This window comes from Theropithecus gelada, chromosome 6, assembly GCF_003255815.1.
Source record: "Theropithecus gelada isolate Dixy chromosome 6, Tgel_1.0, whole genome shotgun sequence".
NCBI lineage: Eukaryota > Metazoa > Chordata > Mammalia > Primates > Cercopithecidae > Theropithecus > Theropithecus gelada.
This window is the reverse complement of record NC_037673.1, coordinates 170,064,132-170,208,310: the sequence shown is the minus strand read 5'-3', so window position 1 is coordinate 170,208,310 and position 144,179 is coordinate 170,064,132. Positions and strand designations below refer to the sequence as shown.

General features: G+C 39.6%; 2 protein-coding genes and 1 pseudogene across 7 annotated transcripts; 1 reads left to right on the top strand and 2 right to left on the bottom strand.

The window, feature by feature from the left end:
* The first annotated feature begins 943 nt into the window (after positions 1-943).
* On the top strand, positions 944-1,682 carry LOC112627139 (annotated as a pseudogene).
* A 23,279-nt stretch (positions 1,683-24,961) lies between these two features.
* C6H5orf47 (chromosome 6 C5orf47 homolog) lies at positions 24,962-37,181 on the bottom strand. The gene is made up of 4 exons (XM_025388848.1): positions 36,751-37,181; positions 27,946-28,031; positions 26,387-26,486; positions 24,962-24,981 (listed from the first exon to the last, which is right to left on the bottom strand). The coding sequence occupies exons 1-4, from the start codon at positions 37,073-37,075 to the stop codon at positions 24,962-24,964; spliced, it is 531 nt and encodes a 176-aa protein (XP_025244633.1). The 5' UTR covers positions 37,076-37,181.
* Positions 37,182-66,150: 28,969 nt separating this feature from the next.
* On the bottom strand, positions 66,151-137,737 carry CPEB4 (cytoplasmic polyadenylation element binding protein 4). 6 transcript variants are annotated; one of them, XM_025388608.1, is made up of 10 exons: positions 135,171-137,737; positions 115,543-115,624; positions 94,139-94,189; positions 83,262-83,285; positions 81,181-81,354; positions 76,831-76,920; positions 76,348-76,466; positions 74,458-74,572; positions 73,123-73,304; positions 66,151-70,579 (listed from the first exon to the last, which is right to left on the bottom strand). In XM_025388608.1, exons 1-10 carry the CDS (start codon positions 136,293-136,295, stop codon positions 70,352-70,354), a joined length of 2,190 nt encoding a protein of 729 aa, XP_025244393.1. In that variant the 5' UTR covers positions 136,296-137,737; the 3' UTR covers positions 66,151-70,351. The 6 variants fall into 6 exon arrangements, with proteins under 6 accessions (XP_025244393.1, XP_025244395.1, XP_025244394.1 ...); XM_025388610.1 differs by lacking the exon at positions 94,139-94,189; XM_025388609.1 differs by lacking the exon at positions 83,262-83,285 and having other exon boundaries at positions 135,171-136,363.
* Positions 137,738-144,179: the final 6,442 nt, after the last annotated feature.

Below are 144,179 nucleotides of genomic sequence, written 5' to 3'. Positions count from 1 at the left end.
AAGATACACACACACATATGTTTATTGCAGCACTATTCACAATAGCAAAGACATGAAATGAACCCAAATGCCCATCAATGATAGACTGGATTAAGAAAATGTGGTGCATATACACTATGGAATACTATGCAGCTATAAAAAGGAATGAAATTATGTCCTTTGCAGGGACATGGATGAAGCTAGAGGCCATCATCCTCAGCAAACTAAAACAGGAACGGAAAACCAAACAATGCATATTCTCACTCACAAGTGGGAGCTGAACAATGAGAACACACGGACACAAGGAGGGGAACAACACACACCAGGGCCTGTTGGCGGACAGTGGGAGGGAGAACAACAAGATAAATACTTAATGCATGCAGGGCTTAATAGCTAGGTGATGAGCTGATAGGTGCAGCAAACTACCATGGCATATGTTTACCTATGTAACAAACCTGCACGTTTTGCACATGTATCCTGGAACTTAAAGTAAAAATTTTTTAAAAACATTAATTTAACTTTGCCATAATTAACTCCTTGCTTGGGTGATTTCTAAATCTCAGAAATTACCACTAAAGAACTTATCCATGTAACCAAACACAACCTGTTCCCAAAAATCCAACAAAAATAATAATTTTAAAATATTTTAAACTTAAAAGAAAAGAAAGGAAGGAATACTTCGAAAGTAAAACTCATCTGCTTCCCAACTTCTTCAAAGGAGGCAATAATGTAGAGTAGGAAAAGCATGGATGATGGCGTTGACATGGGATTTTAAATCCACCTCCAATACGGTTCCAGGTCTTGAAGAACTCACAGTCCACTAAAAGACAGACACACTAACAGATTGATAATTACATAGGCCTTCCTATGTGCCAGGCATTGTGATAGTTTGTAAATAGGTAGAGGGTGGCCTGCAGTCAGCACAGCCACAGGGGACAAGAGGCCCTAATATACAGGTTGTGCCATGGCTATGTCTAGTGTCAGATTGCTTGCCAGTGTCTTAAGAAAGCCAGATGCCTGGCTTGGACTCTTGGGTGTGCTCCAAGGGACACTTTCACACAAACTCTGTACTCCTGGACTCAATACTTACATTTTTTCTAGTACTAAGTTAAATGCATCAAATTATAAAACCCTTTTCCATAATATTTTCTCACTGAGACTCCTAGGACTTGTAATATCTCCAGAACATATTTTTCCATTTTCTATAGGACTCAAAAGTAATATAAGCTCTAAAAAAAATCCACTGAAAAGTCTCTGTAAAAAGTGGAAGATGAAGAGGACGCTGATGAAGAAGGTGATTGTTAAGGAGATGAGTGAGCAGGAAGAGGAGCTTGAGGATGAGCCTACTATGGTCAAAGATTATAAAGACCTGGAAAAAGTAGTGCAGTCTTTTCAGTACAATGTTTTCCTGAGCAGAGGCCTCGATGTTGGGAGAAACAATGAGAAGATAGATTCTACAAAGATGAACTCAGGCTGAATGGGGGAAAACTGCAGAAGCAAAGCAAAATGGTCAAAGTGGGAGACACATTGGATCTTCTCACTGGAGAGCATAAAGAAGTAGGAACAGAGACAGTGATACAGATTCTCCTTAAAAAAAAAAAAAAAAGATGTTTGAAGACAAGACTGAAAGTGAAAAATATAGAGCAGTGTTACGCGATGGTGAAAAAACTTAAAAGTTGCCTAAGAAGAGTATGTCTAAATAGATGAATTGCTTTATAGTGAGAAATAAAGAGACTGCATAAACATTGTGCCTTAATCTTCATAACAAACCCCTGAAGTGATGATACTACTACTCAGCATTTACTGAGTACTTGCTATGTGCCAAGCACTAGTCTAACCATGTGTCATGTCTAATGCCATTTAATTATCATGATTACATTGTGAGATAGGTACTGCTAGTATCCTTGTCTCACAGATGAGAAAATCAAGCCTTGAAGAAGTGACTTCCCAACGTTAAACAATTAGGAAGCCACAACATTGGAAATCAAATTTTCCTGAATCTTGACACTGCCATGACCACTATGATCAAGGGAAGCACAGGCTGCAGTGGGAGTGCAGAGGAAGAGTGCTTTACCTAGTCCTAGCCTAGTGACAAGAAAACGTTTCCTATAAGGAAGTCTTAGCTGAGACCTGAGAACAAATAGGAGTCAGAAGGCAAAGAACGTAAAGGCATGTGCAAAGACCTGGACAGTTCCCAGGAATTCTGAGTAGTTTGGTCTGATTGGAGAATAAGAGGAAAAATCAAGACAGGAGACCAGAGGTCAGGTCAGGAAAAGTTTTGCTGTTTGTTGTATTCATCAGAACTCTTGTGGTTTCAAGAAACAAGTCTGTGGAGCTACCCTAGAGAGAATCAGAAATGTACTGGTTCAAAAGCAGCATAAAATTGGACTTTATCTAGCCCGAAAATCTTTATCGTTTGATTGAATTATGTGGTCCATTTATATTATATAATTATTAATATATTTGGGTTTAATCTACCATCTTATTTTCTACTTGTTTTATCTGTATTTTTTCTCTCTTCCTTTTTCCCTTCTTTTGGATTATTTAAATATTTTTGTTACATTTTTACCACATTTGCTTTTACTTCTTTTTTATTACTTCAACCATTACTCTAGAGGTTATAATGCATATCTTCGGTTTATTATATTCTAATGTAAATTAATTTTTGCTTCTCAGACAAGGCAAGTCCTTAGAACAATTTAGCTACATTCACACTCTCCTACCTATGTGCTCTTATTGTCATAAATTTTAATTATACATATATATAATAAAACCCGCCACATCTTATTATAATAAAGTTTTAATAATATTAATGTAGATTTACCTAAATGTTTATCCTTTGCATTAGTCTGTATTGCTCTGTACATTACCAGGCTTCAATCTAGGATTATGTTATTCTGCCTAAAGAATAGCTCTTAGCCAGGCACAGTGGCTCACTCCTATAATCCCAGCACTTTGGGAGGCCGAGGTAGGCGGATCACTTGAGACCGGGAGTTTGAGACCAGCCTGGCCAACATGGTGAAACCCCATCTCTACAAAAAGTACAAAAATTAGCCAAGTATGGTGATGCGCACCTGTAATCCCAGCTACTCGGGAGGCTGAGGCAGAAGAATCGCTTGAACCTGAGAGGTGGAGGTTGCAGTGAGCCAAGATCGCACCACTGCACACTCCAACCTGGGTGAAAGAGCAAGACTGTCTCAAAAAACAAACAAAAAAGAATAGCTCTTAGTATTTATTTTATTGTGGCTTCATTCACAACAAACTCTCGCTTTTTGTCTGGCATTGTCCTTCATTTTTAAATGATATTTTTGTAAGGTATAAAATCCTAGGTTGATGGTTTATTTTCTTTTTCAACACTTTAAAGATGCCATTTCAGTTTTTATTTCTCTTAAAAAATAACTGTCCATCTTATTGTTACTCCTTTGAAGATAATGTTTGTTTTTATTCTGGGTCCCTTTATTATTTTCTCTGGCTTTCATTTTCAGCAGTTTTGTTATGTACCAAAGTGTGGTTTTACCTGAATTCATCTTGATTCGGGTTCACAGTACTTCTTGGATCAGTGGTTTGATGTCTTTTGTCAGGTTTGACAAATTAGCTGACTTTCTTTCCTCAGGTGTTTATTGGCCTCATTTTCTTTTGCCTCTTTCTCTGGGGTGCTAATTACATATACATCAGGCCTTGTCCCAGTGTGTCTTACGGCATTTTCTGCATTGTCCATTGTTTTCCCTCTCCATGCTTTAATCTAGGTTTTTCTATTGGATCTGTTTTCCACTGTACTAATCTGCCTGTCCGTCTTTTTCAAGAATGTCAGCTAATTGGAATCATACAGTATGTTGCCTTTTCAGATCAGTTATTTCATTTAGTAGTACACCTTTGCAGTCTCTCCAGGTCTTTTCATGACTTGGTAACTCATTTACTTTCATCACTGAATACCGTTCCATTGTCTGGATACACCATATTTTGTTTATCCGTTCACCTCTTGAAGACATCTTGGTTACCTCCAAATTTGGGGAATTATGAATAAAGCTACTTTAAATATTTGTGTGCAGGTTTTTAGGTGAAAATAATTTTTCAACTCATTTGGGTAAGTACCAGAGAGGACAACTGCCGGATTGTATGGTAAGAGTATGTTTAGTTTTGTAAGAGACTGCCAAACTGTCTTCCAAAGTGTTCGTACCATTTTGTATTCCCACCAGCAATGAATGAGAGTTTCTGTTGCCCCACATTAGAATCAGCGTTTTAGGTTTTAGCCGTTCTAATATATGTATAGTGGTAGCTTCTTGTTTCAAACACCTGTTTTTTGTTTTGACCATAATTTTAGTTGTTTTCAGCAGAAGTATGACTAAGACAAGCCTCTCCACCACACCAAAGAAGAACATGAGATTTGCTCTCTCCAATTCAAAGTTCAAAACTTCCGAGGAAAGGCTCTGATTGGCCCAAGTAGAGTCCAGTGCTCATATCTGACAAGGGAAATGAGACTTACACGATGACAACCTCAATGCAAACTACATGGTTGAATTGGGCAAAAGCATTTATTGGAAGGAAGGAAGCATTTCTAAAAAGCAGAAAGGAGTGTTGAGAACTACAGTCAACGGGTATCTATCACAGCGCCATGCCGAGAAGTGAAAACTTTACCACTTTACCCTTAGCCTAATAATACATCCTTAAGGCAATGCATTGGCACTGACACGGATGAAACACAGAAATAATTATTCATCTGAACATTATCTGATATTGCCAGATGGCTTTCACTATAAATAACTTACGAAGAATATTTTAAATCATCCATGTTTTTACTATAGTATCATACACATTGTTTTCACTTATGATTTTTAAATTGACATTGTTTCCATGAGTCTGTAAGCATCTTCCTTAATAATTGTGAGTATAGTTGGGAATTAAGGACACAGTCTTTGGAACCAGACTGTTAGTGTCAAATTCCAGCTCTGCCACTTGCTAGATTTATGATCTTCAGTCAGTTATTTAACTTCTCTGGGCCTCAATTTTCCCACTGAAAAGTAAAGATACTACTAATACTTACCATACTGGCTCATTATAAGGATGAGATGAGTTCATACATATAAAGCGCTTAAAACAATACATGTGTGTCCAAAACAAATACTTACTGTTATTGTTCTATTCTTACATAAACTTTTCAAAGAACCAGTCTTACATTAATTGGTGGTATTGGTTTCATTTTCTAATATATTAATTTATACTTTTTAAAAATTATTTTATACTGTCTGATTTCCTTAAGCTTGTCTTTTGAACTTCCTGGGACAAATATCTAATTTATTGAATTGCCTTCTTCCTATTTAATCATGAAAGAAGTTAATGCCATTACTTTATCTCTGATGATTGTTGTTTTTTCGTTATAATTTTTCATGTATCACTGAAGATTTACTTCTCTTTTTGACTCACGACTTGTTCAGTAAGATGGTTTTGGTTTGTTTTAATTTCCAAATGCTTGGTTTTCATTGTTGCTATAATGTGTATCTTTTGAGACTAGTTTCTGGTTTTATTATGTGTAGTCCAAAACCATGGTCTTTTCTGCTTTGGGGAATGTACTGCATTTTCACAATGGCCTAACATATGAACTACTTCTGTTCAAATTATCTGGACATAAAGAAAGAAGCCATGTTATTTATAAATACAGATGTGTATACGTAACTGTTACATCATGTCCATTAGTTATGCCATTTAAATCTTCTCTGCCCTCATTTATTTTTTACGTGCCTGATTTGTCAAGATATGAGAGAGGGGTGTTTCTATCTTACATTATTGTTAAGAAATTTCTCCTTGCATTAAAGCTGTGATATTTGGCACACTGTTTCATGATGTCACATCTTCTTGTGAATTTTACTTTTATAAGTGTAAAATGAGCTATTAGTCCTATTTAGCATTTCATTATTTGAATTCTTCTTTATCTAAAATACAATTGCAAGCCCTTCTTTCTATGGTTTCTATTTGCTCTTCCCAGCTTTTCACAGTTGGACTTGTTTCTTCACTAGTTCATTGTACATTATAGGTAAGCTTTTCAATATAAGGATTTAACCCCTTAAAATTAACTCTTAGCCAGGCATGGTGGCACTATCTATAGTCCCAGCTACTCAGGAGGCTGAGGCAGGAGGACAGATTGAGCCCAGGAGTTCCAATCCTGCCTGGGCAAAATAGCAAGACCACATCTGTAAAAAAATACATGTAAAAAAGTAATTCTTATGACAACATGTATTGTAATGTACTTGTCGCAATTTTTTGTTTCTTTGCTATTTTCTTCATTTCCTTCATTGTTTTCTACACAAACTTTTTTTCTCCCAGTAATTTGGAAGGTGCACATAATTTGTTAAAATTGCATCTGTAGTTATTTCTTAATAAGTCCAAAGCATTTGAAACAACACTTATCTCTTAGCCTTGGGAGTAGAACGCACTTTAGTTCTTCCTCCATGTAAAACGAGATCATCAGCACACATGTTCCTTCACCTTCTCCTTTTCCTGCTTCTCCTTTATCCCACCTTTATCAGTCAAACCTTAGATTAACTCAAGTCTTTATTTTCACTGATACATACTTTTCCCTGTTTTATTTCCATTTCCCGAGGCACTTTCCTCAGAATTGGAAGTAGGAGAAAAATTGATATAATGTGAGTTTCTCTTTCCAGAAGGCCTCAAACAATGCTTTATCTGAAAATAATTATTTTGCATACATAGGATTCAAAGGATTTGTGATGTTATGTGATAGGTTTTCATTACATCCTATGTTTAGTGTTTTTTTTCCGTGTATAAGCATACCGCCAATGAAAGACGTGATAAAAGCACTTTAAATGTCTCCTTATAAATCCTGTTGTCAGTTTAAGAATGTTATTCAAAATGTAATGGTCTGATAAGAATATAAGGTTTTTAGAAATCTGTTCTAAGAATCTCGCAGACACAAGCACAAAATACAGTTATACCAAGACTATTACTAGGAGCTCTATATTTAAATTTCAAATAACTGCAGTCAGAAAGCTATGAAAAGCATGAGATTCTCTTTCTTCTTATAAAAAGGAGACATTGCCTACTTTTGATTTCAAGGGAAGAAGGACAATAGAGAGGCAGAAAGGAAGCGGCAGAAAGGACAGTCAAAATTTCTCCTCCAGCTGGCTAGAAATAGATGAAGATGGAGATTCTCCAAATAAAGGAGACCAGCCCTAGGGGTGATACTTTGACATCAACTTAATGCAAGCAGGACGACTTACAAATAACCCTTCCAACTGAGGTCTAGGAATCCATTTAGAAAGAAATAAGAGCTTTTTGAAAAAGTTTTTGAATTTTGCCTAGAAAGTTATATCTTTAAAGAGAATTCTTAGAGACTATTTTCCTGTTAAATGATCCATTCATCTGTCTCTTCCAACAAAACGCTTCCTAGTTTGTGCTGTAAAACAAACCACAGTTGAATGGAAGGTTTTCAGTTACAGGACAGATTCCCCAAAAAGCGAGCTCTGGGAAGCTGAATACAGGATGTTGATTAGGGTGCAGTTCCAGGAAGAAGAAGGGAAGACAAGGAAGCAGGGTTGGTCAGAGGAAGATGGTGGGGCATGATACAGCCTCAGTGAACTCCTCAGCTGACCCCACAAGTAGCTATGAAGCTGGGATGGCCCTTCTTATAGCCGCCTCATGTTGAGATGCAGGTGGGCCCTCTTCCCCAAGAAGGCATAACCCTGGGCAATATGGCTGTCTTCAGCGAAGGCCAATTCCCAGAGAGGGCTAATAGCTAAGGGTTGTCAGCTAGCAGCCGAGGGACAAAAGTCTTTCAGTCCCAAAGGGAGATCTGTCCCGGCTGCTCAGCATTCACTGCAGGCTCTGTCCTGGCTGTCCTCATGCCACACTCTCTCGCTCAGCACTCGCACCCCTGACTGCAAATACCATCACTATACAGATAGCTCCTAAATGTATACCTTCAGCACAGAGATTTCTTTAGGACTCCAGACCCATATATGCAACTATTTCCTTGATATCTTCACTTGATGTTTCAAGACACCTGAATCTCAGCATGTCCAAAACTGAAAGACACCTGAATCTCAGCATGTCTAAAACTGAATTCATGGTCTCTGTTACGAACTAAATGTTTGGGTCTCGCTGAAATTAATATGTTGAAATCTAACCCCCAAAGTGATGGTATTAGGAGGTAGGGCCCTCATGAATGGGACTAGTATCCTTATAAAAGGGACCCGGAGAGCTGTCTACCTCATTTTTCCCCCACGTGACAAGGAGAAATCAGCCATCTGGAAAACCTGGAAGAGGGAATGCACCAGAACCTGACCGTGCTGGCACCCTGGTCTCTGACTTCTAACCTCTAGAGCCGTGAAAAATACATTCGTGCTGTTTATCAGCCACCCAATCTGTGATGCTTTGTGGAAGTGGCCGGAACAGACTGAGGCAGCCTCTGCGCTCCAACCTGCTGCTCCTCCTGCCATGCCTGCTTCAGGAATCTGTCCCATCATCCACCCGTTCACTGTTCCAGCCAGAAACCTGAGAAGAATTCCTGCCAACTCCTTCTTCCTCCTACATCCAATCACCAAGTCCTGGCAACTCTCCCTCCCAGATGTCATTTAAATCAGTCCACCCTCTGTCTCCACAACTCCACCCTGCTCTGCTCTGTCGCCTGATCGAATAGCTGTGCTTTCCTCCCCACCAATCCTACAGCCCACACAGTCTGTAAGATCACAGTCTCAAACCTAAAGTCAGCCTGCAAGGTGCTTTATGACTTGTTCTCTTCCTGCTCCTCTCTTCCCCATGAGCTTCCCTGGCCTCCCAAACACCCACTCCCTCCCAGCCCAGAGACTCTCCCCTGATGCTTCCTTTCATGGTTCCTCTTCAGGGAGCACTTTTCCCACTCCTTTAATTAATTCCTTGTGATTCTTGAGAGCCATTTAAATATTACTTCCTCAGAGAAGCCCCCTGAGGCCCTGGACTCAATCCAACTCCTTAGCACCCTGTTCATTGTTGAAATACCTTAATACATAAAACTACATAGTTAGTTGTGTAATTGTGACTCAATGAGAATGAGGACTGAGTTTTTACAATCTAAATATCAGTAAGCAGGGGTAGATGGGTAAATCTTGGTTCATTGCATATGATGAAATATTATGCAGTCATTAAAAATGATGACATAGTATACGGAATAACATGGGAAATGATTATGACATAATTTCGAGTAAAAAGAGGAATCAAAGTTGTATAGACATTATATAATCTCAACCTTGAGAATAAATAAAGATTAAAAAAATACAAAAAACATTTATCACAATTTTTTCTGGATGATGTTATAGGTGATTTCCACTATTTTTTAAATACCTTTTGTTCATGTCCCCAAATACATGCTTTTTTTTTTTTTTTTTGAGACAGAGTCTCACTCTGTCACCCAGGCTGGAATACAGTGGTGTGACCTTGGCTCACTGCAACCTCTGCCTCCAGGGTTCAAGCAATTCTTCCACTTCAGCCTTCCAAGTAGCTGGGACTACAGGCGTGTGCTGCCACACCTGGCTAAGTTTTGTATTTTTAATAGAGACGGGGTTTCACCATGTTGCCCAGGTGGGTCTCAAGCTCCTGACCTCAAGTGATCCACCCGCTTCGGCCTCCCAAAGCGCTGGGATTACAGGCATGAGCCGCCATGCCAGCTACTACTTATTTTTAAACATGGGAAAACCATGAATAATTTTCTGCCAGAAAAAAATCCACTGAGGTCTAGAAAATATAATTTTTTAAAAAACAGCGCGTTTATCGCATACTAGGAAGCCAACATGATAAAACCAAATATTTGAGTATAAGTTTATTGGGTGTAATGAAAGAGTCCACGGAAAATTCCTTTTATGGGCCTGAAAGTCTCTGATAAACCAGAGAGGATTTGCAGAATGCAAATATCTATTGCTCTGAAACCAGGTGCAACAGGAACATGAGTGTCCCCTCCCAAAAGATGGACCATACCTCTCCACCAAAGAAAGACAACATGTAGTATTTGCAAATTCCTCATGAAAAGTTTCTCTTTGTAGAGAAGGTATGCTTTTTTATATTTATATTAAAGAATAAGGGGAAAACAATAATCCCTCACTGACTCATACAAGGTAAGATGGCCCTTGCCTAACAGTCGCCAAAATAGTTACATGTTAGTTGGTTCATGTAAATTCACTGCTTAAAACTCTCCAATAGTTTTTACATCTAACTGAAGAAAGGGAAAGTCCTCTAACTAGCCCAACATAACCCAATTTCTGTCACTCACGCTCCCGTCTTCCCTCTCCTTCTACTGGACTGCTGCTGCTGCTTTTCTTTTCTTTCTTTCTTTTTCTTCTTCTTCTTCCACCTCCTCCTCCTTCCTTCTCCTTCCTTCTTCCTTCCTTCCTCCTTCCTTCCTTATTCCTTCCTTCCTCCTTCCTTCTTCCTTCCTTCTCCTCCTTCTTTTTCCTGTTCTTCAGCCCCAGGACCCTGCCCTTGACCCAGCTATCTGCATGTCTGCTTTGCTTACTTCTGGTTTTTATGTAAACATCACTTTCTATGTGAGGCCTTCCTTTGCCATTCTACTTAACACTGACTCCCCTGACACCCTCATCTCCTTCTCTCATATATTGCTTTAGTTCTCCATAGCGCTTATTTTTTTAAACATACTGTATACTTTAGTTATTTTGTTTATCACTTGTCTTTCCTTAAAGATTGATTTTTTTATGTTTTGCTCACTTTTGCTCCCCTGGTACCTAGAAAAGAATTTGGTACAGGATATAGACTCAATAAATATTACACGAATGCAGGAATGAAGGAATGAATGGATAAGTGTCTCACTTGAACCTGACTCACATAAGTAGGAGCCTTGTGCGTGGATGTCACCCCTCCTCCACAAGCTGTGCCCCTAGACCAGAACTGAAGACTCCCACCTTCAGGCAGGAGTGGGTAGTACATGTTTGTAACTACTTGGCATTGTCTTTTGTTGAGTTGAGGTAATTTCAGTTTTAAGTTGGTCTCTGCCTCTTGATCTCTGGAAGAGATCAAGGAAAAGAAAAATGTTCACACAAAAATCTGTACATGAATATTTATAGCAGCGTTATTTGTAGTAGACAACAATGGAAAACAACCCAAATGTCCTTTAATGGATGACTGATGAAACAAACTGTGGTATCTCCATAGCATGGAATACTACCCATCAATACAAAGAAACCAACCGTTGATACATCCAACACGCCTGGATCTCCAGAGAATTATGCAGAGTGAGAAAGCCAATCCAAAAAGGTTATATAGTGCTTGATTCCATTGATATAGCATTCTTGAAATGGCAAAATTATAGAACTGTAGAACAGATGAGTGGTTGCCAGGGGTTAAGGAGAAGGTTGGGGACGGAGACAAGTGGTTCAGAAAGGAAATATCTCATTCACGTCCAGCCTAGGCAACACAGCAAGACCCCGTCTTGAAAGAAAGAAAGAAAAGAAAGATGAGAAAATAAAAAAAAAAAAGAGAGAGAGAAAAGAAAGAAAAATGAAAAAAGAAAAAAGAGAAAGAGAAATGAAAGAAAGAGGACAGGAGAGGAAAGAGAGACGGAGGGAAGGAGGGAGAGAGGGAGGAAATGTTCAGAATATGGCATATAGTAAATACTGAGACTAATGAAGTCACCCATAATCAAACTAGGCTATTCCCAGTTGTTAAAAAAAAAATTCACTAAACTTCATCAGATTCCAAGAATAATGGGGTCCAGTAAGAACACATTAAAGTCAGAGAAAGAACAACATGACACCTGACATTCTGGAAATCTTAGCCAGTGCACTAAAGCAAAGAAAATAAGTAAAAGGTATTTACAGGTTGGAAGGAAGAAATAAACATCTCATTTATAGATGAAATGATTGTAGAAATCCCAAAAAATTCTGTATACCAGCAATTAACAATGGAAAATTCAAGTTAAAAGTGCCATTCAGAATAGAACCAAAAATCACAAAATATTTGGTATACATTTTACAAACTATGTGCAAGATCTGTAGTGACACCACAACACATTCAAAACCTAACAAAATGTAAAAAGACCTAAATAAATGAAGACATATCCCACGTTCAGGAATCAAAAGATTCAACATTGTTACAATGACAATTTTTCCCAAACTGATCTATAGGTTTAATGCAATTAAATAAAAATCCCGAGTGTTTCTTGCAGAAATCGACAAGCTAATTCTGAAATTTATATAGAAAGGCAAAAAAACTAGAATCGCCAAAACAATTTTGGGGAAACACCTTATGCTGTAAGACATGATACTTAACTTCTAAAATTACTATAGCCAGTCATAGGCCAAACTACCCCAAAATTACTATTGCCTCAAGACAGTGTGGTATTGGAGAAAGAACAGATACCTAGATCAAAGGAACAGTATTAGAGCATCCAGAAATAAACCCACAGACATATGATCAATTGATATTTTAAAGGAATCTTTGTTTATTATATATTATTATAATAAGTAATAACTTAGCCTAAGAATTAGGATACAGTTAATTTTTTTTAGATAACTGTAGATTCACAAGCAATTGTAAGGAATAATAGAGAGATCGTGTGTACTCTTTACTCAGTTTCTCCCAGTGAATATCCCAGATGTGATTTTGCAAGATGTCATTTACAAAACTACAGTGAAAAATCACATCCAGGATATTGTGATTGATATGTGCAAGACACAGACCAGGGATCTCTCATGTTGCACTTACATAGCCACATGCACTTCTCTCCATCCCCAACCCTTTCCTTAACCCCTGGCAACCACTCATCTGTTCTACATTTCTATAATTTTGCCATTTCAAGAATGTTACATAAATGGAATCATATAGTATATAACCTTTTTGGATTGGCCTTCTCACTCTGCATAAGTCTCTGGAGATTAAAGTGTGTTGGATGTATCAACGGTTTGTTTCTTTGTATTGATGAGTAGTATTCCATGCCATGGAGATACCAGAGTTTGTTTCATCATTCATCCATTAAAGGACATCTGAGTTGTTTTCCATTTTTGTCTACTACAAATAACACCACTATAAATATTCGTGTACAGATTTCTGTGTGAACATAAATTCATTTCTCTGGGATAAATGCCCAATTGTCGGGTTGTACAGTAGTTAAATGTTGCATTTTTTCAAAAATTGCCAAACTATTTCTCAAAGTGGTTGCAGCATTTTACGTTCCCACCAGCAATGTATGACAGCTCCAGCTGCTCTGTATCCTCACCAACTTTTGTTATAGTCAGTATTTTTTTATTTCATCCATTCTAATAAGTGTGTAGTGTTATTTCATCATGGTTTTAATTTGCATTCCCCTAACAACGCAAATTAGGGAATTTGCATTTGTTCCTCCTTAGATCTATGATCCATTTTGAATATTTCTTTTATATAAGATGTGAAAGCTGGGCATAGTGGCTAACACCTGTAATCCCAGCCCTTTAGGAGGCCAAGCCAGGCAATTGCTTGAACCCAGGAGTTCAAGACCAGCCTGGGCAGTATGGTGAAACCGTCTCTCTACAAAAACAAACAAACAAACAAACAAACAAACATTGGCTGGTCATTGTGGCACATGCCTGCAGTCCCAGTTACTCGGCAGGCTGAAGTAGAGGATCACTTGAGCCTGGGAGGTCAAGGCTGCGGTGAGCCATGATCACACCACTGCACTCCAGGCTCGGCCAGAGTGAGACCCTGTCTCAAAAAAAAAAAAAAAAAAAAAAAGTGAGGTTTAGGAAACGTTTACTTTTTCGCACATGGATATCCAATTGTTCCAACACCATGTATTGAAAAGACTACCCTTTCTTTACTGAATTGCATTTGTACATTTCCTTTATAAAATATCAGCTAAGACTTATGCTTCCAGGGAAATTCAGTAGACATACTTTTCCCTATTCCTGTCTCCAAGTATTAGAAACTAAAAACTTGGAACATTATATATAAAACAAACATAAGAACACTCTGAAAGCTATAGAGAACAGGCCAGTTAAGAACCTCAAAGCCCAGGGAACAACACAGGAGTGAGTTCTTAGGCTTTCTTTTTCTTTCATATATTCCAGACTTGAAGCTTAAGAAGCCAGGAACCTGGAAATGCCAAAAGGCATAGACAATTTTAAAAGGCCCAACAAAAACCAGCTCTCTCTATGTGAAGGACCAGGAAAGGAACAGCTGAGCAAGACAGAAAACTTTATGATGATAACCACTCAACTAGCCAAATACCACAGAAAAAACTGGGGCCCCAACCACCTTAACAGCAGTAAGGGCTTAGTAGGAAGCCCAGGCTTTCACACTCATGAAGCCGTGCCGATGTGCCCCAACACCCCCAGTGGGGTGAAGCCAGAAAAGGCAAATTAGAGGGCCCAGAAGTTTACCCCACTAACCAGTAATGAGTCTTCTTTTTCCTCTTCATTCTCCTACTCTCCCCACTGACCCAGTGTCAGTGGACACCACATGAGAAGCCAGAAGGCAGGAAAAAGAAAACAGAAAAACACAGACAAAAAATAACAAACAGAAAAAAACTAAAATAAAATGGAAAACTTAAGTACTAACATTAACTACATTAAATGTAAATGATCTAAATATATGCATACCAATAAAAGACTGACATTGGCAGAGTAGATTCAAACATGACCCAGCTATACGTTATCTATAAAAAACTCATTTCAAATATAATGATATAGGCAGGTTGAAAGTAAAAGAATGGAAAAAGATATAATAAAATGAAAGCAGGAATATTTATGTTATTATCAGATAAAACAGACTTAAGAACAAAGAAAATTACCAGACAAAAAAGGGCATTATATAAAGGATCAATTACCAAGAAGATTTAGCAGTCCTAAATATGTATGCACCAAATAATAAAGCTGCAAAATATGTGATGTAAAAACTGTGAGAACCTAAAGAATAGAAAAACATATAACTGGAGACATCAACACACCTCTTTTAACAACTGTTAGAATAACTAGACAGGTAATCATCAAGGATACAGAAGAACTCAGCATCAACCAAGAGAATCTAATAGACATTTACTGAACATGTTGAACACTTACCAACAGTAGAATATATATTCTTTTCAAGTGCCCATGAAACCTATACCAAGATAGGCCATATCATTGGCCATCAAACAAACCTCAACAAATGTAAAGGAACCGAATTCATACAGTGTGTGTTCTCTGAGCACAATGGAATCATGCTAGATATCAATAAAGAATAACAGGAAAATCTCAACAATTAGAAAGTTGAAACAATGTATTTCTAGATAATCTACAAGTCAAAGAGGAAATTTCAAGGAAAATCAAAAAAGACATTTAAGTAAACCAAAATGGAAACACTTAGAATCTGAGCTATTCCATCAGGAAGAAAAACAAGAAAACACAATGTATCAAAATCTGTGGGATACAGCTAAAGCAGTGCTGACAGAAAAACTTGTAACACCAAATGCATATAGTAGAAAAGATGAAAAGTCTCAAATTAATAATCTAGGCATTTCTTTTCAAGAATATAAAAAAGAAGAGCAAAATAAAACCAAAGCAAACACAAGAAGGGAAATAGTAAGTAGAAATGAAAGAAACTGAAAACAGAAAAACGAGAGTTCCTGGGTAAATGAAGGATGGCAAAATCATCTGGCCATCATTCTGTCTTCTTAATTGTCCAGTGTCTCTCCAGGACACTGGAGGATTTCTTTTTTTTTTTTTTTTTTAAGACATTCGAGTCTTGCTCTGCCACCCAGGCTGGAGTACAGTGGTGCAATCTCGGTTCACTGCAACCTCCAGGACACTGGAGGCTTTCTAGCGGGCATTTCTAGCTAGTGCAACCAAAGTGGATGATATGGGGATTAGACTACCTGCTCAAGTAACTTGCTTGTGCTCTCTGGTCCTGCTCAGTCTTCAATCCCAGATGCACTATTTCCATTTTATGATTGTCTACTGCTAGTACTTCAATTTTTTTACCTGATAAGTCTGATAGAATCCTATTTATAAAGTGAAGTCTCAGATCCATAGTCATTTGGTGCCTCAAGGCCAAGCAATCTGTCTCTACCAGAACCCAGAATCATGTCAGAAGCTGTTTTTCTTTTTCTTGTTTTCTTTTTTTTTGAGACGGAGTCACCCAGGCTGGAGTGCAGTGACGTGATCTCGGCTCACTGCCAGCTCCACCTCCAGGTTCACGCCATTCTCCTGCCTCAGCCTCCTGAGTAGCTGGGACTTACGCCCGGCTAATTTTTTGTATTTTTAGTAGAGATGGGGTTTCACTGTGTTAGCCAGGATGGTCTCCATTTCCTGACGTCGTGATCCGCCCACCTTGGCCTCGCAAAGTGCTGGGATTACAGGCTTGAGCCACCGCACCTGGCCCAGAAGCTGTTTTTCAAAAGGCATTTAATTCTATGCCATGGACTGCATGACCCTGATCCATAATCCCATTACAGGGCCCGTGTTAGGCTTTCCATAAGCAACATACTACATCTTTTCTCACTACTGACATCTCTAACATCATAACGTCTTCCAGATCATATGACTCCAGCAGCAGGACTGCTTACAACACAGCCTGAACCTACTGCAGAGCCCTTTCCTGCACTGTGTCGCACTCACGCAAAGTTAACAACCTTCTGTGTCATATATTAGGTGTAATATATGCGCCAGATCAATATTCCTAGATGAGCAATATATTACTTATAGAAATACAAAGAGGCCTACCATGCATGTGCTTCAGTTTTTGTGGTGAGGGATTCAAGATGTGAGCAACGATTTTTACTCTGGAGGGTATATCCTAGCATACCCATGGCCATTGGACCCCTAAAAATATCACTCAAGCTGTCTACATCGGACTCCTAAAATCTTCACCGAAAATCCAGGCAGGTCCCTGAATCTTTGTAGCATTTATCTTCCACCCTTGGGAGCACACACGTCTTTTACCAAGGCCTCCAGTGTATGAGCCACCTGTTGCTTGTTCTGCTGATCAGCATAAAGTTACTAATGTAATGATCAGTATGAAATTCTGTGGGATGAAAAAACAGTACAGATCTCTTTGGACTACATTCTTATGAAAGGTAGAAGAGGGCTGGGTGCGGTGGCTCACGCCTGTAATCCCAGCACTATGGGAGGCTGAGACAGGAGGATCACCTGAGGTCAAGAGTTCGAGACCAGCCTGGCTAACACGGTGAAACTCCGTCTCTACTAAAAATACAAAAAAATTAGCCGAGTATGGTGGCACATGTCTGTAGTACCAGCTACTCAGGAGGCTAAGGCAGCAGAATTGCTTGAACCCAGGGAGCAGAGGTTCCAGTGAGCCAAGATCGCATCACTGCACTCCAGCCTCAGCAACAGAGCGAGACTCCGTCTCAAAAAGAAAAAAAAAAAAAAAGGTAGGAGAGTTAACATAGCCCTGAGGCAAAACCTTAAGTAAATATTGTCTGCCCCATGTGAATACAACTGTTTGACCTTTTCTGATTGAAATGGAAAAGCATGCATTTGCCATATCAATTGCTATATACCATGCTACTGCTCTAACAATGGCATCTGTCTAGCAAAGCAGCTGTGTTCAGGGCTACTATTCAATTAACTCTGCAGTAGTCTACAGTCCTTCGGATCTTTAATGGTAGCAATAATCTATCACCCTCCTCCCATTCCACAGAATGTGATCTTGTTTTATTATTATTATTATTGTTATTATTATTATTATCTTGGCTGGGAGAAAGGAGGCAGTGTTAGGCATTTCTACTTGTCCTTCCTCACTGTGATAACTCTTACTCCACCAGACAAGCATCCTGTGTAGGAGTTACTCCAACTGCCAGGTATATCAATTCCAATTATATACCCAGGGCCTGGGGAGATGGCTATTGGGTAGGTTTCTAAACCTGGTGGGCCCATTGTGAGCCAGACTCTAACCAGGATTCCATCTATTACCTGGTCCCTAGAAGCTTCCACTCTAACAGGGGTGCCACTAGATATTTTGGTGCTCTAGGTATCAATGTGAACTTAGAATCTATGTCCAATAATCCTGAGTGTTCTATTTTCACAAGTTTCCCAAAAAAGTGTCCCCAAGTCTAGAAATCATTGATGATCTACAGTCTTATATTTTATCCCCTTTGATCAAGCACCTCACCTCAAAATCCAATATCTGATCAGACTGGCCAACCCCCTTGCTTATGCCAATATATGCTAATTCTTAGAGCTCTTTCTGTGTATTCTCTCTCTCCTTCCTTATCTGACCCAGGCACTTTTCCAGTTGGGTTACACTGGGATTTAATCTTAGTTGAATGCCTATTGGCCAGGAAAGGGGGTGAGGAAAGCTACTGAGGAGAGAAACGGTTGCCTTGAAGGTGGGAGGGCTTCCGCAGTACCTTCCAACACAGGAGAAGAGTGGGCCAACTCTGTGAACTTGAAGAGCTCATGGGAACCCATGCAGAAGTTACTTACTACACATTCCAGTCTCAGATTTCCCTAACCTGGGCCCTGATTTTGGCATAGCAGATGTGCCTTGACTGACCTCTTATACATCTCTGGAGCTCTGCAGCTCTATAAGATGTTCTATTTGCCACTCCTTAGGTCTGATCTCCCACTGCAGCTTCACTAGCAGAGTGGTTCATCCATTTATGCTGTAACTGCTTGCTAATGGATATATATTTTTTACTATCCTCTCAGCAGCGTGTTAATACAACTTAGCAGTAGCTAGTGCAGTGAACTATCTTTGAAGGCATTATTCGCCTGTATTTTTCAAATGCCTGCATAATCACACCTGCAAAAGCACTGCCCTCAACTAGGAAGTTTTTCCAAATCATATCAGATGAAACCTTTAAAAACAGGACTACCGCTAGGTGCCAGGTACTATCCATACTACACAGGAAGGCGTCTCTGACAGCTGGATGGTGAATATGCCAAGTCAGTGTCCCATCTCACTGCCCATTATCTCAGACCATTCCTGACATTGCCTGTGTTAGTTTGGGTCCTCCAGAAGCCAAAACCAAGAAAGAATTAGATGCACAACATATTTACAGGGAAAATGTCTGTGAGGAAAACTGAGAGGGAGCCACGGGAGCCTGGGAGAGTCATCACACCATGATGAAGAACTAGACGCTTAGCAGGGAAGAGAAGGAAAGAGAGTTGGGTAAGAAAAGTCTCAGGCTATCTCTGGTGCAGTTCTAAGAAATTTTCAGGAAGACAAATGGAGAACCTTTGAGGCCTGTCTTGCAGAAACATACCTGCCTTAAAATCCTTACCATGCTTAATCACTGGCTTGGGAGCAACTTGTTAGGAAGAATGGCTTCATACAAATGTAGCAGAATTCACAATACAGCACAGCTGGGCTATCAGTCAACTATGCCCCTGTGGTGGGAAATCTGAGCAGCACATTTTCATGGTTGCCATAGGTACAGTCCATGAGTCAGGAACTGGAATACTACTGCAGCAGCATACCACCACCTAACCTGGCATTCTCCCTAAAATAAAACGCTGCACTAGTAGTGCTGTTCCCCCTCTACTCCCAGGCTGTCCAGCCATCCTACTCGCACAGACCCACTCCTCATCTCAAGACCATTATTTAACTATTTTATAAATTTACTCCCATAAGATTCCTAGATTACCCAAGACTTTTCCCAAATTTTAACATTTCCTCAGCTTATATTGGATGTAAAAATACCCTGAATTTAATTAGTTCCTATGCTTAAAGATTCCACTGTTTTTTGTTTTGTTTTGTTTTGTTTTCTCATGAAAGTTCACCTGAAATCTTTCAGGTGACCTGGAATAAATGGCTGAATGATATTTTGAAGTATTGACATTTCTTCTCTATTCTGCACTCACCAAAATTTTTCATTTAAAACACGAGAAGATCTCTTCCCTCCCCTCCCTGCACAACTAAGCATGAAACAATCACTGCAGAACCCAAAACATAAGTTGCAAATATTAGACTACTGGGCTAAAATAAAATGCCTTTCATCTACACAGAGGAAGGAGTCAGATATAGATTTGGTGAGTGAATGTTTCAACTCATGAAAACTAGACAAATGACACTATGGGCTGGAGATGAAGAGAAGGCAGGACCACAGTGCAGTCTGAAGTCTTTAATGTAGTGGGGGTGGGTCATTAGCCCCTACCGAAATTATAGAACAGAAATAAGTTACAGTATTGCAGCTAACGTTCAGTGATGTATCAGTAAAGTCTTATGTTTATTATCTATTTAACATAACAGATTGAACACATATTCACTAGAAATTCTTAAACAAAAATTAAAAGATTTAGAACATTCATTTCAGTGACAGTCTTCATTCCTCCATGGTTCTAGAATAGCAAAATAAACTGAGTTTGTATCCAGTGCTAGACTCTTATTTTAAATCTAATAAATAGTGATATACCTAATAAATTAAAACAGACTACTATGCCAAGTTGTATAAGTCACATAAATGTAAACATACATTGAAGCAAACCTAAAATCCTCATTCACATTCACTACAAAACTTTATGCAGCATAAATTACAGTATAAACAGTGTAAATATGTCTCATTTTGCAATAGACTTCAGTTGCATAAGGTAAAACTTGAAGCTTCACCCAAGGATTTAGCAGCCTGAAATTTACCCAGCATAATATAAAGAAGTTGTGTTACCCTCCATGCAGGGAAACTTGAGAGCCCACATGGCAAAAAAAAAACCTAGGCCATTTCCCCAAGCAATGTGTCCTTCCATCTGGAAACAGGTGGATTTGATAAGTAGTCACTAGAAGATCATGTTACCACAAATTATACACTGTTGTAGCCTCCTGAAGTAATTAAGTTATAACTATTAGAGGAAGAAACAAAACTATGAATTATTTTACAGTCCTTACAACTTGTACTATTTCCTGAGAATTTTGTATATTAACACTTTGTAATACCTTTGTAAATAATTCGGAAGCCCACCCTCTCAATGCCCCCCAAAAAGAATGGATGTCATCACTGTAATCATCTTGGAGAGAAAAGCACCTGCCACTCCAGGGGGAAGAAGCAACTAGAGCACACAGAATTTGATCATGAACAAGCCTCATTTTGTCTTTCCCTCCTAAGTTTCCAGTTCCACCTAGGCCTTTGATTCAATTCAGAAAGAGAGACCATACCAGCAAAAAAGCAGAAAAACTGGCAGAGGTGAAAGTTGATCACTACTTAACGCTGAGCAGAAAATAAGGACTTATTAAGCAATACTTCTAAATGATTTTCAGAATTCTAATCCTCTCATTCATTGACTTAAAAATAATGTATCTATTACTTAGGGGTCTGGCAAGGTAAAGGGCATCTCCTCTGATCTTTGCCCAAAAATTTTCCTAAAATACTCCATATTATAATATAGTCCATTATAATATATCCATATTATAAATGCATATATTTCCTAACTTTCCTTAGGATGAAAAGATGGCTTAAATAATCATTCGCTTAGTTTTAACACCCAAAATAATGGTTGCTATGTAAATTCTAAGGTTTTTTCCCATAAAATAATAAAGAAGTTTAGAGGAAGCCAAAAATAATTTAAACGAATCCAAGTTTAATTTAAAAGTTACATCTAAAAGAAGAGATGTACAAAGCAGCAGTTGTAGACTCATTAATAAAATGGAAAAGCTGGTAATTAGAAAATTCATGTAATTGCATTGATATGCTAATCTAAATTTTATGTATAAAGTTAATTTAAAAGTATGTAGAATAAGTATTAATTCTGACAATAACACTTGCATGCATATGGTAACAATATTTAACTAAAGGTATTATTAAATAGCAAAGAAATACTATTAATTTATAAAGAAGGTAGTTTTTCTATTCAACTACTAAAGTCCCAATTCTAATAAAACACATCAAAATTAACATACATTGAAGCAAACCTAAAATCCTCATTCATATTCACTACAAAACCTTATGCTGCATAAATTAAATAATTATGATTCATTTAATGTTTCATCTTTAGGTTCTTCATAATCTTCTTTGGGAAACATCCAAAGATAGGTTAATCTAAATTAAAAAATGACAAAATTGAATTCTTGTTAATATAAAATATCATCATCAGTAGTCACTGAAATTTTTTAGCATTTCTAAGGCTATAAAGCAACCATTAGAAACTCCCTGTACTTAATTGTTTTAATGACTTTTACTTTCTCTAGTTGAACATAAAAAGTTTCCAACACACTCAGTGTGGAACTCATATTTTTCTTTTCAACTCCAACTCCTGCCAATACCTTTGGTGACTTCAACAGTCCCATTTACAAGAAATGTGTCACAGAAACATTGTATCACAGGCCTTCACCTCCAGGCCACTTACTCACAACCAAGGCCATTGCCTAGACAGTCATCACTGGAACCTGTGCTTTACCTCTAGGTGCTGAAACTTTTCAAATGTTCGTAGATAACATATTTTTATGCTCCTACTTTTTAGACCCCTATACTCTCACTAAGCAAGGTCTCTGCCCTCCTTCGAACTCCCAATCCCGTGATCTTCTGCAAGTTTCATTTGTCTCCCTCCTCAGCCCCACAATAATCTCTCTCATACTCCTGACTCCAAATAATCCCTGTAATCCCTATAATCCCAGACTCCAAAACCGAAAATTCCTCTTTATCCTCAGCATTGCCTGATACTCTGTACTCAGTCCTCTCCTCTCTCTTCATCTTCACATTAAAGTTTTCATCTACATCTACTGTTAGAACTACATATGACCTTTATGCACTGCAGATATCACACTACCTCCCTTACAACACTTCCAATAACTTGCTTAGCATTTTTGCCTGGGTACCTCACTATTACCTAAAATTCAACATGCCAAAAGTAAAACTCAGTACCTTCATGAAATTAGTCCTTTCTCCTGACTTCCTTATTTCTTATTCACTCTCAAAACTCAGTATCATCTTATCCCCATACCTGATCATTTGTCTTCTCTCTGCACCCTCTGCAACCCTCATTTAAGTGCATTTTACTTTTCACTTGGATGCTATTACAATCCCCAGATTTTCTTTTTCACCTCCTATTTCACCTCCATTCCAAATATTTCCACAAATGACATCATATTCTTTCTAAAATGCAAAACTCATAGCTCCACTGCTTTAAAATGTTCTTTATATTCATAAAGAAACAAGATATTTGCATACCCTTATTATCTTCCTATGAAATACTTATTAATTACAAAAGGAGAAATAGTAACTATAAATGGGTAACAACTTAACCAAGAGCTCAAAGTTAACATCATCAATAAGGGATCAGTGAAGATCACGTAACTCAAGATGCGATCCTTTGGAAAGTTATATTACATATACAACGTTCCAGCCAAAAAATGCATAACATGAATCAAATCATAAGTAGGCATCAGCAAGAGAAATAGCCTGAAAAAATGACTGGCCTGTATTCTTCAAAAATATCAATATCAAAAAAGACAAAGAAAGTCTGAAAAACTGCTACAGATTACAGAAGACCAAAGAGACACGACATCTAAACACAATACATGATCCTGAACTGTATATCTAGTAGCAAAATTTTAAAAAAAATTCCTACTAAAGACACTATTAGGGGCAATAGGAAAAAAGTGAAATGTAGGTTATAAATTATGTTTCATATTGATGTTCAATTTCCTGAATTTGATAACTGTAGTGTGGTTACACAAAAAGATACCCCTGCTCTTAGGTTACACACACTGAAGTATTTATACACAGAGAGAGAAGAAGAATGAGCAAGCAAATGTGGCAAGATGTTAAAAAACAGCATATCTTAGTAAAGAGTATATTGGAGTGCTTTGTATTAGCCTAATAATCTTTCTGTAGATTCGAAATCATTTAGAATAAAAGATTAAGAAAATGGTCCATTTCTTCATTCCCTACTGAATGAAGTACAAATCCTCTGCCCAAAATTCAAGTTAGACTCTTAGAAATACTATCTCAGTATACTTTTATAACTTTCTTAGGTTACTGTGTCAAACAATCTTTAATCAAAGTGTACATTCCCTACACGTACATTCCCTAAACGTTTTCTTGACTCCATGAATTTGCTCATGTTCATGTCTAAAATATACTCTCAGCTGGACACAGTGGCTCATGTCTGCAATTCCAACACTTTGGAAAGCTGAGGCAGCAGGATTACTTGAGGCTAGGAGTTCTAGACCAACCTGGGCAACATAGCTAGATCCCCAACTATACAAAATAAAAATTTAACTAGACAGGCATGGTGGTGCATACTTGCAGTCCTATCTACTTGGGAGGGAATGCTGAAGTGGGAGGACCACTTGAGCCCAGGAGTTAGAGGCAATAGTGAGCTATGATCGAGTGACTATATTCCAGGCTGGGTACAGAGTGAAACCCTGTCTCTTTAAAATAAAAAAATTTTAAAAAAAGGATAACTGTGTGTAGATTTCAGTAGATCAGTAGAGGTGACAAAAAAGAAAGTAGTAGTAGACAGCCTAAAGAAAATCAGAGGTACATGACCAGAGGTCAAGGGTAGGATGGAGATTTAAGGGTAATATATCCAGGAAGAGTAGTTGAAGCTATAATCTGTGAGTTATCTCAGAGTGAATATGTAAAGAGAGAATGGGGACAACAATTACTCCTAGGACAGCATTTGTTATTAGGTGGTAGCAAAGGGAAATATGGTAAGTGAGGCAGGACAAGGGCCATAACACAGCCTGCAGTGCAGGACACTAAGAAATAAAAAGGAGCAGTAGTAAGATAGCATGAAATACGACAATATACTCAAAGGAAAAGAGAACTAAGTAGAGGTATAAACAAAAAGAAGAAGATTCTGCCCTCAGAGGGTACAATAGGAAAAAAGAAAGAAGAAGGAAAAACATGGAGCATAACAGCATGACGGACATGGGGCCCAAACGAAGTTTTAAAGGTCAGGAAGTATTTTAACGAGCGCCTACTATGTGCCAAACATTGGATTTAAGAAAGGAAATTGGCTGGAATTAGCAACAGTTGGTTATACACTAATGTTTGGAGAAGGGAGAATATAGAAGGGAAGGGGAAAAAATCTATACTCTATAATTATTACCTAAATAGAGTCTTACCAGAAGATAAGAAGATTCATCTTGTATAATTTGAGCCTGCAAACAACATAAAGAATAAGGAAAATTTAAGATGGCCTCTAGCACTGGTTTTCCCATTAATAAATACATATTATGGAATACAAGTTATAATACATTTTTAAACATAATTATGAGCTTTATAAAGAAGTTCTGTAATCTAGTTTAACACTGTAATGTAAAATAATGAACTTGTTTGGAAGAGGCTATTTATGGAAAACACAGCATATCATTTTAAGTTGTTAAATAATCCTTACAAGATTACATTTAAGAGAAGGCCTCTTGCTGAGGCAGAAAAGAATCCAACAAGTTCAAAGTTATACAGTGATCTGAACTAGCACTCAGAAGCATGTCCAGGTTTTGTGCACACTGCTCTGCCTATTCAAACATCCTTTTCGTTTAAGACACCTCTGACTACTTTTCTTTTTCCTATCCACCCCCCACCTCATTCTCCTCCTTTCTGGATAAGAAAAGTGAAACACATTTTCACTAATCTGCCATTATTGCAAACAATTCATGCTACCACTGATGCAATATTATATGAACCGTAAGTTTCCACTGCTTGCAAAATGGCATTCTGTTTTCATGATTATCTTATGAAAATATTCTTCGTGAAATTAAATATTGCAGTTTTACTGACTATGAAACAGAAGTTGCCATAGAATGACTGTACTAAGAACTCACAGAAACATTCATGATAGCATGTGCAGGAAAGAAAGACATGTTAAGGAAAGAAATGTATGTCAAGGAAAGAAAATAACTTGTGATTTATCAATTCACATGGCATTATTAGTTACATAAATTTTATCCAACTTAATTTTTTGAAAATCCAGAACTACAAATTATTTTAATAAACACACCAGACTACATCTAATTTTGCTCTGACCACGATATCAACTCAATAGTGATGCAGCTTTAGAGCACAGTTTAATTCATGAGTTGTTTTCCAGGAATGAAATAATGACATCAAGGCCATAACTCAAGGGCAGATTTTGTAAAATGCATTAAGCAGGAGTGTAGCTTCCATGGATAGGAAATGACTTCACCAAGTGACACAATGTATAATTTTATATTGTAGTTAAAATGTTTTTCTTCATCAATACTGATGAGCTTTGTAATTTCTATTTTTTAATTGACATTAAGATTCACATTTAACAGAAAAGTATGTTCCCTTTGCTAAGTAAATTCCAGTCATTCCTTCTACATTCCTCCACTCACTCCTATACCTGTGCTCTCTGCACTCACTGCTTCTAGGTACTCTGTACTTGTAATTATGATGAACAGTGATAATATGCTAGTCTCATTTCTATAGTTCTGTATATTGAATGTGACAATTAAGAAAACTGCTGATCTCATGCGATCCCAGGATAACTAAACTGTTACAGAGGCCACTCTTTTTAACACAATAAAAATTATGTTAACTTACTTTCACTAGATAACCTTTGGCATTTCAGCCTGTGTCTATATTTTTCATTTTCTTCAAGCATTCTTGAAATGACTTTGTATACTCTATTCCATACTAAAACCTTAAAAAGATAAGCACAGTAAAAGAATGCTGAGCAGAAAAGTAGGAATATATTTTCATGGAGGCAACCAGGAATGACTCAATTGTGTTGTATGTCAATTGATATCATCATTATAAGGCTATATCAGCATTTAGAGAACTAAAACCTAAGTGTAATTGTTTACCCACAATCACTGAAATATCTGTTCTCTTCTTTGAAATTCCTAGAATTTCCCCCCTGTAGTATTTAAATTAACAGTCCTGGATGAAGTTGCCTTTCAAAGGCAATGACTATAAGGTCCAACCTAATTGATTCTAACACATTCCATTCTGAAAGGCAATTTTTAAAAATTGTGAATTTATATTCCCATGATTAAACCATTAGGCAATGATTTTATTTTTAAATGTATTTTATTCCAGTTGAGAACTAAGTATTTCTCCTAGGACACACCAAAGCAATAGGACTAGAGAACGTAAATATACTGGCAGAGAAAGAACAAGGATTATAGAATCAAACAAATACATCTAGGCTCAAATTCTGGCTTTGCCATTTTCCAGTTGCCTGACAATGGGAGAGTATTTTAATCTCATCTAGGAATAACTTCATACACTGGATTATAAGAATTAAGGAAAAAATATTTAATACATATGTAAAGTACTTACCCCAGTATCTGGCACACACTAATTAAAAGGAAGTATTGGTTATTGCTCTTTTCTCCTCACCTAAAGGGAACTGGTTCTCAGAAGAAACATCTCTTAGTACAGTAGGAAAATTAGATGCTCACTCAAAATATATTTGGCACAAGAGTTAGTAACCTCTAATGCTGTTTTATACGATACACAGATATCAAACAACTCAAAGCTCAGAAACAACACAATGTTATGTGTCACTATCAACCAATAATTTCTTTAAACTGAATATTAATGATGCTGTGAAGTATAAACATACAGTGGCAATCAAAGATTTGCAGAGCATCTGATCTTGAATATGTTCAAAACACTCAAGTTACCATGACATTTGGACAACTAGCAGCGAGAACAGTTCAGCAGCAGTGGATCATCCTTCTCAGATTGCCTGCTAGAAACCTATTACATATTCCTTGTCTTTAAAAAGACCACTATAGATACATTATTACTTTCTATGAAATCTGTGATTTTCTTCTTATACTACATTATCTGTCACAGTTTATTATCTTCTATGGAACATATGCTTTGAAAAATCCTCCAATGGGGTTACATTTTGATTAAAATGTGTTTTATACCTTCACTGGTATAACACTGGAAGGACAATTCTTTATGGTTAATAAATATTTCCAAACCCAGTTCCATTTCTGCTGAATTACTTCTATTTCTCATTTCAGAAAATTAAATTATTCAAAAGATGGAACTATTTTCACTGTCTTGAATATCTTTACACATTTGTATTTAGCGAGGATGATCTAAAATTCAAATATTGCTCATTCTCCTTCATAGCAATATACCTTTTTCTTTTTCTTCATTATTTTGGAAGCTTCATTCAATGGTATGGGAAAATCAAACTTTTTAGCTGCATCCTTCTGGATTAAACCTAATATTTAAGAAGAAAGTGAAAAGGTCAACATATGTAAGGATTTACTATTTGAAAATAGACACCATATAAATGTTTCCTGAGGTCTCTTTGAGGATTTTTATACTTGTTGGTATATTTCTGATCACCAGGTAATACTGGTTTACCAGTTCACTAACAACATGTTGAAAACAACCAAGAAAACTAGACATAATCTGGCAAGTACCTAGAAAATCATCCAGCTAGTTCAGTCTTCTTTTTCTGGTTTGTAAGGCTAGTCCCAAAAAGACCAACAACAGAATGAACAAATACCAGATAACACATCTTGCCCCAGTGTATCTCTACAGTCTCCATTCTTCTCAGTGCAACTCCAGACAGACACTACACGTCCAACTACACAATACTACACAATACCTTGTGGTTCCTCAAATGTATCTAATTCCTAAGACTTCCAGCGCGCGCGCACACACACACACACACACACACACACACACACACACACACCTCCCAGGCAAATTTCTACCTGTTCTTCAAGACTCAGCTCACACGTACCTCTTCTCTACAGCCTTCCCTCAAGCACACGCAGCTCAACACCCAGCACTAGCTCCCAGAACACCTTCTTCACAGCACTCAGCCCACCTTTTTATCATGCGTTTCCTCCACTAGGCTCTGACCTCCTGGAGGGCAGTGGTCATGTGTGTCTTACTCATTTTCCCACTCACACTACCACGCACACAGTAGTATAATAAGGGTTATCCAGAGTGAATGGGCTTCCTGAATACTCACTAAACCATGCTGCCTTCCCAAATGTTAACTGTTAGAAGAAAACCCAAGGGTTTGTTTTTCCAAAGACAAAATTATAAAATAATGAGCATGTGTTCCCCGAAAGCCTTTCTATTGGCTCTCATTTTGTCTAGAATATTCCCTCACCTCAACCCTTCCCCACCTTGTTCCTGCCCTACCACTGCTCTATATCTCACTTGCTTCTACTCATTCAATACTTAGCTTTCCAGGGAGCTTTCTCTGATCTGACAAAGCACCCTCTGCTCAGGTATCATAGGATTTATGACACCGTTTACTTGAGGAGTGTGTTTTATTCTTCACTGGAGATCCAGTATCCAATTCCATAGATATTGGCTATACAATAAGTATTCCATTTATTGAATAAACTAGAATATGTTCTAAAATGGCATTTCTGAATTTGTGAGAAACATGCCACTGATTTGGAGCAGGTCACAGACATACAGACATAGCACTAAGGAATATTAACTCGTGGTGAGAAACTCATTCCCTTTCCAGTTTTTTTCAATCTTCTGATTACCTTTGGGAGAAAGTCTAAGTTTGGTACCAGCATGTCATTAAGACTTCTCTAAGACTTGTTCGTCTCCCTTTGTGACCACGGACAGCTCTCAGGAGACAACCTACTTAGCTAGAATTTAATAATACTGTTTTGCCTTTATTATATTTGTTTCTAATTAATTTCTATTTATAGCAAATGGTACAGGTTTTCCACTGAAGTAATGATTTAAAGTGTTCTAAAAAGAAATTTAATTAAAAGGGAAAATGTACCTATTTAAATAAATATATTAAGTAAATAACAGTACAGATGATATGTAGGTATGCCATAGGAAAATAAGTTTGGGAAACTCTGCTCTCCACATACCCATATCTATCGTTCCCTCTAAATGCCTACAACCTTTGGAATACTATATTTGCATCATTCCCAAATGCTTCTTGTTTGTAAGCCTTACCCAACATAAACCTATACTCCTTGAGAAAGTACAGGAGTCATCAAGTCTACCTGTAATTACTTGGGGATCTAAAATACAACAAGTACAGAAGATATGAAAAAGAAAAAAGACATATTTCTTCACTCATTTTGTGTATTGTACTGAGACTAGCTCCATTGTATTTCATGGATTTCGTCCTGACTTATGTTTCAAATCTTTCTCTAGTCCTCTTTCCACCCACTCTGACCCAGTCATTCTTCCTAATCGCTGCCCATCACTGATCCATACTCAGCACTTTGTTCACATGTTTTCCCCACCTAATTCTCCTATCTCAGCCCCACGTGTAAATCTCATGGAGCTTCCACCACCATGAAGCCTTCCCTGATTCTCTCATTCCCCAAATTATTCACCACTTCCAAAGCATTCATTTGTACTTCCACAATAGCATTCATCATCTTCCATTATGTATAAATTATAAATGTAGCTTTCAAGTTCTGTAAGGACAGGGAACTGGCCTGATTTATTAGTCTTATTTGAAATGTTAGAAGAGTTGATTTGCCTACTTCTGAATCTCTAAACTTCAGTACATTTTCCAAACAGCTTATAGTTTATCTTCCAAAAGTGCAGCTGTCTCTGATAACTTTACTCCACCCCACCATTCAAAAATCTTCAGTGACGATAAAAATGACAGTCTTCAAGGTATTCCATAATGTGGTCCAAAACTTACTTTTCATTCATTCAATAAACAGTACATGTCCACTGTGTGCTAGACATGCTAATCACCATCTTCTCTTCAAGCCATCTCTGTTCAATGTGCCAGCATTTACTGGGCACTTATTCTGTGCCAAACACTGTGCTAGGCACTCTGCAGGTATTACTTCATTTAACCTTCACAGCAACCCTTTAAGGTAGGAACCATTACCCCCATTTTACAGATAAGGACACTGAGAATAATAGTGGTTAACTAACTTGGCCAATATTATCCTGCTGACAAATGACAGAACCAAGGATTATGTCTTTCTGACTTCAAAGCCAATGCTCTTGATAACCTCTACTGTCCCACTAGTGATTTCTCTATTCATGTCCCCTGATTTTCTGCATCTATGCCTCTTCTTTCCTTGAACTTGACTATCAAAGCTATTCTCAGCTCACTCTTACAACACTCATATCTACTAGTTTATATTCCCATTATTCATTAATAAGTCCCTTGAGAGCAGACTACTTGTCTGACACATCTGTGTCACTAACACCTGACCTAGGGCCCACAACATGATAAGTTTTAAGTAAATGTTACTGAAAAAATAATTCATTTTTCCCCCATAGAGGGTGACACATTTAATTAATGTCTACTTAATATTAACATTAAGGGCTGGGTGTGGTGGTTCACACCTGTAATCCCAGCACTTTGGGAGGCCAAGGTGGGTAGATCACCTGAGGTCAAGAGTTCAAGACCAGCCTGGCCAACATGGTGAAATCCCGTCTCTACTAAAAATACAAAATTAGCCGGGCATGGTGGCACATGTCTGTGGTCCCAGCTACTTGGGAGGCTGAGTCAGGAGAATCACTTGAACCTGGGAGGCAGAGGTTGCAGTGAGCTGAGATCACACCACTGCACTTCATCCTGGGAGACAGTGCGAGACACTGTCTCAAAACAAAAACAAACATTAAGTACACCCAAGACTGAGTAAAACCTAAGCACTTAAGCACTTTCTGGCTTGGTTTAAATATAAGTCTACCCCAGGACCCCCTCCCCTTGACTATATCCTTGGCTTCGCAAGCAGAGCAGGGTGGTCACTGACGTTAGTAGCTCCATTATCCATCCAGTTGCCCAGCACAGAGACTTCAGACTCGACCACAATTCTTCCTTCTCTCTCAGTAAGCTATGCGATCCTGTCCATTCTGCCTCCACTGCCAATGCCTTAGTTCAGGCCTTCACTCTTTCCACTAGACTACCGTAACTGCCTCGTAACTGTTCTCTGGCCTCCAGTCTCTCCCACCCCCCAATTCCTTTGTGGCAGGGGTAACATGATCAGATCCAGAGGAAGGAGAACGAGGAGGCGGGAGTGGCTGGACCGAGAGGAAGCTCCAAAACACTTCCCAAAGCCAAACTTGCACCTAAAAAAGATCATGGTTACTGTTTGGTGGTCTGCTGCCAGTCAGATCCACTATAGCTTTCTGAATCCTGGCAAAACCATTACATCTGAGAAGTATGCTCAGCAAATCGACGAGATGCACCAAAAACTGCAATGCCTGGGGCAGCACTGGTCAACAGTAAGGGCCCAAGTCTCCACAACGATGACAGACCATACACTGCACAACCAACGCTTCAAAAGTTACACAAATTGGGCCACAAAGTTTTGCCTCATCCACCATATTTACCTGATCTCTTGCCAACGAAATACCGCTGCTTCAGGCATCTGGACAACTTTTTGCAGGGAAAACGCTTCCACAACCAGCAGAACACAGAAAATGCTTCCCCAGCGTTCATCAAATCCCGACGCGTGGACTTTTACACTACACGAATAAACACTTATTTCTTGTTGGCAAAAATGTGTTGATTGTAATGGTTCCTATTTTGATTAATAAAGATGTGTTTGAGCCTAGTTATAAAGACTTAAAAGTCAAGGTCCAAAACCACAATTACTTTTGCACCAACCTAACAAATTATCAAAGTAAATTTAGTTCTGAAAGAATAGCAAACAAAATATTTACATAGTTTTCAATTTGAGATTTTTTTTCAGTCTAACCTGCCTCTAAGTCAATCTCTCCTGTACAGCACGGACTAATAAATCTGACCCTATCACTTTTCTTTTTTTTTTTTTTTTTTGAGACAAAGTCTTGCTTGTCACCCAGGCTAGAGTGCAGTGGCACGATCTCGGCTCACTGCAACCTCCGCCTCCTGGGTTCAAGCCATTCTCCTGCCTCAGCCTCCTCAGTAGCTAGGATAACATGTGCGTACCACCACACCTGGCTAATTTTTTATTTTTAGGTTAGAGACGGGGTTTCACCATGTTGGCCAGGCTGGTCTCAAACTCCTGACCTCGTGATCTGCCCGCCTTGGCCTCCCAAAGTGTTGGGATTACAGGCTTGAGCCACTGTGCCCGGCTCCTATCACTTTTCTTATTCACAATCTTTTAATGCAGGGCTTCTGGGTAGCTGAAGACAACAGCAAGCAAAAACCACACCCTCAGCATTACTTTAAGACAAAGGATGTTGAAGCTGCAAAATAACTGTAAGTAAAATGAGAGAAAAACATTAAATTGCTGCTCTATGATCCCATATACCCTAGACCTACGGGGCTCTGGCCAGCGGGAAGAGAAACTAGAAACACTACAAAAATGCGTCAGAAGAGCTGAAGTGACCAATATTAAGATTACATGCATTCTAAATCTGAAAATACTCAAAAAATTACTAGGCAAATCAGAGTACAGACTATACGGAAGAAATTTAAAGAGACAGGCACAACACAGAATGCCAAGCATGCAATATAATGGATAGACTCAGTTTAAAGGGGCAAGCAAGATTTAAAGGAGCAGTCTTCCAATGGCATGGTTTCTGAGGTGAAAAGAACAAAAAGGATGATAAGTTAGGTCACAGAGAAAACACCAGTAACATCCATAAAATGAAAGCATCACAAACAATACTCTTGATCACAAAAACCTACCGTTTACAAGCAAAATTTAAAAATAAAACTCTGAGACGCTCTGAAAACTTAAAAATTTTAAATCTATTAAGTAACTCTATGGAAAAGAGTTAAAAATTACAGAATTTCTTTTAAAAATAGTGACAATGAAAACACTACATATTGGAAACTATGGGATGTATTTAAAGTAGTGGTTAGAAGAAAATTCATTGCACTAAACACTTAATAACAAGAATAAAAATAAATGAATTAAATGTCCTACTCACAAAAAAAGTATAAGAAGAACAAAGTAAACCCAAAGAAAGAACAAGAAATAATAATATTAAAAGCAGAAATTAATGAGAAAGAGACTAGAGAAACAAAATATCTAATTAATAAATCAGAACTTTGATTTTTCTTTTTTAGAGACAGGTTCTCACTCTGTCTGTCCAGGCTGAAGGCCATATCATAGCTCACTAAAGCCTTGAACTGCTGGCCTTAAGCAATTCTCCCGTCTCAGCCTCCCAAAGTGGTAAACTTAGAGGTGTGAGGCACTGTACCTGGCCAAAATCTTAGTTTAAAAAAAAATTTACAAAACAGACAAAATGTTGGCTAATTTGATCACAAAAAAGGGAGAGTGCATGTATATACAGGAAAAGAAACGACAAGAGGGAAATAACCATTAAAACGCAAGAAAATGTTTAAACATCGTAAGACACTACTTTGTAGACATCTATGCAAATGAATTTGGAAACCCAGATGAAACAGATAATTCCTTAAGGAAATACAGGTTACTAAAATTGACCTATTAGAGTTAGGAAGCCTACAAAGGTCAATCTCCATAGAAAATATAGAGAAGGTTATTAAGGAATTATCCCACAAAAAGCACTAGGTCCTAATAGTTACAGAAGAATTCTACCTAAACTTCAAAGACAAGATAATCCCAACATTCTATAAATTATCCAAGAGCATAGAAAAGGAAAAATTCCTGATTCCTTTTATGAAGTAAACACAGCTCTGATACCTAAACGCGATAAAAGAGTACAAAGAAAAACTAAAGATCACTATCCCTTCTGAATACTGATGCAAAAATTATAAACAAATTAGCAGAGTCCAACACTATATTACGAAAATAACACACTAAAACCAAGTAGAATTTACTTCAGGAATGCAAGGTTGGTACAATAATCAGAAATCCATTTATATTACATTCCATATTAATGAATAAATCTAAAGAAAGAGAGAATCTCCATAGACCTGAGAAATCCTCTGACAAAAATCAACACCCATTCATGATAAAAAAAAAAAAAACTGAAAAAATAAGTATTGAGGGATACTTTGTAATATTTGAAATATATAATCCTTAGACAGATAGCCAGTACCTTATTTAATGGGGAAACACTATAGGCATTTACCCTACGGTCAGGAACAAGGCTAAGGTGCCCGCTATCTCCAATAGTATTCAACATTGCCCTTGAGGTATTCGCAAATGCAATTAGACAAATCTATTGCAGGCAAAGAATGGGTGAAAAAGAAAATTATATCTCTTTACAAATAATATATACTGATACCTGGAAAATCCTGAGAATCAAGGATAAAACTAATAATAAAAGTGTCCAGTGAGTTAATAGGATCTAAAATTAGCATGCAAAAACCAATAGGCTAAGTGAAAGAAGCCAGTCACAAAAGCCCACATACTCTATGACTCAACATATATGAAATGTCCAAAATGGTTAAATCTATGGAGACAGAAAACAGATTAGTACTTGGTTAGGGCTGAGCTTATGCATAAAGGAGGGTAAATGGTGATAGGGAGAATGGATACAGGGGTTCTCTTGGGGTTAAAAATATTCTAAAATAGTGGTGATGGTTACACAACCATGAATATGTCAACTATGCATGCAAAATGGGTGAACTGTATGCACTGTGAACTATAGTTTAATAAAGTTGTCATTTTATAAGTACAGGTGATGGAAATGTTCTATATCTCGATTATGGTGGCAGTTACCAGGGTGTGTATAAATCTGGCAAACCTCTTCAAAACATATGTAAATTAATCCTCAGTAAAGTTGATTTAGAAAAACCAAGAGAGGGCTGGGCTTCGTGGCTCATACCTGTAATTCCAACACTTTGGGAGGCTGAGGCGGGTGGATCACCTGAGGTCAAGAGTTTGAGACCAGCCTGGTCAACATGGTGAAACCCCATCCCTACTAAAAATAGAAAAAAAATTAGCAGGGCACGGTGGCAGGTGCCTGTAATCCCAGCTACTTGGGAGGCTGAGGCAGAAGAACCACTTGAACTAGGAGAGTGGAGGTTGCAGTGAGCCAAGATCATGTCATTGCACTCTAGCCTGGGCAACAGGGCAAGACTCTGTCTCAAAAGCAAGGAAAAAGAAAAACCAAGAGAGGCCTGGCCCAGTGGCTCATGCATGTAATCCCAGGGCTGGGAGGCTGAGGCAGGAGGATCACTTGGGCCCAGGAGTTCAAGACCAGCCTGGGTAACATAGGGAGACCCCCATGTCTACAAAAGATAAAAAAGTAGCTGGGCATAGTGGTGCCCACCTGTGGTCCCAGCTACCCGGGAGGCTGAGGTCAAGGCTTCAGTGAGCCTGTGATTGGACCACCACACTCCAGTCTGAGTGACACAGCAAGAACCCGTCTCAAAAAAAATAAATTGGCTTCCTATACACAATAAGCATTTAGAGGGCATTACGTAAAAAGAAACTCCATTTACAACAGCAAAGAAGATTAAATATTTAGGAATAAATTGATCAAGACATATGCAAAACCTATGGGAGGCTACTTTTTGAATTTAAGACATTTCCTGATTTAAACGTAAAGCTCATGCTGTTTTTAGTTAGGCTGACTCAACAGCACCCAGCAGTCAGTCCTCCAGGTGAGGGGGGTTCACGAAGTCAACCAATCTCCCTCCGCCAGAACGGCAACACGCAGGACAAAGCCTCCGTGAGGGGGCCGTAAAGGCTCCATTCAACGGCCTCTCCTCTTATGTCAGGTGCCCGTCCCGGCTACCGCTAGTCCTCTGAAGGGAATTACTGGGTTTCTACTTTGTCCGCGCTTGCTCGCAACTCGGCTTGACAGGAAAGCGGCCCCCAACCTCCCACGTGCCGCAAGATGGCGCCCACCAGGTGACCCTGCCCCGCCCCGCTCCGCCGCGCCCCGCCCCGCCGCGCCCTGTCCCGCCCCGCCGCGCCCTGTCCCGCCCCGTCCCGCGGCAACCCGTCCCGCCCCGCCCCGCCGTGCCCGGTCCCGCCCCGTCCCGCCCCTCCCCGCCCCGCCGCGCCCAGTCCCACCCCGCTCCGCCGCGCCCCGCCCCGCCGTGCCCGGTCCCGCCCCGTCCGGCCCCACCGCGCCCCGTCCCACTGTGCCACCTGCACTGGCCGAGGGTCTGGTGCCGCTTCGCACGCTCGACGTCTGCAGCTGGGAGGAGGCAGCGGCCGCGGCCTCCACACCAAGGGTGGTGGCGACCCTGGGCCGGGAACCAGAGGGCAACTCACTGCCACCCTGGACTCCCGCCATCGCCGGTGCTTCCTTCGGCTTCTCCTGGCGACAGCCAGCCCTGGACCCCTGACCCCAAAGGCCTTGAGCTCCGCGGCCGCCCAGCTGCAGGACGCCACCGCACTGATGCGAGCCGAAGCGCGTCACATAGACGAAGCGCGCAGAGTCCTGCCCCCGACCCCGGCCTGCCGCCGCCATCGCAGCCTCAGTCAACGGCTGCCCGGTCCTCAGCTAACACGATGCTCCAGGCGCCGGACGGCCCACTGTGCAGTCGAGGGGTGCGGGGAGCGGTTAGGGCCAGACCACCCTGCGGGGATTGCGGGGACGGAGTTAGGGCCGGACCACCTTGCAAGGATGCGGGAGGGGGTTAGGACCAGACCACCTCGTGGGGATGGGGGAGGCACAGGGTTAGGGCCAGACCATGGCGCCGGGATGAGGGGGACAGGTTTAGGGCCGGACCACCCCGTAGGGATGCTGTGACGGGGTTAGGGCCAGACCACCGCATGGGGATGCGGGGGAGGAGGTTAAGGCTGGACCATCCCACAGGGATGGGGGGGATGGGGCTAGGGCAGGACCACCCACCAGGGATGGGGTGACGGGGTTAAGGCCAGATCACCACATGGGGGTGGCGGGGACCACCATGCAGGGTGGGGCAGGGAGGTTAGGGCCGGACCACTGCCGGGGGCTGGAGGGAGAAAGCTGGGCTTGAGGAGCGAGGGAGCCGGTCACTGTGTGGGCTGCAGGAGTCGGGGAAGGGCATGCTGCTGGGAAGTGAGAGGCCCAGGAGAGATGGAGAGAAATGGAAAGAGGGCGGGTGCTGGGTTGGGGACGATGATGAGGTACAGACCCCTCAGAGGAAATGAGCTACTCCAAGAACAGGGTGGGAGAAAGGGACCAGGTCACTGCTAGGGAGACACCCCCATGCTTGGGTACAGGAGGATTTCAGAGTGAGGAACCCACACAGGACTGGAGCAGCCTGGAGCATCAGCCACGTGAATCTGGGAGCCTCGGGGAGAACACAGAGCCCTTGGCTGCCGGAAGGTTCCAGTATGCCCTTGGCCTGGCAGGTGGTGGTGATGGAGCCATGATCCCCAAGAGACACAGGGCTGAGGGGACAGGGATGTGAGGCCCAACCTCGTTAGGCACTGGCCAGCTGGGTTATTTGGGCAAGCCCTTTACCCTCTCTCTCTCCTTTTTCCCTTTTTTTTTTTTTTTTTTTTTTTGAGATGGAGTCTCCCTCTGTCACCCAGGCTGGAGTGCAGTGGTGCGATCTCGGTTCACTGTAACCTCCACGACCCAGGTTCAAGCGGTTCTCCTGCCTCAGCCTCCCGAGTAGCTGGGATTACAAGGATGAGCCACCACACCCCACTTATTTTTGTATTTTTAGTAGAGATCAGGTTTCACCATGTTGGCCAGGCTGGTCTTGAACTCCTAACCTCAGGTGATCCGCTGGCCTTGGCCTTCCAAAGTGCTGGGATTACAGGTGTGAGCCACCGCGCCCAGCCGCTTTCCTTTTCTGAGCCTCCAGTGTCTTCAGATGTAAACTCAAGAGAACTGAGTTGTGAGGATGAATCAAAATAAGGTGTATATTCAGCATCTGGCACACAGCGAGAGATAGTTGTCCATTCAGAACATAACCTGTGAGGTGCATATTGTAATTTCTTTACATTTAAACTTTACAAATAGGTTTCCCACTAACCCTTTCTTCCCGCCCCCCCCCCCACCCCCGCCTTTGTCAGAGTCTTGCTCTTTCGCCAGGGCTGGAATCCAGTGGCAGGGCTGGAGTCCAGTGATGCAATCTTAGCTCATTGCAATCTCTGCCTCCCATGTTTAAGCGACTCACCTGCCTCAACCTCCGGAGACTGCAGGTGTGCACCACCACACCCAGCTAATTTTTGGCTTGGCTAATTTTTGTATTTTTAGTAGAAATAAGGTTTTGCTATGTTGGTCAAGCTGGTCTTGACCTCCTGGGCTCAAGCAATCTGCCAGCCTTGGCCTCCCAAAATGCTGAGATTAGAGGCGTGAACCACTGCGCCCACCTGACCATCTCTTTAAATTCATGTACCATTTTATGCCAGAGGAACTGGGACTCCAAAATGTGAAGTTACTTCCCCAAAGTAATAGGCAGTGACAGAGACATACTTTCTTAAACATTTGTTATTGAATTATATGCAGAAAGCTGCACAAATCATCACTATGGAGATGGCTGAATCTTTACACAGTGAATATACTTGTGTAAGATCCATCAAGGTTAAGAAATGGTGCACCGCAGAAACACCTCATGTCCTCACCCAGTCACCATCCTTTTCCTTTTTTTGGTTTCAGATGTCATCAGTGGCCAGATGCCAGTAATACCAGGACTTTGGGAGGCTGAGGAGGGCGCTTCAGCTATAGAGGTCAAGGCTGCAGTGAGCCCTGATCACACCACATCACTCCCCCTGGGCAATGCAGCAAGACCCTTTCTCCAAAAAAAAAAAAAAAAAAAAAAGTCGTCAGTTAGGTTTATCCATTTCATTTAGTTTTTTTTTTTTTGTTTTTTTTTTGAGACGGAGTCTCACTGTCGCCCAAGCTGGAGTGCAGTGGCGCGATCTCGGCTCACTGCAACCTCCACCTCCCAGGTTCATGCCATTCTCCTGCCTCAGCCTCCTGAGTAGCTGGTACTGTAGGCACCTGCCACCACGCCCGGCTAATTTTTTGTATTTTTTAGTAGAGACAGGTTTCACCACGATAGCCAGGATGGTCTCCATCTCCTGACCTCATGATCCGCCTGCCTTAGCCTCCCAAAGTGCTGGGATTACAGTCGTGAGCCACCGCGCCTGGCCCTAATTTACTTTTTTCACTCAAGTTATGTCAGTGAGATACATGTTATTGTGAAACCGAGAGCTAACCTGAATAAACTCACAAAACTTAACCTGCCTTGCTTGCTTTACATTGCTTGCTTCTGGTTCTTAAAACGAGGTGGGCAGATCACTTGAGGTCAGGAGTTCAAGATCAGACTGGCCAACATGGTGAAACCCCGTCTCTACTAAAAATACAAAAATTAGTCGGCGTGGTAGTGGGCACCTGTAATCCAAGCTACTCGGAAGGCCAAGGTGGGAGAATTGCTTAACCCCAGGAGGCAGAAGTTGCAGTGAGCCAAGATCATGCCACTGCACTCCAGCCTGAGTGACAGAGCAAGACTCTGTCTCAAAAAAGAACAACAACAACCAAAAAAAAAGAAAAACAAAAAAAAACTAATGCTAGCTATGACCTGAGTCCATGGATGAGAAAGAAAAAAAAAAAAATCCCACTATTAAGTCATGTAGCCAAACAATACATAACTAAACTCCTACAAGCTTCCTTATAGATAACATCTCTGGATGTTGGTCGCTATAGTAACAGGTGCTTAAAGGTTGTTTTTCAGGAACTGGAAGGTAGCTCTTGGTCATTTCCAGTAGGTTAAGACCACCAGCCCTTCAACTGGGCCTGCATGGATGCCCGAAGAATGACCTTTTGATGTCAGAGGCCCAAAAACCTCACCCTCAGATCACGCCAATGCAGCCATTTTCTGCACACGTGTGAAGAATGATGTAGCTTGATTATACTCTTGCAGAAACCCCAATTACCTCACCTTTCCTCCCTACCAATCATCTTTCCCCCACACTTTAAACCACCCTGCTTTCTATTCCTTAAATACCCTCAAGCCCTGTATTTGGGGAGGTGGATTTCAGGTTTGTTCTCCTGTCTTCTCACACAGTAGCCTTGCAAATGAAATCTTTTCTCCCTTGCAAAACCCATCACCTCAGTGATTGGCTTGCTGCCTGAGGGCAGAATGAACTTGGTTAGTTAACAACTGTAGAAGTTTGCATATCATTTGACTGTGTCACCATTTTTTATCCTTTCCACTTATTGATGGACATTTAGTTGTTTCCAGTTTGGTTCATTATTAGTGTGGCTAAGAAGAATCTCATACATACCTTTTGTGGAAACAGGTTATAGGCTAGATATGTTAGTGTGGAGTTGCTTAGGGTGTTCATACGTCCAGCTATAGGTGCTGCTGACAAAACAGGTTTCCAAAATGGTTGTACCAATTTACACTCCTCCAGCCAAGTATGAGGGTTCCACTTGCTCCACTTGTTCACCCCCACTTGGCATTGTCGTCTTCATTTTAGCTATTCTCATGGATATGTGTATTAGGGTTTTCCAGAGAAGCAGAAGCAAAAGACTGTATGTGTGTGAGAGAGAGAGAAACTACAAGGTACATCAGCAAACTCAGAGATCTAGGGAAGAGTTGATGCTGCAGTTCCAGTCTAAAGGTCCTCTGCTGGCAGAATTCCCCCCTCTTCAAGTGAGCCCAGTCTTTTTCTTCCAGGCTGATATGGTTTGGCTGTGTCCCCACCCAGTCTCGTCTTGAATTGTTGTTCCCATGATCCCCATGTTGTGGGAGAGACCCAGTGGGAAGTAATTCAACTGTGGGGGAAGTTATCCCCATGTTGCTTTTCTCATGATAGTGAGTGAGTTCTCACAAGATCTGATGGTTTTATCAGGTGCTCTTCCACCTTCTGCTCAGCATTTCTCTTTGCTGCTGTAATGTGAAGAAGGACATGTTTGCTTCTGCTTCCACCATGATTGTAAGTTTTCTGAGGCCTCTCCAGCCGTGCCAAACGGTGAGTCAATTAAACCTCTTTCTTTTACAAATTACGCAGTCTTGGATATGTCTTTATGAGCAGTATGAGAATGGACTAATACACAGGCCTTCCAATGATTGGATGAGGCTCACACATATTATGGAGGGTAATCTGCTTTACTCCAAGTCTACTAGCTTAAATGTTAATCTCACTAAGAAAAAAGAAATACCTCACAGAAACACACATCACTGTCTCGTTAGGGTTGGTAACTGGCACTTTGCTTTGTCTGTCTGAGAAGGTCATGGTTCCCTGTTTGCTGTTGTTTGTTGTGGATGTGCATCCATGTCTTTGCATGAAAGGTTATATTTTCCAGTCTTCACATCCAGCTTGTTTTTGTCTTTCTAGGGTATGTTTGCTTAGAGATTCTTTGCAGTCCACCTGTTGAATCCCGTTTCCACTAGGACACTGCCGCCTTTTCCACACTAGATGGCCCCTTAAGCCCAGGTTTGCCTCACTTTCACAAGCATTAGTAGCGCTGCCAGACTTGGATGGAGGGTGATGGGTCCCAAATGAAACACCCCAGCCATGTGGGAAGGCTGGGAGGGGGTCGTGCCCAGGGACCTGCAGAGCATGCCTCTCACAGGGTGGTGCTGCTGGAGAGCCACTGAACTGCCATCCTCCCCTCTTAGTCTCAAGCTGCCCTCAAGGGTTTTTCTCCCTTCAGGCACTCATGCCACTTCCTATAGGTTGATGCAGGAACCCAGGATAATGTGAAAGCTGGCATCTACTTCACCAGTGGAGCAAAAGTTCATGATGTGAGTGTCCACATGCTGTTCGGTTCATCTGAGTGGCAGCTGCAGATTAATCCTGCCTTCTATCTGCCATTTTCCCCCAGTAGGTATTTTTCTATGTGTCCTATAATAATATTGACAATAACTCTGATCAACATATTCTACAAAATATTCTGAAGAAATTCTGAAAGAGAAAACAGCAAAATGATTCTCAGGGCAATTTTCTGTGTGGTGACTGGCAGCTTGGGGCACAGTCATCAAGGATAAAGAAGCCCATTTCTCTTACCCTCCAGTTGGAGGTTTCTTCACTTCTCTGTGGCCTTGGGGATCATTTCTGCTTCATGTTTGAGTTCTAGGATATTGTTGGTGATAACCTTTGCACGGATATTGGTTTTAATTTTCTGTGGGGGAGAGGGAAGCCAGATTGCTTCTACTCTGCCATTTTGGTGACTCGACTCTCAACTTTTCTTCCTTTCTATGTTTTATGTAAGCACATATAGAGTTTTTGGTAATTTTATAGTATATTCTAAGCATCATGAGACATCAGTATTACTACTGTTGTATACGGTCAGGCTTCATTTAGGTTTACTGATATATTTACTCTTTCCATTGCTTTTCATTCATTTTTTTTTTCATTTCATTCATTTTAAACTGTATATGTATGTGTGTGTGTGTATACATACATACATATATATATATGTATATATATATATTTCTGCTGAGTATTGAACTCGTGTTGCCAAGTATTTTCTTTCAGCACTTTGAAGATATTCTGTTGTCTTCTTGTTTCTGGTATTGCTTTTGAGAAGTCAGCTATTAGTCATATTACTGCCCTTTTCAAAGTAATGTGTCTTTTTTCCTCTGCATATTTTTCAGATTTTCTTTTTTCATTGCTTTTCAACAGTTTCACCATGAAGTGACTAGGTGTGGAGTTTTTGTCTTTACTGTGTTTGGGCTTATTGGTGCTTCTTGAATATGCAACTTGATAGCACTTGTCAGCTTTGATAAATTCTAGGCCATTTTTCTTCAGCTATTGCCTCTGTTCCATTCTTTGTCTTCTTTTCTGAGACTCCACTACACATACGTTAAATATTTTTACTCTGCTTCATAGATGTCTTCTGCTCTTCTGTAGTTTCCACACTTCTTTCTCTTAATCTTCTCTCTGATTATTTTCTACTGATTTATATACCAGTTCACTAATCTTCTCTTCAGCACTATCTAATCTGCTGTTAAACCCTCTATTAAGTTCTTTTGTTTTGTTATGTTTTTGAGACAGGGTCTCACTCTGTCTCCTAGGCTGGCATGATCATGGCTCACCACAGCCTTGAACTCCTGGGCTCAAGTAACCCTCCAATCCTGCCTCCTGTGTAGTGGGACCACAGGCATGTGCCACCATACCTGGCTTAATTTTTGATTTTTTGTAGAAACAGGGTTTCACTTTGTTGCCAGGTTTGAACTCCTAGGCTCAAGTGGTCTCCTGCCTTTGCCTCCCAAAGTGCTGGGATTACAGGTGTGAGCCACCACACCTAGCCTAAGTTCTTAATTTCAGTTATATGTCCCACTGCTGGAATTTCCATTTCCATTTTGCTAAGTTTCTTTTTTTTTTTTTTTTTTTTTTGAGACAGAGTCTCACTCTGTCGCCCAAGCTGGAGTGCAGTGGCGCGATCTCAGCTCACTGCAAGCTCCACCTCCCGGGTTCATGCCATTCTCCTGTCTCAGCCTCCCCAACAGCTGGGACTACAGGCCCCCCGCCACCACGCCCAGCTAATTTTTTCGTATTTTTAGTAGAGATGGGGTTTCACCGTGTTAGCCAGGATGGTCTCAATCTCCTGACCTTGTGATTTGCCTGCCTCGGCCTCCCAAAGTGCTGGGATTACAGGCATGAGCCACCGTGCCTGGCCCACTTTGCTGAGTTTCTTATTCATAATTCCTTCAGAATATTTTCTAGAATATATTGATCAGAGTTATTGTCAATACTATTATGGGACACACAGAAGAAGACCTACTGGGGAAAAAATGACAAGTAGGAGGCAGAACTAACTTGCAGCTCCCACTTAGATGAACAGAGCAGCATGTGGAGACTCACATAATGAACTTTTGCTCCAAGAACTACTGCAGGAACATACCAGGAAAACAGAATTCACAGATCCTTTGAAAGAAGCGCTTGCTGCTGCAAACTCTGTGAGACGGCTGAAAAGCTGTGAGTGCCCAACGTGTGAGAGGGGGAAAGTCCACCTCCAGACACACATCCTCACCGGGAAACCTGGAAATCCAGATCTCAGGAAAAGGATATAACCTTACCTAGAGCTGGAATGAGTTTACGGAGCTGAGCAAAACTTAAAAGTAGAAGCAGCAGCAGAAAGAGCCCTCAAGGTACTCCTGGTTCCCCGGGAAGCCATTTCTGACTTTCTCTCATGGGGTCCTTGGGGAGGGCTGCCAGTGGAATTGGGGAAGGACCACAGGGAGAAGGAAACTTCCAGCTGAACTTTGTTATACTTTCGACCAAGCATGAATTTTCCAGGGCAGAATCAAGCAGGGAGGAGGAGGGCGAATGGGAAGTGCAGATAGGAGCACAGAAGCTGCAGCAAGCAGAGAGGGGTAAAGCCTCAAAGCCCTGCTTGTTTTCTTAGCAGAGAGGCTTGCAGTCTGGGGTAAGATATCAGCCCTGCTCACTGGCCACCTGGATATAAACTTTGTGTGTTGTTGGTGGGGCAGGCAGGGAGTGACACTGGCCTTGCTGACTGCATGGGAGCTGAGTGAGGCCTGTCATGGCCAGCTTTCCCTGACTTCCCTGGCAACCTGGATGATGCAGTGGAGGCAGCCATAATCCCCCTGGGAACATAACTCCATTGGCCTGAGACCTACACCCAATCCCCACAGCAGCCACAGCAAGCCCCTGCCCAAGAAGAGCTCAGATACGCAGGCCCTGCCCCCACCTGATCGTCTTTCTCTACTCACCCTGGTAGCTGAAGACAAAAGACCTTAACTTGTGGGATCTCTTTGACCCCGCCCATTGCCTGAGAAAGCCGAATACTTATCCAGGTGACTTGAGGGCAAGCTTGCATTCCCCTATGCCACCTCCTGGCTGGTAGTCAAGCAACTCATGCTGTTATGGCAACTCATAAAAACCCTTCTCCAAGAAGAGAGAAGACAACAGCTAATTCTACTGTCTGCAACATAGTGGATAACCAGAGGTCTTGAGTCTGTCCATGTGACAACTTCACTGCTAATACAACCAGCATTCAAGAGGGCTAGCACACTAAACGAAACTACAGCTAAGGATCCTCACCAAGGACCCTCACCAGAGCAGGAGCTGGTATCCACAGCTGAGAGACCTGAAGACGGATCACATCACGGGACTCTTTGCAGACACTGAGCCTGGCAGCTCAGCTGAGTGGCTAGACCCAGAAGAGCAAAAACAATTACTGCAGTGTGGCTCTCGGAAAGCCCCATCCCTAGGGGAGAGAATACCACATTAAGGGCCCGTGGGACAGAAGAGTCTGAACAGCAGTCCTTGAACCCCATATCTTTCCTCTGACATAGTCTATCCAAGTAAGAAGGAACCAGAAAAACAATTCTGGTCATATGACAAAACAAGGTTTTTTAATGCCCCCCAAAGATCACACTAACTCACCTGCAATGGATCCAAACCAAGAAGAAATCTCTGAATTGCCAGAAAAAGAATTCAGAAGGTCAATTACTGAGCTACTCAAGGAGGCACCAAAGAAAGGTGAAAAATAACTTAAAATTTTTTTTAATAAATAATACAGGACATGGATTTTAAAAACTCCAGGGAAATAAACAGCATAAATAAAAAACAATCACAACTTCTGGAAATGAAAGACACAGAGAAATGCAAAATCCACTGGAAAGTCTCAACATAGAATCAAACAAGTAGGAGAAAGAACTTCAGAACTTGAAGACAGGGCTTTCAAATTAACCCAATCTGACAAAGACAAAGAAAAAAGAATTTTAAAAAAATGGACAAAGCCTCCAAGAAGTTTGAGCTGATGTTAAATGACCAAATCTAAGAATAATTGGTGGTTCCAAGGAAGAAGAGTAATCTGAAAGTTTGGAAAACATGTTTGAGGGAATAATCAAGGAAAACTTCCCTGGCCTTGCCAGGGATCTAGACATCCAAATACAAGAAGCTTAAAGAACACTTGGGAAATTCATCACAAAAAGATCACATAGGCACATAATCATCAGGTTATCTAAAGTCATGATGAAGGAAATAATCTTAAGTGTTGTGAGGCAAAAAGCATCAGGTAGCCTACAAAGGGAAGCCTATCGGATTAACAGCAGATTTCTCAGCAGAAACCCTACAAGCTAGAAGGGATTGGGGTCCTTCCTATCTTTAGCCTCCTTAAACAAAACAAATATCAGCCAAGAATTTTGTATCCAGCAAAACTAAGCTTCATAAATGAAGGAAAAGTATTTCTCAGACAAACAAATGCAGGGAGAATTTGCTACTACCAAGCCAGCAGTACAAGAAATACAAAAAGGAGTTATAAATCTTGAAACAAAACCTCAAAATATGCCAAAATAGAACCTACTTAAAGCATAAATCTCACAAGGCCTATAAACAGTAACACAAAGAAAAACCAAGGTATTCAGGCAACAACTAGCATAATGAATAGAATAGTACCTCACACCCCCATATTAACATTGAATGTAAATGGCTTAAATGCTCCACTTAAAAGATACAAAATGGCAGAATGGGTAAGAATTCACCAACCAAGTATCTTCTGTCTTCAAGAGACTCACCTAATACATAAGGACTCATATAAACCTAAGGTAAAGGAGTGGAAAAAGATATTCCATGCAAATGGACACCAAAAGTGAGCAGGAGTAGCTATTCTTTTAGACAAAACAGACTTAAACAGTTAAAAAAGACAAAGAGGGAAATTATATACTAATAAAAGGACTAGTCCAAAAGGAAAATATCACAATTCTAGATATATATGCACCTAACACTGGAGCTCCCAAATTTATAAACAATTACTACTAAACCTAAGAAATGAGACAGACGGCAACACAACAATAGTGGGAGACTTGAATACTCCACTGACAGCACTAGACAGGTCATCAAGACAAAAAGTCACCAAAGAAACAACAGACTTAAACTATACCCTAGAACAAATGGACTTAACAGATATTTACAGAACATTCTTTCCAACAGCTGCAGAATATATATTATATTCATCAGCACATGGAACATTCTTCAGAATAGCCCATATGATTGCCCACAAAATGAGTCTCAATAAATTTAAGAAAGTCAAAATTATATCAAGTACTCTCTCAGACCACAGTGAAATAAAATTAGAAACTCCAAAGGGAACCCTCAAAACCATGCAAATACATGGAAATTAAATAATCTGCTCCTGAATGATCACTGAGTCAACAGTCAAATGAAGATAGAAATTAAACATTTTTTTGCACTGAATGCTAATAGTGACACAACCTATGAAATTGTCTGGGACTACAGCAAAAGTGGTGCTAAGAGGAAAGTTCTTAGCATTAAATGCCTACATCAAAAAGTCTGAAAGGGCACAAATAGACAATCTAAGGTCACCTCAAGGAACTATAGAAACAAGAACAAACTAAACCCAAACCCAGCAGAAGAAAAGAAATAACAAAAATCAGAGCACAACTACATGAAATTGAAACCAAAAAAATACAATAGATAAATGAAACAAAAAGCTGGTTCTTTGAAAAGATAAACAAAATTGATAGACCATTAGTGACATTAACCAAGAAGAGAGAAGATCCAGATAAGTTCAATTAGAAAAGAAGCAAATGATATTACAGCCTATACCACAGAAATACAAAAGATCATTCAAGGCTACTATGAACACCTTTACATGCACAAACTAGAAAACCTAGAGGAGATGGATAAATTCCTGGAATATACAACCCTACTAGATTAAACCAGGAGGAAATAAAAACTCTGAACAGGCCGGGCGCACTGGCTCATGCCTGTAATCCCTGCACTTTGAGAGGCCAAGTCAGGCGGATCACTTGAGGTCAGGAGTTCAAGACCAGCCTGGCCAACATGACTAAACCCTGTCTCTACTAAATATACAAAAAATAGCCAGGCATGGTGGCAGGTGCATGTAATCCTAGCTACTTGGGAGGCTGAGGCAGGAGAATCACTTGAACCTGGGAGGCAGAGGTTGCAGTGAGCCAAGATGGCACCACTGCACTCCAGCCCGGGGGACAGAGTGAGACTGTCTAAAACAAACAAACAAAAAAAATGAACAGACTAATAACAAGCAGAAAAATTGAAATGGTAATTTTAAAATGGCCAAGAAAAACAACAAAAAGTCCAGGAGCGGATAGTTTCACAGCTGAATTCTATCAGACATTCAAAGAAGAATTGGTACCAATACTACTGACACTTCCAAAACATAGAGAAAGAGGGAATGCTCCCTAAATCATTCTATGAGGCCAGTATTACCCTAACACCAAGACCAGAAAAGGACATAGTAAAAAAAGAAAACTACAGACCAATATTCCTGATAAACATAAATGCAAAAATCCTCAACAAAATACTAGCTAACCAAATCCAACAACATATCAACATGATAATCCACCATGATCAAGTGGGTTTCATACCAGGGATGCAGGGATAGTTTAACATACACAAGTCAATAAATGTGATGCACCACATAAACAGAATTAAAAACAAAAATCACACCATCATCTCAATAGACACAGAAAAAGCATTTGACAAAATCCAGCATCACTTTGTGATTAAAACCCTCAGCAAAACTGACATAGAAGGGACATACCTTAAGGTAATAAAAGCCATCTATGACAAACTTACAGCCAACATTATACTGAATGGGGGGAAGTTTAAAGCATTCCCCCTAAGACCTGGAATAAGACAAGGACGCCCACTCTCACCACTTGTATTCAACATAGTACTGGAAGTCCTAGCCAGAGCAATCAGACAAGAGAAAGAAATAAAGGGCACACAAATTGGTAAAGAAGAAATCAAACTGTCACTGTTTGCTAATGATATGATCATATACCTAGAAAACCCTAAAGACTCATCCAACAAGAACCTAGATCTGATAAATGAATTCAGTAAAGTTTAAGGATATAAAACCAATGTACACAATTTAATAGCACCGCTATACACCAACAGCAACCAAGCTGAGAATCAGAACAAGAACTCAACCCCTTTTACAATTGCTGTAAAAAATAAGTAAAAAATACTTAGGAATATACCAAGGAGGCGAAAGACCTCTACGAGGAAAACTACAAAATGCTACTGAAAGAAATCATAGATGGCACAAACAAATGGAAACACATCACATGCTCATGGATGAGTAGAATCAATATTGTGAAAATGACCATACTGCCAAATTCAATGCAATTCCCATCAAAATACCATCATCATTCTTCACAGAACTAGAAAAAGCAATCCTAAAATTCATATGGGACAAAAAAAAAAAACAAAAAAAAATCTGGAGGCATCACATTACCCAACTTCAAGCTATACTATAAGCGTATAGTCACCAAAACAGTATGGTACTGGTAAAAAAAATAGGCACATAGACCAACAGAACAGAATAGAGAACTCAGAAATAAAGTCGAATACAGCCCAGCTGATCTTTGACAAAGCAAACAAAAACATAAAGTGGGGAAAGGACACCCTATTCAACAAATGATGCTGGGATAATTGGCAAGCCACATGTAGAAGAAGGAAACTGGATGCTCATCTCTCACCTTATGCAAAAATCAACTCAAGATGGATCAAGGACTTAAATCTAAGACCTGAAACCATAAATATTCTAGAAGATAACACTGGAAAAAACCCTGCTAGACATTAGCTTAAGCAAAGACTTCATGACCAAGAACCCTAAAACAAATGCATCAAAGATAAATAGATGGTACTTAAGTAAACTAAAAGAAATAATCAGCAGAGTACACAGACAACCCACAGAGTGGGAGAAAATCTTTACAATCTATACTTCCAACAAAGGACTGATATCCGGAATCTATAAGCAACTCAATTCAGCAAGAAAAAATAAACAAATAATCCCATCAAAAAGTGGACTAAGGACATGAAGAAACAATTGTCAAAAGAAGATGCACAAATGGCCAACAAACATGAAAACATGCTCAACATCACTAGTGATCAGGGAACTGCAAATCAAAACCACAGTGCGATACCACTGTAGTCCTGCAAGAATGGCCATAATTTAAAAATAAATAATGTTGCTGTGGATGTGGTGAAAAGGAAACCGTTTTACATTGCTGATGGGAATGTGAACTAGTACAACCACTATGGAAAACAGTGTGGTGATTTCTTAAAGAACCAAAAGTAGATCTACCATTTGATCCAGCAATCCCACTACTGTATATTTTCCCAAAAGAAAAGAAGTCATTTTATTAAAAAAAAAAGACACTTGCACATGCATGTTTATAGCCATACAATTTGCAATTGCAAAAATATGGAACCAGTCCAAATGTCCATTCAACAATGAGTGGATAAAGAAAATGTGGAATATATATATACCATGGAATGCTACTCAGCCATAAAAAGGAATAAAATAATGGCATTCACGGCAACCTGGATGGAGTTGGAGACCATAATTCTAAGTGAAGTAACTCAGGAATGGAAAACCAAACATTACATATTCTCACTTAGAAATTGGAGTGAAATTATGAGGACAGAGGCATAACGATGATACAGTGCACTTTGGTAACTCAGGGGAAAGGGTGGGAGTGAGGGTGAGGGATAAAATACTACACATTGGGTAGTCTACTGCACTGCTCCGGGGGTAGCAGCAACAGTGTACACTGCTTGGGTGATGGATGCACCAAAATCTCAGAAATCACCACTAAAGCACTTATTCATGTAACCAAACACCACCTGTTCCCCAAAAAAACTATTGAAATTTTAAAAATACCATTATGGTAACTGAAGCCGTTTGTTTCTCTTATTTTTTAGTCATTGGATTTTGAATTCTGGTGTGCTGGAAAATTCTTTAAAATCAAATACCAGATGGTGTGTAATAAAAATTGTAGAGATTATCTGAAGCTCCAGATAATGTTACCGTTCTCCGGAGAGAATTTACTTTTGTTTCTAGTGGGCAGTTGAGGTAGAGGAAGTTCATCTTAATTCCCTATCTGGGATCAAGCTGATTTACAGCTGGGTTCAGACTTTACGAAGGCTAATGTATGTCTTGTTTGGTCTGACTCTCTAGACTCTAGCTCTTAAATGCCCCAATTTAAAGTCCAGGGTGTTTATCAGGGCCCTCTCTGGCCCTGGTCTTATTTTTGTCCCTCACACCCCATGAGGCCACCTACAGCTCAGCGTCTTAGTCTCTAGGCTGCCACTCACAATCAGCCAATGTCTGGAGGAGAAGTCATGCTGAATATTGCATCACCCTGGTGCTTGTCTTCTGCCTAGACTTGTGCACCACCCGCCTCACGGTTTTACCACCTCAGTAGCTCTTCAGTCCTTTTGAGTATATATTTTTATAAATATAAAATATCTATTTTTTAATCTAGTGTTCTTTTTTATCTTGGTAGGAGAGACATCAAATCTGATATAACTCTTTCCCTTTAGAAGAATAGGGAAGGAGGAGATGTAGGGAACAGAGGAAACTGAGGCTACTGTGCCTTAAAACCCTGTTTTGGCCTGTCCATGTAGAACAATCACAGCTGTCTCACCGTCCCTGTCACCTGGGGCCTTCCCTGTTCTCCCGTCAGCACGCGGGGCTGCTAACATCCCAGCAGGATGACGCGAGAGCCTCATGAGCTTGATGCACCCAGCTCACACCTTCTCACGATTCCGATCTCAGCCTAAAGGCCCCTCCTGGGAGCTGCCACCTTGGACCCGTCTCCAAAGCAGCTCTGTCCTCGCACCCTCCCTCACACATTGACTCTACCATGCTCTGAAATTCTCTCTTATTTACTGTTTACTTCTTTATTGTCACCTTGCCCCACCTCAGCCTCATATCAGCACCCGCCCCCCGACCACCAGCCTCTTGGGACTCAAGTGTTCTGGTAAGAGGGGGACAGGACCGTGGCTCATCTCAACACTTAGACATCATCTCCAGCATCTCCTTCACCGACAGCAAGGGGCCAACCCTCAGTGCCAGGTGCGCCACCTCCACTGTTTCCCCGAAGTCTGCCCACTCCCCGGGTGGGACAGCTCCTGCGGCACTGAATCCCATCCCAGAATATGCTTATTACAAATTCTAATCACCTGTGTTCAGGTCTCCCTCCCCAAAGAGACCACGGGGGCAGGCACCAGCCTTTTCTATTCTTCATTCAGTGTTCATGCCTGTCTCCCTCACCTGATGAGGCGAGGAGGAATGTTTCTGCTCACTAGTTCTTCCCCCCCACTCCCGCCCCCGTGGGCCGCAGAGCACCTGACACCAGCCAGAGGTTCCCGTGGCTCCAGGCTTCCCGCCCTGCTACCAGCCAACTTCTGAGCCTTGTCTCTGAGCCAGACCCGTGCTCGGTGTGTACGTGGAGTGCGTCATTCCACCCTTACGACCTAGGAGACAGGGACTGCCATTCTGTGAGCCAGGAGCCGTGAGCCTCATTTTACAGCTAAGAAGGACCAGGCACAGGAGAGGTTAAGTCCCTCAGCCAAAGTCACTGCAGGGAAGTCCCGGGGCAGGGACTCAAACCCAGGCTGTGTGTGGCTGCGGCACCCACACCCGGAGCCCCTGTTCGCGAGCGCGCCTATCACAGCATCCATGACGCTGTGTGTGGCTGTTTCTCTCTTTCCCTCCCCCGAGCCTCTCCTGAAATGCAGGACGGCTGATTGGAAGGAGGGCGCCTTTGTCTTGCTCAGCTGACATCGTCCAGCAGGTGGCAGTCACAGCTCCCGGAGAAAGTCGTCCCCTTTCATTCCCCGCTTCCCCTTTAAGAAGCAAACCCTTTTTTTCCCCCGACGCCGCCTCCCTGAATTTTTATTATTACCAAGAAATGAAGTGAGTAGCCTCAATTCAAAACACGGCTCCCTGCCTGAGCTTTTTGAAAACAGCACTTGGAGAAGGTACGTCTCCAACCCCTTTGAGCCGCGGCGCAAGCGGACCTTGCGGGTGCTTGGGGATGCGCAGCCCGGGAGCCCAGGATCCATGACGGGAGCTGGAATTTCAGCCCACAAATGAGGTGACTGGCTCCTCCCTCGCGACCCCTCATCAGACAGCTGCAGGAGCCCAGAGTTAACCAAACGGTGCATATTCCTAGTCATGAAATGCATTTGGCCAGCAGCAGGTCTGGGACAAATGGTCGTCTGAGGACACCTCGGGGATGGCTGTCAGGAAAGGGCCTTCCCGCCTCATCTGCCTGAAATGCTGTTCCTTCACCCTCCGCTGGTTCTGCCACGGCTTCTGGCAGCTTCCAGTGTGTCCCCAAGAGTGGAAAGGGGACTGATTCCGGGGGGGTGGGGAGCTGGAACACACCTTGCTCCTAAGTCTCCCAGCTTGCAAACTGCTAACCCCAGGACTGCTCTGTGAAGGAAGGAGCCCCAGGCCAATTCCATGGGTTGAGGGGAAGAGAGATTTCCTTTCTTATAATAAAGAAATTGAGGGCCGGGCGCGGTGGCTCACGCCTCTAAATCCCGGCGCTCTGGGAGACCGAGGCAGGCGGATCACCTGAGGTCAAGGATTCGAGACCAGCCTGGCCAACATGGCGAAACTACGTCTCAACTAAAAATATAAAAATTAGCCAGGCGTGGTGGCACACGCCTGTAATCCCACCTGCTCAGGAGCCTGGGGCGGGAGAATCGCTTGAACCTAGGCGGCAGAGGTTGCAGTGACCCGAGATGGCGCCACTGCATTCCAACCTGGGCGACAGAGCAAGGCTCCATCTCAAAACAAAAACAAAAAAAACCCAGAAATTGTGATATATTTTAAATGTGTATGTTAAACAAATAAATAAATGCTATTAAGCCTCAAAGTACAATGTAACATCATTGTGCTCTTCTTGAGGATTAGGGGAAGACCGGATTCTTTGTGGGTTACCGGAGAAGGTGTGATAATGGTACCGCGTTTAAAGGTGTTCAGGGCTCAATTCTATGACACTAGGCAGTGGAGCTCTATGGCTATTGTTTAATGCAGATAATGTCAGCTGTCTCCATTTTCAGTCCTTTGTAATGAAAAGACTCTGGGCCCACGAGACCTGGCTCAACCCTGAAGCAATGGGAGGGCCCCACCCCTACGGGGAACTGAGATACAATTCTCTAGACCTGGTAGCCGGAAAACTGAGTGTTTCCTCCCTCCCCCTGCTGCCTCCACACCACTAAACCAACACAGACACACACCTTGGCTCCTGGGTTTTGCGCCCAGTCTCTAAATTAATTAAATTGCCTGCATCATCACTTCTATCTCATTTTCCTTCCAGAACCGCCCGCCGCCTCCGCCAAATTAGAGCAATGCTTGATCAGAATTAGAGTCTGTTTCATGCAACTCAGTGTGAATACCACTCCTTACTTGTTGAAGCAGGATCTCATACCCTTTCAGATAAGCAAAGAATTTCAATGAGACTTCAGAGGACAGGGAGGGAACTGGGGTAACAGTCTCCCTTTGTAATCGATACCTTCCTTTTGAAGGTTCTGTGTGTCTAGGCAGGATTAGAACTGGCCTTGTTTCCTTCCGACTTCATGAAGGTTTTGCCTTTGCTGAAGTGTTCCCAGGGAACGAGATGAGTAAGCGTTGTAAATCGTGTTTCCTCCCAAAATAGTAGGGCATGTGGGACTTTGCCAACTCTCAAGTCACGCGCACGTGTCTTCCTCACTGCCCACGTTCTCTCTGACAGGAAGAGCTAACTTGGCCCGGTTCTGCTGCCATCCCCCACTGACACCAGCGACACCAGCGCCACTGCTACCCCCTCCTAAGGGTTTCTCCTGCCCCACTCGGACTCCTTTACAATCTATTCTTCCCACAGTTGTCCCAGTGATCGCAAATCAGTCCTATCCCTCCCCTTGCAGCTACACTTCACTGACTCTCCCTCTATGTAATTAAAAATAAAATCTTAAGTCTCTACTGGGCTAACAAGGTCTTGTCTTGTGCAGCACCCCCCACCGCCACACACCACCCCCCCGCCCGCCCCTGACCTCTCTGAGCTCAGCTCCTGGCGCCCCCCTGGCTCACTGTGCCGGGGCCACACTGCTCTTCCCTGCACATTTATCAAGCTCAGTCTTGCCCCAGGACACTTGCACGTGCCATTTCCTCTGTCCAGAATACTTTCCCCTCACACTTCAGCACGGCTTGTGTTTTCTCATTATTCAGATCTGTTTAAATCTCACCTGTCAGGGAGGTCTCCTCTAATCCCCCAGTTAACATAGCCCCACTTCTTCCTAGTCTGCACTGTATTCGCTGTTTTAATTTCCTCAAGGCTTAGCACTAATATTTTCCTACTTACGTACGTGTTTACTTGGTAACCATCTGATGGGTTCCCTTTCCCAGGACATAAATGCCAAGGGAACAGGGACTTTGCTGGATTTGTCCCCACAACGTCCCCAGAGCCTGGGACAGTGCAGATACTTGTTGGATGAATGACTGAATGAATAAAGAAACTCCCTGATGCAATGCTCTTTTGCAGATCAACAACTTTGGGCAACAGTTATAAAGTTGGACATTCAGATGGGTGGTTCTATGCAGAACAGTAATGCCTTATCTTTTCAAGGCATTATTTCCTGAGATCTTCCCAATAACACCCATCACATTTCACTAAGGCCCCATTGCTGAAGCTGAAGTGACTCATCAAAATCAGACACAGCAACACACACACACACACACACATATACACACACACACACATACACACACACACATACACACACACACACACACACACATATCCCAGGGCTCAAATCCAGGCCTTTGTCTCCAGGACGCAAATGCCAAGAGGACAGAGCCTTTGCCTGTCTTGTCCCCACAGCATCCTCGGGGCCTAAGAATAACAAATATTGATTGAAGAAATAAATAGATGAATGAATGAGCAAACTCCTGAATGGAATTCTTTGCCTGGGACTAAGGCAAATTCTAGAAAACAGATTCCAGCCTCATCCGGCTGGTCTGCTCAGGCATAGAGAGGAGCCAGCCCTTCCTTTGCTTTTGTCTTCCCTGCCCCTAGGGCCTGGGTCAGGCAGGAGGCCCACCCACAACCCACTCAGGCTCTGTTCTCCTGGCCCCTGCACTCATTCTGACCAACCATGCTACTCTGAGGTCTGAAAGTTCACGGCTTTCTCAAGAACTGACTTCTATGGAGAAGCAGTAGCATGGAGCCCACTGGACAGCTTGTCAGAGATGTAGTCTCAGGCCCCCAGCGCTACTGACTCAGAACCTGTGTTTTGACAAGATCCCCAGGTGAACTTTTTGCCTATACTTCTCTGAGTGCTCCAAGCTACCTTTATCAGGTATTCTGAGCTCCATTTTCCTTGGGAAACATCCAGCCTTGGGGCCCCATAAGCTGTGGGCCTCTACTCCTGAAGCACAAAATTGCCCTCCTCTTAATGGCCATTTTGAAAGCCGGCCTAAGAAAGAGAGCTCACATAGGGATCCTGTTAGTCACTCATTCAGCAAACATTTAGTAAGCGCTTACCAGGAGCAAGGCACATGATGGGCCCTGAGGACACAGGCAAGCTGGAGAATATGTGTCTCCTCCCCCAAGAAAGGCAAACAAATGATAGGCAGTGCAAGTACACGTAGTATTTAGTGCTGAGTCAGAAGGGGTGCTTCTGATAACAAATAAAAAGTGATGACCAGGAGGACTTCAGAGAGACCCAGGAAGTCCTCTCAGAGGGAGGAGGTGGTGGTAACGTGCCAGCTGACTGCCAGCTGACTGCAGAAGGAGAAGCGAGGAGCAAGGAAAGGGGAGAGCAGGAGCAGGCAGACACTTTCCTAGGAGGCAGGTGAGAAGACCCTGCACCAGGGAAGGGGACCTACGCTCCCAGAACGGTGGCCCAGGCAGAGTGGCAGCCACCCACCCTCAAGAAGGAGCAATAGAAGGGCAGGTTTTGAGCCAGAGCCAGATATTGCAAAGCCTTGGGGCAGATTTTATTTCCAGGGCAATGAGACGCTGCGGGGGGTGTTTCGCAAGGCAAGGGCAGAGGCAGTCAGGTTTCTGTTCCACCCTGGCTGCAGGGGGTGGAGGCTGGAGGCCGCATCTCCATCTCTCTGAGAGTGAGGGGACTTTCCTTAGGTGCAACAATGGTCAGGTCTGGAGCAATAATGTTGATGATACTGGGGGCCCCTAATGATTATGACTGAAGCACATTTTTCATGAATACTTTGTTGAATCCTAACTTCAAACCAGTGATGAAGATATTATTTGTCCCTTCTAATGCATGGGAAAGCCGATTCTTAGAGGTCACGTAATGTGGTCAAGGTCACTGGGTCAGTCAGCGGTAGTCCAAGGATAGAAACCCCATTGGTGTCACCCCGAAGCCAAGCCCCTAACCACAATGCTTCCTGTCTTTGGCGTTTGAGCCCAGCTATGCCTAACTCCCAGACGCAAGTCAGGTCTACTATCCCACATGGTGTCTGGGCTCCCTCCACCCACCTTTTGCAGTTTATAAGGACAAAGGGGAAATAATCGCAGAACTAAAAATTCTGTTTCCTCAAAGGCAGTATCACTGAGTTATCGCTGAAGGACACAGGGCCTAATTTCCAACTCCTCTTCCCATCTCCTGATTCTTTCCCTAAAGGGAAAGATTTGGGGCTTATCCAAAGTTTCCAGAAGACCGGTCCCAGGACGCAGCCCCTCTGGAGTTTATGTCCAGTTTGGTAGCACACGTTCAACCCCCTCTGTTGCTGCTCATGACTCTCGGACATGGGAGGAATCCACCAGTTCCTAAGATGGAAAGAGGGGGACAGCGAGAGCCGGGCACTGCGGTAGCAGCAGGGCCTGGAGTCACAGAGCCTTCTCGGTCACCATGGCAACTGTTGTAGGCTGGATGGGGTGGGAGCCGGAGAATCCACAGGAGGAAAGGAACGTGGGAGAGGGGCATCCCGGGGTTCCTACTCCCTGCACTGGGCAGTGACCCTGCCACCCACCTCTGCCCTCAACTCAGCACTGGGACTGGCACTTTGTAAGTGGATAGATAATAGTAGCAAACCACAATGATGATGAGTTAACACTTACTGAGTGCTTACTCTGTACTAAACACAGTGCTATGTGCTACCAGAATCAGATGATGGACCCTGACTTCCAACCATTATGGAGCTCCACTCTCCATGTAGAATTCAAAGGAAAGAATATGACAAAACGTGTATAAGGAAAGCCAAGAAAAAATTCCAGTTTTTCCCCATTATGGGTGATAACTGTGCTAATGTAAAATTGCCCCACCCTGGGGAGAGCGATGAGGGTGTGATCAGGAGTGTGGAAGGCCTTAGATCCCTAGTTATGGGCCGTGTGTGTAGAGGGTGCTGTTGCCTTCTGGACACAAAATTGCATGCAGTAGTTAAATTCTGCTCCTCTCTCTTCTTGACCTCCTAATTCTCCCTACTCTCTCCCTTAAACTCCCCCTCCTCCCCCTCCGACATCCCTCACGGAGGGCTGCTGATCCTGACTTAAGTACCACACTTAGGAGACTAAATCTGATTTCCCAGGTGCATCCTCTCCAGCTTTAGAATTTCATGTTTGGTCTTTGTAGGAGTTGAACTTTGGGAAGGGGCAAAGAAAAAGGAAGTTGCTGATGACTGTATTTGACCATGGTCTTAACGTCTCCCTGAGAAGGGTGTTTGCTGCAAATCTAGGTTCAGAGATTCTAAGTTGATTCCTCCACGCTCTACAGCATCACATCTGCTCAAGAACAGCTGTTTAGGCTGCGGCAAGGATCAAAGCCATGCGTAATTCAAAGCTCCGGTGCGCTAAAAATGGCAGACACTGCCTCTCTTTACATGTATATGCATATATATACACACACACACACACACATATATATAAAATTAGGAATATAAATTCTCCGTAGAAATCTATTTTGATGCTTCTGACATCCGAATCCAAAAGCAAAACGTTCAAGTGCTGTTTTGAAATTCACAAGGACACATCCCTAAGTCTCTCCCCCATTCCTTTGGATTTCAGGACTATTTTTGTGAGATTACATAGACTGTGCAGATATCAAAGGATCAGATGCATGAGAGGAGGCTTGATTTTCTATATAGAGCATGTTGGTCAATTATAGTTCTATAGAAAAAAGTAAAACCCTTTCTTCTTGGTGGGATTTTTCTTTGCATCTAAAAAATATATATCTGAGATGTATGTATATCTATATACACATAGATATGTAGATACACATATAGAGACCCTGTCTCTACAAGAAATAAAAAATTAGCTGGGTGTGGTGATGCTCGTCTGTGGTCCCAGCTACTCAGGAAGCTAAGGTGGGAGGATCACTTAAGCCCAGGAGGTCAAAGCTGCAGTGAGCCATGACGGTACCACTGCACTCCAGCCTGGGTGACAAAGTGAGACCCTGTCTCAAAAAAATATACATATATATATTTTTAAATATATATAAATATATATATTTATATATATTTTGTAAATATATATAAATATATATATTTAATATATATTTTTAAATATAAAATATATATATCCCTCCATCCACCTATCTATCTATCTGTTCATCCATTTAGCAAGCTGGATAGCCTTCCTCGGCACCCATGTGATTTTGGTTAGTTGGGCCACATCTTAGTCCTTTGATTATTTGGGGATGGTATAACTACAGCACAGATTAGCTGTCACATTATTCCTTGGTGAGTTTTTAACCAATGCAGGGGGATAAATGAAATTTTAATAAAATTTCTCTTTAGGTTGGACATTTCTAAGGGCTGAGGTGAAACAGGCAGGACCTGTGTGCCTGGATTTGAATCCTGGCTTTGCAGATGAGTTAACATTTTTGAACCTTGGTCACCTTAAAATGAGATACTGTATAATGACAGTATCTATGACATAGGATTGTGGGAAGGTAGAAAGGAGATCCCTATATCAAATGCCTCGCACTTGGAAAGCACTCCACCAGTGTTGTAGTTATTATTATTATTATTATTTTGAGATGGTGTCTTGCTCTGTCACCCAGGCTAGAGTGCAGTGGTGCGATCTCAGCTCACTGCAACCTCTGCCTCCTGGGTTCAAGAGATTCTCCTGCCTCAGCCTCCTGAGTAGCTGGGATTATAGGTGTATGCCACCACCCCCAGCTAATTTTTCATTTTTAGTAGACACGGGGTTTCACCATGTTGATCAGGCTGGTCTCGAACTCCTAACCTCGTGATCCACCCACCTTGGCCTCTCAAAGTGCTGGGATTACAGGTGTGAGCCATTGTCCCCAGCCTTATTATTATTATTATTATTATTATTCTCACTCCTAAAATCGTGTTTCTGGAATTCTTGGGTTTACAATACTAGAGAAAAGGGCCCTCCTTTTTCTTTGTTTCCTACCCCAAACTGATGCGTCTCTCTTGGTGGTTGGATCAAAGAGAAAGAATATGTACTAAGAAGCCTGTACTGTACTTCGTCAAAGTGAATAGAAATGTCATTTCAACTACCTTGTCCCTACTCCTAAAATGTCATACCCAGTTCTGGCCTCTGAGCCATACTCACGGGCTTAATGGAGGCCAGTAAGGCAGACAAGAACTGCAGAGGTAGGCCTGAGGCATCTGAGCCTCACAGAGCTCAAGGGCTTCCCTCTGGCCTCCTTATCCGCCTTCCTACTAACTAATTACACGACCTCGAGCAACTCTCTTAGCTGAGAGGAAATGGCCACATTTTAGGACCCCCAATCAAAACTCACATTTGCTCTTACAAAGTTTTTTATATTTTAAATTAGAGACAGGGTCTTGCCATGCTGCCCAAACTCGTCTAGAACTCCTAGCCTCAAGGGATCCTCCCACCTTCCAAAGTTCTGGGATTACAGGCATGAGTCATTGTTCTCAGCCATTGTACAACTTTTGAGGTTTTTTTTGGTTTTCTTTTGTGGTGTTTTTGTTTTAGTTTTATCCCCCAAGACAGGGTCTCACTCTGTTGCTCAGGCTGGAGTGCCATGGTATGATCGTAGCTCACTGCAGCCTCAACCTGCAGCCTCAAGCGATCCTCCAGCAGCTGGAACTACAGGCGCACACCACCATGCCCAGCTACGTTTTTTGTTTGTTCGTTTGTTTTTTTGTAGAGACGTGGTTTTGCCATGTTGCCCAGGTTGGTCTTGAACTCCTGGGCTCAACTGATCCTCGCACCTAGGCCTCCTGGAGTGTTGGGATGACAGGCGTGAGCCACCGTGCCCGGCCATCTTACAACTTTTGTTTTATCATCCTATCTCTATACTTTCAAATATGACACTTACATCCAGATTAGGTTTAGGAATGAAACTTCTGTTTTAAAAACAAAACCCAACTTAGATAAAAAGCCCTGATCCTGTTCATTGCTAATCCAGCGGCAAGAAGGTTTAAAGGAGAAGATTTGAGATTAGTAGATGAGAATTGGGACCTAGGCACATCCCAGCCTTGGTCAAATCACCCACCTTCTCCATGAGACAGTTCTATGATCTGTTCAATACCTCATGGAAGTGTTATCCTTGCTAATGTATGTAAGGCCTGATATATAACAGGTGATCAGCATTTACTAGTTTCTTCTGAACCAAATCATTCCGTCATTGTAGTCAGGAGTGCTGAGAGTCACGTGATGGATGTGACTATTCCACATTCCCACCCCACCCCACCCCACCCCACCCTCCCCTCACCCCACCCTCCCCTCACTCCACCCTACCCTACCCTCACTCCACCCTACCCCACCCCACCTCACCCCACCCCACCCCACCCTCACCCCACCCCACGCAGCCTGCTGTTGGAACCAAACCTTCTATCACCAAACACGCAAGGGCCCACAGCACTTTTGCCCCAAACATGAAAGGGGAATTGTGCCTTTGAAGCGGCGTCGTTGTCTGGGGGAAATACCCGAGGTTCGTCATCTCACGCCAGGGAAATCAACAATGCGGACGTACAAGAAGTGAGTTTAACAGTGGAGGTTCGATAGGCAAAAGAGAATAGCTCGCTCTCTCACAAGCGAGAAGGGCTCCCGAGTGAAATGGGTGGGTTTTATACATGAGCTTGAGGAGGCGTGTCTGATTCACGTAGGGCCAGAGAGATTGGTCGGACCAGGTGTGACACTTGCATCAGGCACAAAGAAGCTGGCCATCCCACCCTAATCTTGTACTATGCAGATGGGGTCTCTGCCTGGCCAACGCCATGTTGCCTGCCTTTCTACCGCACACATAGCGACAAAGAAAAGGAAGAGGGAGCCTCGGCGTTGAACATGCCTGGCCCCCAGCTAGCCTTTTCCTGCTGGCACAGCTGCCGGCATTTACCTATGCCGGCTTCCAGCTTGCTTATTTATGTCTGCAGCTCGATTTTACAGGCTGCTCTTTGTTAGAAAAGAAACGATTTTGGGGCTGCGTTTTGTTAAAAGGGAAGCCTTACTGAGGACTCTCTTACCCTCACTCACCGCCTAAATAATTTCCTTTCAGCTCCGGTATCACCTTCATTCCTCCAAATAAGGAAGCGCCAGGTCTTTCCTGGATCCTACCTAAAACATTCTTTGCAGCCTCACATATTTATTTTACCACCACCCCTCCTGGTTCTTTTCCTGGGTAACTTATTTCACGAGTTTAAAATGCTCTATTGCCTTTGGTGGGTTCTGGGGAGTCACTCCTAGGTCTCACAGGGAGGTGAGAGAAGAGTTGAAAATAATCTCTTTAAAATGGTGACATTTGCTTGATCACATTGACATTTTTATGGTATCAAAGCCGGGCTTCCTGAAATAGAACTCCGATGAAAAGGATAAAGAAAGCTCCAGCTTAGCTGCTGGCATTTGCATGCACTGATTCACCACCTCCAGCCCAGCTACCCACAGGCAGTTTTTCCCTGACACTGAATCAAATTACACGCAATACTAAAGGCTGGAGGTTTGCTCACATTCTGATTTGGGATGCTGCTGTTCATTTTTAACTTCCCTGAGACAATGTGTACTTTTCCAACTCTGGTCACCACCCTGAATCACAATAAGACACTTTTTCCAGACAGCCAACAATGACACCCAACTTGACTAGAGAAAGATAACTCAAAATATCCTGAGAAGACTCAAGGCACGGCAAAATAAAATGAGAACGACTGAATTGGTATTGCTAGATAAGAGTTCCGAGTGAGGCGCAAATGTTCATTTTCTAAATTCTTAGAATTTATTCTAAGCCAGTGGCCCCTATTCTCAAGAGAATCGGTGGGTGAGGGGTGCTGAGGGAAGTTTGCAGAAGAAAAATTTGAAGGAGGATATAGGAATAATGAGAAAGGGAGACACAGCAGATCATAGAATGGCAGATTCAAAGCACGAGCTGCTTGTCTGAAGTGGCATTTGAGGCACTCATGAGAAACAAGGGCTGGTCTCAGCCAGGGAAAAGCATAATCAAAATAGCTTTATTGTGCAAAGTAGCTTTTCTTTTTCTTTCTTCTGGGATGGGAGTAGAGGGAGGACAGAATTAGGAGGATGCACTGGAACTAGGACAGGGGTTAGAAGCTAGGCAAATACCTAGAACTCCAGTAAAGTATGTGTGGGCAATGAAAACAGCTCTGAATGTGGCTCGCAAGTGGCAGGGCCAAGCACCCTTCCAGAACACATGTATGGATGCCAAAAAACAAAATGGGGTTTCAAAGCTTCTTGAAACATACTAAAATGTTACAGTGGTATATCCCAAAGTATGTTCCAGGGGATCCTGTGTTACCTGTAAACAGAATCTGTAGTCAGAGAAATTGGGGTAAGGGGGACACTTTCAACAAATAGGTTTCTGGTTGGGCGCAGTGGCTCACTCCTGTAATCCCAGCACTTTGGGAGGCCAAGGCAGGCAGATCACCCGAGGTCGGGAGTTTGAGACCTGCCTGACCAACATGGAGAAACCCTGTCTTTACTAAAAATACAATAATAATTAGCTGGGAATGGTGGTGTATGCCTGTAATTCCAGCCACTTGGGAGACTGAGGCAGGAGAATGGCTTGAACCCGGGAAGCAGAGGTTGCAGTGAGCCGAGATCACACCATTGAACTCCAGCCTGGGCAACAAGAGCAAAACTCCATCTCAAAAACAAAAACAAACAAACAAAAAAGGTTTCTTCATTGTAGAACTTCTCGAAGTCTTAATAAGCTAATGTGCAAATGTGCATTATTTTGACTTTGCAAGATACAAGGTGACCATTTTCTAAGTGTATGTAATGGTAAAACTTCTTATTTTTTGTCTTTTTCTTGTGGCAAGGACTATCCTAGTCCTCTGAAGATCACAGTCTGAAATATTAGAGTTTCATCTTGTTTATTATTTGGTTATTACACATTTCAGAAAATAATTACTCCTTAAAATTTCTAACTCACTTCATTGACACCTTCAATATTCTTCAATTTTTAAAATCAGAGATTACTTTCCCCATGACCTTTGATCAAACTGAGTGTTTCCCAAACTTTAAAAAAAAAAAAAAAATCCCTAGACAAATTACTTTCTGACCTAGCTATGGACACAAACCCATTACCAAAAGGGGTTATGAAATAACTTGATTGTTAAGAATGTGGTAGAGAATTTCCATTGTTTATTCATCTGGTTAGATAGTAAAAACAAAAGGTAAAAATAAAAAGAATTTTCCTTGTTGGGTAGGTTTAGGCAATCAGTGAATAAAGAAATATAGCCCAGGAAGCCTCTTACACCCTTTCCAGATGCACCATTCTGTGATTTAAAACACCCAACGCAATGCACCTATATAATTTCAAGATAGAGTTGTTATATCAAGCATCATTGATATCTCACTTACCTGAAATAAACATTTCCTAAAATAAATATGTTTGGGCTTTTTTTTTTTCTTAAAATAGTGAAACCATCCCAGAATGCCTAGGAATATTATAGACGTGGTCACCAAATGCCACCCATATCTCCAGTGTCCCATCCCTGGGGTTTCCTCAAGGCCCTTCATCGAATGCTCAACATAAGGTTTGGGAATTGCCGGATAAGAGAAAGAGGAAGTTGTCCAGCCTGCCCTTTCCCTCAGTAATCTCTACAGTTGGAAGAGCTGCATGTTGGGAAAGACAATTTAGAAGCAAAAGATCTCAGAGTCCATTTCTCTCAGGACAAGAACCTCTTCTAGTCTTGAGAATACTATACTCAAGAAAGAACAGATACCAAATTTGACAAAACAGGATATTCTCAGTGTTATATTTTGTTACAATAAATCCTTATGTTAAAAGTTTGGGAATGCAGTTTAAAATATAAACACTAACACATTACAGTACTTGGTAGTCCACATGATTAATGGGTCAAATCAAAGATAATATTTTCAATTGACATGCCATAGAGATGATAATCCCACACACCGTATCCTATGACACTAAAGTCTCGGGAGGAAATGGGAATTAGAAGTCAAAAGAGACGTGTTTTCAAGCCCTTTGGTAGTCTGGCCACAAATCAAGATTCATTGACAAAGACTCAAAACTGAACCTCCCGGATACGGACTTTCGTTATTAACTACACATTGGGTTTTTCACTTTTGTTGGGCATTTGGCCTTCAACTGACGACTGAATGCTGAGATCCTGGGCTTACAGCCCGTATACATATTGAAGGCTACAAATAAAAAGAACTCTGCGGGGCAGGCAGCAGGTGCACTAACAGTACAGGCCAAAGACACAACCACCCACTGACACTTATAGGCTTACATAAGAATGCACAGTGGCCACAGTACTTATATGACTGAAGATTTTTTCATATTGGTTTGTGCTGCATTAGCTCAACAGTATAGTCCTAATATTTTAAAATGTTAATATTCCCAATCAAGAAAGCATAATCTACTTGTGTTAAAAAGAAATAAGTATATTAAAAGAAATCTGAGTTAAAAGTTTTATTCATTCAACATCTCACATTACAAATATTTAAAAATTATATGCATACTGGTATAAATAGTCATTTGCAAACTATTTAATAACATTAATTTTCCACTAGCACTTCAACAAATGAATTCTTTTAAAAAAGGAACTGTGTTATATAACTTAAGAGTAGAACATACAAAAATAGGAACTTAACGTGAAAATGACTTTAATAAAAAATGAATTACCCTTATTTAAAATGCTATAATAAATACTACAACCTCCCCATACACAGTAAAAACTATATGGAAATTCAGCCAAGTAGTACAATTAACTGACATACTTAAATAACTTTTCCTTCTGATAATATGAGCAATACACTGGAAAAAAAAATTAGGGATTAGTAAAAACTAGACAACCACTTGCTAAAAGTTTCACTTCCAAAAAATATAACAAAAATCTGATGAAAATTATAAAAACTAATTATACTTTAAATTTTAAAAATATAAAAAATAAAACAGTTGAATACAATATTGTCCCGATTCTTACAATGCTATCAATCACAGTAGCTTTAAAATAATAAAATAAAGCAAATGACCAAAACCTCTTTTATTCCATTTTTAAAAATAATCTCAAATTTACATTAGTAGAAAGATTGATTTCTGATTCTTTTCTTTAGAAACACCAGCAAGAAAGAGGATTACTCTTAACAGTAGAAAATGACATTTTTAAATGTCTGCAATTAAAAACAAAGAATTACACTGCAAAGATCTTTCAAAAGTTTGAAATAAGTATTGCACATAACTTGAAGTTAACTTGCCACAATTCATCACATTCAAGTTTTAAATCACCTTTTAACAGAAGATTCAACTCTTCAAAACAAAAGGGGTGAATTATCAAGTCTTTCCAACAGCACTCTCATAAAATGCTAAATTCATTCACTGCAAGTTTTATTTTGCATTCTGCAGAGGTCTGTGTATGGAGAAGTATATATATTATACCAAAGCGCGGGGACCAGAGGGGAAAGGAGAGGGTTCCTTTACATAGAAAATAATCAGAAACACTTTATTTTACATTGCAAAAATAACCATGTAATTACTCTGTAACTACATTGTAAGTACATGGCTGGTGCCATGCTAGTGCGCTAGAACTACATGCTTGGTGAATTGAAGTGATGCCCTAAAATCTGTAAACTAATTACATGTTAATTATGTTTGAGTTACATGGTAACTCCCAACTACAATCCCATGTAATCTGAAGAACATGTAATCAATAAAGTTCAGAGTAATAGATAATCATTGTTTATGCCCTGTAAATTGAAGTGTAACCAAATAATCTGTAAACACGCTTGTCACACAATCACAAGTAAATATTAGTAGAATAACAATTTCTTACATTAATCATGCATACTAACATTACAGACCTGTCCCAAGGCAGGCTATTTTTTTTTTTTCCTTATATATAATTTAAAAGAGCAGACATCTCTGAATCAAACACTTAACATCAATTTATTAATATTAAAAATGGCTAAACATTCACCAAAAATGTCTGCGTTTTATGAATAATTTTAAAAACTTAGTAAGAAGCTGTAGACAATTTTGTTATTTTAAATTTCTACCCTATGCTTATGCATTTAGTTTTTTTTTTTTTTTTTTTAGGAACTACAGTGTTATCTGTCATTTTCATGCGAATTTTTTTTCATTAATTTGTGACTTTACATAGACTATTTCTTAAATTATAGGTACACCAATAGCTGGTGCTGGGGAAGGATGTTTAAGCAACATGCTTTCTCTTCTCTGCAGACTCTAAAATAGCATTGCCAGTGCACGACATTCATAATTTAAAATGTATGCAGAGCACTGAAATGTATAAAAAGCAGAATATAAGAAAATAAAATTTATTAAAATTATTTATATTAAAAAATGAAGTATATGAAGATCTCTCAGTAATAAAAGTACAAAAAGCTACTCTTTGCAATATGAAAAATTGAGGTATTGCATAAAGAGATATCCCGTCAGTGAAAAGTGTGCCTAAAAATGTTCACTGTTGGAAAAACAAGATATACAAAAGTAGTGCATAACAAATATACATTATGTGCATGACAAAATAAGTTAGCTACAAAAACACTGTACCGAAATTCAGCAGGTCATGTACAAAGGGAAAAATTATTATTCAAAGCTAGTTCTCAAACAGTGTTATTTCTTGTTAACTCATCACACCTGTTTACTGAGTAGGAACAGCACGATAGCACACCCCAAGCCACCTACAAGCATTTAAAAGAGTAAAAAGAGGCAAATGAACATTCCAATTAGAATCATGTAGTTCAGGAGAAAAGAAAAAAAAGTCCCTGACCAGCTACACAAGAGCACCCTCCATTCGCATGACTGCTTTCAATATTTGCAGGGAATTCTTTAAAAGCAGCTCCCTTTCTATGTTTGAATATTAGACAGCAAATGCCTCCATTTTGACCTTTGGAACTTAACAGGTATAGTTCATTAAAGCCTGTATTAAAAATAAAGGGCTGCTTTTCCTAAAGATCGTCCATAGGGGTCATAAGCCAGGTGGTTCCACAGCAGTGCTGGGGCAAGTCTTTGGTTTTGAAGGATCCAAGATGGTACTGTTAGGTAGCACAACTAGCAAGATTGCCATTCGATCATTTTATTTCATGTTTTGCCCACTGATAATAATCCTTTTAATGATGGATAGGGCATTTAATAAGAGAATGTCAATTAAAATAAAAGTTACTTCCATGACTAGGGCTTCAAGAGACTATTTTAAATTTACCCCTGAAGCATACTGTTCAACACATAACGCCTTTCAAAGCTAGAATTTTACTTATAATAAAGCATGCATTACTTGATGAAGTTGGCACTTCAAACACTGACTATGTCCCATGCTAAATTCTGAAACTGTATTGTTATTTTAGTTTATAGGAAGAGTAAGATAAACATACGTACCTTTGCACAGATTTACACAGTTACTTAGTTCAACAGTGCAAAACACTTTGCAACTACTTTTTTTAAACTTTTTTTTTTTTTCATTTTCTATGTTACAACTAAATTACAGGATACCCAAAGTAACTTTAAATCTAAAAGTAAGCCAATCAGCAGCCAAATTATATATTGGTTTTGTCTTCCAGTTTTGGCTACAAGTGTACTGTAACACAAAATCAAAAATTATATCCTTGAGGTATCTCTAGATCTGTTGTTTTTTAACGTCAAAATGGAGAGCAAAGGCTGACACCTGATGAGTGTTAGTAAATTAGGATATAGAGTTTATATATAAACATCAAAAATAAAATTTATACATTTGTTCTTCAGGAGAGGAAATGCTAGGTTTCCCACCAGTTGTCATTAATTCTAGCTTTGGTAGGTTTCCTGGGGCTTTGACCAGATAAGTAAATTAAATAAATAAGTGCACTCCTCTCAGTAGTAAATTTACCCAATTTTTACATTCTGAATTTTAAAAATTGTTTAAGAGAAAATAAACCTAGCTCTGCCTACTTTACTTTTTTTGTTGTTGTTGTTGTTTATTTTTTCTGATGTGGTGGTAATTTTTTGAGGGATAATGAAATTATGTTCAGCCTCAAAACCCTGAAAATTAATTATAATGCTGCTCAATCTTGCTTATGCATTTGTTTGCTCTAACATGCTCTTTCCATTAAAAATTGTTAACTTCCTCTATTGCTGTTAAAAAAATTAAAAAGGGATGGAAAAAAGAGAGAGACAAAAAAGATGAAAAAAAAAAAAAAAAAAAAAAGAAAAAGGCAAAAGCACTTCCCTGGGGGAAAAACTGTCAGATAGACCGATAGTGTTATTGTTGCATGGTTATTTTAATAAAAGTATTCTTATATGTTATATTATTAACAATAATTTAATTAAAAACCCAAAATACTCTATTGTTTCATTTCTCTTTTAATATTTCTCTCTCTCCTCTAAGAAAATGTTGCAGGAAGTTTGGATCCTCTTGGTCTCCAGCAAAACAAGAGAATAAAACTTCCATGCAATCCGATGGCAATACGAAAAAGGAGTTCATATTGTTTGCAGTGACACAAGAATCTACAAAACACCTATATTATAGGTCATTCTTTTCATTATACTATAGTTAAGTTACAGACTGCTACAAAAGGACATGCCAGCGTGAAGAGGTTGAGGAAGGGGTCAGAATTAACAGAAGAGTGCACTTATTCTGAGGCCTGAAAATGAGCACTGTAGTTATCCTTTAGTTCCAGCGGAATGAAATATGCCGAGGGCGGTCACCTCCTTCCTTCACCAGGGGCTTGTGGAATTCCCTGCCAGCGCGAGAATGGATAGCAGCCCAGCAATATTCACAGTAATACTGCAGACAGGTAACATTAGCACAGAAAAATGGAGCAAATTTTCCCCCACAACGGGCCCCCTGACATTCATCACACAGCTGATCATCCAAGACATATGGCTTAACTTCCACCTGCAATCAAAAATAGGAGTTTACATTTTTCAGTGACGAGACTAGCAATGCTTACCACACATGTACATTTCCACCCACTATTTGAATGAGTCTGTTACAAGGTGCCCAAAGAGGAAGGACCAATTATCCATTTACTGAAATATGGATAGTTCATCTTTTAAGAACCTAGTAAGGCTTTTATTATCTATCATTTTATATTTTTTCTTATTAAATAAACATCCTTCAAAGGAAAAAGGATTTCAGCAGACATCATGAAGTGAAGCCAACTGTTGAGACTAGAACGTTATGAGATTAAACCCACAGGAGATTTTTCATAGACACAAACCCTCATTTTAATTAGTGGATCTGGATTTTTGTCATATGTGGAATCATAATTTAAACAAAATCAACTAAGAGGATCCAAGTTCCACACAATTGCACTTCAATATTCAAGTTGGTGGGAAGACGCCTGACTACTGCGTCACAAGATTCTGAGCTGTCGTAAAGCCTGGCTCGTGGTTTCTATTTATAGTGTACACATGTTGGGTTATAATCACAAACCTGGAACTCTGTTAAAAAAAAAAAAAAGATGCAGCCATAGGATTCACAGTCTAAAACCCTGCTTTGTTCTTTCTCAGTAAGAATATGGTTCACCTGAGTCTAAAAGTCAGAGGTCAATTTCTAAAACTGGGCCTGTTCCAGCGTTCTGTCGGCCAACCTGTCATGTGAACCTTTCAAGCATTAACAGTCACCTGGTTATTAATTCATCAGCTAGAAAAGAGCTGGTTATTTTTAGTCTGGAGAGATTCATGGCTGAAACTCCCTTACAGCAGGCTGTCACCACCACTGGTGGCATCCAGCTCTGACAAGGAATCCCGACCAAGATTAGCCATGAACAAAAGGAGAAGAACAGGCAGTGAGTCATGAGTGTGCCTCTGTGCTCCAGCCTGGGTGACAGAGTGAGACCCTGCCTCTAAAAAAATATTTTTAAAAAAATAAAAGTACAAAAGAAGAAGAGTGCCATGAAGTCCAGGAAGAGCAGGCATAAGGACAGCACCGGGCTTCTGGCCTCCAGGCTGCTCCATAATGTCTACAGAGTGACAAGAACCCTGGGCAAAGGATTTCATTGCAGAGGAACACAAATTCAGTCTGAATTTCTAATGACCACCCCCACAGCTCTGAAACTTATGTTGGAATGAGGCAGTGAGATGTAGGTATTTTTTAGTGTGCATAAAAAACCAAGTAGGCCGGGAGTGGTGGGTGGCTCATACCTGTAATCCCAGCACTTTGGGAAACCGAGGCAGGCAGATCCATTGAGGTCAGGAGTTCGAAACCAGCCTGACCAACATGGTGAAACCCTGTCTCTACTAAAAATACAAAAATTTGGTGGGCATGGTGGTGTGTGCCTGTAATCCCATCTACTCGGAAGGCTAAGACAGGAGAATCACTTGAACCTGGAAGGCAGAGGTTGGAGTGAGTCGAGATTGTACCACTCCACTCCAGCCTGGGTGACGGAGAGAGACTCCATCTCAAAAAACAAACAAACAAAGTTGGTATGTTAACATACTAACCTTGTCCCTCCCCGATGCTTAGAATAGAATAGCTACTTTTCTCTTTAATATATTCACAGTTTGTAGGATGACCACCACTATCTTAAATTTTTTTACTGCCAATGAAGTAGACTACACATGACATGAAACATAAAAAGCAGAAACCACTACTGACTTGATCATTTTTACATCTTGAATTGAGAACAACACGATCAAATCAATCTATTTTAGCTTCCCTCATCAATAAAGGCTTTCTATGAAAAAAAATTGCCAGCTGGACCAAACATTGTGCCCAGTAATGTAGCTGATTACACATTCTGGTCTAAATTCCTATCTCACTACAAACTAAGTTTGCAGACTGGCGTTCAGTCCACAGGCCACACTTTGAGTAGTAAGGGCAAGTGATATAGTTCTATCTTCTAGGAAATAAACTCATGAGGACAGGAACTTCTTGCCCTAAGCACTAAAACATTTGTTGAATGCATGAAACACCAAGCTAAGAAATAAATCAGTGAGAGATGGCGGCTGTGGAAAAAGAAAAAAAAAAAAGAGAGAAATCTGTGAGTGCAATTCATTGAGAAATAGGGGCTTGCTGAGGTCTTCACTATGTCCCAGGATTAAAAAACAAACAAAAAAAGGGCAGGAAACCTCAAGGGCATTCCTGTTTGTATACCTGATATAACACAGTACAAAGGATTCCGTAAATATTTATTGAATGAATGACAAACTATGTGAATGAATGGATGCATGGATTGAGACTGAATGGAAGCTACAGTTTAGAGAAGATTAAATTAACTCAGGTAAATTATAGTGTTCTGATTAAGCTACTCAAAAAACTAAAAGATAAAAGAAATTCATAGGAAATTATTTCATGTATTATAGAGCATAACTAACTCTATAGGCAAAATTGTCAGCTGTCACTTTACTGTCATAAAATTCTCTCATTCTAATATTGGTAATCGCACATTTAGAGGACCATTTCTAGAATTTTCCAAAATGTAGTATAAGGCTTACCCGTTTATCTATCTCTCCATGCTGCAGCTGAACAAAGCGGGCACTGATAGCAGCTATGTAACTCTGTTGATTAGAGAATGCAACTCTCCCAGCTCCTTTTGGGTATTTTAGCTCAGGGTCAGTATCAATCCCAGCGTAGCACACACCTCCATATAGCCGATCCATTATCATCGCAAGCTCCACTAATTAAGAAAGGAGCAAAGAGGATATTTAAAATTAGGAAAATTCATCTGGCTCACCAACTGTTTCATCAAAAGCAATTCATCTGTACTCTCAGCTCACATCATTATAATAATTATTAAAATGAAACATTACTACAACCAGTCATCCATTGTGTTAAGCCTTAATCTGTTAATTGTGGGCAAGGGGTTGCTAGGTGTTTTCTAGTATGTTCTCTCTATTATTCTCACAACTCTATGAAGTAGGCAGTAATTTCCCGAGGAAATTGAGGCGCTGAGGGGCGATCCATCTGTCCAAGGTCACAGGTCATTAAGTGATAGTACTCCCATGTTTGCCTGCTCTATGCCATGTTGCTGCCATAGATTTACCAGTTAATAATAGATTGATTAATGTAATAATTACTTGAACACGAGAAAACTAACTGGTAGATTCTTTGGGAGCCCTCCTGGCTTATTTCCATTAAAACCCTTTCCCCCACAGTCGGTTCACCAATTTTTCATTTAAAAAATCCTTGAAGTAATGACTGCATTTTCTTCTTTATGAAGTGTTAAAATCATGCAGCTACATTCCTGTTCATGTTATGTTTCTTTTAATCTCATTTATGCTATTAAACCTCAAATTACTTGAAGTTAGGAATTTAATTTGTTCTGTAAGTACTACTCTAAAAATACGATGCATTGCTGAGAAGTCTATTATATCCCAGGGCTCAGTCAGTGGCTGCTGAGCAAATGAGGATGTGGGAAACAAATACTGACAATCTCAATACAGAGTCTATTCTTGAAGGGCTTTTTTTCTTTTCAGACAATGATGAGAGTAATAATTAGCATTATGCAGCACTAGACTAAGTACTTTGCACTGGTCATCTCATTCAACCCTCAAAATAACACTAGGAAACACTTTTCCTAGTGTTATTTCATCCTGGGGAGGAAAAGTGTTTCGTCCCTACCTGACAGAGGGGGAAACTGGGAATTAGAAAAGTCATGGAATTTGTCCAAGGTCACTTAACTATTAGAGCACATGAATTCAAACCCCGATACTTTGATTCTAGAACTCTCACTTTTGGATGTTAACTCAAATTCTTAGGAAAAATTTTTCCTGAAGATCTTTATATTTCTGTGCTATGGGATAGAGAGTTTGTTGTCTGTTTCATCATACCAGCTCGTAATGGCCGAGGAACACCACCAACAAATATAGTTTTTCGTGGGTCAAGTGGCTGTGAACCATCCATCACAAAGTCACTGTCACTGAGATTCCAAGGCCGAATCTGGACCTAGGGAATGTGCAAACCAAAACGTCTCATTCTCAATACAGACAATTCATGGGCAAAAAAGTTAAAAATTATTACAAATTATTTTATTTCTAAAAGCAATAATCCTATCATTACAAGTCAATAAAGCTGGGAAACTAGAAGATTTAAAAATCGTGTATCCCAACCCATCATTTTATTTTTAGGAATAAACTAAACCAAGGTGGAAAGTTCAATTTGATTCTCTATTATAAGCCAAATTACTTAACATGTCCAAAATTATTTGTAAGTTAAATCACTGTTTTTTAGCTTATTTGGGCCTTTAGTCTGTCCAGTGCCCCAGTATCTACATAATTTAAATGTTTAGCATGGTATCCAATGCCAATCAATATACAATGCTAAGTAAACTCGAATTGTGTGTACAATCAGTGTATGTCCAGGAAATGCAAACTACTCCTGATACTATCAAATCTGATGCATTATTTCAAAATGGTTTTGAAAGTAAAAATACTGATGATATTTGCAATATATTTTTTTATATGACAAATACTTCAGTGTATCCATTAGATTGGTCAATCAAGAATCATGTACCTCATTTAAAACTGTTCACATTTTCTAACTATCACAAATGCCCACGCCAACGGCTATGGGTTGACAGCGGTGTATACCCAAATACACACACCAATAGAGTCCTAGGTCAAAGGTCCCAAATTCAAATACGGATGGGGATTGGCAGGGAACATAAACAAGTCAAGCAGCAAGAGTCCAGACCACAGGAACTCTTAGAAAGTTTCTGACCTAGACAACCACAAGACATCAAGAGAAGCTCCACAAATGTTATTTGCTTAAGCTGGGCCCACTGAGAAGTCCTTTCTGCACTATATCCCATCATTCATTGGGTGCTGGCTGAGTGATAATAATCTGCTGCTTTGCCAGATTCATCAAAACATGCCAGTTGCTCCCCTTCCTAAAGGCTAAATTTTATGATAAACTTTTCCAAAAAGAAAAAACAGTATGCTATGCAATGTATCTGTACACGTATATACACGATTCACTCTACTTTGGAGAGTACCATATATAAAGTTAAGGACAATATTGGGTAAAATCTTTATCAAAGTGAGGAAAAAGCTAGAAAGACACACATACAGTATTTGTGATTTGAGTTCTATTATTCAGAGGCAATTCAGCTATTTTATTAAATGCATTATCAAGTAAAGTCTTTATTTTATTTTATTTTATTTTTTTTTGAGAAAGAGTCTCACTCTTCACCCAGGCTGGAGTTGCTGACAATCTCAATACAGAGTCTATTCTTGAAGCAGCGGTGTGATCTCTGCTCACTGCAGTCTCTGCCTCCTGGGTTCAGGTGATTGTCATGCCTCAGCCTCCCAAGTAGCTGGGACTACAGGAAAAATTAGCCTGGCCAATTTTTGTATTTTCAGTAAAGACTGCATTTCACCATGTTGGCCAGGCTGGTCTCGAACTCCTGACCTCATGTGATCCACCTGCTTCGGCCTCCCAAAGCGCTGGGGTAACAGGTGTGAGCCACCACGCCCAGCCGTGAAGTCTTTTAAAAATAAAGATTTACCAATTACATTTCAACTAACCAAAAATTAAATGTCAAATTGATATGTGCAAATACATAGAATGTCAATGTTAAGAATTTCACAAGACTTTACTTAGTCTGCTTACAAACGTGTCAATTAAGTACCCGAAACACATCAAGTTGTCCATGGGTTTTTCACACAGAATAGATGAATGGAGCAAAAACAAGGAGCTATTTTATGCTAAACTATACTTACTGGCTTATCCTTGATGGTGGGACTTGATACACAAAGGTAGAGTTTTCCATCTTCTTCAATGCATGCATCAATGAGAGCCTGCACAGAGCTTTCATCTTGAAAAAGCAGAAATGCATAGCCTGAAAAAAAGGGGGAAAGAAGGCTTACATGTCTTCCTATCTTTTGGTAATTCTTCAGGGGAAAGGAATCATGCACTAAAACTAAAGAAAGGAAAAGGGAATAGGAAAAAAAATTAAAACAATATTTATACCAAAAGTCTGATAACATCAACATACAGTTCCTTTTGGTAGTATCTTGAAACATCTTTTAGAGTAAAATTAAATTTGAATTAAAAGAATATTAGGTTGAAATTTTAAAGAGCATTTGGGAAAATGCAAGTTTAACAATGAAACATTTCACAGTGAAGGTGAACATTTATGAAAAGGCTACACATTAAACAATGTAAGAATAAATTACATAAGTATAATGAATCTTGAGAATTACCTTTAGGAGGAAAATACGATTTGCTCTCGGCTTTATGAGGCCAATCCACAATCAAAGGGCCAAAGCGACGAAAACTGGCTGTGATCTCATCTAATAACAAAGCAAAACAGTAGATTTAAATGTTTTTATGATCATTTTTTGAAAGTTTTTTTTTAAGTTTCACATCTACTATTTACAAGAACAGTAAAAAGAACTCCTTTATCCCCTTCATCTAGATTCTCCAACTGTTAATAATTTGCACATCTGCCTTCACCCTCTTTCTTCTCTCTTCCTCTTTCTCCCTCTATCTGTACATAGAAATCAATCTTGCCATCCAGCCAGCATCTTTTTCTGAAATGGTGCCCTGTAATCCCAAACATAACTACTGGTATCTGTTCAAAGCAAGGCCACTCCCTTATATAACGATTTTGATATCACACTATTAGTGATTCACAGACTTCATTTAAATTTCAAAATCCTTTCTGATCCACACTGCTATCCAGAACATAGGTCGTACTTAATTATCATATCCTCAGAGCATCAGTCTTTTTCCGCTTTGGAACAGCTCCATGTGCTTTCTTGTCTTTCATAGTCATTCTATAGAATGACTGCTATGGTCTAAACATTTATGTTCCCTCAAAATTCATAAGTTGAAACCTGTTCCCCAGTGTGAGGGTATTTGGAGCTGGGGTCTTTGGTAGGTGATTAGGTCACGGGGGTGGAATCTTTCAGTGGGGTTACTGCCCTTATAAAAGAGGCTCCGGAGAGACCCTTCACTCCTTCTGCCATGTGAGGGTACAATGAGAAGATTATTCTCTATTGGGAAGCAGGCCCTCAGCAGACACTGAATTTGCTGGCGCCTTGATCTTGGAATTCCCAGCCTCCAGAATGGTGAGAAATAAAAATTTCAGTTGTTTATAAGTCACTAAGTCTATGGTATTTTTTTATAGCAACCTGAACAGATTTAAGATAGTGACCCTCAACCTGGGTCTGTGCTCTGCCTCCTATGACCAGAATCATGCTATGTATTCCAAACTGGAATATCACCCTAATGGTGCAATGCCATCCTGTCCTACCATGTGCATGTTAATCTTTTTTCCCCCCAAGATAAGGGCTCACTATGTTGCCCAGGCTGGTCTTGAACTTAAATGATCCTGCCGCCTCAACTTCCCAAGTAGCTGGGACTACAGGTGCATACCATCACACCTGGAGGGCGTGTTAATCTTGATCACCTGGTTTCTCTACCACAAGGAAACCTTTTCTCCTTTTGTACTCAATTAGTGTTTTACAAGAGTATATTGTGTTGCTCACCAATATCCTGTTCCTTCATGAGCCTTGGCATCCATTGAAGACTCCTGCCTATATTAACTACCACCTTAATGGTTGCCAAATAATGATTATCTGTTTCCATCATTCCTTCTACATGTATTAGTTAGTATTGTGCAGTAGGGAAGAGTTTTCTATCTGTCCCATTGATTTATTCATTTATTGATATCAGTTTGGGTCTATCTTATTCAATGGGTTGTGATCCAATTCACTCATTTATTTTGATGCTCAATTTGTCCCAAAAATTGTCCCTGATTTGGCTCTAATTGTCAAACTGTCAGGGACAATTTCTCCCCGCTTGTCCCATAGGCATGGGAGGCTCCTATGTCCTTCGTACTTCTTGCCACCATTCTTAAGCACTTTCATGCTTTCTGGCCTAAGAAGATACTCCAGGCTCATATTATTCTTTCCCTTTCCCAGCCCAAGAATCAGTCTTTCTTTTTCAAGATGTATTGATCATCTTAGTGGCAAAAGATATTTAGAAACTAAGATACAGGTGCTCTATATGCTCACTGCTAGTGAGTATTCATTATTTCTAAGTCTTCACAGTGAATGAAGCTAGGAAATAAATAAATACATACACAAACACGCATTTATAACTATTTCCGTATCTGTGTATGTACTTACAAAAACTAATGAGTTCATACTGATATTTTCAATATGACTCCAACATCTCATGGCTTTTCCGAGCCTTCCGCCTTTCTATTTTTATATTCTCTTTTTGCAGGGAGAAACTTAGCTCCCAATACCTGTAAAGACATTTACTAATTTGCTCAATGTAACCAATCTTTCCCCTAACCTGCTAGCCTCCTCTACCTTCTACCTTTGTGCCTTGGGTCTTCTCGCCCTTATTTCTTGGATACTATACGTGCTGCTGCTCAGTCCTCTGAGCAAGCCTCCTCCACATACATGTATACACATCCCTCCTCTTGAGACCTCTTCCCTGTCACCAACCCACTTCCTTGACAGCAATATCTCAGCCTTAGAGGAAGGGAGAGGAAAAAGGGATGAATGGGAAAAAATGATAGACAAGGAAGGCCTGACCATATTTTGCTATTAATTTAAATGATACAAATTATGCTACATTATACATTTGGACACTAATGAGATTACGGAAAGATACACTTCAAAGAGACTTCTAGAAAGAGTAGGTAAGCATGTGTAGATAAGACATGATAATAGGGCAGGGTAAAGGAACAGAAAAGAAAGATGAGGAGTATGTCTAAATTCCAGTCTGATAGAGCTGTTTTCATCTTCCCCAGACTGTGAAACAGTCTAATCTGCTCTGCTACGATATCTGTTTCTATGGTAAGTTTAGTTTGTGTGAGTCTAGTAAACAGGAAACAATGTCAGTATAACATGGAAGTTGTACTGGTTCATAAATGATTTTTCCTAGGCAAGGTGAGCTAGCATAGTTTGAGGAAAGAACTATAAACTTCACCAGGAAAGGAAAAAGCCCCCCTACTTGTCTGATGTACAGGTACAAACCCTCCCAGCTCTGTTATAAGAAAATTAAAAATAAGTGCAGCAACCAGAATTCTCTTGTCAGAGAGCTATGCCCCTAACCTTGCGGGGCTCTTATCTCCTGACAGTTTAGTTTGTGCTTCCTCAGGTGTTCAAAGGTCGGTTTCCATCTGCATTGTCTCCATGCTTGCAAGCCAACATTTCTGCTTTACTGGTTTTGTACATTTTCAATATTCCCTGAAGCAGCCCCAAGCATGTTGAGCTACCTGCCTGAATTGTCCAAGTTATCTCCAAGGTACTAATTCTCTTCTTGTTAGTGCTTTAGGTACCAAGTTCATTAGGTTTTAAATGATTTGTCTTTAACCTTATTTTCCCCCATAAACCCTGTAATTTTTAGTGCACAATTCTGCAGAACACAATATTCTTCAAGCTATGCTGAGAGCAGGATGGAGACTGATTCAGACAACCCTGAAATTTCAGCATAGCTTCCACCAAGACATTTTATTGTAGACAAAAAGAAGAAGCAAAAAGCTCAGTTTATTTCGATCTTTGGCTTTTTAGAACCACTTGTGTCTCAACCTTCCAAAGGATAAATCATCTTAAAGAAAATGAAGTGACTTGATAAGTTTGATCCCAATCTAAATGTGAAGATACTAAACCTTATTATTTATTAGATCTTATACATGTGTAAAGAAATCTATTCTATTCTCCATAACATGATTTAGTGGATTTCCATTTTCACTCAGGAAATGAAGACAAAAGAAATTAGGAAAGCAACCAAGAATATGTGATTGGTATAAGGTCTGCTACTCTGATTTTTATCAGGGTCACTCAGACCCATGGAGGAATAGCATATTCCTGAACAAGTCCCTCTAAGTCTTTGCATGGCTGGCTCCTTATTCAGGTCTCAGCTTAAATATCAATTCCTCAAAGAGGCTTTTCTTATCCACCTAATTTTAAAAAACTCCCTGTGTCACTATTTTACATCATCCTGCTGTGTGCTTTTCAACACTTGCTCTCTAGTATTTTCTGGCATATTTATACATTGTTTATGGGCCTTCTCCCAATAAAATGTAACCTCTATGTAAGCAGGGACCTTCCATCTTGTATGCTACCTCAAATAAGATTATCTTTGTAGTACAACTGTAGCCTCTATTTTTCAAAAGTTCATGCTTAGTCTAAGATTTTAAACAATGAGCTACACATTTGTGGAGCACTCATAAAAGGTGGGGAAAACAAAGGAAAATACATCACTGAATTTGTCCAAAGTTAGCACACACAGACAAAAAGGGAGTTAGTACCCATGTATGCACCCAACAATCAAATCCCTTGGAAGCTTTCCCAGTGATGTTTACTCCTTTTCATATAGTCCAGTCCCTTGCTTTAGTTGGTTGGCACAGCTCTGCTCCCCTCCCTTCTATGAATTAATCTTATATGCCATGATAGGAGGATAGGACAAGAGAATAATGCAATCAGGGCTAACGACTGGAACCAGATAAGACTGTTATTGTAACACTATCTATGAGTTTCCTACTATGTGCCACCATCTGGGCATCCTGCTATAAACAGTTCTAAATATACCTTCATCAATGTCTGGAGGCAATCCGCCTACAAACACCTTGCGAGAATATCGTTCCACTCTTTCCCCATTCTGGTGACTGAAACAGTGAGGTGAACCCAGGCCACTATGAAGAGGTTGATCCCCACGGCCATCATCCAAGAATCCATCTTCCATTGGAAACAGTGAAGACTGACCTGGAATAGAAAGCAGGGAAAAAACGGTAACAGAAAACGTTCCTTGTCACTGATTATAATGCACAAGAAACAAGGAAACAGCAGATTCAATAAAACTGCTGCTTTTGTTTTCTCACTGAATAATAGAAACACTTAGCTATACTCTTGAATTCCCACCAACTTAAAGTCCCAACTGAGTCAGAGAGAAAGCACATGGTTAAATATTAATAGAGGGCGACTCAAGTATCCCACTGGGATCCAGAAACTTCAGTGAAGTGAACTGAAGTACAGGAGGAGAGAGCACGCTTTAGCAAGCAGTCGGCAGCAGACTGTACTCCCTTGGCAGGGCCCCATGGCTATTGGCAACCTAGACATGTACACTAAGTATTAAATTTGGCTATAAGACATTGAATCACTTACATTTCTTTAAAAAATCAAACAATATAGCCTGCACGATTTCCTCTACGAATGTGCTTAAAATGAACAGGTAGATTTTTTTTTTTTTTTCCTGAGACAGCGTCTCGCTGTTTTACCCAGGCTGGAGTACAGTGGTATAATCATAGCTCACTGCAGCCTCAAACTCTTGTGCTCAAGTGATCCTCCCACCTCAACCTCCCAAGTAGCTGGGGCTAGAGGCACATGCCATGACATGTGGCTAACGTAACAGGTAGATTTTTAAAGTGACCACTCATTTTTGTTTACCTTAACTAATGGGATATAATCAAAACCCACTTAATGTTACATTCCAACTTCATTGTGTAGTCTTATGGAATTTCAGATTATTAGGCATGCTAAAGATATATTTATTATTAGCTGGGTTATTATCAGCTTGCTAAGGGTATTATCTGTTTCTAAAAACTAGTCATTAAATTTGCTATTTGAAAATCTTATCATCCAGAATATATATGCAGGAAACACCAGAGATGCCAATATGTGTAACAGTCCTTCCATATTTACCTGAGAGCAAAATATAAACTTTTAAATCATAAGGAAAACACAGAGCTACAAACAGCTGCACAATCTCCCAAGCACTGTTTTATCACTTTTCTGGCTGCCAATTTACTTCTAGGTACTACTTGAGGAATTTGTTAATGGATCCTCTAGAAATGTATCTCAAGTGCTCTTACTTTAATAGAAACATTCCAGGTTTTGCCATACTTGTCTTCAATTTCTATTACTAAACACAAATAATAACAGTATATTTTTTATAAATTTATCCTATAATAGCATATGTCAAGTGAAGACACGATCTGTTTATAAAACTGGAGCTTATTTCGTGAACGATCTTAAAAAATCACTTATCCTTTAAATCTAAGCTATTTAACTGTCTTACTTTCTTATAAAAAGACAAAATATAGGTGCCAAGAATAAGTTATTCAGGTACCTCTAGGAAATGATTCTTTAGAATTACCTAAAATTTCTAGAGCTTTTCCCCCAAATGTTTGAAATTTATAGGATTAGTCATTTATTTAGCTCATCTCATTTTAAACCACATGTATTGTTTACTTAGTACAAAAGAAAAAAGAAGTCGACATAAGGCATGTAAGTATAATTAAACCTCCAAGATAATGAGGTATTTTGGGACTAGTGTGACTGTATTTTTCTTTTTAAAGATTCTTAATTTTTTTCTAAGAAATTCCTTTTAGAAAGGAAAAAAAGCAAATCTTTAGATATAAGTTGAGTTTCTAATGTAACACAGGGAAATCATTTTGATTCAAATCCAAATGCCACCATTCTGATAAATTTCTTTAGAGCTCCTTAACTCCTTCAAATTATGTCTAAAATGTTAACTGTAGCACAAAAATTATGTAAGGATCAAAGCTATGCTTAATTTCCCCTCTCCCCTTCCCCACAAAGGTTAGAAATTAAACAAGCTTGGGTCGTCTCCAAATACAAGTGATACATTTAAAAGTTAAAAACAATGTTACCTCTCCTTCGCCCATATGTCCTTGCTGCATGTCAAATGAGAAAAAAACAAAAACAAAAAAAACAAAACAACCTTTCAAACATTGTCAAAAGAATCAACTGTGATTTCATCTACCAGCTTTTGAAAATGAAAAACTGTGACTACATTCTTCATTTCCTGGTAAATGTCTGAAAAAACAAGGAACTGGATGGTAAGAGGTCAATTTTGTGCATTTTTAAAATTTCTTCAGGGACACTGTAAAACTTTATTGAATCTTATTTGTTTTAGGGGAAGCTTTTTGCTGTAATTGTTGCCCAAGGTTCAAACTATTATGAAACGCAGGCAGTATACAACATGATCAGAACCAACTATTACCATATTAATAACGTTTTCTCTCAGAATTCCCTGCTAACTAGCAATTTAGTAGATATACCCATATTTAATTCATGACTTTTTCACCACCAGAAGAGAAATAACAATTTTACAGTATTCCTCAGTTAATCCTTTATAAGAGAAAATCATAACAAATGAAATCTTTAAGCAATTCATCAACTTCCTTTTAGCCAACAGTTCCCTATGCCTAATTAAGTCTTCTACCAAGTCCTAAATGTTGAAAAGTAAAAGGTTTGGTATTTTTATTGCCAAGTAGGTTGTAGCCAAGTGGCAAAGTAAAGGTAATTAATAATCCACTGGAATACTCAGGAAACGACAGTATAAACTTTAAATCAGAAAACCTTTGAGAAAATGTCTTCCCTGAAACAAATTGGCACTTACAAGCCCAGCCTGTCCAAACACCTCAATTCTATCCAACAAACATTTCTTGAATGCCCGATCTTGTGGATAAATAGTAAATAGAACATGTCCCTGACCTCCAGAACTAGCAGCTTTTAATGCCAGAGGGCCACATAAGCAAACAACAGTGTGGCATGCCTATTGTTATGCTAGTTACGTGGTAGGCATAACAGGAATAGAGGAGGAAGAACTGGCTCTGATGAAAAAGTTGGGGGTGGGGGTAGGGAATTTGAGGTGGTCCTTAAAGGAAAAACAGAGGAAGGGCTCCAGGCTCAGCAGGGTTACAGGCAGGGGTGCTGCTGTAGCATTCAGGGAAAGGTGGCCAGAACAGAAGCATGTAGAACAAGTGGGGACTTGGCTGGGGATGAGGTTTCAACAGGAAACTGGGATGGGTTTTTTCTTTTTGGAGACAGAATCTAGCTCTCTCACCCAGGCTGCAGTGGTGTGATCTCAGCTCACTGCGGCCTCTGCCTCCCGGGTTCAAGTGATTCTCGTGCCTCAGCTTTCCCAATACCTGGGACCACAGGGACGTGCTACCATGCCCAGCTAATTTTTGTATGTTTTCGGCAGAGATGGGGTTTCACCATGTTGGCAAGATTGGTCTCGAACTTCTGATCTTAAGTGATCTGCCCACCTCAGCCTCCCAAAGTCCCGGGGTTACTGCCTGGGATAGGTTTTTGAGTTAGAAAGTATAGCTCCTTTAAGAAATCACTACCCAGACTCACAAACTAGTCAAGGTTTTTATTCTTATTCTTCTAGATAAATGCTAAATAAGTATAACTCAGAAATATTATGTGATTATCTTCCAAAGTGAAATTATATCTCAAACCAAAATACATTTCTGCCACACTTAGATAGCCCCAGATTTCACCAAAGTATTTGAGCAAATGGATTCACACAACATACAATCTCCCACAAGCAGCAGTGCTTTCACTTTAATAGGTCTTAAGTTTAGGGGGTTGGGGAGAGGTAGGTATTTTCTGACTTAATCAGACAGAGGTTAGAAAGACAAACAGCATCACAAAAGCAGATGCTTGTTTAAGAACATTCTATTCGGCCGGGCGCGGTGGTTCATGCCTGTAATCCCAGCACTTTGGGAGGCCAAGGCGGGTGGATCACGAGGTCAGGAGATCGAGACCATCCTGGCTAACATGGTGAGACCCCGTCTCTACTAAAAATACAAAAAATTAGCCGGGTGTGGTGGCAGGCGCCTGTAGTCCCAGCCACTTGGGAGGCTGAGGCAGGAGAATGGCGTGAATGCAGGAGGCGGAACCTGCAGTGAGCCGAGATCTCGCCACTGCACTCCAGCCTGGGAGACAGAGTGAGACTCCCGTCTCAAAAATAAAAAAGAACATTCTATTCATACAACTGCTTCAAAGATAAGGGAGTCTGGGGAAACAAAGCAATGATTTGAAAATCTTAGTGCTGTCAATCTTAAAAAGTTGATTGATGCTGCTTGGATTTCTGAGAAAACAGATATTTGAAAAGAATAAGCTTTTATAATATAGCTACAAAATTAACATGAAAACTCTCATGGCTTCCATTATTTCAAAAATAAATAATTGCCAGAATAGTAAGGGCTGTGAATCAAAAGTTACAATCAAATACTCTTGAAATCTTCAAATGTATACTCTCAAACTTTGATTATATACTGTAAAATTAAACTGGTCAATATAAAATAATTCATGGTTAAATTCCGAGATTAAATTCTGAAAGCTACGTAGACATTTTCTCATATTAAGGGAAAACAGGTTATAAGTGAACAATGTTTACAACTATAAAAGTTGCCCAATCAAATCAGGAAATTAATGTAAATTAATACTGAAGAAATAAAAACAATGACATTCTGGAACATTCAAAACGAGCATGTGTCCTTATACATTATTTTTCATGTAAATTTTGACATAAGATACATACACAAAAATAAATCATAATAAGTTCAATGAATTTTCTACAAATTGAACAGATCTATGTAACCGGAACCCAGACATTAATATAATGCTAAATAATGTCACTTTATCTTACATAAAAAAGATGTACTAAGCACTTTTCCTCACTTATTTCAAAGTATATTGGCACACACTTTATGATGAAATTCTTGCAACATAGAACCTCTCTGCTTTCCTGAGGAAAATGTCAGACGGATTTCCAATTTCATGACCAGCAAGTGTTGCTCGTTATTTGATGTTTCTCAAATGTCTGAGGAAGTGTAAGTTAAGAAATGACTTTAATTATGTTCAAAGAAATCTACATTTTGGAAAAGTTCTAAGTCAGCAAAACTAACTCTGTTAGTTACCAAAAAGTAGACTCTTAAAAGATTTTTTAGATGCATGCCATTACCACTGAATAAAAATCTCCCGGTCCCACCAAAGTTTTAATGAATACTATTTATATGTTTATCCACTTTTATTATTTCTTAGTTTTGATTTATTTTATTTTTATTTTTGGAGATGGAGTCTTGCCCAGGCTGGAGTGCAGTGGTGCGATCTCGGCTCACTGCAACCTCTGCCTCCCAGATTCAAGCAATTCTTCTGCCTCAGTCTCCCTGGGACTACAGGTGTATGTCACCACACCCAGCTTTTTTTTTTTTTTTTTTTCTTTTTTTTGTATTTTAGTAGAGACGTGGTTTCACCCTGTTGAACAGGCTGGTCTCAAACTCCTGAGCTCAGGCAATCTGCCCACTTCAGCCTCCCAAAGTGCTAGGATTACAGGCGTAAGCCACCGTGCCCAGCCTAGTTTTGATTTATAAAGTCCTCAATAATTTAATGTTCAGAACTAACAGGATTCAAGAATGTTAAAAAAAAAAAAAGCCTCAAAATATTATGGCCATAAATTTTTATAACTTCTGGATACCTGCTATTAGATCTGTTGATATACTTTATTTCTAAAACATCTTTATAGGATTGCTTACAAATGCTTCCTTTCTTTGTTATTATCCTTATATACAGAATCAAATTCCCTCTAGCAAAATATTCCATTAATCTGTAATGCCAGACTTACGAAGAAGGTACAGAAAGACTTGTCAGGGCTCCCCCGACTTTCTCCCTCCCCACATACTTTATTATAAAAATAAATTATTATTTATCCCATAAAAAGTACTTTTTTCTCATTTGTTGCAACATTTGTAATAATCAAAAAGAAACAAAGTACCCACACATTCAAAAGAAGAAACATCTAGTATGTGGCATTTTTTATTTTATGTATGTACATATATATGTATGCATTTATTTCAAAGGAGCAACCCTATTAACTGAGCATGTGGCATTTTTAAATGTGACTCATGTTCATGTACCTAAAGCTCTCTAAGATGTCGGCCTGCATGCAGTGTCTAAGTGTGTATTGTAGAATCCTTATTGTGTACATTTAAGAATAAAGAAAATATAAACAGATATGTAGGAACATGCATAAAATTTTTACTTTTTATTTTATTTTTATTTTTATAGAGATGGGGTTTTGCCATGTTGCCCAGGCTGGTCTCAACACCTGGGCTCAAGCAATCCACCCACCTGGGTCTCCCCAAGTGCTAGGATTGCAGGCATGAGCCATTGTGACTGGCCATGAAATATTTTTTCTAGAAATAACCACAAGAACCTTTGGAGACAGAAACTTCTAGAAAGAGGAAAGAAGGCATTCACTTCTTGTTTTATCCCTTTCTGTACCATTTGAATTTATTATTATTGCATATGCTATATTGCTATATTTGTTAATGAACCCTTTTTGGTTTTCTCCCTGGCACTAATATTAAAAATGAAAAAATGACATTATTGCTTTCATACAAAAGCATACTTTGCTACATGAGAGGACCTAATCAAATCAATTCTGTCACGAATAGGACTTTAGGCCATGAAGGATCAGATATTACTATGTTTTAGTGGACAATGAAACAATGGATCCTATTCGGGTTACGCTGATCTACCTTAGGCTCTCCATCTGTGCACCTCTCAACGCCCCACGGTGAGAAGACAAATAGCAATGCTATTTGGAAAAAAAGGGGAGGGGTGTAACTCAGATGATAAGATGTTATCAAATAACTGACTTCTGGCTAGGCATGGTGGCTCACACCTATAACCCCAGCACTTTGGGAGGTTGAGGTAGGCGGATCATTTGAGGTCAGGAGTTCAAGACCAGCCTGGTCAATACGATAAAACCTCATCTCTACTAAAAATATAAAAATTAGCTGGGTGTGGTGGTGCACGCCTGTAATTGCGGCTACTTGGTAGGCTAAGGCAGGAGAACTGCTTCAACCCGGGAGGTAAAGGTTGCAGTGAGCTGAGACTGACCACTGCACTCCAGCCTGGGCAACAGAGTGAGACTCAGTCTCCAAACAATACAAAACAAAACAAAACAACCTGACTTTTCCAGGAGGACTAAAAGAAAAATACGGGGAGAGGGGTGGGGAAATTAGCCAAATTAGTAAATCAGTTGAAAATATATAAATCAAAGGTTTGAAGCTAAAAGGAATTAATCTGTGAACAAAAGAATAAAGATGGTAGAACCAAAAAGCAGACAGAATCATTACAAAGATCAAAGTATACAATTCAACAAAGATGCAAAGAAACATTTTAAATGATTTTATAAATTAACACCTAATTTAATAGGCTCACTGCCACAAAATTAATTTACATTTGCTTTATGGTTAGAAATTCCTATCACTTTGGCTTATGTCTACATTAGTTTGTTGGCACAACAACATTCAAAGAATGCTCCCAAGATCTGATAAAGACACTATTATTTGTAAGGCCTACCTTAGAAAAGAGCAGAGAATGCAACTCTAGTTTCCTTATGTCCCTAACCCTCAGTTTCTTTATTTATAAAAATGGGGAGCAAATGAGAGAATAATGAAAAACACAATGTGTATATGTAGTGGTCAGTCACATACTCAATAAATAATCTCCTCCCTTTCCCAAAAGTAAAGTCATATGCATATATTCTTAGTATCATCTCTTCAACAATTAGCTTTTCATTAGCATTTTAAGGTTAACAATTGTAGAGCACTTTAGAGTTTACAATTTGTTTTCATATTATCTTTTCAACGAAGGGATCTTTCAACATGCTTATTATTGTAGCAACTAGAACCATATTACATACATTTTTGGTAAGTGATCATCATCTACATTTCTCTTGAGTAAATTATACCTTCCTTTTTGATAGATTTCTTCCCCCTCCCAAGCAAACAATCTTCTTCCTTTCATTCCAAAAAACTATAATTAAGAGATGTTGGGCCAGGTGCGGTGGCTCACGCCTGTAATCCCAGCACTTTGGGAGGCCGAGGCAGGCCGATCACTTGAGGTCAGGAGTTCGAGACCAGCCTGGCCAATATAGTGAAACCCCATCTCTGCTAAAAATACTAAAATTAGCTGGGCATGGTGGCAGGTGCCTGTAATCTCAGCTACTTGGGAAGGTGAGGCAGGAGAATCGCTTGAACCTGGGAGGTGGAGGCTACAGTGAGCCAAGATGGAGCCACTGCACTCCAGCCTGGATGACAGAGCAGACTTCATCTGAAAAGAAAAGGAAGGAAGGAAAGAAAAGAAAGAAAAGAAAAGAAAAGAAAAGAAAAGAAAAGAAAAGAAAAGAAAAGAAAAGAAAAGAAAAGAAAAGAAAAGAAAAGAAAAGAAAGAAAGAAAGAAAGAAAGAAGTGTTGTTCTGTGCTACCCTTAATAGATCCCTTATTAATCTCTTCCTCAAAGGAAAGAAAATACATGAGTTGTTAAAACTTAACAGGTTTTTTTTGCTCTATAACTTTCTCCTACCACAAGGTTCATTTTTGAAGTAGCTAATCCTAAGGGCTAGAGCAGTGGAATGAAAGGTTAGAGAAAAAAAAACGTATAATGCTCAAGCATTTCTATACAGAGGTGGTGGTGGTTTCTTGGGTAAAATAAAACTTCAAGCTGGGTTAGAGGAAAATTAATCTTTTAATCCAATGTCTATCTCAGAGCTAAGCCAAGATACTCCAGAGGAATTTGGGGTAACTGGCCTATGTTTAGCACTTCTTGTCACTTAACTGGGAAACTAAGTTTTAGGCTTGCTTCTCATAACCATAAAATGGGCATTTTAACTGTATCCCTACTACATGAAATTTACTAGTAAAAGGCATCTATTACGGGTGGAATTGTGTGGTCACCCTCTACCCCCACCCTCCTGTCCAAATTCATCTGTTGAAGTCCTAACCTCCAGTACCTCAGAATGTGACTATATCTGGAGACAGGGTCTTTACAAAGGTAATTAAGGTTAAATGAGGTCAGTGGGGTGGGCCCTAATCCAATATGACTGGTGTCTTTATAAGGAGAGCTTAGGACATGGACGTGCACAGAGGGAAAACCATGCGGTGACACAGCTATCTGTAAGCCACAGAGAGATGCCTCAGAAGAAATGAACCCTGATGACACCTTGCTTTGTACTTTAGCCTCCAGAACTGTGATGAAATAAATTTCTGTTTAAGCCAGTAGTCAGCAGTACTTATTATAGCAGCCCTAGCAAACTAATGCAGCACCCAAAAAGTAGCTTTAGGGAGTTTGGTTTTAAAAATACACTGAAAATCCAAGAACTCTCCCCAAGATAGCCCCTCAAAAAAATCTCTACAACTATTAACACAGCAATAAATTGAGAAATTCCCTAGAGTGTGAACTGTAACATTCTTAACACAATTACCAATCATTGTTGAATTATATTGGCACTGCCTTTTAACATGAGTGGTACATGAAAGTCACTGTATGAAACTGTAGGAAACTGATGATCGAGCAGGGCAAAAAAATAATTTGATCCATGGATGAATACAACCTATTTATCTTTGTAAAGGCAAATTACAACCTTAGTCCAATATAAGCCACTGAAAACTGGTTGGTGACTCTGACTTTTTTTCTTTTAATTATTGTTATTATTTTTCCAATAAGAGGCTGGTTAGGGGATTTTCTTTTTATTTATTGAGGATTTAAACCTCTTTCTAAAAGCATTGAGGGTGCTCGAAAATTTCAAAATAAAGCATAAAATAAAAATCAGATAGTCAAAATTCAAACATTCATGTGAGAAAGAGAATAAACAGCTGCTCTACATTTTTAGCGAAATAAAACAAGAAAGGGCTTTCAACAGATACTTGGAAGAAAAAGCTCTGAAAGTTACCATTGAAACAAAGCAGAGTGGCTATATAATCACCTTATTAAAGGTTTTTAGAAGCCTGAATAGATAATGGTGGACAAGGAAGAACTGTTCCTTACAGCACCTTTCAGTCTTAAAATTAAACAATGACTATAAAGTGACATAATAAATAAATTAGGCTTTTATTTTCAGTTTTAAGAAAAGGCTGTATGGACACAAGACATGAAGGGAATGCATTTGAAAGTGCATAGTTTTAGATTATTTACCTTAATCACAGACAACGAAAGCATGTTCAACTTTCAACAGTTTTTACAAACTCATATTAATCCTTTGTTCTATATTTTTTTCCTTATATATTTTCAGCTATTAAGAATCAACACATGAATGAGATTAATTCCTAACCAAAAATATTGCTTATTCTAATTCTCTTATTTTGACTTACTATGTGCCAGGTGCTATGCTAAGTGACTTCCACACATCTTCACCACAACAAAATGTGATGGGTAGTATTTGTAATTCTTTAATTAATCTTCACTAAGCACGATTCATTATGCCAGATTTGCAATACAGGTACCCCCAAAACCTGAGCTAAAGTGAGAGCAAAACTACTAAGAATGAATACATCAATGAGATTAATTTGTCTACAGATGTGATCCACTCTAGAAGATATTTTACAAACATGACTGACAGAATGGACAATGTGCATATCTTGATCAAGGTCACTAAAAAATTGTCTCAACACCTCTCCTCCCTACCTAGATCTAATTTCATGACTTTCAAGCAATCTTCTGCTCTAATCCGGACATTGCTACTGCAGAGAGAATACGTCAGTCGAGCAGTCATCCCCGGTATCTGGTCTACCTGAAAGTTTTATGCTTCATTATAAATGAATAAATTGGCATCTGGTCCTAACTGGTTGGTTACTAAAAACTAATCCTTCATCAAATCTGACAAAATCAAGTTTTGGGGCCTCACGAAGCTCAATACCAGACCCGAGACCATGGCAATCGTAGCCCCACGCTCCTGGGTCTTGCTTAAGGAGCCAGCAAGAGATGTTTCTTAAAAGAAAGACATCTCTCTTTGTCCTTTATCTTCATGTCTTTCAGTTTGAGGCAATGTTAACCCAAGTCAGTATGTCTTTATAATAAACAAAATTTCCATGTATGCAACATTAAAAACTATTTAGTTTTCTCTTAGAGTTCATAGACCAGTAAAATTTGAAAACATAAATATTCTGGGAAAAAGTTACTTTTATTTTTTCATTGACAAGATCACTAAAAATAATCTATTTAAGAAAGAAAGGATAGTAATGAAGAAAAAAGGAAAGGCAATCTCATAATAGTATACTTTTTTTCTTTTTTTGAGACAGGGTGTCACTCTGTCACTCTGGCTGGAGTGCAGTGGTGCAATCATGGCTCACTGCACCCTTACCTCCCCATCCCAAGCAATCCTCCCACCTCAGCCTCCCAAGTAGTTGGGACTACAAGCATGTGCCAACACACCTCGTGAGTTTTTAAAAATCATTTGTAGAGACAAGGTTTCCCCATGTTGCCCAGGCTGCTCTTGAATTCCTGGGCTCAAGGAATCCTCCTGCTTCAACCTCCCAAAGTGCTGACTTTTTTTCCTAGTTAAGTGAATTTAGCTTTAAGGAAAACCCACTAGAGAGAGCTTATTTTTCTTGACAACCCTCAACAAAGATGGGCCCCAGAGGCAACTAACTAATCCAACAGGAACACCTTCATAAGGAAACTGGGACAAAGAAGAGTTGATCACTTTGCCTAAGATGACACAGCAATACCCCAAATCTTGTTTCACTACAATTTCCAGTACCTGGAACTGACTCGAACTAGTTCCAAAGGAAAAGGTAAACTCTTCTACATGTATATATATCCCTTATGTTCTCCTTATCCTGATGCCACTGTCACCACTGGGTTTGGTTTTTGGCCTAATACATTTATGCTAGAACACTATATTATGGTATTATTTCTGGCACTGTAGCATGAAAAGACCTACATCTGAGGACCAAGTAAGATTTTATAAGCTATTTAGTCTCCAGAAGATCTGATGTACCCAGCAATTTCTAAGTTCTACAACATATTGATTTCAAACACTAGTCAAAAAGGAGATCCAGTGATAAAAATATTTTTTAACTCCTTATTCACAACATACTAAAATCAAGGAATGGAAGAATTTTAATTTTTATTTGTTTTGGGAATGATGAGAATACAGCTATTTAGTCCAAAACACTTGTTAGGGGTTGTGGAACTTAAAATGAGCTTTGACAAATGGAAGGCATTTTCTACACACAGAAATTTGAAATCCACATTCCAAAGTAAATTAGTAGAAAGTAAGTAAACAAGACCTCTGTATTTCATCCAATTGTTTTAGACCATGATACTAAAAAAACAGACACTGAAATTCTTGTGAGTGGATGTTCCCTCCTCCTGGTGAAACTTAGCTTGCTTCACTATGCACGTAAAAAGAGAACTCAACAGAACATTAGCACAGGAAAGGAGAATCTAATGAAGGCAATGGAAAGCCAACAAAACTTCATTTTTCTTGTTTTTGTTAGACAGCAAACAGCAAATGACCTTGTCCTATGCAATGTCAAGTACTGTGGTTTTAGGCTGCCTTTTTCTGGTTTTAGATCTCTGCTTATCCTTTCCTCTTGGAACATTTTTCCAGCCACGTGGAAATGGCTTTTATGTTAACATTTCAAAGGATACTCTACAGAAGCTAACATTAGACAAAGCCAGTCTTTAGGTATCATTATGGGATTTTCATTTATTCTGATTGTCACCAAGTTCAGGACAGGGAATCAGTTGGCCCTCAAATTAAAAAGAAAAGTTTCTGCCACAATTTTGAGGTAAAAGAATTATTCTTAAAATAGCTGATAGTTTAATAGCAACTTACAGTTATCATTATGGAACAAACTAATGTCATTTCTCCACTGCTGAAGCACAACTACTGTATCAGCTTTGTGCACTTCACTAGGGTAAATCGATTATCACTTACCATTAATAAGCAGAGAGCTATCGGATCCTGGATATGAATAGTTTAGACGACCTGAAGGTAAAAGAAGGCCGTTACTAAATTTACTGTTTTCATAGATGGTTTAAACTTATTCAATAACAGAGCTAATTGACTTGCTTTCAAATAGGCAAGGTATTTGAATCAGAGGATATATCAATCAGTATGTTCATCAATATTCGAAAAGGAAAAGTTTGAAAGTAGGAAAAGAAAATATTTCTCATATTTAACTAGGTCCTTCTAATTTGCAAATCCCCATCCAAGGTAATTTTCTTTATACCATTATGTAATAGCAACTCATTATGACAATCTTCACATTTCTGCCCCAATAAATGTGAAAATTTTTCTTCATTTGTGTAGTGTTTTGTTACTTTTGAAAGTATGTAATTGGCAGTAATATTTTCCTATGTGACTCATAAGAAAAGTGCCACGCTTATGCCTACATGTAGAGACAGGCTAACGGGTTTAATTTCAGGTTTGGCGAAATATTCTCAGAGGGAAGAAGAACATTTCACTGAACTTACATATGATGAAAAACATCAAAAGCCCAGGGCACAGTAGGCACTCACTAAATGCTGGGTTACTTTCCTCTGAATTTTGAAGTGTGTCAAAACCTACTTTTGAAACTAAAATGGGCACCCAAGATATCTCTCAAAAAAGAATTTGTGAAGGTACTAAAATTTTTGTCAGATGAACTGTCTTCCAAATTGGTAGCCACAAATAACACATGAGGGGGAATGGCACTGGGATTTCTCTATCTTGAAGGAATTACATTTCTGTTTTGGAAGAGTTTCAACATGTAAGTTGAGTTATCTACACTACAAATCCTTACTGAGTACACATATGGACCTAGTTCTAAACTATAAGTTATAAAATAAGAATCATCATGTAACACTTTTAAGTGTCCAAACCTCATATGCCATCTGCACCCACCTTGAGAAGAATGACTGAAGAACCTTCAACAGGCCTTCCTCATCTAAGGAATGGATAGGGGAACCTGGCTGGTAGTTCTCTACGATAGTTCCGCCCTCTATAAATCAGGATTTAGAACAGGAATTTTAAAGTGACTCAGAACTACAAACATTCCTTTAGGAAACAGCACTCTGAATTTTGACCCCACAGAACCATGACTCTCAAAGGCTAAGGAAAAACGGATAAACATAGGTTCTCCGATGACTTGGGGCTGGGGCAGGCCTTCCAGGATGCCTGCAAGGACTCCACCTAGTTCCACTGAACACTCTGAGAACCAGAGCTAACATGGGGTCCCATCAATCCAACAGCTACATATTAACAACTCTTTAGAAAGGAACTTAAGGTCTTCAATGTTTTAAAATGCTGCTTTTTTGAAATAGTCTCATAGTAATGAACTCATGTAATGAAAAGAGGAGACTATTCTCTATTGCCAACAGCTTTAATTAATCCATATCCAAAACTTGAAGTCTGGATAAACTCTAAATTTTATAATTTTCCTACAATTTTAAAACCAAATGAAAGGATTTAAAAGAAATTAAGTTGGTAATTGTTCCATTTAAATTTCAGCTTGTTCCTATATAGGGAGTGGAGGTAGGAATGGAGATGGAAGAAAAAAAGGTAAAAATTAATTTTGATATTTCAGTTTATTCCTAAAAATTAGTTTCATTATTTAATGCTAATGTACATAGCCAAGCACCCAAATCTACTGAATTCTATCTAGGCTGCTTTTTAACTAAAGCCTGGATCTATGGCCTGTCACAAATATATATTTTTAAAAGGATAAACTTGAGATGTTAGGAGCAAGAACATGACCCTGTTAAAAACTTGGGGGATAGAGGGCCAGGTGAAGTGGCTCATGCCTGTAATCCCAGCACTTTGAGAGGCCAAGGTGGGCAGATCACCTGAGGTCAGGAGCTCGAGACCAGCCTGGTCAAGGTGGTGAAACCCCGTCTCTACTAAAAATACAAAAATTAGCCAGGCATGGTGGTGCACGTTTGCAATCATTTCCAGCTACCGGGGAGGCTGAGGCAGGAGAATCGCTTGAACCCGGGAGGTGGGGGTTGCAGTGAGCTGAGATCTCGCTATTGCTCTCCAGCCTGGATGACAAAGACAAAACTCCGTCTCAAAACAAACAAACAAACAAACAAAAACTTGGGAGGTGGGAACAGAGTACTGTTTCTGAATTACAACTAAAAGTAGCAGCTGATTTTCTGTAATGGAACATATATACAGATTTTATACTTCTAAAACTCTCTAGTAAATGAATAAGAGCTATCACACACTTTCATTTATCATAAAACATTTTCAGAAGAAAGACTAAATCAATATAGAGACAAAAATATATGATAACATTTGTTGAAATATTAAGAGGAAAAGTCTTATTATCTTCAAGAAGATATTCTAATTATTTAATGCTAACATTGCAATAGAAACTAAGGCTGTTCTATATGAACGATAATGCCTCTTATTTGATGCCAAGAAAGGATTATTATTATTATTATTATTATTATTATTATTTTAATTTTTGAGACAGGGTCTTACTCCGTCTCCCAGGCTGGAGTGCAGTGTGGTGCTATCTCAGTTCCAGCCTTGACCTCCCAGGCTCAAGTGATCCTGCCATCTCGAGTCTCCCAAGTAACTGGGACGACAGATGCATGCCACCACGCCTGGCTAATTTTTTATTTTTTGTAGAGATGGGGGTCTCCCTATGTTACCCAGGCTGGTCTTGAACTTTTGGGCTCAAGCAATCCTCCCACCTCAGCCTCTTAAAGTGCTGGGTTTACAGGAATGAGCCACCTCACCCAGCCCTAAGGGAGGATAATGAACAATGAGAATCCAAAAGACAATTACTAAAGAGGCTGGTTTCACAATGAAGTTTCACAAATGAAGTTCCACTTTATCACAAACTCATGTTTTGGGTACCTTTTAAAAAGAAAATTTCAACTTGACAGTAACAAAACGGTCCTTTAACTCAATTATGAGATTAACTCATCACATATCTCCTGGAGAGACCTCCCGCAACCAAAGTAGTGACCTTTAACACTTTCGCTGTCCCTTGGCCTTATAAGTTACAGTCATTCTACCCTCCAGCTAAGACACAATGCGACAATGAAGAATTACTGGCAAAGTTCATAGCTGAACTCTGAAAGTGATACTTGTTTTTAATTTTTTTGATCCGGCCTTGTGATATGATTCCTGTTGTCAGGTTAGAATCAATTGTGGGCTCTAGTAGCAAACACACCTGTGACATTCTGTTAAACAATCAGCTATTCTTTCTACTTAAATTTTAACATATAGGCAGTGACATTAAGAAACTGTTTCTTTTTTTAACTTTCATAATGCTTGCCTAACCTGTGTGCCCTACTCTTCTGTAAATTCTCTCCACAACTAAAATATCTACAGAGCTGTCCATAATCTATTATGGATAACACATATCATTTCCTTTCTGGATATCTTTCAAAAGCTCCTATTAAAAGTGCCATGGGAATTTGGTTATCTACAACCTTTTTGCACTCTCCTTGTACTCTTTCCTTTATTTCTGTTCTAATATCCTTTCTGCTGCATTGGTGTAAATTTCTATAGATTTTCTATTCCATGGCTAGCTAGTTGATAATCCCCTCCCATGCCTGAGACAGTGGCCCTCACTCCATGTTCCCAATGAAGGGTGTGTATGTAGTTTATATATAAATATATATTTTTATGTTGATATATAAATGTGTGTTTATATATAAGCATATTTGCATACTTATAAATAAATATATACATGTTATTTTTTAGAGCATTTTAGGTTCACAGAAGAATGGAGAGGAAGATACAGAGATTTCTGATATCCCCCTGCCCCCACATATGCATAGTTTACCCCATTATCAACATCCCCACCAGAGTGGTATAGGTTGATGGCAAAAACTGCAATTACTTTTGCACCAACCTATACATTTGTTACACCCAAAGTTCATAGTTTACATGAGGGTTCACTCTTGGTGTTCATTCTGTGGGTTTGGACAAATGTATAATGACATGTGTCCACCCATTATGGTATCACACAAAGTAGTTTCATCCCTCTTTGCCAGCCCCCAACCCCTAGCATTTTTATTGTCTCAGAGACTTGCCTTTTCCAGACTATCATGCAGTTGGAATCATAAAGTATGCAGCCTTCCAGATTGCCATCTTTCACTTAGTCATATGCATTTAAGGTTCCTCCACATCTTTTCATGGTTTCATAGCTCATTTCTTTGTAGTGCTTGATAACAGTCCATTGTTTGGATGGATCACAGTTTACTAATCTATATGCACCTACTGAAGGGTATCTTGGTTTTTCCAAGTTTTCACAATTATGAATAAAGCTTCCATAAACATCTATGGGCATGCAGGCTTTTGCGTAGGCATAAATTTTCTCAAGGATTTTTTCAAATGTATTTTTTTTTCAGATTCACCTTTTTCCAAAACAGCTTTCCCAACGAGGAAACATCTTTTTTTTTTTTTTTTTTGAGACACAGTCTCACTCTGTTGCCCAGGCTGAAGCACAGTAGCGCGATCTTGGCTTACTGCAACCTCTGCCTCCTGGGTTCAAGCAATTCTTCTGCCTCAGCCTCCTGAGTAGCTGGGACTACAGGCACGCGCCACCACACCCAGCTAATTTTTCTATTTTCAGTAGAGACAGGGTTTCACCATATTGGCCAGGCTGGTCTTGAACTCCTGACCTTGTAATCCTCCCGCCTCGGCCTCCCAAAGTGCTAGGATTACAGGTGTGAGCCACCATGCCTGGCCGGAAACATATTTTTAACGAACTCACCAAATTTTATTTGTAGCTACAAAGCAACAACTAACTTGCTTACCTAATCATTTCAGCTTCTGGCTAACCTTCTTATCTCTTTTACATTAAAGCCCCCTTTGGAATTAGAGCTTTTAATACCTAGGCATCTTGAGTTTCCTGTTTGGGTACCAGGTGAGCATTTGATGAGTTAATTCCACTGAACTCAAAACATCAGTATTTCATAAATAAAGTATAATAAAATAAAAATTGAGATGTCTGAATATTAATATAACCCAGTACCTGCCTGCTGTTTTGTTTGGTTGGATTTTTGAGAACTCATCTTTATTTTATTTTATTTTTTCAGATGGAGTCTCGCTCTGTCTCCCAGGCTGCAATGCAATGGCATGATCTTGGCTCACTGCAACCTCCGCCTCCCAGGTTCAAGTGATTCTCCCACCTCGGCCTCCTGAGTAGCTGGGATTACTGGCACCTGCCATTGTGCCTGGGTAATTTTTTTTTGTATTTTTGTAGAGACGGGATTTCACCATGTTGGCCAGGCTGATCTTGAACTTCTGACCTCAGGTGATGCCCCTGCCTCGGCCTCCCAAAGTGCTGGGATTACAGGCATGAGCCATGGCGCCTGGCCAAGAACTCATCTATCTTTAATCATTATCCAGGTTTGGGCACATTCAGAATTAATTTCTCAAGGGTGAAGGAAAGGATTCGGATTTCAGCATGTGAACCTATTTGATAGGCAAAATTCAATCTTTGAAAGCTCTTGGTATTGACTGTGTTATAAATATAAAAAATACCACCTGGTCAGCAGCCCTAATCTTAAGGAACATTATGACAGGAAAAGTAGTAGTCTCTGGAGGCCAGCTGCAGAATTTGGAACCAGAAGCCTGGCATACATCATGCCGAAGGCATAGGCTATATTTGGTGACATGACTCAACCTAGCCAAATATAGGCAACAGATACAGAGTGACTCTGGGGATCTACACTACCAAATCCTACAACCTAGAAAAGATCCATACGTCAACTAGGCAATTCTATGCTAAGCATTTGCCAGTTGGAAGAACCAATATTTACCAACAGACTGACTGAGAATAGGTTGGGGGAGGAGGTGCTAAAAAGAACAGTATGTAGTATCACATCCTTTTAAGACACTAACTAAAGTAACCAAGTCAAAAAATAAAAGGAGAAAAGACTAGAGGAAATCCTCCTTTACATTAGCAGTATATATAAGTATTACTTTAATTAATTAGGTAAAATAAGTTATTTTCTAAAGAATAATCCAGATATTACCACTACCGATAATTCAACAGGAAATAATAAAATAAATGCTGCCATTTCAAACACACAAACACCGAAAAGTACCAAATGTATCTGCAGCGCAATTAGATTTCACGCTATCTATAACCTTTTCTTTTCCACAGTCATGACAACAGTGTTGACAACATGGTACAGGCCAAGGAAGGATAATAGGAAATAACTCTGCAAGGTTCTCCAAAACATACAGACAGTCCTATAAAGTGACAAGTGGCATAAAAATTTTAAGGATCAACTTTTGATTGATTCACCCTATAAAAATGTGGATACTCCAAAGAAAAGCAGGGTGTTTGCAGAGGAGTCTTCAGTGAGCACCATTAAAAATTTCTAATAAATATACACACACATACATGTGTTGTTGTTGACTACCTAACTAGAAGTGCTGCTCCCGCCTCTGCTCCTGCTACTTTTGTTTAGCTCACATCTAAGTGAATCAAAACTATACTGTCATAAGTAATATTTTAAAGGAGGTAGTCCTCCTAGCCCTGCACATCTTCTGTTTTTACAAACCCCACTTGAGGCTTGAAGCAAGATGGTGCTGTGGGGACCTGGACACTGGACAGCAAAGCTCAAGAAATGTGTAATAAATCCACTGGTTATGAATGTCAACTTTATACTTACACAAATGCAAAAGACATATCAGTATGAACAAAACAGCATTCAATATGTTCTATAACTTAATGGTATAAATTTAATTTTTAATAATTTAGTCTATTGACACAAAAATAACTCCCCAAATCAAAATCAGTAAGCTTATTCTACCCCCTTATCTATCTGTGCTACAACCAACTCCAACAAAGACATTCCCATGCAAAATCACAAAGAAGGAACTGGCTGAAACTGTTATCAACTGAAGAGTCTTGTCCCCTCCCAAAGAGCCACTTAAAATTCACTAAACACACACAGAGTTTAGGCTAAACAAAACCCTTCTCTGCTACAGATTTGGCTTTCAGCTCAAAAGCCAGTGCTTACAAAAATCTTTGAATGAATGGCTTTCTTAACTCTCCACACTGCCATTTCGCTTCCCACATCAGGCACTCCAGCCATTCAGAACTGCTGGCCTGTAACTTCAACTTCTGGGTTACTCCCTCTACCTAGAATGCCCTCCTCTCTCTCTCTGCCCCTCAATGTCTTACCACTCAAGCCTCCACACTTTTGTCCAGGCAGTTCCCCTATTAGGCCTCACATCTTATGAGAAGCCTTCCCTGCCCTACATCATCCTTGCTGTGATTCAGATAACCCTCTGTACTCCTTTCAGTATTCTTCACACTTATTACACTGTATTTACATTACTTGTTTTAATCTCTTGCTGTAGGGCAATGAGATCTTTATGGATTTTGGGTCTGATATCCCAGAGCCTGGAGCAGAGAAAGGTGCTCAATAAACAGCTGTGGACAACGAATGAAGCAAAGTCAGCAGCTGATGGTCTCTCTGCCATGGAAGATGCAGTGTAACGGGTAGAGTCAAGCTGTATCATCTTGTGACCTAGGTCAAATTATTTAGCTTTGTTGAACCTCAGGAAAACAGAGATAATTCCATCGACTTCACAAAGCTGTTGTGAGACAGTCTTGAGATAATGTTTGCAGAATGCCAAGAAAAGTCTCTCGATATGCAGTAGGTACTTAACCAAATTAATTCCTTTCCCTTCCCCAGTAATAAGCCGAAGATAACCAACAGTTTTCCACTTGTAAGAGAAAGGACAGGGAGGATTTCTTTTGGCCAAAAAGTTCCAAACTGGCACCTTGGAGAAGGGAGTGGCAAATCTATGGGATATTTCAGCTTCAGAGAAATGAGAATTTGCTAGTATCCTTGGTTAAAAACAGGGATATAAGTCTTCTCAGGAAGAGAGAAAAGAACAAAACCTAACCCCTTACTTTTATCAAAGCCAAACTGGCAAAGATACAAAAGAATTTTAATAAAAACTTCAAAAATTCAACCTAAATTTTTTCTTTTCAATAAAACCAGGAAAGATCTTCATTTTGAACCAAAACCCCAAATTTAATGTTTCAGTTGTGGTATGATGATTGTAATAGTGGCAAAATAAAATAACACTTACGTGTAAGATGGGTGAGGTCAATGGAGTATGTTTCTACAGATGGGAGGAAGGTTTCATATGAAGGAAGGACTGCTTTGACTACAACTCGGGGCAGGTGTGAAGCTGCAAGATCTAAAAGCATCTAAGAATTTCAGGCAGGAGGGGATGTCTAGAGAGAAACTAGTAAGAAGCTGACCCAATTAAGGAATTCAAAAGATTTCCTACTGCCAGTAAAGCTAACAACAAACCAGCAAGCAGGAAGACTATTTTTATCCTTGCCAGAAGCCTTCTGACTCTAGATGCTACATTTAGAGGACAGAGCAACAAGATAACTTGCCTTAAGAGGATGTTATGATACCAGTGATTAATGGCAATTTTTTAAGCTCTTAAAAACTCAGCAAAACTAGGTGTAGTTTTTGTCCAAACTAAGCCAGCCAAAGTCAGTTGGAAAAAAAGGGTGAAAAAAATATAATGGAAAGAAAAGTGGAAAAACAGACCGAGTAGTAGAAAAAAATTAAAGCAATCCAGAAAAAAAGCCAAGGCAGTAAATTAAAATTCTCCTACCTTGCAAAAAGTTTGATTAAAAGAAGCGCATGTTACAAGATACATATATTAAAAGAACCAATAAACAAACATAAAGAACTGGCTCCAAGGTGAAAATAATTTTGACAAATGGCTCTCTGTACTGACATGAACATAAAAAAAACACCAAGATAAACTTATGAAGTCTCTAGGGACCACAAGCTAAGTCAGTGTAAATGACTGAGAACTTTAGAGATAAGAGAGAGAAGCCACAAGAAATCTAATTAGACTTTTCTCTGACTACAGAAACTAAAAAGAATTAAGACTGTTTCTTATTTATAACCATTATTTTATAAAATAGAATACTACTATACTGATAAAAAGCTGCCTTAAAACTGTTTACTGAAGTCCAAACCCCAAAAAGCAATCTGTAAAGTCACTAGTTGGCTTTCTGCATACAGAACTATCATTAACTCTAGTCACGTCACTTACTTAACAGGAATTCTGACAACTTTTCTGAACCTTAATGAAGAATGGACTTGCATTTTATATTTGATACAAGAATTTCACCTTTTGTTATTTTTCAGAAGGCCCACTACCTATTTTCTCCTATCAATACTCAGCGTTCTTACTTTTCCTCTTATTAATCTTCTAAATTAAATAATAAACAGGATATTCAAAGATGTCTGGTAATTATTTGGAAAACAAGCTGCATGTAGCCAGGAACCTTTGTTTTTACTTAGTCCCTGATATATCCCAACAACCATAGTGCCTGGTGCACAGTAGATGCCTGATGTATATTTGTTATATGAATGACCTCAGACAGCTTTTGACTTTACGTATACATCCAAAGTGGCGCAAAAGTGGGGGTGGGAAGGGAAGAAGTATATCTGAATCACATGAAGAACACACATGCTTAAGTCCCATGGCAAATCTGGTGAATCAGAATCAGGGAAGAGAACAAGTCAACTTGGAAAAGTTTCCACTCCCAAAAAGGTGCACTTCAGTATGAAACCAGCCAAATGTGAGGTCTGAATCTTTCATAGATTATGATAAAATACAGATTTTTAAATTTTGTACAATCTCCTAAATTGAAATTAAGAAATCTTGGCCAGGCATGATGGTTCATGTCTGTAATCCCAGCACTTTGGGAGGCCAAGGTGGGTGAATTGCTTGAGCCCAGGAGTTTGAGACCAGCCTAGGCAACATGGCAAAGCCCCATTTCTGCAAAAAATACAAAAATTATCCAGGTGCTGGCAGGCACCTGTAGTACCAGCTACTTGGGAGGCTGAAGTGGGAGGAGCATTTGAGCCAGGAAGTGGAGGCTGCAGTGAGCCAAGATTGTGCCACTGCACTCCAGGATGGACAACAGAGCTAGACCCTGTCTCAAAAAAGAAAGAAAGAAAAAAAAAGAGGAAAAAAAAAATTGAATGCCTACCCTCTGTCAAAGCATACTAGACAAAAATGTTTACGTTTTCTTATGTTTGTTTCCTTCTCAGAGGCTACACAATAAATACTCAGGCCATTGAACCAGGAGCCAGAAGCTGTGTGTTCCTCCTATATTGACCCTTGGAGGTACCAGGAATCTGAGTGACTTTACAGAAGCTGTTGTATCTCTGGGATCTCCAATTTTTTTCAACTATAAAATGAAGACCACAAAACTCACATAAAAGTTTACTATAAGGATCTGGGTAAGAAATCATTCTCAGAAGGGTCACTGAATAAAAGAGAAATGGTATCAGAAGTAAGCAGCCTTTCACTTGATACTGGTTGTTAACGCTGCTTCCCATACAGAAGGTCCAAGTCTACCTTGAAAAGGAAAAACGCAGCCCAGCATCAAAACTATCCTTCAACCCACCTGACACATCGAATATGTTCAAATATTTGTGCAGGTGGAGTATAAGCAGAAGCTAAAATATAAGACTCTTCCAAACCACGTGGCTTAAAGAGGCTTTAGGAGCACCTGCTTTCCCCGCCTAACAAGAGCTGCCATGTTATACTACGTGAAGTGCACCCATCTCGTCAGATGGCTCCCTCTACCCCCGGCATCATGGAGGATAGAGCCTCAGCAGCCCATATTCTTAACCCTGCCACAAAGGAATAAAGATGGCTTCAGATGTCAGGAAGCTTCAAAATGCTACTTGGTGGAGAGGACAATCTGGGAGAGGGTAAGTAGCCTCCTCACTCCTCCCTGTCCTCCTCCTCCTCACCAATTCCTCTGTTAAATTCCTTTTTTATGTTATGTTCTTTTTTGTAAAAAGGAGCATTCTAATGGCAGGAGTACAAAGCAGAAAAATTAGGGAAGTTCTCTAGAGCAGTATTTCATAATCTGTTATAACAACTATTAAAATCTACTTTGATCAAAATATTTCAGAGAGGCTTTCCTCCATAATAATAACTGAAGACTCCTACCCCTACCTCTACCCTAATGAATGCTACAAGTAAAACAGAACAACAACAAAAATCTTAATATCAGAAGGCTACTATGAATTCAGCAACACCTTTAAATGTATTTTAATTGCATTACATCAGCATCCACATGCTTTTGGAAGATAATCATGCATACATAAGTGACATCTATCATCTAACTGGAATGCCTGGTCACTAATGGGTTCACAGGCTCTATCAAATAATTCCCATGGCTGAAGAGGCACATGGTTCACAAATGGAGAACAAAAACATTTCATGAGGCCAAGTTTAAACAACTGTTTTCTAAACATAATATTTTTAGGTCTATCTCAAAAAGAAAAGATGTAGTTTAGACCCAAAGCCTTCACACAACCAACTAAATCTGATTTCTGATTATATCCCTTACACAAACTACTCCATATGAAATACTGCCACACCCAGACTCACATGATATTCATGGGCTACTTTCAGTCATTACACCATAAAAACCTTCAGTTTTAAAATGTAAAACTGTACCTTCAGTTTTGTAATGTAAGACTGAATTGCTGATGGTAATGTAAAGATTATTAAGTTCAACCCCTCTGTTTACAGGTGAGGAAATTGAGGTCTAGAGAGAAGTGACCAACCTAAGGCACTACTAGTGGCCAAACCAGGTTTGAATACAACCCTAAACACTTCTCCTTTTATTTCATAACATTTGGAAAAGTCTGTTACATGCTAACAACTTCGGATCCTTACAATAAAGAAATCAGGCAGCTGGTTTAAATACCTCTATTTAGTCAACCATGCCAGACATTTATTATTTGGAACATTATAGCCAGCAGAAGTTAGATTTTTAAAAAGTTATTTATATTTCAATTAATCACGGCTGCTCTTCAGAATTAAGACTTGCTCTTTATCGTTGGTTTCTCAGGGCACTAAGACGGAGCCCTAATTGGTTGATTCCTCCTTCTCTTTTCCAATATACAGCAACTGGCATCAGCCCAACTGGATTCCAAAGAGATTATGGAACTGCTTTCCCTTCAGAGTTCCACTAATGTTCTTAATTGACTGGTTACCAGGTAATACCCAGAATAAAACAAAGCCTTGCTTTTAGAACTGAGTGCACTGGTGCAGGACTGAATTTAGAATCAGTGAGTTAGACAAAATAATGACGCCCAGAGGCAGCCTGACCATCTCAATGTCTGATTTGAAAAGTAGTAACTAGTTTAAACCTTCTTAAAAAGTATTCCTTTTACAAATTGTATGACTAATTGTACAGGGCTAGCAAGAACAATTTCAGAGTCTTCTCTCTCCCCCTTTTTAGTTTTGGTAGTGAGGATAATGGGAATGTGAGGGGGAAAACAGGAAATTCACAATTCAGGCACATACAGCTGATAAATGAATCAACTGCATACAATATTCAGGTAGAAAGTCCATGCAGGAGTTTTGGGAAGTAATAATTCTGTGGCACAATTGTGAACTGTTCCCTCCTTCCTGTTGCTAAACTAAATGCAGAGAATCTTCGATATTTTTATGACAACTATGAATCAGGCGGCATTTCTTCCCCTCCCCCAAAGTCAGCAAATAACATAGTCATGGATTATATAACAGGATCAAGGAAAGCCTTAAGACCTTCATAGAAAACGAAGGGCTTTTTTATTAAGCAGATATTTGGGCTGTTTTTGTAGCTGTCAGGAAATGAGACAGCAAGAGTCACCTCTACAGAATTTTACTATAGAAGGAAAACATAGAAAAACAAAGTGACATTATTAAAGGTGCACAATACACTCTATTAATTGAGATGTGGCACATGAATGGCAAGGATCACCATAAATGTTGTGGGCCCCCTTCTCTTTTTTACAGTAGGAAGGTCCCTAATATTTATCATTGACAAACTGTGGACAAAGTCTGATAATCTTACTACTTAATTGTCATTCTGACTTCATTTCTGAGTGGAGATTACTATTTTTGCCTGTCCAGATGGTAAAACATAAGCTTAAATTGTACACAAAACTTAACATGACAAAGTAAAACATTAAAGAAAAGTACTTGTTAATTTGTTACCTGATTGTTGCTTGTTTTCTGATTTATCTCTAAGTTTTTAACTACCACACGTAGTTAAATCCCTGCCCTGAATGGATGTCAAACAATATTAAGTCATAATAACCATAGAATAAGAGAGCTTTACTACAACTGAAAAGAAAAAATAATGTTAATGGGTTAAAAAATCTTTTAAATGTGTGTTTAACCTTCTAATAACATAAAAAGTTTACTATAATACTTCCCCCACCCACCCACCGTTACCCTCACCTCTCACTCAGGTAACAAAGAATAAAACGATAACCAATTGTCATGGCCTCAAGATAGGATTCCTTATGTTCAATGCTCAGGATTAAGATAAAGGGGCTGCTTAAGTAATTACGGACCCACATCATGAATGACATAAGACAAACTCCCCCTTTGTGGCAACTGCTTATTTGATTTTCAGACCAAATAAAAACAAGGATTAAATATTCAGTCACAAACGTGTAGCAGGTAGAGGGCAAAGGATCACTATTTTCGATGGACTAGTATGTGTTATGTAAGTAAACGGGGCAGATGAGGATCTGGCCCACACACAAGATACATTTAGTTTGAACCGAGTTGATTTCCATTCAGAGGCTAGAGCGAGGAAGACTTCAGTCTGATCCTATGACCATGTCGGCATTCACATACATCACATGATTTTCTTTCCTAGGCATTTCCCCTTCCCCTCCTCCGCTTATAAAAACCCAAAAGACAAAAACAACAGCAACCCCAAATCCGAAAGGGGGTAATCACACTGCTCAAAATCCACATCTTTGTAAGCTCAACCTACACAGTACAGTGAGGAATCCAACAAATCCGGATCAAAAGTAAAACAGAAAGCAGGCAGTTGTTCAAAATTAAGAATAGACCCTTCACTTTTCATACAAAAAAATCATGCCACACAACTTCGCCCTCTTCTTCCTCACAATAGAAGTTACCTCAACACAGAAGCCCAGGTCCCATCCTACAGCACAGCTAAGCCAAGGCAAGAGAAAGACTGTTTAGGATGTTCCATTTCCACAGTCAAGAGAGGGAGAGTACAGGAGGAGAGGAAACACACTTCATTCCTATATAGCCACACACGCAATTAATTGTAGACCAGTGTAAATTATACTCTTTGCTATTTAACGTCCTACATTACTTATGAGGCTTTGAGAAGTAAGGCAACTTTTTAATTCTTAAGAGACTTAAGTCACTCCCCTGTTACGCTACTTTGAATTACTTGGTATCATCCAAACCGAGCGAGAAAGAGCCAGCCAGGTTCAGGAAAGCTTCAGCCAGACAGGCAGGCAGCTGCCGGCCAACTCTGAATCCTAAAGACTTAATGATATTTAAAGATCCCTCGATTCGCCAGACACATTTGGTACCACATACTAATAATTTACTTGGAAGGAGAAATTTGATTATAAATCCAAGTAAAATTAACCGGTTTGCATTATCCATTTCTTCATTTCTTTGAGATGGAGTTTCACTCTTGTCGCCCAGGCTGGAGTGCAATGGCTTGATCTTGGCTCACTGCAACCTTCGCCTGCCAGGTTCAAGCGGTTCTCCTGACTCAGCCTCCCAAGTAGCTGGGATTACAGGCGCCCGCCACTGCGCCCAGCTAATTTTTACATTTTTAGTAGAGACGGGCTTCACCATGTTGGCCAGGCTGGTCTTGAACTCCTGACCTCAGGTGATCCACCTGCTTTGGCTTCCCAAAGCCCTGGGATTACAGGTGTAAGCCACCATGCCTGGCCTATCCATTTCTTCCTTATGGTACTTTGAATCATGCCCCATTAAATGTCCCTTAAAGGAAAATGTCCATCTAATCCTTTAAAAAAGTTGGAGGTTAGGGTACCAGTAATCTGTTCTTATTTTGCCATAGGCAAACCAATTTAAATAGAAAAAGGTTAAATACTGTAAGAAATTATAGACCCTCCCCACCATTCCTACCTGAAATAAATCATTCTAATATTAAAGCAACAGAACCTATTTTAGTAGGACTTCCTTTTGTTTTGAAAAAATTGTACTTATTCCCAAATTACTTCAAATTTATAACATATGAAATAAATAAGTGGCAACATTTAGCAACTCTCATAGCAGGTTTCTAGAGCGATTTCAGCCTGCATCAAGTCAGTATCTGTATAAAATACTTGTTCTAATGTCTCTGTACCAGTGTACAACATGTGTTCTCTAAGTCAACTAAGTGACTGCAATTTGGAATATAGGAATATTAGTAAAATGGTGTATCAAAAGAAAAGTTAAGGTTTCCTATTATTTATTACATATTTTTAAGTAGCACTAAATTAATTCTACCCCAACTGTAAAGATACAGAATTTAAATAATCCCAACAGCCACTCTCTTACAATGATATAAAAAAAAAACTTTTATAAAACTGATGAAACAAGCTTTGTGTACTAAACTTTCAACTTGAGTTTCATGATCTTCTTCTAGAAAGGCTATTATAAATTCTTTTGCTTAGCAACAAAGAAAAGAAGCACAGATGGAATCATCACTCGCCCACTCATTCAAGCATTTGTTTCAAACAAATTTACAGCAATGAAAAATAGTCAGCGAAGGGTCTCTAAATTTAACATGTAGATAAAGCAAGAAAAAATATGAAAGTGTTTTAAAATGCAAGGTCACACCACCTTTGGCAGTCAGGAATTAAATACATAGCATTTCTGGAGCAGATCCACAGCTCCTAAAGCAATGCATGAAACACATGAGGCAGTGATGTATAACATGCTTCCACTACTTACTCTACATATGCAATAGGTTTCCTGGGCACCATGGGGATATGTAAAAGACTGGCACTTTAAACAACTTGCATTTCTGAATGCAATCATTATTGCTTACATTCAAATGAAGTACTTGAAATGTCTGAAACTCAGAGGAATTGCAGTGGATATGTTGAGCCTTCCCTTTCAAAAACGGAAAGCAAGATACATTCTACAACAATATGAAGAGAAAAAGACTCCATTTTCGCACTATTCAAAGGAATAATATGATATCTGAGTCATAATTTAATATCTGAAGAACAACTATAATGTTTTGACAGTCTGTAGATTGCCTTTGTTCTCTCAATAATTTTGCTGTCTCGTTTTGGCTTTCTAGTGAAATGAAGCAAATTGAGTATTATGTTGTTTTCATATATTGGATATAAAATACTCAACCACTATCATGAAACTGTGGATTGTTATATTCTGTGTGACATCTGATAATTTTTAAGCACTATTTTTGTCTCTTTATTCCCTTCACACACAGAATAGAAAAAAGGCTCCCTAAATTTCAGAGTTCTCTCTATACACTGAATGTAACACTGCCTCATGAATCTTTATTTCACTATATCCAACCTGTGCTTCAGAAGGCTGAAAACAGATGTACTCGCATGTGGTTTTAATCTGTTTCATGCTGCTCCATTTCTAAGTAACAAGTACCAATTTCACAAGCGAGAAAAAACACGAATAACAATAAGATACAATATTCCCCAAATAATCATCTAGGCATCTACAGTAGTAAAAAGTTTTTCTGTCCAGGTGAAGAAAAAACTTGATAAGCCTAATAATATTGTAGCAATGCACAAGCTGCCACCTGGGGGATCAAAATTCAAAATCAGCCTGTAGCTCAGGCTCTAGGCTTATGAGACTGGGTGTGCAGTAAAGAAAATGAATTCGGTCTCTAGGGAAGAGGATTGTCACTGATGTTGGTTATGGAGAAGGCAATACACAATTTCGTGGATAAAAATAACATCCAGACTTGCCAGCTGACCAGAGAAAGGACAGGGAGATAAGGAATGAGGAGAACCGTTTCCCCCAGCACAAAGAGCTAAATCCCTGTACATAGAAAAAATCGTAGTAGCCTCAAAATTCTTAGAAAAGCAATTAAAAATAAATTATAAGAAAACCTAATTGAATTATGAAAGCTAGGTACTCCTTTGAACATTTGTTTAAAAAAACGTAAGTTTTCCAACAAAGCAGTTGGAATCAATAACACATTCATAAAGAAATTCAAAAGCTGCACTTGAAGGTTCCTAGGCCTGTTAAGCATTTTGTTGATAGTAAAAATAAAATTTTTTAACTCCATTACAGCAAGGGAGATTTTTTGTTCCCAAATGAAAAATACAAATTAAGTTTTCTAGCTCTTTTGAAAATTTAAGTTAATAATAGCCACACCAATAGATTCAACTTGTAGTTCCCGTAGCAATTTTAGGCGTTATTATTTAAACATACACACACAAACTGCATACCTACGAGGAACCAGAAATGAAAGAGAAAAACAAATGAGGTCATTCATAATTTATGAAATTATTTTTAAGATTATTAAAGTTGTCTTTGAATTGTGAAGTCTTTAAAACAATCAAATCTTTTTTTTTTTTTTTCTGAGAGGTATATTGTTCTTTACTAATCTCAGAATTAATACGAATTTTCTTTTCTTTTCTTTTGGGGGGGCGGTGACAGAGTCTCTCTCTTCTGTCACCCAGGTTGGAGTGCAGTGGTCCGATCTCGACTCATTGCAACCTCTGCCTGCCAGATTCAAGCAATTCTCCTGCCTCAGCCCCTGGAGTAGCTGGGACTACAAGTGCACACCACTACACCCGGATAATTTTTCTATTTTTAGTAGAGATGGGGTTTTGCCATATTGGCCAGGCTGGTCTCGAACTCCTGACCTCAGGTGATCCACCTACCTCAGCCTCCCAAAGTGCTAGGGTTACAGGTGTACGCTACCACACCTGGCTAATGTCAATTTTCTATTTTCTGTTTCTAAGGAAGCAGACCACTGGAAAAGTATTTTATTTATTTTCAAAATGAATTGGTAGGTGTTAGACACCTATTTCAAAATGATAATTTTTTTGGTTATTCAAATTTTATTATTTTTATTACCTTTAAACAAAATTTCACAATAGAATGAACCACTGTTAAAATCAAGCATAGTATTCCTAAAATAGCTATCTAAATCAGAAGGTAGTTCGACAAGAAATGAAATGCTGCCCTGAGCAAAAACAATGTCTTGGCAGTGATAGGCTATGGTGATACAAAGGTCGTGATCTTCTTTGAAAAAGAAAACAAGCATAACTATAATCTGGCATTTTAGGTCCATGCACTCATCTGTGAATTCTTCACTGCTCTTTGTAGGAAAAAACACACAAGGTTCCTGTAATATACTCAAGTCAGACTGGCACCTAAACTTAAACTGAAGCTGGCTTTTTTCATGAGCATGAAAGCAGACTTAGACGTTTAGTAATAATACATGTAATTTCTTTAGTGTCTTCTATGAACTAGGCAATATGCTGAAATCTATAGCTGCATCATATCATGTCATCCTCACAGCCACCAGAGACTGTAGTGACAGGTGGCAGTTTAACCAGATCTGATTCCAAAACCCACTGTCTTTCTATTCCGTCATGCTGCAGTCCATAAATCACTATTTTACAAAATCTGTATGTTCCCAGATTGTCAATCAGACTTAATTTATTCTGTCATCAGACCTAACTTTTGATTGTCCCTATAATATCAGCTTAAAGAAACTTAACTTAGTAAAAATTGGTAAGGAGAACTTAAAAAGAGAATATAGAATAAAGACAGAACTTTAAACAATTACCCGTTGAGCAAACTAGAAGAAAAAAATCTGATAGAGATGTCCTGGCTAAAACTGATGGCCAAGGAAATTCTATTGTCAATCGTATCAGAATACTGTGTGCTGGCCGGGCACAGTGGCTCACATCTGTAATCCCAGCACTTTGAGAGGCCAAGGTGGGTGGATCACCTGAAGTTAGGAGTTCAAGACCAGCCCAACCAACAAGGTGAAACTCCATCTCTACTAAAAATACAAAAATTAGCCAGGCGTGGTGGCAGGCGCCTGTAGTCCCAGCTACTCAGGAGGCTGAGACAGGAGAATTGCTTGAACCCAGGAGGCAGAGGTTGCAGTGAGCTGACATCGCGCCACTGCACTCCAGCCTGCGCAACAGACCAAGACTCTGTCTCAAAAAATAAAATAAAATAAAATAATAATAATAATAATGTGTGCCAACTCTTTTATCTAACCTAAGTATTAGTTAGAGGCTTGCTTCTTAAAATGTCACATAACAAGTTGTTTCTATCCACTGCTGTTTGTAGCCTATGTTTTCTGTGATAAAAAACATAGGCACTTAGAAAATGATTTCTAATTACTTATTATCTGTAGTACCTAGTGTATGGGAAGCTCTTTTAAAATTTGCTGAAAGAATTAAACACATTAAGAATATACAAATGTTCTTTAACCACTTTTTCCATATTTTTTTTTTTTTGAGACAGGGTCTTGAAGAGCAGGAACACAGCTCACTGCAGCCTCAACCTTCCCGGCCCAAATGATCCTCCTGCCTCAGCATCCCATGTAACTGCGAACATAGATGTGGGTTGCCACAACTGGCTAATTTTTTATTTTTATTTTTTTAATGTTTGTAGCGACCAGGTCTCACCATCTTGCCCAGGCTGGTCTTGAACTCCTGGGCTCCAGCCACCCTCCACCTTGGCCTCCCAAAGTGCTGGGATTACAAGTGTGAGCGACCACACCAGACCTTAACTTTTTTTAAAAAAAAAATTACTTTATTATATAAAGACAGGGTCTCACCATGTTTTCTCCTTTTTCAAATTACTTTATTATATAGAGACAGGGTCTTGTCATGTTGCCCAGGCTGGTCTCGAACTCCTGGGCTCAAGTGATTCTCCCTCCTTTCCCTCCCAAAGTGCTATAGATTCACAGCAAGTTGGAAAAGTAGTACAGAGAAAGCCTCATGTACCCTTTATCCAGTGTTCTCAAAAGGTAACATTTTACATAACTATAATACAAAACCAGGAAATTGACATTGGTACAACCCACAGACCTTATTCATATTTTTCCTTTAGCTATTTTTTAAGAGTGTACAATTTTTCTGGTGCTAGAAATAGCACCTTAGACTCTCCGTTTTTCTGAAGAGAAAACAAAGGGTCCAAGAGGCTGAAGACTACCCAAAGTCAGAGTGCTAAAAAGTAGCAAAAATAAAGCCAATTCTGAGTGAGAGATCATCTCTCCACAGCTATTTAGCATGCATCTGCACTAGAGTCATCCACCAGAATTCCATGAGAAATTCAGTAAAGACCTTCCAAATAATTCTTATTTCAAAGGTATCACATCAGATGGATGCCTACTTTTTACACATTATTATTTTATTTTCCCTCTCTCCAGACACCTAAAAGCTTTCCTCATTAAAAAAAATTGTCACCATTGGTCTACTGAAAAATACATAAAATGTTTTTCTGCATCAGTAACATGATAAGCCAAACTCAAAGGGAAACTAGGCTAAGCGGGTCACCAGTTGAAACAACAGGCTGCCTTGTCACCTTTGACCTCAGTGCAAAGTTCTATGTCTGGCACAAAGCAGTGTCATAAACATTGAATCACTGAATGAATGAATCAGCCAACAACTTAAGTGGGATGACCAAATAAACCAAACATTCTCAGTTTCTTAAAAAAACAAAACAAAACAAAACACCTGCTTTCTAATAAACTGATATTTTTATCCAGAAAAATGTTTTGTGAGATACTTTTCCCAATGTCAGAGGAAAGGCCCTTAGGAAATATCTAGTCTTGTAATTTTCATTCCTGGCTAGACATTAGCATCACCTAAGATATTAAAAAAATACCATGCCAAGCCCGCACCCCATGTATGGAATGGGGTCCAGACATCTACATTTTATTTTTAAAGTACCCGAGGTAACTCTATGTCTTTACAAAGATGAAGAAATTGAGGCCTAGTCAAACAGAATGTCTTATTCAAGGTAACACAACTTGTCAGTAACATGAGACCAGAATCCATGCAGAAATAGTACTTTTTTTTAACATAATACATAGAAAAAAATTCTGAGAACTACGAAACTTCATTTTAACTTTGAAACTATTGGTTATTTTTTAAAATATGAAACTAGGCAAAAATTCTACCAACATGTGAACTCTTCCTGGGATATAATCACTGTCATAAGTAGGTAGACATAAACAATTGAGGCACTGAGAAGTTATTGCCTGAGATATTAAAAAAATAATAATAATAAGGGATGTGGTTGGTATCTTTGAGCTAATTGCCCATTCTTGGCAATTAGTATGCATGTAGTACTCTTAACTGGTATCACGATGGCTCCACTGTAGAGGTTCATCAAATATGTTGGATATTTTAACAAAAAGAGGTATATGTGTAAAATTGATAGAACTTACTGCATACAAAGTGACTCCATAATATTTGCCATACTGTGTATCAGATTAAATAGTTAATACACATTTAAAGCTATTGTCTAAAATCAATTGGGTATATTTCTAAACTTACCTTTAATGGTATCATTTTCAGCTCTCATTATGTCAATGAGTGAACTCTCCAGTGAGTGCATGTCGAATGTCCTGGGGCGATCCTGTAGACACAAACAGCCACAAACCACTTTTTAAAATAGCATTTAAATATAAAACAGGACAGTAAGTTTCATTAGATGGGACACAGATCACAAAGTAGCAATTTTACTCTCTATATAAGGCACATTATTACTAAATGTTATTATTAACACCAAACATCAAAAACCACAAAAGTGCATGCACAGGGCTCAGCAAAGAGTGATTTGATTTCTAATAATAATTTCAACAAAAGCATCACGTTTATTCAGAAAGCCAAAACCATTAAAACTATTTTCTGTATTAGTTAAGAATACTACATAAATGTAAAAAGAAAAAAAAATCATTATTCTTTCCCATCACTTAAGATTGCAAAAACGTGGCAAAGCTTTCCAAACTTGTCCCATTAGTTATCTACTAGACTGGTACCTATATGTGCCGTTCAAAATAGCTATATTTTCTTATAAGGCAAGGTTTAAAAACAGTCATCAAATGATTGTAAGACTACTAAATGGTAAAGTATACAAAAACAAATGAGAGAAATCTTTTTTTTTTTTTTTTTTTTTTTTTTTTTGAGACAGAGTTTCACGCTGTTCTGGGCTGGAGTATTGTGGTGCGATCTCAGCTTACTACAACCTCTGCCTCCCAGGTTCAAGTGATTCTTGTGCCTCAGCCTCCAGAGCAGCTGGGATTACCGGCACCCGCCATCATGCCCAGCTAATTTTTTGTATTTTTAGTAGAGATGGGGTTTCATCATGTTGGCCAGGCTGGTCTTGAACTCCTGACCTCAAGGGATCCACCTGCCTCAGCCTCCCAAAGTGCTAGGATTACAGGCATGAGCCACTGGATCCAGCCAAGATAAATTATATACTTATTTTATGAAAATAAAAATATTGATTTATCCATCTCTATGTATTATCAAAGTTGTTCTTGACTATTAATGATTTGCCTTCTCTGAAGATTTGTTTTTAAAACTAATAATGTATATAGAAAGTTGAAAAAAAACCTCCTTCCTTCCAAAAAACATGTAAAAAAAATTTTTGGTAGACTCTCCCTTCCCCCAACATAAAAATAAATCTGGAATAATGAAGCACAGAAGCTGCTCTCATTACCGTCACGAGGCTTTCTCTAAGGAGAAGGATGAGAATAGCAATAGAGAACTGCTGAAGCATGTTCTGTCCCTCCCTGCCCCCAATGCAACATGTTATTAGGTCCCCAAACAACCCAGTCATTACTTTTGGTAAATAAAGGATAAAAGGATCAGAGTTAGAATTAGAGTTAGAACCTAGATGAGAAAGCAAAACAAAACAAAACAAAATCTCAATTCTTATTTACTCTCAACTTGCAAAATTAGGCTTGATTTTGTTGCCATTAAAATTAAAAGGAAGGAAGAGTGTGGGGTACATTGCTGACCTAAACCCCTGGCTTAACCAAGTGCATTTCGAGAGTGGGAATGGAATCCTAAAATATACAACATCCCAAGTGCTCTGACATTCCTCAGGATGAAGAGTACTAGAGACAACTAAAATTAAGGTTTAGCTTGGTAAATTAGAAGTAGGAGATGAAAACATTTTAAAATTAAACTGAGACGAAGCAATAATACATGTTCTGACCCACCTTAAGGATACTGTACATAAACACACAAAGGCCGCTGCAAGAATATTAAAGAAAAAGGGGATCCCAAAGGAACCTGCAAGGAGATTTCTAAAAGCTTCTATTCAATTATGTTTCCTTTTACATTACTATTTAAATTCAAAGCTTTGACTTTTCTTTAAAAAAAATCACCTCCTAATTGTATCCCCTTCAGTTTTCTACTTTCCTAGCTAACTTCTAGAACCTCTAAGCTGACAGAGGATGTCCTCCACTTGAGAGCATTTTTATTCTTTTTGGATGGACCTAACATTTCTCCTCTGTGCTTTTATAACACATCTTACCCACAGGATTATTCTGCTTCCCTGAAATAGGGACCAATCCTCCTGATCCCATCTCATCATGCAGATATTCAGTAACGTGCACTGAGTGGTTTTATAATACAACTGCAACTTGAGGAGTCCAAGGACAGTATATTTAGGTAGAATCCAATATTACAGGTAAGAGACAGTATTTCAAGTTCTCCCCCAGGGGTTGGAAGGTTAGGGTGAGGATGAGGATGGGGAAGAGTGAACAGGTGCCTTACCATCCTATACTGCTCTAAACTGGTATGACTCCCTCCAGAACATCTTTGCCTCACCTCTTCCACCAGATTCTTTCCTCATTATCCTCATCTCCTGAACAAGATCTATCTAATGAGAGGCAGGAGTACACATGGCCAGGATCAGACTAAGGGTTAGTATTCCCAAAAGAGAGAAGCTGTTCTGTGTTTACACTTCCTCATCTCAAGCACTAAATTAAATCAAAACCTGCATATTCTTTCAGAAGCCAAGTAGACTTGAGGCATAATTTGAGGTTTAGAAGTTAATATAAAATTACACTATCTCATTCTGTAGTTGCTGGATATGTTCTCTTTCAGCAATGAACCACACCTTTAAAAGGACCATCCATTTCCATCTCCAATACAAACCGGTCTTGGAGGCAATAATTCCTGGTGTCCGTTCACTGACTGTGAGCTTCCCAAGAACAGGAACTATGTCTCACATCAAATATTTCCAGTGTGCCTACCACAGCGGGGTGATGGTGTGCCAAGTCAGTCATGTCCTAAGCCCACGAGACTACCCAAAAGATCCTGAGGTGGCAGGAGCTTCCTGGCAGATGATCTCTGTTTAAAAATTATCGTTTTCTATGTGTGTCATGCTGTAAAACAGGTTAAGAGGCACTGTCCTGTATTTCTGTATCACTCTGCCTCACATAGGTCTTGGCAGGTAGAAAGCACGCAAATGTTTGCTAAATCAATGAATGGATGTATTCCTTCATGTAATTTCTAAACATTTAAAATCTTTATTCTCTGCTACTTCCTTAAGATTTGTCTTTATATTTCCTCCTTTCCCTCTAAAGAGCTGTCTGTTTTCTTTTGGGGGAGGGGAGGAATTAAGTTTAGTGTTGTTTTTCATGCAACTAACAGAGTAAGCAACCTAATGAATTTCTGAAACATGCATTTTGTCAATCACTGAATGACAAGAGCACTGAAAAGAAGCAATTGATAAAAAATATAACACAGACTATTTTTGTTTGGTTTGCTTTATAAGAACTATTTCCAGTAAGTTAAGAAGCCTCCATTTTACCTGTAAGTTTTTGTTTTTGTTTTTTTACCTATAGGTTTTTTTTTTTTTTTTTTTGAGACAGAGTCTCGCTCTGTCGCCAGGCTGGAGTGCAGTGACATGATCTCGCTCACTGCAACCTCCGTCTCTCGGGTTCAAGTGATACTCCTGCCTCAGCCTCCTGAGTAGCTGGGACTAAAGGCGTGTGCCACCATGTTCAGGTAATTTCTATATTTTTTAGTAGAGATGGGGTTTCACCATGTTGGCCAGCATGGTCTTGATCTCTTGACCTCGTGATCCGCCTACCTTGGCCAAAGTGCTGGGATTGCAGGTGTAAGCCACTGCACCTGGCAACCTACAGGTTTTTAAACGTGGTATTATGAATGGAATTTAGTAAACGATTCCACACCTTCCTCCCACTAGCCTGCCCCATGGGCACCCCAAGCATATTGCGGGAAACAAAGATTGTTGCTGACCTCTAACTGGTAAAGTACATTAAAACTAAAATCCTGAATTAAATTTTAAATTTTCAGTAATGTTTTATGAAATGAAAAAAAAAATTATTCACCCTTTTTACACTAACTTTTAGTAATGATACTAATTTTTTCCTATAATTTGTTACAATACAGGGACGACACGTAAATACAAATACATAAAGTTTGTTCAATTGGTACTGACTATTAGATGCAAGGTGTTTTGAGAAGGATTCTCAGACTCCACAGGGACTCAGAAGGAAACTGCCTCCACAGACTGCTACAAGGTAGAAGGTCCAACGGCACAAGTACTTCATTCTTGCCAAATCTAGTCTAATATGTATTCTTCCCCACGACCCAAACTTATTAGCAAGTATAGCTACTATAAACATTTTGTTTATGACGCTTTGGTAATTCAAAGAGTGCAAAAGCCACATATTTTGTCAAGTAAGCATTCTGTTCTCAGAGCAGGTTTTAAGGTTGTCATTCTTGATTTACTCCGTCACTGATCTTTTCTGTCCATTTTTAACATCTAATTTAAAAAATCCTAAAATGTGTCTGTACCATTAGGAAATAGGTAAGGGGGACACAGATAAATAAACCCAAAGTATAAGAACAGTACAAACAATGCTGGTTTTCCTACGCAACAATTAAAGAGTCAAATCAAAAGTGTAAGAGTGCTTTGATTTCCATATTTCATTCTTCGATTTTGCCTTTTTAAACTGTTAATTGGATCAAATATAACCACTGACCTATTTTCTAGGCTCCATTTCCCAAAGATTCCAAAGATTAAACTAACTGTAAAATAGAAACCTTGTTAGGTGATGCTCTTCTTGATTGAACTTGAGCTAATGACCAAAACATGAACATTAGCATAAATGAGTGGAATGGGCATTAGACACTAGGAAGCTTCAACTCTGCCTGTCGTATTATATGAGCTTGGGCACTTTCGTCCTTTAGACCTCTTTCCTGGTCCATAAAAGGAGTGGTTTGATTGGATCTCTAATGTCCCTGTCCTAATTCCAAAATACATTTGTATTCTAGCTTTTTGATATCCTAACATATCTTGCTCTTTCAAGATTTACAGTTTAAATTATGACAATTATGGCAGGAACCAAAAATAAGGATGAGAATTTATTAATCAAAGTCCATCACTTTTGTCCACAAAAAGGCAAGGGTCAGTGATCAATTAGCAAGAAAATGATCACTTAGAGTCTTAAAAGGACAATCATGGCCAGGTGCGGTGGCTCACACCTGTAATCCCAGCACTTTGGGAGGCCGAGGCGGGCAGATCATGAGGTCTGGAGTTCGAGACCAGCCTGCCTAACATGGTGAAAAAATACAAAAATTAGCTGGGCTTGGTGGCAGGCACCTGTAATCCCAGCTACTTGGGAGGCTGAGGCAGGAGAATCATTTGAACCTGGGAGGTGGAGGTTGTAGTAAGCTGAGATCACACCGTTGCACTCCAGCCTGGTGACAGAGCAAGACTCTGCCCCAAAAAAAAAAAGAAAAAAAAAAAAGGACAATCATGGCATTTTAATTACGCTACACAAAACATAAAATAAGCTTCTCTCAAAAAAAAAAATCTACTTAAAAAATTCGCTGGGGAAAGTTAAGTGTGGTTTCAGATAGATGATTAAGAATCTCTTATAAAACAAAAGATACTGACAACTCAGTTTGCTTCAACCCCACTGCCAGTTTCTCCTGGCACCCTAAAGGGAGAAATTAGAAAAGCAGATCCACCTTTTATTGAGCATCTACTAAGCACTTTATTAATACTGTCTTAATTAATCCTCAAACCTCCTAAGTTACATTATTATTATTATTCCTTTTTTTTTTTGAGACAGGGTCTCACTCTGTCGCCCAAGCTGGAGTGCAGTGGCACAATCACAGCTCACCACAGCATCAAACTCCTGGGCTCCAGTGATCCTCTGGCCTCAGCCTCCCAAGTAGCTGGCACGACAGGCATGAGCTACTGCACCCAGCCTATTATTCCTATTTTAATAATAAAAACTGAGACTAAAGAAAACTCACACAATTTACTACACAGATTCGTTACTGCATAGTTTAGTGGCATAGTCAGGATTCAAACCCAAGTCTTACTATAAACCAAGTGATCCTTCCTTGGGTAGGGTAATGATCATGGCAGTCAAAGAACCACACTAATTAAGACATACATTTGAATAAAGGAGGCACTCTAAGGGTTCTGAGGGTATGAACATGCTGGCTAGTGCCTGGCAAACAGTAGGCACTCAAATGTTACTTACATTTTACTTATACAAATGTTACCTTTTATATTTTACCTATACAAATGATATATATCAGAGGTACTAAAACCATAAGAAAAGAAAGAGAAACCTTATCTTCCTTCTCCCCACTGAGATGACAGAGTGGCACACAAATTAGAAATCTATCATAAATGCATCTCTGGGTTATCTATTAACCACAGTAGTACTGGTGGTAGTAACAGTAATAATAGGATTGCTATCAGTAGCTGACATTATGGGTTACATTCATAAGCTCATTTATTCCTCACAAAACCCTGATACAATTAGGTATATTCAGTTATTATCCCACTTCACAGATGAAGAAACTGAAGCTTCGAGTAATTAAATAATTCCATCAATGTCAGGTAAGTGGAGGCAGAATGTGCACCCAGGCCTTCTGACTCTAGAACATGTGAGCTTAGTAATCATGAAGGAAAATATAAGATCACCAATGATTTTCAAAGCTAAGCAAAGCAAACTTTATCACAATGCTTAAACCTTATCTTATTTTGTAGTCTTAATTATTATATTTAATATACTGAGTTGAATGTCAGTAACTGGTTAGTTTCAGTTTCTGTCATCCTTACTTCACAGGACAATTTCTAAAAGAAAAGACTTATGATACCACTATGAAAATCAAAGTTGATAAAAACAAACTTCTGACAAAACAAAATTAACGTTTCAGAGAGGACCCTTGTTTTTAGTATACACCTGAATGATACTGCCTGCCAGGGCAAAATGGGAAGACCTACATCAGTACATAGCTAATGACAACGCTTTTCATAACATTCCAGAAGCTGCCACAAGCAGCACGTGAACCTGCTGGTCTGTCCTATCAGGAAAAACAACTAAATTGTAATTATACCACAGACCAAAATAATCATTTGTGGCCATTTTTTTTTTTTTTTTAACATCCAGATGGTTGATCTAAGCCAGCATTTCTCATACTTGAGAGTACGTCAGAATCACCTGGAGGTCTTGTTAAAATACAGATGACTGGGTCCATCCCCACAGTCTCATTCAGCATGGGTCGGGTTCAAGGTTTCGCATTTCTGACAAGTTTCCAAATGACACCAGGGATTACTCTTTGAGAACCACTGAGTTAAGCAAATCCATTCAACAGGTTAACTTCATTAGATCCTTAGGGGTGTGCTTTATAGCTTGTATCCTAGTTGGCCAGCTATGATGTAGTCCAGTTTAAATATTCTACAGGAACTATTTTAAGATTTCCTTATGAAGAGAAGGGCTTTGCTCTCAAAACCTGAAACAGCTCTTTGAAGTTCTGAGGTCCATACCTTTGGAAAGATTAAAATAAAGTTCAATTTCACCAAAACAAAATTCCTTGAGAAAAAGCATCAAGAGGTGAGTGGCTCACCATTAAGAACAAACAAAATACAAATTTGGTGCTTGAATTTTCACAATAATGGGGTATCTGGCATTCATATACCCCATATCTTAAGAATATAGCCTTTTTATTTTTCATTCAGTGACATGGAATACTTGCCCTTCAGGTATTTACTACTGACAGGTCTTCTCTCTCTCACAACTGGTCAAATGCCCTATAAGCCAAGATAAACAGTCTAAACAAAGGACATGCTAATTACTCATTCCTTCAGATTCAAACTATTTATCAAGTCACATCATCAGAAAATACATAGTATATACTGGTCCCTTTTGACTTGCTTTTATAGAACTATGGCTTAACAGCGTGATCTCAGATTTTAATAAGCAGAAAATATTAGTAACTGCCATTTGTTAAACATCTATGAATTTTCTTGTAAAATTTGTCAGCAACAGAAAAATTCATTGTCTGTCAATGCCCCATGATTAGAAACCTGCGAGGCAAATTTCTCTCAAAACTATTTCACTCTTGTTTAAAAGTATGCTTATTTTCATTAGAGAATGAGATTTACATCACCCATCATGTTACATTTTTCTCTTGGATGCTGGGATGTTCACAGTTAGGTTATGTGCTCAGAGGCAATAACTGTACTGAGCTTAAATGTTCTCATCTAAATATAACCCATGCTACCCACCACCACCACCCTATTATTGCTTCTTTTTATACTTGAGCTAGTATGTTTTGGCATTACTAGACTGAGTCTAAAACACAAAATGTAATTAACTGAATGTAACCACATTATTAAGAACCGAAGCCAAAATTCAGCTATCCCTTGACTCATTCTATTTCTATAAAAACATCTATTACTGTGATCATCACTTCTCAGACTGCTACATATCTGTACCAGGCTACGGAAGTTTCTCTTTCTGGCTTAAACTTTCCCTGGTAAAGAAGGGAGGGAAAATATTTTGGTTTGAAAGGAAAGTGTACGCCAGTGTGTCAGCTGCCAAAATAAATAGAAATTTTGAGATGCCAGTAGAGCCCATAATTAATCAAAGGTAACTATGGGAGTTTCAGTTCAAGGTTTGCCAAAATGTAAATATTCCTCTTGAATTAAATAATATGTAAATTCACAGATTATCAAGAGTGGACTATCCAGTCAGGTTTCAAGTTTCCACTTCCAAATGACCCTCACATCCCTACGCAGGCAGCAAATCCCTTTTCCCTTATGTCTCCCTAGCATTCTGACATCCCACAAGATAGTGATAAGCTCTGTTGTACAGAGCTTATCGCTATCACCACGCACCATGAGCTTCACTCATTTTCATATCCACAGCTTGTAGCATGCCATAAAGCCATCATCACCGATATAGAAAGCGGCTAATATGTTCCTCCTAGCTCTGTGTTGTGCATCTTACATGAATTACATAACATTTACATATATTCGTTCCTCACAACCATCATGTGAAGTCAGTACTGTCATTTATTATCCCCATTGTAGGCAAATGAAGCTAGGAGAAGTTAACTAATTACCCTACAAAGTCACACAGTAAGTGGTAGAGTCTGACTTCAGAGCAGATGCTCAGGAAAAGTGGTTTAAGTGAAGTTTTGTTTGGGCCTAGAATTTTTGCTCTATTGTTACCTGCAAGGTATGAAATCCTTCACTATATATACGTGGCCTGAATGAAGACAACGAGCATCAGAGATTAAAGTTAAAGCAGTAATTATCTGAAGCAGCAGGGACCACATTTAACAGCATCTCATATTTCTTAGCAAGTTCCCTCTTCAATCAGTACTTTTTCATTATGACTCCTGTAATGAAGGTAGAGTCTAACAGATCTTAGGTTACCACATGTTCCCTAATAGAATTATAATCTATAACTAAATGAACGAATGTCTTCAGTATATTACCTTGGATCAACAGCTCCATTTGGTTGCCATGTGAATTGATAAATAAGCTCTCTACGGAAAGCCTCTGAGAACATTTTTTATTGCACCTTCACTAAATAAATCACATTCATTTGAGCATTATAAATCCTTAAAATGATAAACATTTCTTGTCATCACTTATTTGTATTAAAAAACCAAATGACCATTGTAGGCTTGATTAGTCAGTTCCTGAATCAACAGACCTTTTCTTCTTCTTGACAATTTGTTCATACTAATCTTGCCTAGCAGAGAGAAATAATTAAAATCTATCACAAGCTTTGATACTTGTGATACTAAGTATCAAACATACTAAACAAGTGATCTTGATGCTGCAACATCATTGAACCTTAATTTCATCAGCAAAATGAGGATAACAGCACCTCCCTTATAAAACTGTGGTGAAAAGCCAATGAGATAAGGTATAAGGGCAGCAGGAGCACAAGGCATGGCAGTTGGTGAACTCATTCAATAAACATTTCTCTGCCCCTTCTCTCTATGGTGCAATGAAAAAAGCAGGAAACTCACATTTTAAATTAGATATCAGTTGTATCCGAATAAGTCAGCCATTCTGTGCTATTTTCTATAACCTCTTTTCATAGAGATAATCAAAATAAATTCAAACCTATGACCCCAAAACTATCAGTATAAGACTTCTTCTCTCTAATAAGCTATTCAGGGCAAGAAGTCATTAGTTCAAGGAAAGCAGGCAAGCAGGTAAACAATATTAACACTCAGCCTTGAGGAATGAAGTCATTTGACCTCAACTGGCTGTTAGAGTTCCTCTTCTCCATGTCTGCTAGGCCTGAGCAAGGTACAGAGTCAGCAGGCAGAAGAGTCCACCCTAATGCACAACCTTTTTTTTTTTTTTTTTTTTGAGACAGAGTTTTGCTGTTGTTGTCAAGGCTGGAGTGCAGTGGCGCAACCTCGGCTCACCGCAACCTCTGTCTCCCGGGTTCAAGTGATTCTTCTGCTCAGTCTCCCGAGTAGCTGAAACCACAGGCGCCCGCCACCACACCAGGCTAATTTTGTATTTTTAGTAGACACGGGGTTTCTACATTTTGGTCAGGTTGGTCTCTAACTCCCGACCTCAGGTGATCCGCCCACCTTGGCCTCTTGAAGTGCTGGGATGACAGGTGTGAGCCACGCCTGGCCAATGCACAATCTGTATTCCTAAATTGAAGCTTATGTCTTGTAACCCTCGGCATCTCTTCTCTTTTGTGAGCCTTGACAGTGATCTCAAAAAGCATCCTGTGCCCAGCCTCCACATTTCCAGACTCTCACAACCGCCCCCCCGACCCCCATCTATAGTTCTCCAGAATATCCTGGGCAGAAGGCACTCCCCAACACTCAGGCACAAAGAGGAGGTCACCGGCCGGTACACTTCCGGAGCAGAAGGATCACGTTTGCCATAGTTAAGTATCCTCAGCCCATGGCCCTTCAAAAGCATCAAACATTTGTGCACTGAAAGCAAACAAGAAATTTAAAAAGTTGACTCAGTCTAAAAGTCTGCAAAGGACCCCAAACCTCTACATTCCTCTTAAAAAAACAGAAAAAAAAGACAACAACCATAAAAGCTCAGTCCTGTCCTGTTCTGTCTCTCATCTTTCCTTTCAGAGGTCTTACCCACAAGTCCACAGAAGTGTGAACCTAGAGAAAGGGTAAGATGAAGGGAGGAAAACGGTATACTCTCCTCCCAAATTTCGAATCACCAGGTGGTATTTGGGTGCTTTACCTGGATCTCCTATTTTTCTATGTTACAGAAGGAGGAGATGAAGCCAATAGTGGTCCACCACTGTTGGCAGCAGGTCGAGCAGTGAAACAGGCTGAGCAGGTACAACAGAAACGTGGGCCTTGCTTCATTTTCTCACTACCCTTCTTTAAAAAAACAACTTGAAAAAATTGTTAATGTTTTCTTTTAAAGACTCCTTCTACAGACACATACTAAATCATTTACAGATGAAATAATACATGAGGCAACTGCTTCAAAATAATACAAAAGGGGAGAGAGAAGGTTAAGGGTATAGATGAAACAGGATTGTCCAGGAGCTGATAATTGTTGAAGCCAGGTGACATGTACATGGGAGTTCACTAGACTATTCTATCTACCATGGAATATGTTTAAATTTTTCCATAATAAAAATTTAAGAAGACATGGGTCAGGGGGTGCTTTACCAACAGAGAAAAAAAGATATCACCAGTTGGTCACTTTCAGCAGTGTTCAAGAAAATCAGTGTGTCATCTTGCCTCAGTCCTACCATTATTTAAGTATAGTGACTTTAGGAATTGTATTTTCTTTTTTTAAAATTAAGTTCAGGCCAGATGCAGTGGCTCACGCCTATAATCCCAGCACTTCCAGAGGCCAAAGCGAGTGGATCACCTGAGGTCAAGAGTTCGAGACCAGCCTCGCCAACATGGTGAACTAAAAAGTACAAAAATTAGATGGGCCTGGTGGCACATGCCTGTAGTTCCAGCTACTGGAGAGGCTGAGGAACGAGAATTGCTTGAACCTGGGAGGTGGTGGTTGCAGTGAACCAAGATCGCGCTACTGTACTCCAGTCTGAGTGACAGAATGAGACCTTGTCTCAAAAAATAAAATTAAGTTCAAATTATCACACACCAGTTATACATGGGTTTTCAGATTTTAAGAAATTGTGCTATACTTTGAATAAAACTGTGACTTAATATTTCTGTTTGACGACTTGCTTTCTTAAAACAATAGAATCTTCTAGAAGTCAAACATTAGACATATCTCATTTTATCCTCAAAAATACCAGACAAAAGAAATGAGAAAATAAAGTACCCGGAAGGTGGTGTAGCTTGCCTAGGTCACATAGCTAATGAGTGGCCGAGCCATACCTGGAACCCAGATCTGACTTCCATTAACTAAGATATTTTTCTAATAACATTTTTTTCAGAGTATATGAACGTTCTGAGTCACGTTCTTATATTGAGTTTTATTTTTTTAAGGTCTCATAGACAATAAAATGGCGGCAACTATTTTACTGACTAGTACCATGATCCTATTGACTAGATGCATTCCTCAAGAATACCTGGAAGAATTATTATTTAAATTGTTACACGGTATTTTTAAATAAATATAGACTTAAAATATATAATACTGAGAAACTAATTATAACTTAGTTTTGGTCTACTAAAAAATGATTGGAATATATCTGATAAATCTTCAGCAAATAGAAATTGCCCAACCAAAATACCTACAATATAAAATGTGCTTGTACAGCTTAGAGCTTTGAACTTGAATAATTCCATTTGTAAACATGAATAAGCACCTATAGATAGCCGATGGAGTTTTTCTTTGGCATGTAATGGGACCAGAATTCTGCTATCCAAGTTAAAGTTTGCCTTTTGTAGTACCATTTTGTCATAGAATGTAAATAAGCACATGTTATATGTAAATATACAGGTAACTTATACAAGTGTGTATTTGTAATTGATAATTACACTTTCCAAATATTTTTCCAAAAAAATTATAAATTTTCTAAAAATTTAAAATTTCCAAATATAAGCATACATTTATAAACACATTAATGACTACGTTAATAAAAGTGTTTGGAAATGCCATTTATACAATTTTTTCTTATAGCTAAAATTGAATCTGTTATTTTGCCTTAAAGATTAAACAACTTATAGATTAAAATGAAATGAAACTATTGGGCTAGTTGATAATTTGTTTATAATGAGAAAAAAATGCATGTTCAGTCTTACTCAAAGATGAGCACAGGTCAAAAACACATTACAAACCATGTTACTAATTTATTTTTTATGACAGTCCTGTGCCTAGTCTATAACATAGTAGGTGCTCCAATAAATGTGTGCTAAATACATTACAATATTTTTTTTTAAACTCTTGATTCCAGGATAAAAGCCAAACTATTCTCGATTCAAAACTATGGCACCCTTTCATATCTCTTACTGAAAAATCATAAATTCTCCATTAAAATGTAGTCTCCTCTAATGTATGCAAAAGCAATCACATGTTCTAAAGTTCTTAATAAAACAACTGTAGCCAAAATCTTTCAAAATACTGAAAGAAACAGGCTGTCAATGCTAATCAAAGTTTAAGCTTATATTGAATTAGAAAACTTCTCTTCAAGAAAATCGACAATTCTGCTAAATATTTTATCTGTCTGGGGTTGTATCTATAGCTTATTCAATAAAGCATATACAGCAAGATAAGCATGACTAAAATATTTCACAGTAACACAGCTATATTTGTAACTAATTTCATAACTTTATTCAATATTAGAAAGCCATATTTTAAATTTAAAAAGTTAACCAACCTAATATGGCCACATACATAAGGGGCCTCTCATTACCTTTCACTGTTAGGTATTATTATATTTTAGAAAAAGTATTCGTATTTTTTGTAGAGACGGGGTCTGACCATGTTGCCCAGGCCTGGTCTCAAATTCCTGGGCTCAAGTGATCCGCCCACCTCAGCCTCCCAAAGTGCTAGGATTACAGGTGTGAGCCACCATGCCTGGTCAGGTATTATTTTCTTGATATTGTATTTTCTTCTGGAATTTAAAAGATTTACTCAAGGTCACACTGCTCATTAGAGCTCAGAGACAAATTTTTAAAGCTTTATATATGCATTTTGTTTATTTTTACAACAGCTTCATACAGTAAATAATTATATTCAAATTCAGAGTCAAATTTAAGTCTGAGTCCACAGCCTATGCTTCACTCTACATTTTTGGGCTCACAAAATTGCCTTTCTCAATAATTATTCACTTTTCACCTTCAGAAATTGATCGAAAATAGTATCAACACCTTTATCTTTCTATCTACTAAGTATTTTTTAAAAACTTAAAGGTGGAACTCATTCTGTTTCAATAAGATAAAATGTGATGAGAAAAAAATGGATGGGAATCTACAATAAAATCGAATTTTAAAAAATATACTGCTCTAAATTTATCATGGTAAAATGTACTTTTAATTTCTGCAAGGCAGTTTTGAACAATTAAACATAAAATAAAATGAATTTTGTCACAAAAAGTTAAAATGCTCACATTATAGGTTCTCTGCCTTAAAGAGAAACACATTATTCACATTATCTTATGTGTGATGAGACCAAAAACTGAGGTACAATACAGCACTGAAGAAATACGACAGTGAATTATCAAGCTTATTTTCCTCCTAGCAAAACAGAGAAAAAGTCATAAGGAAAATAAACTGAGACTGTCAAATCCAAACCGAGGCATATATTAATTTAAAAACTACGTTCCCCATTTCTTTCTTATGAACACCAACAAGGATGACTTTCAAAAACTTAAACTCATGAAGTAAGTAGCATCTTTCTAGTTGCAATTAGCAACAACCACATTCATTAGGCTTGCAATAAACAGGTTTTTCCTGAAAGGTGTTGGAACAATGTGCTGATCATATGCCATGCTTCTCTGAACATAAAAAAAATAAAAAAACTCTACCCTGGAATTAGTTTTAATTTCATCAGAAAAGCTATCTAACCTAGTTAAACAGCCTTCTACAAAGAGGAAGATTTTTCCAATATGTCAATTCTGCTAGATCTAGAACATCCGACCCATAATTTACTGTGAAAAAATTGGTTTCTCCCTTTCTAAGTCAAAGAAAATGTTTCCTATGCAAAGATCCCTCTTGGAATGATACTGTATTAAGAAACAAGAAAATGTAATGAGGTTGCACATTACACAATTTTAATAATCCACCATGACTTTCAGAACTGAAGCACTGCAGCAGTGTTCCGTTTGCAAATATAAGATGCAGTATATAAGTCTGAGGATCTATACACTTGTTTCCCTATCAAACAAATTTTAGGATAGTCTTTGTGACATACAGATTTTGTCTTTTTCCTTCCTACCTGACTCTTAGCTAATGAAAGTGGCAACATAATTGAGCTGCAGTTAAGAGGATGTCAGCACATATACTAAGTAATTCTCCTTTACTTTCCTGTAAGGACAGAAGATCTAGGCACCCCTCCAAAGAAATGCTATATTCAAATATAATTACTGGCAGGTGCCCCAATATATTATCTGCTTTGGATGTCAGAATTCTAAGATATGTTTGGTAAGACAGGATTTTTTTTTTCTGCTTACGGTAAGGGTCAAATCATGCCTGTAGTCGCATGAATATAGACCTTCATTTTGAAATTGGAACAATAAAACCACATGTCACAGGGCTGAGAAATCCTACATAGGAAGTGAAATAACATATTTGAAAGCACCTAGCCCAGTGCCTGGTATATAACATGTGCTCAAAATGTAAAACAAAAGCATTGATCTAAATATTATCTAAGTTTAACATTTAAAGCTGATAAACAAGTATACTCAATTATTTTCCCCTTTCAATACCCTATCTACAATCAGCCTTTGATCATCATGTATCACTGTAAAATCTTTCCTCTCATCTTACATGCATCTGGGAGGCACTCTCCCTTCCGGTCCCACCTGCACCCACTATCCCCCTGCCATATTATCATTATGTGAAGAGGCCCTGTAGTCTAATGATTAACAGCCAAATCTTGTCTGTGAATAAAAATAATAATTTCTGCTCCATAGGATTGTTGAACGAATTAAATGAATCAATACACGTAAAACATTTAGAACACAGGAGGCATGTTAGATTTTTTTTTTTTTTTGAGATGGAGTCTCACTCTGTCCCCTAGGCTAGGGAGCAGTGGCATGATCTCAGCTCACTGCAACCTCTGCCTCCAGGGATCAAGTGATTCTGCCTCAGCCTCTGGAGTAGCTGGGATTACAGGCAACCACCACGACGCCCAGCTAACTTTTGTATTTTCAGTAGAGACAGGGTTTCACCATGTTGGCCAAGCCGGTCTTGAACTCTTGACCTCAAGTGATCTGCCCACCTCAGCCTCCCAAAGTGCTGGGATTACAGGCGTGAGCTACCACACCCGGCCACATGTTAGCTATTATTATATACATATTACTTTAGCTGTGTCTAAAAACAGGATTTCGGCCAGGCACAGTGGCTCACACCTGTAATCTCAGCACGGCAAGTGGGTTGCTTGAGCTCAGGAGTTTGAAACCAGCCTGGACAACATGGTGAAACCCTGTCTCTAAATACAAAAAGTAGCCGGACATAGTAGTGTGTGCCTATAGTCCCAGCTACTGGGGAAGCTGAGGTGGGAGGATCTCTTGAGCCCAGGGAGGTCAAGGCTGCAGTGAGCTGTGATTATGCCACTGCACTCTAGCCTGAGTGACAAAGCGAGACCCTGTCTCAAAAAAACAAACAAAATCAGGATTTGAGGGATGCCCTCTGAATTCATGTAATGAAGCTTTAAGCTAAGCAAAAATAACTTAGAAACACATTTTAATATACAAAAATCCTCCAAATAAAATGTCTTCCCTTATCAGTTATTGGGAGGGGGGGATTATGAATTTAAAAGGTTATTAATTTTAATTTATTATATATGCCCAAACTGCAGTAAACAAATGTAAAAATCATTCTGGTTCATCTCAAATTAAAATAAACATTGCCTACTATCGGTTACACTTCAGGTAAATTATTTCCTTTTAATATAACAATAACGTGCTGGCCTCTGATTGAATACCATTATTATAATGTACTCATGTGAGCACTATCCTTTAATGTCTGTGGTAAGTTTCAAGATTTCTCTATCACACCTAAGGAATTCTTTTTATTCTTTTTTTTCCCTATGAGAAATATTGCAGAAGACAGGAATTCTTTTTAATAGTAATTAAATTGAAGTGGTAATATCTATAAAATTTCTTTCCTAAAATTGGTAGTGTTTAAGTTATAAATCATTTACTTTTTTGAGACAGGGGTCTCACTATGTTGCCCAGGTTGGTCCCAAACTCCTGGGCTCATGTAATCCTCCTGCCTCAGCCTCCCAAGCAGCTGGGATTACTTACAGGCATGTGCCTATAAGTTATAAATTTAAATAAGACAAATTTAACCAAGTTACTTATACCAACTGAAAATGATACTTTTTCTTAAAAATAACTAATTCAGAAGAATTATTGGTTTTTAAAAAGCAAAATGAACAGCATTCATTTAAGTAAGAATCACAGTAGTCAGTTTACTTACTTCTTTAGACTTTTTCAAAACCCTATTAGGAGTTTCTTGTCATATTTTTTTCAAACCACTTATTTCTCTTGTGACTTTCAAATCACCCCACTGCTAGCTCTCTCTCCTCAAACGTGTGTGCATGCACTCTGTCTCTCTCTCTCTCCCCCCCCCCCCCCCACACACACACACACAGCTACAAATGGTGGGGATGGGGAGCAGAATTAACAATTTATTTTTGAATCTTACCATATTTGAAAGTCAGGTACACTGACCCATCCTTTTCCCATAATCAATATAAAAGACAGCAATTCTAAGGGAAGAGTTAGTTTCTAACAATATATTTAGTATCAATCTTAGTCTAACTATTATTTCATAAATCAACGTAATCTCCAAAGAAACTGTTCAAAAAGATTTCACACATAACACACACTCTATTAGCCCAACAGAAAAAAATATTAATGTGCATACATGTATATTTTATTCATTGTCTGAACTTTTCATTTTTCCTAAAGCAATCTTTATCAAAAGTCAGTAAGCTGAGAATGGGAACCAAACCGTGAGGCCACATAAATTCACTGTGCCAGCATATGGCAGCAAAATAAGAAAAAAAGGTGTATTTTTTCTTATTTTGATTTTGAGTCAAATCTTAATCCAGTTAAAATGTATTGAGTGTTAACTTACATTTTTTAAAATTAGCAGTATAAGAATAATTCATAAAACTTACCTTTGCATTAAATTTTCTTTAAATTTATGTTCAAAGGAATATCAAAGACAACTTTTTAAAAATGGACTTCTTAAACAGCCTTTTTACCTGACCACTAAAGCACAGTAATTGATCTTTGGTTTTAACAACTGAAACTCTTTAAAGCAAATGCCAATAGCTTTTTGATAGGAAAAAAAAAAATCATTTTTAAAAGTCAAAAACTAAATATACCCACATATTTTAAGATGCACTGCACCTGAATCCTCAGGGAAGGAATGATATAGGGTTCTCTTAGCAAACTTCCCCTGCCTCTCAGCCAATTATTAATTAAAACAAATAATTCTGCTAGGGCTAACATCATATTTGGGAACAGTGCAATGATTCTGTAATCTGTTTTAGCCTTTGCAGAGATATTTCTAAAGCAACCCTCTAGCTATAGCACATGTGTATGTGCACACATGTATGTATACATATTTTCAATCCTTGTCTTTTTTTTTAACTTAGAATTTGTACTCTGACCAGCTGTGTACCCTTGGCTAAGTTATTATATATTTCTCATATTCAATTTCTGCATCTGTAAAATCGGAATAATAACAGAATTCACCCTGTGAGGTTGCTGGGAAAATTAGATTCAATGCTAGATTCTTACTCCTTATAAATTTCCTAAACACATACAATCATACCCTCAAAGTATACACATTTAGTGGAGCATCTGACATTCAACCACCTATGAAATTCCCTTTATCTTGTTCATATCAACCTAACTTGCTGCTCATTAATTCAAAAACAACAATGACTCTTGCCAGAATAAAGATATTCTGGTAGCAAGAAAGACAAATGATCTTTGCCTGGATCTATTTTTAGGAATGGTTTAATTATCTATACCACCAATGTTAACATTGGAAAATAAGCAAATGGGTGAAAGGCATAAAGAGTCACTCTAAGATGAACAGTTTCACAGTGTTCAAAAATAAATGGGGATGAAGAAAACATTTAGATAATTTCTCTCACTAGATAGTCCTTACTCATGCAAGGTAGGCCAAAATTTGAAGAGGTTTAAGAGGAATTGCCAAATCCATCAATTCAGGCTGTTCAGACCTACAAGGTTCAGAGAGTTTCCAGTTTTAAAATGCAACCAACCAGAGAGAAAACTGTAATTCAATAGCTGGTTGTCAGTGAGTCACTACCTTACAGTGTCAAAAGAAATTTGTTTAGTTATATAGTTACTTCAGAAAACATTCATTAGTTTCTGCAATAAAATATATTTATATCTACATATTATTTATTCTCATCTAAATAAGTAGGGAAAATACTGACCCTGATTCTCATGTCAGGCAAGAAAGGTATTAGAGTTAATAATTATTACATCACCAGCTACTAGGTATTCATAATTATCTATGACAAGATTAAGGCTACAATTTAGAAAACTGCCAAAGAAACAGCTGAATATTTTGTTCCAATTACACTCCTGCTAAAATAAAGTCTGGTGATTGAATCCTTTTCGATCTAAGAAAAGCTCTGATGTGAATACGGGCACTTCAAACTCTAGTTACACAGATATCACACCATGCTATTTCCTTATTCATCCTCATCTATTAACGGAACATAATCTTACCGGAAAAGGAAAAATGTTGTCAGCCCTGTTCAAGCTATCTTCCATCCAGGATTTAGGTGCAAAGGCAGAGCTGGGGCGAGCATACTTCTGGAGCTGAATATGATTGCTTGCAAAATTTTTCTTCAAAGGCGAGATGGAGTTCAGGGGCGTTATTCCACCATTCAGCCCTCTGCGGTGATCTCGGCCTTGGGAACCTCCCCAGCCACCATATCCACCACCGCCCGGGCTCCAGGAAGAGGAGGGTGTTGGTGACGGACTCTGGTAGCTGCTCCATGGAGAGGGGGGTTTGTTAAGATTATTCGCCAAATGAGGCAGCTGGTTAAAAGCAGCATTTCTATGTGTGAAGGGTGGGGGATGGGGACTGGCAGGAGACCTCCTTTGCTGCTGATGCTGGCTGTGATGATGCTGGAAATGAGGGTGATGTGGGTGGTGCTGTGAGAGAGGCCCGATCTGAGGAGAGAAGCTGCCTCCAAAGCCAGGGCTGACATGATGGGGAAAATTTTGAAACAACAGAGCACCGTTATTAGCCGAAGCAGCAGGGACCCCTCCCTGGTGAAAGAAACTTGCATCTTCATTGATTATTGTAGAGGAGGAAGGCGCTATCGCTGCTGACCAGTTGCTGAAACCAGTAAGAGACGATGCACTAGATGTCAAGGGTTGGGTTGAAGTACCCAGCCCAGTGGCTTCTTGATAGTCAAACCCTGTCAACACTGGAGATTCGATTCTTATTTTCTCCTTCCCATTGCCATTTTCCGAAGAATTGTCCCCTTGATTTTCTTCTGATTTTGCCTTCTCGGTTTCAGGCAGTATTCCAGCTTCCTGACCTGGACTGGGGGAAAGCTGCTGCTTTTCTAAAGGGTCTTGCTGTTCCTGTTGCTGACTTTTTGCTTTTTCTGACCCCAAGATCTCATCCTGAATGTTATGGGTAGCTGGAGCAGGAAAAAGCCACGCTGACCCAGCACTGCTGCCATTGGCAGCTGTGTTATTATTTATAAAAGCAGCAGGGCTGGGGGTGGCATTTTGGTGATGGTGTGGAGGCTGCAGATGTGGATGGAATCTGACTGGAAAAGCAGATTTATTCCCAGTATTGCTTTGCACTAGCACTCCAAACCCGTAATCCCCCATTTATTATTTTTGGGAGCAGAATCTCACAATAAAAAATGACAACCTGATGCCTCACGCCTTTTTTTCCTCTACCCAAAATTTAAGTTGTTTGCTTGCCTGCTTGAAATGTCTTATTTATAGCTAGCTCAAAGATCGCAGCTTATCACCTTAAATTGTTCTGATTTGGAATTCTGGTCTCTGACAGAAAAAAACAACTCAAAAAAATCTCTTAAAACATTGACATGGATCCAATTGGGCTTATTTTTAGGAGGGAATAAAAATGAAGAGGGTAAAAATCAAGTCTTTGGTTAGTAAAATAGGCGCTTTCTTTTTCCAAAGGAAAATGTACATGAATGACAAAAACAGAGCTTCTCAAGCATCTATGGATGTAGAAGAATAAGCCTTGCGCGGAGTAAAAATATAGATATATATAATTTAACAATCACATATGGTTTTCCTCAGCAGTTTAGATTCACTCACATAAAAATTAGAATAGGGCTAAGAGGGGAATACGTTCTTTTCTTGGCAGCTTGGTTAAAAAAAATCAGGAATAATTTAAGAACATTATATATTATATATTTATATATATAGATTATATTAGGTTATCTGGGGTGGGAAGTGAATTCCTGGTTTCGGGAGAGGAAATCAGCATTGACTAATGGAAAGATGATCGCAGGGAGGTTTCTGCTGTTCCTGGTCCTGTTTTCTGCTCTTTCGCAGGGTGCAGTTTTGGCCTCTGGGGCTGTTCCTGAGGCTCCGGGTGCAGATCTTGCTGCGGTCGCTGTTCCTGGGCTCCCCGCGGCTTCCTCTCCCCCATGAAAGGGGTTGGAAACACCCGTTTCTCCCTCTTGTGGGGGTCGCGATCAGGAGGGGTTAGCGAGACTCGACGAGGGGGAGCGGGCGGCCCGGGGGTGCGGGGACCGAGGGGGCGACCTGGAAGGTCCTGCGGTTTCTGCCTCTTCCCCTCTCTGCGGCTCCGGGGTTTTTTTCCCTCATGGGACCCAGGGGCGGTTTGTTCAGTTCCCTCAGTTCGATTCTCCGCAGAGAGGGAAAAAAGAGGAAAAAAAGGAAAAACCCACTACCGTAGTTATTTTAAAGGAGAAGGGCCTCCCCCCTCGGCTTTCTCTCTCTTTCTCCCAGAATTTTTTTTAAACTATAATTTAGAAGGCTTTTGTTTCTCCTCACGGTTGCTGGGCCGTCGCCGCCGTCGCCGCTTTACCCTGGTCCCGCAGTCCCCGCTGTCGTTGTTGAGGACTCCTCCTGGTTCTTCTTTTTCTTTCCTCCTTCCTCCTCTTCCTCCTCTGCTGTCGCCGCTGCTGCTGCTGCCGCCGCCGCCGCCACCGCCTCCCGGTGCCCGGGTCCCGCAGCCGCGGCTGAGTCCTTCTCCTCAGGACCGAGCCGAGTGAAATGACAACCAGCTGGAAAGACCCAGAGACACTTCCGGTTCGAAGAGAGAGGGGTGGGGTAGCGCGCATACCCCACCTACCTGCCGGAAGACCAATCATCTGTTAGAACTCAGACTAGACCACGCCCCCTCGCTTCAGCGCTACTCCCAGGAAGGTCGAAAAGTTACCTCCAGAGACGCCTCTTCCGTCTGCGCCTCGCCTAGTGAGGCCGGGCGCCTGGAACCCGCTCTCCCCACCCAGAGTGAGCGCAGCAGGTCGCCATCTTTTGTGTGGGCAAGGGACTTCTTTGATATTTCTCTTCCCTAACTGGGCTTCGCAGGAGGAGTAATAGGGACGTGTCAAGGAGAACGGATTCCTCGCTCACGAAGGCATACGGTCAAGGTGTTGGAGATCGAAGTGGTGGCCCGTGAAACCGCGGATGAATGAGAAGAGTGCCCACAGTAAAGGTGGTGCTCCAAGCATCACGTGCTCTGGCCCGAGCTCCGCCCCAGAGGGATCTGGAAGGGGAGGCGGGTCTTCCCAGCAGCTGTGCGGTGCCTAGAACTGCGTTTGCCCTTGCCCAGAATGTAGACCTCAGGAGGGACTCTCCCTTAACCTTCCAAGCACTCACCTGCACCTCCCACTCTCCCATTCAGCTAGGCTCGCATGTGGTGCCGTCTCCCAGGCACAGAGATGCAGCTAAGGCGTCTGTGGCTAAGCCCCGGTATCATCTCGTTCTAGTACACCTTACACGCAATACCAAAGGGAAAATTCCAAAACTAAAATTTTATCTTGGCCCTCATATGCTCCTATTTCTTCTATGGTTGCCCCATTTCGAAGATAAAGGCCAAACTTGTTAGTCTGGTATTCAAGTCTTTCTACCTAATGGGTAATATATCTTAGTGCCTCATCCCCCTCCAAACACACTCTCAATGCCTTTTTACATGCCTTTTCCACTCTTCTCCTTTGGTAATTTCCTATTTATTTTTAGGAATCAGTTCAAAAGCCACCAACAGTATCTTCTGAATTCTCTCTTATAAGCACCCACGGCCCTGTTTAGGTCTCGTGCTTATTTCTCACACTACATTGTGATGGTTTATGTCTTCCAGACCTGTGCTGGACTGTGGGCTCTTTGAGGAGCAGACACTGTAGATAGGAGACACCAGTGAATGAATCCTGAAAATGTGAATGAACAAACCAGCAACAATGAAGTCTTTCCTGGTGACAGTCCCCCACCCCACCACCACGCCTTCCACCCATCACCCATCCCCCACCCCTCACCCCTGTTTCCAAGTCTGAATTAATTATTTCCTTACTTTTGCCATTTGGTTTGGAGCTCACATATCAGACTTTTCATTATTTGTTTGCTACTCAAGGGCTTTAATGTCTTGTTTATCTTTGTACATTTCCAATGCTATGACCACCATCAGGGCTTAGGATAATACTTTGCTCTCAGCACAGCTTTAAAGATGTTAATAAGTATTTTCCTTTAGCAGGAAGGAAAATGAACAAAGAAATCAGGGTAGAGCCAGAAGTAACTGGCAAAACTAGAGGGAAAAGTAAGATACCAAGATTAATGAAGAATAGTGTGAACAAAGGTGGCTTCCATTTCATTTTCCATAGCCTTCCTCTAATGGTCTCAACTTCTGCCTCAGTCTGTCAATCCTCCATCACTTCCATGTAGAACACCTGAGGGCCTTCAGTTGGTGATTTTATTCTCTTTCGTTGTGTCATGAGCATGAGTCGTGTCTCTGTAACTCTTCTATGGATTCTTTGAGCATAGAGATTGGGTCTTACCTGCTGTTTATTCCCTACAACTGGACATGCCTGGAAACTTAGCTGGTTCCGTCAGGCATCATTTCCTCCAGAATGGTTTCCTTGACTGGCCCTCTCTCTAATATCTTGTAGATTCCTCTCTTTTAATTACTGCTGGTTGTCAGTGGGTTAGTTTCTTAAGGGCAAAGGTTGTGTCTGATTTAGCTTTAGGTCCCCAGGGGCCAGAAGAGGGTCTGGCACAGAGCAGACTCAAAATACATTTATCGAATGAACAAATGAATGTTCCATGCCCCGTAGATGGTTGAGGGTCCCTCAGAGCTACTAATTATCAGTGGCTAAAATGGCAGCCATGACTTGGAAAAAAGAGCACCTTTGGAACCAAACAGCCCTGAATTTGAATACCAGCTCTGCTGCTTCCTAGCTGTGCAGACCTGGGCATCACCTCTATAAGCCCTTGGTTCCTCCTAGATAAAATGTGAATGATATTTCCTCTCTTGCTAAGTTTGTAAATTACATGAGATACATGTGAAGTGCTAGACTCCTAAAAAGTTTTATTAGTCCATTTTCACACTGCTATAAAGAAATACTCAAGACTGGGTAATTTATAAACGAAAGAGGTTTAATTCACTCACAGTTCCACATGACTGGGGAAGCCTCAGGAAACTTACAATCATGCCGGAAGGTGAAGAGGAAGCAAGCACTTTCTTCACAAGGCGGCGGGAGAGACCAGAGTGAAAGAAGAACTGTCAAACACTTATAAAACCATCAGATCTCATAAGAACTCACTATCAAGAGAACAGCATGGGGAAACTGCCCCCTTGATCCAATCACTTCCCTCTCTCTACACGTAGGGATTACAATTTGAGATAAGATTTGGGTGGGGACACAGAGCCAAACCATATCAGAGGTGTTCAAAAATATCACTTCCTTTGTAACACATTAAATGCAGGGAATTCCTTCGCAAGTGTCTTTTGCCTAGAAGCAGCTGCCTGCACAAGGGAATCCAGGAACTTATCTTTGTTGATAAAAGGTGGAGACACCCAGGGCCACAGTCAGGTGCTGCCAGGTCAGGCTAATCTTTTAAGGCTAAGTCAGGTGTGGGTAGTAGATTTGGGATGGTTTGGAGCTAGGATGACCACTGAGACATCAGACTTTTGCTTAGGGACTGGAAATATGGAAGAAAGAAGGGGAAACCTATTATTTTCTTTCTTTCTTTCTTTCTTTCTTTTTTTTTTTTTTTTGCATCAGTTGCCTACTCAGGAACCCAGGATACCCAGAGCCCAGGGCTGCGCTCCTTTTAAACATTCTGACCTCAGAAACTTCCCATGGTAACTATGACAACAATTCAGCAGCTCCATTTAGGATCTCCAAAAGGATCTACAGATGTAGGTGAGTGCTGGCTTGAGCACTCTGCTGGCAGAAGAGAACCATTCTCATGAGGTGTGCTCACCAGAATGTTTTTGGGTTGCAGGGAAAGCAAGTTCTGCCCAAACATTAAGGTGCTACTAGTTAAAAAATAATAATAATAAACAGCTCCATCCCTATCTAGTACAGTGAGGGCTAACACACCTTCAGAGAAGTTGTAGGCTGGGGAATGCCTGTAACCTGCTGGCTACTGCCCAGCCCCCTCTGGGGTTTGAGGTCAACCACACCCAGAACTTACAGCCTCCCAGGAAGCGGGGCATTAATATCTCCTTCATCAGCCTTTTTTAAAGCTTGGCAAGCAGTATAAATCCCACCCCATCATCACACAGGGTGAACTCTGCCCCAGTCCAGCTCTAATGTCCCCCCTACTTTCCTTGAAGCATACATTGTCAGCCTTCTCCCAATAGCCCACACCCAAGCTCCCCAGAGGCCTGTCTAATGATCAACAATCAGGACCACTACCCAAGGCTGCCCCGGTTGTGCACTGTGCAACTCCGTAAGGCACCACAGACTAGTATGTGTATGCATCCAGTGGAGTTGTACGAGGCAGTGGCCCTGTTTCAGTTCCTTTACATCAGACACAGGGGCACATTATACAAATTTGACACACGTATAAAAAAGGCTCATTACATGAGCCATGCTTATTGCATGAAGAAATATTTAAAGCACTCGATCCTCTTAGAGTTAGCGGCCCAGGAACTTTCTGTAATTGAATTGAAGGACACTGTGTCCTTGGTGTTGATTTTGGTTAGTGAGCTGTACTGAGAAGACAAGTCTGGACAAGCATATGGTCCAGGCCTCCAAGAGATTAATACCCAGCAGTTACTTTGCCTGGCAACGTTAATAAGCATTCCGATGTAGTGGTGGAATATATGTTTAATGAAACTAAAAAAAATAATAATAATATTCAAAGGCAGGGCCTCTGAAGGTAGGGGAAGAAATTACCTTTGGAATATCCTCTTCTCCAAGAGTACCTGGAAGCTCACTACCATAAGGCAAGCTTGATAGAAACAAAACCAAGTCGTGAAAGCAGGTTTTGTTAAACCCCACTTCTGATCTTCACTCTCTTTCAGTATTGGAAAGTATGCATATTTACTTAGAAATAACCAATTTGTTTTTTTTTTTTACAACTAATGCTGGGTCGTGTGTTCTTCTTTTGTTTGTAGTTTTGCAACCTGTTTAAGCCCTTTGCATTTTAAACATGATTTTCTTCCTGCCTTCCCATTTGAGGTATTATCATTAACACAGAGTGAATAGTTAACAAGCTATTTTGATAGTGAGTTGTGAAGCCAGTCCCTCCAATGCATTGTTATTGAATAAATGGTTTGGAAAGGTCCAGGACACAGATATGCTTCACTTGAAATTGTCGTATGCTGGCAAAGATTTAGGTGAGCTAGAGCAGGGAGTTGACCTTTCAAACTGTGACACGCATCACTTTGGGATGAGTTGGATTCTTTTGTGGCTCCAGCCACCTATGTGGCCAGGCTGCTGACCTAGATTACCCTCTGCTGTTTTGATTGGACATACTTCGCTTTCTCTATCAAAACTGTGGCCATGCTGCTGAACAGCTGCCCTGTAACACTTTGTGGCTAGGCTGGAGGATTTTCACCTGCAATGCTGGGAAAAAAGTAACTTTTCAGAGATTGCAGGGAAGCTGCAGGGTCCAGAGGTCAGATAGCTGGGAGTCAGGGATCAAAATTCTAGCCCTAACATAGCCATAAGCTCACAGGCACTGGTCCAGTTTGTCTGATGGTTTCCTTATGGCCAGAATTTGTACTATAAAGAGTTTCAATTCTGAACCCCTAAGCAAAAGAAGTGCAAAGAAAGTCATCAATATGTGCAAAAACAAAAACCAAAATAATCTTTTTAATATCCAAATTTCTTACTCCCTTGTCCTTGGAGTATATATATATTACTATAAAACAATAATATGAGTTAATTCCTAGGCACCCAACCTCAAACTTTAGAGTTCATCAGTTCCCAAGGGAGGTCATCAAATGCAGATTCCTAGGCCCTGCCCCCAAATATTCTGATTCAGCTTTCTCATAGTATTTTTTAATAAAAGTGTAAGGTACAAGGGATTTTCTAGTAATAATGTAAGAGCAGAGAAAGTCAAAAATAAAAATGGCTAGAATAAAATATTTCCTTTCTCACTTTAAAGAAGTTTAGAAGAGTTAACATAGAGCCAGTGGGTGGTTTCAATGAGTCATCAGAAACCCAGCTTCCTTCTAACTCATTGCTCTTCTCTCCTCCAAGTATGATTTCTCCCTCATGATACAAGATGGCTGATCAAGCTCCAGCCATTATGTCTGCATTCCAGACCAGAGGACAGAGGAAAAGATGAAAAAGGACAGAACTCTTCTCTTTGAGGGAACGTTTCAGACGACACACACATTACTTCCATTCTCTGCACATCGGTCATAACTTAGTCACATACCTGGTGGCAAAAGAGATTGGAAAGTATGGTCTTTATTCTGGACTCCCAAGTACTTAGTTAAAAATTGGGGTTCTATTACTAAAGAAGAAGGGGGAGATGGTAATTTAGGTGTAAAGTACTGAGACCCAGTGAGGTTTGGTGACTTACTGGAGATCTTATAGCGCAGTCAATCCCTCATTTTGCAACTGAGGAAACTGAGGCCCAAGGAAAGGCTTTGTCTAAAATAATCGAGGTTTTTTTTTTTGTCCAGGTATCTTGACTCAGAATTCTGTCTCCTGCCCAATGGTCCTTGAATTTTAATCATGCATCAGAATCACCTGACGAGCTAGTGAAACCAGACTAGAATTTCTCATTCAATAAGTATGGGTGGCGCCAAAACTTTGCATTTCTAGCAAGTTTCCAGGCTATACTGATGGTTTGGTGAACACACTTTGAGAATCATTGGTCTACAGCACCATCTGGGTTTAATGAGAGGCCAATCAATTCAATGTGGCCCACTGCACCCATCACCCTCCCTCCAGCCCTACTCCTCCTCCCATTTTCTCTAGCTCATTTAATGGTGCCATGATTCATTCTTTCGGTTACCTAAGCCAAACTGTGGAATCATCCCAAACTCCTCCCTCTCCCTCTCCATCCTTTTACTGTTGGTCCCTAAGTTTTCCTCCTTTTCTCGCCTTAGCGTCTCCTTTTCTCCCTGTCTCGAGCTTTGCTTTAAGTCTGATCATTTCTCATCTGAAAAATTTTTTTTTTTTCAAAAGTCATTTTCAGGCTTAATGTCTGGCCTTGTGCACTGAATCTTTGTAAATGGGGAGTCTAATTACATCACTCCATTGCTTAAACAGTTTTGAGTGGCTCCCTGATGTACTCAACCGTATTTTTCAA

Excerpts from the sequence above, each read along its gene's own strand:
- C6H5orf47 (XM_025388848.1), bottom strand. The coding sequence starts at position 37,075 with ATGGCGGCGGCAGGCCGGGGTCGGGGGCAGGACTCTGCGCGCTTCGTC. Across the intron at positions 28,032-36,750 it reads CAGACCCTCGGCCAGTGCAG|GTTTAATCCAGAAGGATGCA; the intron begins GTGGCACAGTGG and ends CTTAAATATTAG. Across the intron at positions 26,487-27,945 it reads TAATGAAGAAAAAGAAAAAG|GTTTTAGTATGGAATAGAGT; the intron begins GTATATTGCTAT and ends TATCTTTTTAAG.
- CPEB4 (XM_025388608.1), bottom strand. The coding sequence starts at position 136,295 with ATGGGGGATTACGGGTTTGGAGTGCTAGTGCAAAGCAATACTGGGAAT. Across the intron at positions 115,625-135,170 it reads ACAACATTTTTCCTTTTCCG|GATCGCCCCAGGACATTCGA; the intron begins GTAAGATTATGT and ends TTGTGTCTACAG. Across the intron at positions 76,921-81,180 it reads GCCTCCAGACATTGATGAAG|ATGAGATCACAGCCAGTTTT; the intron begins GTATATTTAGAA and ends CTTTGTTATTAG.